The sequence below is a fragment of the Melozone crissalis genome, unplaced genomic scaffold (genome assembly GCF_028551555.1).
Source record: "Melozone crissalis strain CALT ecotype California unplaced genomic scaffold, PUWL_Pcris_2 ptg000014l_1, whole genome shotgun sequence".
NCBI lineage: Eukaryota > Metazoa > Chordata > Aves > Passeriformes > Passerellidae > Melozone > Melozone crissalis.
Genome location: NW_026535792.1, coordinates 8,333,084 through 8,438,049, shown reverse-complemented (window position 1 = coordinate 8,438,049; position 104,966 = coordinate 8,333,084). Strand labels below are relative to the sequence as shown.

Below are 104,966 nucleotides of genomic sequence, written 5' to 3'. Positions count from 1 at the left end.
ATACCTCCTGAACTATGATGGTATTTTGACAGAAATAAGGCTAAGAAATAGCTCTGATGGAAAAATAAAGAAAAATGTATTTCTATCACCATAATGAAGACTCAACCTGTTGTTATGATTCATTAGTGCCAGCTAAGAGAGGGAAAGATGGTGAGTGTAGCAATACAATGAGCTTTAGCTGCATTTTATCCCTGCATGCAGCCTGGATGGATTTCTGCCATGGTGTCCTGCTGGGACCATCAGTGACCATCAGCCACCAGGCACGAGGCTCCATTCCACACCCAGCATCTCCAAACCCAGATTCCACACCAGAATCAGCACCTCCCAGCACTCCACACCCAGCTGTCACCACAGAACTACACTTGATTTAGCATGTGAGAGCACAGCTAGTGATGACCCACATGAAAGGAGTGCTAGGAGGGATCTCAGAACAGCCCAACCACACTGTACCCTGCCTGGCATGGGTGCAACACCATTCTGTGTGTGCCTTTCTGTTTGGATAATGTTCTTCAAAAGCAACTACAAGGCTATTAAACTGCACCAAAAAGCAGTTTAAAGAGCTGTCAGGATGAAAGCGGCTGCACTTCCAAATGGGGCTCAAGGTCTGGCACATGCCTGCTCATCAGAGATGCTCACCAGCACCTGAGCAAATGCCAGGAGAACATCACTTCATTGAAAACTCAATTTTCACAGCAAAACAGCACAAATGGCCCATTTTCACTGAGCAACCTGTGTCTCTGGGATGAACACAGTGAGCAGAGCCCAGCAGAGCAGAGGGGAGTGGTGGCTGCCTCTGATTAATGCCATCCCAGTGCCCCAGTCCCCTGCCAGGTCCCAGCAGAGCCCTAAAAATGGAGTGTGAGCTGTGGAAACACCACCTACCCCAAGCCAGCAATGCAGGCCCTGGAGCACAGTGTCCTCAGCTCCTGCCATGGCACAGGCACCAGCTTCTTGGATTCATGAGCAAGGTGAGTGCTGCTCACAAAGCATCAAGTGGACAAAGAAATAACAATATAAATGCAATGAAGACCCACAGTGAAAGGCAAATGTGCCTTACATAGGCAATCTGAAAAGGTCACCAGAATGTTTGTGGCAAGGATACAAGTATTTTTTGACTCTGAACAATGAGACCAAAAGGTAGACAAGGAAACCACTGTGATACCACCCCAGGGAGTGAATAAATACTGCCCCAGACCATGAATTAGCTCCAAACCAATTGTGCTCTAATGAAATCCTCTACAATACAGCCACCAATTCACACACCTCAGCGTCATCAGTAGAACAGGCTGTTAATTAATGTTTTTCTGGAACACTTTTAAAAGTTGAGCTCTCAAACTATCATTCCTCTCCTGCTCCCTCTGGACAGCCTTTACAAGGCAGATAAAAGAGGAACATCCTGTCCCCAACCACACAGCACTGGAGGAGATTTCAAAGACAAAGATCAATGCCTCATCTTCTGATTTTTGGCATGGATCTTATAATTCAGGGTTATTTCTTACTTGACAATTCCCAAAAGCACATTTTGCTTATTTACAGAAAGACAGGAATTAACAACAGCTCATGACATTTTTATTTTAATGAAATTTAAAAAGGCAGTTATTAGTTATACATACACACAACTGATTCTGTACTTGTTAGTCATAAATATAGAACATTCAGAAGTACAAAATACACTTTATCCACAGCACAATTTCACATCAATATGAAGAGTTTAAACAGATACGTAACCAAGTGCCTAACAATGACAGAAGCCCATTTTTGGAGTTGTTTCCCTTTTTTTTTCCTTTCCCTTTCTTTTTAAAAGACCACTAATCTACACAAAGTAATCAGTGCCCACAGTCATCAGTTTCATGAAATGCACTCTGGTTTAGAGTGGGAGAAGTCTGACCTTTTAAAGACAATTAGATGCCATCACCTTTTCTTTGCTCCATTAACAGCAACAAGCCCAAGCCCACATTCTCTTCTTCTCACAGTTAACAACTGTGAAAAATGGGGCTCTGGCAAAAATCACCTGAAGCCAAACTTGAGCACTGCCAGGAAAAGTGAAAATATCTGAACTAGAAATTAGTCCACTCGATACCTTGCAAACAAAGAGCAACAGCAGTATGACACCAATAAGGCATTAATGACAAAATGGCTGTATTATTCTTGAAAAAAGAGTACACCTATGTATAAAAATATATGTCATAGCAATTGGTAAATCCAACACTATTTAACACTGTGCCAAAAGTAATTAAGAGTTAAAAAGGCAGTTCTGCAAGAAGTATTTACAGTTTCATACTGTACTTCAAAAGAAAAGAAAAGGCAACAAAGCTACAAATGGAACTATCTGGTTAAAGCATCACTGTAGGTACTGCCAGTAGCACTTGTACAAGTAATGTGATGGAGTCTTGGATTGTTCTGAATAAATGAATATAAATATTTTAGTATGTAAAAACTGTCTCAGTCTACATGTCTGCTCCTTGAAATAACTCACCCAGACCATCATTGTTTGCAGTTTCCTGCTCCATGAGTTTAAAACCCAGAAAATTCAGTTTCAAGAAACACTGTGTTTGCAACAGTTCGATCAGAAATCACAGCTTTATTTCCAGCTTAGAAAAAAACCCACAAAAGGAATGAGAAATCCACCACCTATGAAATTCTGGAAATTGGAAGCCAAAGTGCCAACAAAGCTACACTGAGAGCACGTAATAAAAACATCAGCATTCCCAATGCACCTTGTAACTGCAGCTACAGGGTAAGCTAAGTGAGGAAACACAAGATACAGCACAGCCAAGGCTACACAGCTCTGTCAGCCACAGCACCTGGGGGCTCTTGGGGAGGAGCAGGCAGGATACAGAGGGGCCAGGGCAGAGCCTCACCTGCAACAAAGCCTCTCCTGCAGCATGAGCAAAGTCTCACTTGCAGCACAGCAAAGCCTCACCTGCAGCACAGCAAAGCCTCACCTGCAGCAAAGCCTCACCTGCAGCAGTTCTGTCTCAGAAGCACCAAGATGCCAAATTCAAGGATTGCTCCCTCCTCGTGGCTGGGAATGGCAGCCCAACACCTCCCACCTGGGCCAGGAATGGCAGAGGAGCAGGGCAAGGGTGGAAATGCCAAGAGTAAAGAGCTGGCTCGGGATGGCACAACAGAAACAGCTGACAGGGAAAACCCAAACCTGGCACTGCCCACACGGCCCTGGACAGAGCAGCCATCACCTTCCCCAACCAGGAAGGAGCCCACAAGGTGAGGAGCAGTCCATGCTCTGATCCCTCAAGCATACTGACTTCAAAAAAACAACAAGAAAAAGAGAGATGTGCTTAAATTTCTTCTAACAGTGCACTTTGAACTGCGCAACCAAAATCTGTGCATGGGAAGCCTTCTTCAGTAGTAAAAAACCCACAGCACACTGAGGAAGTTATCATTGCTGATGTCAGGAGAAAGAAAATGACTTTAAAAACCTTATTTTTAAATTGAATTAAGGAAGTAAAATAAACTATAAATATACTCAGAGCAGTTTGGTGGGTAAAATAAAACACAGGAACAGCACTTTTTAGCTGAATTCATTATTCACTTTATGGAAAAATTTATAAAAATTTCAGAAGAACTGACATTTATCATGTCAAGCATCTTCTGTGGAGAGACACAAACTGCTCACCTACTGCTCCCTCCCTTATAAGCAGCCCCTTTCAAAACCCTGCATAGACAATGAGCACCTCACTACTGGTGCAGCACCCAGGCACCTGTTAGAGACACCAGTGAACTTTACAGCAGAACTTCCTTTGCCTCTCCAATTCCATGAGCAGCATGAGGGGAAAGGGGGATGGCTCCAAGAGAATAAACATCCATGTATTTAAAAGCAAAGTGCATAAGCACATGGCTTGCTCACCTAAGATGGTATTTTCCAGATCTCTGGGGGAGAAGAGATAGGAAGATTTTTGTTTGTTCTCAGTGTGATTTGGTGAGGCCAAGTGCAGACCAGGAGATCTGAGGCCTCTCCAGTACCTCATCTAGAGATATACAAAACTGTCCTAAAAAAAAAAAGACCCCCTAGCCCCACTTGCACATAGGGTAAGAGATTGGTCCCAGATTTAGTGAGAGAAATAGAAAGGAGGACTTTTCCTGGCTACTGAACATGACATGCTGATCTGGGAGAAGGCTGGGACAGCCCCATCAGTGCCAGCCCTGTCCCAGGCCAGGCTCACCTGAACCCTGCCTGGCCACAGCAAGGCCTGCCTGCTCCCCAGGACCTCACCCCAAAATATGGACTGTGGTGATGAGCACCCTGTCCCCACTGAGACACACCCCAGAGTTTGAGAGGGGCTATGAGAGGGCAGAGCTCAATCCTGTGAGGTCTAAGAATGGCTGCACACACTGAGACCTGGATGGGGCTACGCCCTGGGGCTGCTCTTCCCAGGTCCTTGATGGCCCCTGAATGTCCAAAAGCTGAGGGAAGCTGCCCCTTCCTCCTCTGCACCCAGCCTCAGAGGTTATGAACAACCTGCATGCAGGAACTTGGGGCTTTGTGAGTGATTCTTTGTGCTCCCATCCCAGAAGAAATGATCGGGATAAAATCCTTAAAATCCAACCTCTGTAACTCATCACACACATGAAATACTGAACAAAAAGATTCCTACCACATCTCTCATGAAGATAGATGGCAGGTGACTCGCCCAAGAGGAAGGTGATTAACTTACCTCTGTGGAAAAGCATACAGCATTCAGAGCAGTCAAGAGACCTCAACAAACCTGGTATGCTGAAAATCCCATTTTTAACAGAACAGGGTTAACAGAAGCATTTGCTTGGGAATCCAAGCAAAAATTCAAGTTATCACTATGTATGCAGTGGACAATAGTCCAATCAATATCTATTACCAACTCACTTTAAAAAAATTATACACTACAAAACCATCTCACTGCTCGCAGCAAATGAGCTTGAACAATTTCCTAATAACAGGCCACCACCTTCCACTGTTAAAATGTGAGGTTTCACAGTATAAAAAGTACTTCACAGAAAGGAAATGCAGCTAATATAGAAAACGCAATCTCAATGTGTTTACAGTCATCTTTTAAGAGGCAATATTTTTGGGAAAGCAAGAACAATAATAATTAAAGCAGCCAGTGAGAAATGTACAAGGTTATAGGCCTCAATTCAGTGCAAAACCAGACTAATAGCTTATGTAAGTAAATGTTTGTTCTGAATAGAGAACCACCTGAATTAAAAGTAAGAACACCTATGTGAAGTGATGGAGACTCCCACGATATTCAAACCCTTCACATACATCATCAACCTTTCCAGTACACTCCAGAATGGACCCTTTGTAAAGGCAAAAGAAACCAGTACAGGAAATCACTTCATACAGCACAAGATATACATAAAGTACCAAAATGTACACACATTCAAGTTTAAGTTAGAAAAGGCAGAGCTGAATCTTCTGGTGAGAGAGGCCTACGTTATGTTGCTTAATCTCAACATTTAAAGTGACCTAAAACCTACAAGAACCAAAGAAAACAGAATATTGTGTCTGCTTCCAGAAACTTAAGCTTAAAGCAAGGCATCGAAATCGAGCAGTAGGCACTGTAACGAGACATGACCTTACCTTTTCTCTGTTAGTCTTTGTTACTTTGTTATCTATTGAAAAATTACCATTCAAAGGAAATATTATGCATCATTCACATTCAAATATTAGAGACTCAGAGATTTTTTTTTTAAAAAACAAGCAAAATTTTTTATCTCTGAGGTAGATGACAATAAAATTAAAAAAAAAAAAAATGGAGCTGTCAATGAACACTAACAAGTGCTGGAGCTCCTCTGTTGGCACTGGTGCACCCCAAGGAGGAGAGAGCAAGCCCTACACCACTATCTGAAACGTGAGAAATGTGTCTTCTGGTTTAGTAGCTTCTACAGAAATGCAACACAGAAAAAGCAGCGCCAAAATTACACTGAAATGGCCTTGGAGAAGAAGAACTTCCATTTCTGCTTCGCAAGCTACTCAGAAAATGGCGGAAACATGCCCAGGTCAGCAAAATCTTCAATGTTGTAATTGCCAGTACCCTGTGTGGGATCCCCAGGCATCGGCAGCATGTCCTGCACGATAAGGAAAAATCAAAGTCAAGTCTCACTTGCCAACACATTATCCAGACACAAACTGTTTCCTGTTCATCTTCCCAGTGTAAAACCAGAAAAGGCCAAGTTTAGATAAATAAGGTGAAAACCAGACCTGTGCAGGGGGCTGGGCTAAGGTTTACGTGCTACTTATGGTTTGCTGGAGTGTTTCTGAACAAAAAGCGGGACTTAAGCAGGGCAGAAGTTTTGCTCTTTTGAAATAAAACATCTTTTCCTCCCAGACTGAAATAACTCCCCTGGAATGGGAGCTACATATGGAGAGAAGCAAACTCTCTGGTTTCACTGCATGGGGAGTGTGCAATATCTCACACACTGGAGCTGCAGCTGTGTCAGGATGGGTTTGGGCAAGGTCTCACTTCCCACCAGCACTCTCTAGGTGAACACTGCTCTGTGGAACACTCAGGACTAACATCACCCCAGCTAACAAGGTGCCCAAGCTGCCTTCATGGATGTACAGAGGCAGAGGAAATAGCAGGAACTTCTCAGGAGAAATGGGATTTCGTGGTAATTGCTCTCACGTGTTTTGAGCCAAGTGAGGTCTCTGCAGGAGGCTTCAAAAAACACTCAACCTTTCCTCTCAGCTGGAGACTGCAGCCACAGGGAGAAGATATCCCTTGCTGGGAAAACCAGAGTTTACACTTGCTTTTCCTGTCAGTCTGTACAATAATAAACTCTTACCACAAAGCCAAGTCTTGCCAGGGATGGCTCAGTATCCTCACAATAAAACAAAACCAAAAAACAAGTAAAAAAGCTCATGGGATCTGCTCTGTGAAAGAACTGAGAGCTGCTGTGTACTGGGAAGTTCCTCCAAAATAAAAACTGATTAAAATCCATCCAAAATCTTCACAGCATCCTTGCCAATGTGGTGAGAGAGACTGTGAACACAACTGGCAGTGTCTGAGCTGCCAGGGTCAGCCTTCATCTTCTGACCAAAACTTGGACTTATCTGATGTTTTCCCACACTCTCTCCCAGCCAAGGGGAAGCTGTGGCTGCTCTCTCCTGTCTCCATTTCCATCTCTGAAGGCATTTCTGCTGCTGGGGCCTATGTGGCAGAGTCTCCTCAAGCACAGATCCAGCAAGGTCTCCTCCTGAGCCTGCCTCTCTCCCTAAGCCCAGCTAACCCAGGGCTGACTTTGGGCACAATCCAAGCCACTTCTTGGAGGCCTTTAAACTCATCCAAGTTTCTTATCCCATCCAGCTATTATCCTAATTTCCTCCAAACACATGCTCACCTCCAAGAGCTCTGCAGAGGAGCCCAGCTCTCCTTTTATCCCATGGTCTTCCTTTCCACTAATTTCATGAGAAGTTTGTTAAGAAATAAGCAAGACACTGCTTGGAGCCCCATGTCTCTTCTGGCCATCAAACTGTGCTGCCATCAGCTCCACTGGAATTACCCTGAAAATCCTCTTGGATAGCAATTAACCTTTGCTAACACAAAAAAATGCAACAGACCGATCTTGCCTGGGCCCTGGGCTAAGAGCACACAGACAGGCAGTTATTCCAGATGAAGGGCTGTTGTTTGATCTTGTGTGAAAGCAATGGTTCATCCACACAGGAATATTCTCACAGCTCTTCTGCAGTGCTCTTGCACACGAGCCCAGTCTTGCAGGCGGATTTACTTTCCAAAAGACAAGGAGGCATCCCACTTCTAAACCTTGCTTGGGGCTTGAACTGTCTTTCCTGCATTTATCTGCATTGTTTTCTTGTAAACTGTCTCCTTCATCTAATTTAAAAACCAGTTATACAAGGACAGATGTGTTATTAGTCAACTTATGAAGTCCTATTCTATAGTAGGACTTTGCTATCTGTAGTCAAGACTCAGAATTATAGTTAATTAGATAGCTGAAGATGATTGTTTACCCCCTGTCTGATATCTGACTGGGTTTAACCTTAAAAAACTATTGTCCACTATCTTCTGTGCATTATCAGACTCCTTTCCTGCTTGAACTGTCAAAGAGAATGACAGTGATATCTAATTGAACTTGAGATGCCACAGGCAAGCACCATGATAAGAAAGACACTCCACTTGGGAATACTTCATGGGTTCTCTGCAAAAGATGAAAGCCCAAAGTACAGAGTGCAAAGAGAAGGGAAAGCAGCATTCTACATCAGCAAAGACGCTGCTGTGAGGCAGAAACCCAAACCACCTCAGTGCTAAGGGCAGCTGGGAGCAGTGCAGGGCTGTGGCAGCAGCAGGGAAGGGCTGCAGGCCCCGCTGCACCTGATCCTCAAGGGCCACAGCTCTAACTCAGACTGAGAGGTGATCAGAGGGACCCTGGGCTCACCTGGAACACCTCGGTCTGGTTGGGCTGTGGGTGGGAGTGCTGCTCGCTGCTCTGCTGGTTGTGGTGCTGGCTCTGCCACTGCGACCACACCTCGGATGGTCTGCCCTGGAACTGCCCGCTGCTCTGGCCGCCTTCAGCTGCAAGAAAAGGCACAAGTCAGGGAGCAGCTCCTCCAAAACACCCACCTGCTCTGGGGCAGCATCCATCAGTGCTGGATTTGTAAAGGAGCCTTGGAGAAAGGCCCTGGGTGACACCAGCCCTGCGAGGAGGAAGCTGGAGGGAGTTTCAGCCCCAGAGCAAAGCTCAGGGCCATGGCTGCACAGCCAAGAACTGCCCAGGGCAAAATGCACAGTGAGCCAGGCACTGCAAGGCAATTTTCAAGCATACCCCATCATTTTTTAATCAATAATAAAGAGCATTTTTCATTTAACCTAAAAACCAAACTTCACCATCTGAATGCTGTTTCTCTTCAAAACACTGAATTTTTGTGAAGCAGTGGCTGCACAGTTTGGTATTCATCTAAAAAGCATGTAAGCAGATCCAGGATTTTTTAAAGCAGATGTAGAAACAGTATGACCAACAGACAACAGACTTGCTGATTAAATACAGGCATTGCTGGACTGTCCTGTCCTCCAGTGATACATCTGCAAAGTGATTTATTTAATATGCAATTCATAACAAATTATTATCCTGTCAATATGGTGATACTTTCCTACAAGTCTCAGGCCATTTACATTTGACAGAGTAGCATGAATAGTAAGGCTTCATTGTAAATACACTTTAAATGATGATTTCAAGGAGATTAATTTCTTCTAAATGGTCCACCAGAAAAAAAGCATGTTGCCACACATTAATTTGGTTACCTATTACACATACATTTTTCATGAGTACAGTAACACTTAAGCTGGACTCATTTTACCCTGCATTTCTACAGACTGCCACTGAATTATAATATTTTTGGATCATTTTCCATTCCTTAGTTACAGTATCTCCTTCTAAGAATCAGCATTTTAGAAAGCTTGCCACCAGGCTTATGCTTTTCCTCCAAATAGTTCTTCCTCTTTTTTCTTGGTAATGTTTTTCTCTCTAAGTGCTCCAGCTATTTTTGCCTGTTTCCCTCTCACAGCAGAGGATCAAGTTGTGCATGTCTGGCTCTTCCTGATCACCAGCATCCTCTGCCGAGGGTGCCAAATTTCCTGTGCCAAACTTCCACACCTGTGCTATGCCAAGTCTTTGATAGCCAGGCTCAGTCATGTCAAATCCGCCACTACTCACAGTCATGACTTCAGAAAATACAGACACACATATTTAACCCAATCCCTTTGGCCACCAGCTAAGCCATGCAAAACAGATAAATGGAAGGTTTTACAGGAAAGTAAACAGGCTGCAGTGATGCATTTCTATCACATCCCAAGTAGATGATTACGCTTCTTCCCTCACTGACATTACCACAACCAGTAATTCAGCTAACTCTAAAAACCCTGCAGACATTTTAAGAGCCAAAATAAAATTCATCTAAGTTCCCCTTTAAAAGCAAGCTGCAAGTTTGTTTTGTTTTACTTCCCCTCAGAACAACACATTGAAATTAAGTGAGTGAAGCAAATGATGCCTCTTTTCAGCAGAGCAGCTCCTGCCAGACGGCGCTCGGAGCCGCTCGTCTCCGGCAGGGCTGGGTTATTAATAGCACCCAAACTGATGTAGGTCAGGAGATGTTTCTCATTAAGTGAAAGGGTTCTTGCCAAGTAGCTTAAGCCTGAAATACAAGGCTGTCTCATAAACAAATGTACAATGCCTGGTGGAAATGGAAATGGAGGGAGGAATAAGCTGTGTGGGAAGAGCTCCATCCCAATGTCCTTTTTCTAGGCACAGGTCTGTGCCAGGTCTGTTCCTCAGGGACAGGAGCACACAACACACATCAGCACACTGCCACCTGTGCCTTTTGGGATTGCACATTATTATCACTCAGTGACATTTTTCATGGAATCCATGATATATTTTACTCTTGATTATTCTTCTGGTGAAGCACAGAAACTTATCAAGGGGTTACCTACTGGGTCACGGTCTGAAAGCCACCAAATTAGCACATAATGGGAAAAGAAAACTATTTCAAAACATGGCACCTACTCTGATTAGGTTGGTAGCACTGGGGGTACAAAATAAATCCAATTTTCAGCCAAACTCCAACGTGCAATCTCAGTGCAAGGGGATACCACTATGACAAAGATAAAAAATTTATAAAAAGCAAATTGAACCAGTTGACCACAATTGAGGAGGATGGTTACTAGTCATATAAACAAATTTTGAATCTTTCAAGACACAGTTTACTGGGGAAAAAAAAAGTTCCCTCCTACCATAAAATGACAATATTCTGAAGTGTGTTGGATGTGGAGGAGATGGAGCATGGAGAGAACAAGTCAGTTCTCTCTCTCTCTACTCAGCAGCAGAAAGAAAAACCCTTTCACAACGTGGGCTTCCTGACTGACCCACCAAAAGAACAATAAAAAACAATTTTTACTGATTAAATACTGGAAGATGATTAACCATTAATAAAAGATGATAACCATTAATGAAGTTAATGGTTAATGCTGAAGAGTTTCATTTCCACGTGCTTTTCTGTGTTACACCATTTAAAACTCACCAAAGCCTGCCCCTCGGTTTGCTAAGCTGGAGTAGGCATTCCCACTTGGAGAAGAGGTGGCTGGGCTGGACAGGGGGCTGTACGATGATGGGTCAGCTGGGTAGGTGTGGCTTGTTCCAATGCCAAAGGGAGATGACTGAGCCTTGCCAGACTGAGATGGAATTTGCTGAGGAACAAAGTGTAAAAGAAGAAAAAAGTTTTATTGGGGAACAGCACAGCAGAATCACTTTTTACAACATAAAGCAAAGACTAAATAAACTCTGTGGATGCCAATAGGCACATTTCTCCTGTCTCAGCTGTATTTCACTTCTGTCCAAGCCAGGTTACTGCTGCAGAAGGAATACAACAGACTATAAACCAACACCTACAGCTCTCCTGCTGATTAGCTCACAGGTACTCTGTATCAGGGCTATTTGGAAAACCAGGATTTCTTTTACTGCTATTATGAGGATTAATCTCAAACTCAACAGGTATGAAGAGTTCATCTTTATTTTCCAGGTGCGTTGATTTTGCAGTGCCACAGTGAAATCAGTTATCTGCATGGACACATGCAGGTCTCAGATGACCAGAGTCTCCAGTGCTTGGGAATAAAGGGCCAAAGAAGTTTCAAAGCTAATGAGCTGCTTTCTCTCCCTGCCTATGAAATACAGGCAGCAGTTATTTGCCTTGTAAAGGGTGAATCACCAAGTCCTGGCAGAAGGGAAGGAACAGTCTAACACTGCTTTAATTGGGCAGCTGAGTTAATTCAGAAGTACCAAAATCCAGCTTACTGTCATTTCACCTACATAATGGCTCTGTCAGAGGATCTCCCAGAATGTTACACAAGTGGTTAAACACTGCAGAGGCTGCTTGGAGACATGTACAACTGGTGCACTGGGACTAAAGGGAGTGAAGTGCTCCCTCCAAAGTCATGGTGCACAGGCAGAAACTGACTACAAACCATTTCCCACATGATGAGTAAATTCATCAGTCCCAAGAAAAACTCACTGCCTAACCAAGGCCACAAACAGAAACTGAAGGTGATTACATCTCAGGGTATCTGTAATGATGGGTACTGTCACATCAATGCATGCAAAGGAAGCTGCTCTTCCCTGGAAGAGAGGGACAGGGAGCAGAATGAAGCCCCCACAATCCAAGAGGAAAAGGTCAGTGACCTGCTACACCCCTCAGACACACACAGCTCCATCGGTTGGGCAGCATCCACGCAAGGGCACTGAGGAAGCTGCCAGAAGTGCTCACTGAGCCCCTTCCCATCACTCCTCAGCAGGAAAAATTCCTTCACCAAAAGGGCTGTCAAGAACAGGAAGAGGCTGCCCAAGGAAGAGATTGAGTCACCATCCCTGGAGGGGTTTAAAAGATGTGTGGATGTGGCACCTGGGGATGTGGGTTAGTGGTGAAATTGGGAGCAGTGGGTTAATGGTTGGACTTGATGACCATAAAGGTCTTTTCCAAACTTAATGATTCTATGACTTTTGGGCAAATGCAGGGGAGCTGGGGGAGCAAAAGAGATCCCAACAGGCATATAACACGTGGAAGATGCTATTAAGTCTTCAGTTCAGTTCCAAGCTAAGAAATTGTACATTTCTGAAGGTTTCCACAATGGCAGTGAGAGCTCAGCATGTCACTTTTGCAAGGCTTAGCTACATCTTACTTTATTTAAGATGAAGAAATAATTCCAATTTCCTTACACTCACATCCAAACTCAATTGACTTGGACAGAATTTGTACAGTAAGAGGGATGAGTAATTTGTTTTAGTCATTTTCAGCACCATCCATATCATTTGAAGAAATGTTGTGACTGGATTTCATTAACCAGGTGTGACACAGAACCATGACACTCTGGGGGCTGGGAATAATCAGTGATTAATGTGGAAACAATTCACTTATTGGAAATTCATTTAGTGATCACTCCAGCATGCCATTCCAGCCTGCCAAACAATGAGAACTCAAGAGGGATTAAGAGCAGCATTATTAAGATCAAATTAATCTAATATTATTTGTCTTTTGATAGAGTTTTGAACCATTTTTAACAGTTACACAGAACAAGAGGTGATTTTTGGGCTAAAGCACAGTGCATCTGATGGAGGTATGTGCTGTTTCCTCCAGCACACAGCAGTGTGAGCTACACTGGGCAGTGCTAATGGAGAGGCACCAGGCTGAGCAGCCTCTGCTCCCAGTCCATGCCTGGGTTTGCACCTGCCCCTTCTGCCCACCCTGATAATGGTGGGTAACACTGCAAGGTGTTAGTTAATAGTGGGTGCAAGGTCCTGACCCAAATAGATTAAATTCACAGGTTTAATGCTACAGCAGAAGATCTGTCCTTCTTCCTTCATCCAGTGCACACATAAAACAAATGCAGGACAAGAACTTCCAGTGGGGTTTGGGTCAGTGCAGCCCCTGCCACCTCAGTGACCATCACCCCAAACCAAGAGCAGTTACACACAGGTAACACAGGTACACACACAGGTGTGGCTCACACTGCCACACCTCCGCCCCAACCAAAAATTAATTATCCTAAAATCATAAATGGGTTTACTAATACTTCTGTAAAAATCACAGGGATGCAAATCTTTAATGCCCATGGAAATAAAGGACTAGAATGAGCACCTGTCCTGGAAATGGAGGGCGGTTTCCCGTCCAGGCCACCTGGCCCTGGTTGAGCTGCCGCGATATCTGAGTCAGGTTCTGCCCCGTTGAGGAGGAGGACTGGATGTCGTTGACACCAGGCACGTGCACCACAGATGAACTAAGGGTTCAAACACACACAGAGCCTCATTTGTAGGGCCTAGTCTCAATGCACAGATTGTATCTCGGATAAAGAAATACTGACAATACATTAAAGATAATTATTCAATCTGTCTTGGTAAGAAAAATGAGTGAGAATCGTCACAAAACTATGAAACATACTGGCATTCTAAATGTCAGTCCTAATAGACACAGCAGGCAAAATTATTTTGAATTAGACTTCAGTAATCTCTTGGAAAGGGCTTCTAAGAATAAATACAGTCCCACACATGGTGCATACACACTTAGCCTCACACCAGTTTAACATTTAATGCATTAAAAATCCGGCTTGCAGAGAGTACTGCAGGTACTTCATCACAAATTTGTGGTAAAAGTCAACAGTATTTAAGCATTTCCTTAAATGCCAATCTAAATGAAGATGGGCACAAAAGATGATACATATAAGCACTTCCTTATTTGTTTCCTGCCTAGGAAATGAAGAATTATGTGATACATATTAAAAATAAGGGCTTTTAATTCATTTTTTCACCAACTGATGCTAAAGAAGAACAGTCAATTATATACCCAAGCAAAACAATAATCAAGACAGGAAGTTAAACTCATTTAGTAAATTTGGAACACTAATAATAATAAAAATTAGTATTTTTAAGGAACTTTTTTATATGTTAGCTGTTTCCTACTTACTGAATTTCACTACAGAGAAATACACAGAAATTAATTAGCGGAAAAATTATATGAAGCAACTGCTCTACTTTACCATTTTATTTTCATGGAAGTCTTGAGCAATGGAATCTACACAACTACACATTGTGACTGTACTTTTATATATAAAACCACATTTTTTACATGTCATATATAAATGAATAGAAATGAAGACAGCACACAAAACCACTTTTGTGGATCCACTGAAACAGCTTGCTCTTTTCTTCAATCCCATCCCTATTGTTTATTTTCACAATCTTACAGAGAGAGAAGAACGCAGATTGGGAAAAGAAGTAAACAAGGCTGAGCAGAGAGAAAAGCAGGGATCTGAATCCTTGGAAAAGGCTGACAGAATCCCTCCCAGAGTGCAAGCAGAACGTGGCAGGCATGTGAATATGGGAGTTGTTATTCTGAATTTCTTGTTATTCTGAATTTCTGCCTAAAAGCAAAGTGTATGTCCAGAAATTCTTTGTAGAGTTTTCTAATTTCTAAAAAAAATCTGTTTTATGTTTATTTTGTACTATCACAGAGTCTCCAAAGAGGGAAATGTGGACCAGAAAGTTCATCTAAATCTGGCTGGAGCACACAGCAGCTGCTGGGGAGGGTTGGCCGCACTGCCAACACCTCTCAGCTGGACTGGCAAGCCCCATCACCTAAGGAGCTTGGGCTGTATCTGGAACTGTACTGTGAAAGCAGATTTCTGCAGAGCAGTGCCTAGAGGCTGCCCAGGCTCAGTGACTGAATGTGCCGGGCTGGAGATTATACAGAGCACAGTGCACTGAGGGTGGAAGTGCTGGCAGAAATGCAAGCCATTACTTGGTGTAACAGAAGAGCAGTAGGAGAAAAGCTACAGTTAAACATCAGGAATTAGCAAAAGAAATGAACAGAACACAAGCCAAAACCCCCAGATGGCAAGTCAGTCACCCAGTAATATACAATATCCAATTAAAAGACATTTTAATTTACTCTCATATCTCTCCAGGTTATACTTGATTTTAATTTGACAAAACACACTCACAGGGATCTTATTTCTCTTCACTGAGATTATTAGCAATCACATCTTTAAGAGCACATTGGTTTAAATAAAATCAGTGTTTGCCAATGTTTTCCAGTTCAAGGAAGTGGCTGCTCCTTCAGTTTCACAGCCTTGGCTGGTTTGAACAGGAGAATGGAACTCCAGTAAGACAGTGGTGATATCACAAGGCACTAAGGTCAACATGATTGCTGCTACCACACTCTCCAAAAACAACTGGAACCTGTATTGCCAGCTGGTAGGCAATGACACACACTTAGAAGAACTCAAAAATGCCTCAGAACATTCCAGACCACCACCTTACATTTATTTGGAAGCTGCCTTAGAAAAGTGTCGATGCCCCTGTCCCAGTCCTCACCTGGGACTATGGATGCAGCATCCCTCTGTTCCCTTTGGCACCCACATCAATGTCCTTCAGCAGCAGCAGTGACAGCTGCAGTGCAAAACCAATCTTTGCACCCTCCCAGCTTGGCTGAATGTTCCTCAGATTTCTCACCCTGTCCTGTCACCTCTCAGAGTTATTTCCCTCCAGAATTTGTTGCTGCTCCTTAGCTTTTTTCCAATTACAACATCCTACTTACCAGCCAATATTTTTAAGAGAGACACCCAAATCATCTCAGCTTGTAAGCCCAGCCTAAGTGCTGAAACACCACCAGCAGTGAAGTGTACACAAAGCAAAATTCATTCATGTAAAGGAAGCTCCAGCACCTTGGGCTGGTTTTGTTTCCACACAGGGACTGCAGGGGACAGTTCCCCCTCTCAGACAGAGACTGACACATTCAGGATCTACACCAAATACCTGAAAGTCTTTCCCGAGTGTCCTGGCTGAAATGGGCTTCCCTGGGAGTAAAGCTGCGGGTTCCCTGCTGTGGATGCAGAGGCCATCATTTTTTTATCTGCTACAAGAGAAAAATACATCATAGAAAAATAATTAATTTAGGGGGTGAGATAAATGAAAGAAAAAATATTTAAAGACAATTGCAATGTATGTTTTCTTCCCTTCTTCAAGCTTCATGAAGAAGCCCTGTGGAACACATTAGCTTCAATGCCTGGTGGCACTGCCTGCTGATGTTGGGGTGACAATCTGCAGCCCCACCTGCATCCCAAGTGGCACTTTGCTCCTGAGTGTCACAAGACCTGCACACCTGAGCTGTGGCAAGGCAAAACACAGGTCTATTGTGGAATCTGCTGTCCTCATGTGGCTTGGGGGAGCCACAAAATAGAATGGGAACCATGAAATAGAATGAGGAACCATGAAATAGGATGGGGAACCATGAAGTAGGATAGAAGTACTCCAGAGGGGTGGAAGACAAATGAGTGTAGTGAATAAATTGCACAAAGAGATGCCATTAACTTTTACAGTTTCACCCTAATGTGGCAACTGAAGATCAATCTCTAACTGAATGAAACAAGACTGGGTGAACAGCACCATTTGGTCCCTTAATTTAATTTTCTGGTACTGGATTATTCCAAAGCTCCGGGAAATCTCACTACTGCTTCCCTTAAAATAATTTACAGGTCTGCTACACCACCCTTTATGCACCTTCTCCATCTCCCCTTCAAGTGCAACTCACTGATGATTTTGCACCCATATGTTGCCAGGTACTTGACAGGCCTAGTAATCAAGTCTGCCCCCTCATTTTCCCCTTTGCTCTTTTCAGATTCCCACTCATTTCACAAGATGCTCTCTCGGACAAAAGGCCCACTCAACTAACAAGTAACAGAAGTATTTTTTAGGTGTTTAAATTTTTTTTTTAGCTTTCCCCAGCTTTTAGAGACCTCCTGAGCGTGACTCACCAAAGGCCTCCAACACACAGCAGCTCTTCCCTGTTACCTAAGTTGTTCTAACATTATGTTCCTAACAAGAACCTAAGCTTGCCTCTCAAAAGAAAAAAGTCACCTCAAATTCCCTCACAGGAGCCTTGGAGTGTGGATGCCACTGATGCAAGCTAGCATTGCTTGTCTTTGTAATCTTTCTGCAGAAATCTGTAGAAATTCCTCCCTGGCTACCTGCTGCCCAGCACAGAAACCAAGGCTGGGCTGCAAAACTATGCTCTCATATTTAAAAACAACAACAGGGAGAAATGGGGACAAGGTGTAGAGGAGGTTGTGCATATAGCAGGAAGAATTGAGAATGGATTGATATATCTCTGATAAGAAGGAGAGATGAATTTTTCTTTTTCTGCAGTAATGTCATTCTTCCACGAGAGAGATGCCCCATTTTCTAAGGCCACCCTTTGTAGGGAAACCAAACTCTCAGGGCTGGAAGAGACTGAGCCAAAATCCTGCGGGTGCTTTAGATATTTGAGAACAACTTACCAGAAAAATTGAGAGTGCCCCAAATGAACTGGAATTCCTCAAGTGGAGCAGAGTTGCCATGGCAGCTACCAGGGTCTGTGCCACAGGATGAGGCCAAGACAAAGGGAACAGCTAAACTAATAGCAAGCAGCTAATGCTCCTTCCTGAGTTACCCTGAATGCCCTTCAGCCTCTGAATCTGGCCCACATCTCTCCCAGTTGTATTCCTACCCAGGATTTTTCACACAATTCTCTGCTCTCACCTTTGCTACAGCACTGACTTTTTTTGGTTGTTTTTTTTGGTGAATTTTACCTGTTTCTCTATAAACTCCACTGGTCAATGATGTCCCTTCCTCCAGCAGGACCAGTATCTCCAACATTTCTGCCTCTTAACTGAATCCCTCTCTAAGAACTGCATCATCCCATGCTTCAAATCACTTGCATGAATTGGTGAAGCCAGGCTTCCTCTCCCAACCTTTGGGTTTTTAATGAAATTTTAATAGCAGCACTCCCCCTGTGGCAGCCCATGTTCTTACAGGACAAGATCAGGTATCAACATAAGGCAAATGGCTGGCAGGCAGCACACAGGCTTGTCAATATTGGTTTTGGACAGGGCACCTCATCCCTGACTGGGAACCATCCTTTATCATTCAGAGGAGACCTTGATCACAGCTCCCATGAGAAATTCAGAGAGGGAGAATGTCCCAAAAAAAGCACAGCCTGTAAATTGATAAGAATGAAAGGAGAAATGGCATTTCCAAGAACATAACCTCCCAGCTGCCTCACAGCTTGTGACACCCTTAACCCTAACCCCTCCCCACAAACAGCTGAGAGCTGCCTGAAGAGGAGCCAGTAAGGCAGCCAAAAAGCAAGATGTTCTTGCTTAGAAAAACATATTCTGGTGTTTAGGGTTGGAGTCTTGCTACCTTCTAATGGACCCCTTTTATGGCCCCAGCTGTTGACTCCTCTGTCCAAGCAAACAGAGAAGGATGAACAGGAATAGCAGAGCAGTCCTAGCAACAGGAGGACAGAGCATCAAGTATATATTGCAATTAGAATGTCTTCTCCAACTGAAAAAGCCAATCCAGACATAAGAAACCAACAGCGAGGTCACCTTCCAACACCCCTGCAGTCAAACCCTGTGGGTTGTTTCCTCCCTGCACTGCATGACACTTGCACATTGATTTATTTAAAACAAATGTAAAAATTCCTCTTTTTCAGTGAGGACAGTTAAGAACAATAAACAATCAATGAGCTCTTCCAGAAGCCATGGCATTGGCTGGTTTCCTGCAGATATATTTCAGATGATGCCTTCAGCTGCCAGTCTTAGTGGTTTCTGTCTGTGAGGGCACCAGGCAGCACAGGCTGGGGCTGCTTGGGGACAGCTCCATCTGCCTGACTGACAATTTGGCTGTTACCTCTTACAACAGGGCTGGGAAATCCTTCGGTGAGGGCACCAGTAAGGACTCTGTCCTCACAGTAATTTCCAAGAAATATAGAACAACAAATTGTTCCTGAGACTCCTAGCAATCTTAAAAGACCTTGCTGAAAATTTTAAAAGTTGTGGGAAAAAGAGGAAGGACTCCTCACAACCAGGTAGCATGGCTGGAGATGCCTCAACTGACCCGAGAACAATTATATTGCTGGCAGCATGACTCTGAAAACATTGATACAAAAGCTGGTGATTTGATAAAAAACTGCAGCCTGTCTTAAGACTATATGGTAACTTTCTTGTCCATTTTAAAGAAATATGTACCTATTTAGAGAAATGAATTTACCTACGCTGTTTAGGAAAGAAAATATACACTTAGAAACGGAATGTTCTGCTCAGTATATTTAACATCTGGGAGCACTGCCTAAGGTGTCCCTGTGAAATGAAAAGAGAATCAAAACCAGGCAGCTCTGGTGACAGTAAAGCCATCCCTCCCTCTTTGAATTTACTCCACCATCTTTAGGGGAAACACCAACTAATGACAAATGCTAGGAAATGCCCCAAAGACTGATGCTGCTTAGAAAATTCTCTGCCATGCATCAATTTCTCTTTATTCTCTTGAAGCTGTGCTCTACACCATGTAACCAAGCTTATCACACAGTATTATAAATTAAACATCAGGGACATTCACTTACAAGCAGTTATTCCAGCAAACATCTCAGCAAATCTAGGATCTCTCTCTTGGGAGAAGATAGCATCAGGCTTTTCCACAGACTTTCCACCCTCATGAACATTAGCTGGTATACTTGGAACAGGCACCTGTTGAGATACAGAGAGGAATGTGATTCCCTCTGCTGTATTTGACAGAAAGCAATTCAGGGACAGTCACAATGTACTTTTAGTTCTGCTGAAATGTGCTGTTGTTTTACATCTTAAATGATCAGAGGCACAAAAACAAAAATCTGAGGAATTTCACCTGAGATAAGTCATAGGATGACAGCCCATCTCTTTGATGTACTTCGAGTTCTGCTTGCTGTTGCTGAAGTTGTCTGCAAGGGAGACAAAATGACTTTCTTAGAAAAACCAATTAAGATACAAAAAAGAATAGTCATGGTCTCCTGTTTTACACTCGCAGTGAAACGTGTCTCAGGTGATTTACTAAATCCTCTCCTGTGAGATCCATCTGCTTTTACAGCTTTCTCATTGAGAAAACCTGCACCACAGGAATGCAACATGGCACAGGAAGAGTTTTGCTGTGAGAGCACTGAAGTGTAGGCGGGTAAGTAATGGAGGAAGGAACAAAATCTCCTTCTAAAGGATTTAAAAATTCACTATTCTTAATTCATTGTCTTCCTCATGTCAATGATGAACACAGCAGACCATCTCTCTGATTCTACTGAAGGAAACATTAAGCTTGCTCTCCAGGATGATGCTTAATGACAGAACACCTCAGCAGCTGGGAGGTTATCCAGATGTTCTGCACCTCTGATTAACAGTTGCTTTCTGTTGCTTGGTCACAACAAGCAAGAAAACTTCTGGCCTGGAGATGCACAGGTAGAACACATCTTTGTGAGGCTCTTGGCTCAGTTAGCAAAGACATGAAGCCCAAAAAAAATTACGCTAGAGCTCAGAGATTACAACAGGATTGGACTCAAATTGACAAAATACTTGGATTTGATACTTGTAAATGATCCTTTACAGTGCTCACAGTTCGCGTATGCTTCTGACTTCCTTCTGAAGGAAAAAACACCCAAAACCCAAAAAGGAATTACACACCATGCGTGTCTTTCCCCAGAGAGATGATGCTTGGGCAGGCAGGAATAGATGAGATTTGGCAAAACAGCAAGATCATGGAATTGAAATTCTGGAAAATTACAATGTATTTTTAGCCACAGGTTAAAATTTTAGATTTTCATCCAAATCTTCTTTTAGATTTTGAAATAGATTCAAATGACAAGGGACCGAGAGACAAACTTGCAGACAAAGTCAAATGACAAATTAGACACAAACTGGTGGAAACGTGAGGAATCACTCAAACAAGCCACTGAAGTAAGTAACACATTTTGCTATCCCTTGAAGCTTTTCCAGGAGACACTTTGGTCAGCTTTTATGCTCCATGACAAAAATCTGAGTCCTGCAACAAACAGCAGGTCAGAGTAATTGGCCAAAAGCCTTCTGCAAGCCTTACAGTGTGGGAACACATAATACAGGGAATAACTTTTGTCCTAGCAGTAACATGCAAAAAAAGGCAGTCCTCCAAACCATTAGAGGATTTTCCCTATTATTTTAGCAAACAGAAAATTCCTAAAAATTACCTCTGGAATGCAAAGGCATTCTTTGTTCACAAGCAGAAAATGCAAACTTTTCCAACAGAACTACAGGAGGCAATTGAATCGTGGGGAATCTATGGGGAAGTTTCTAAAACCCACCCCGTGGACAATAAACACCCATTAAACCCCGTCGTTAACGTGAAAGCTAATTACACTCTTTCATTTGTTTTTATTACCACCAACTCAGTGCATGTGTCAATAAACAGCACATTAGGCTCTCCTCTGTTCCTTATAAAGAATGTTTTCTTGATTCAGCCATATACATACAAATGAGCCAAACCAAACAGCACACACTCGCTCGTTATTTGTTTTGTAGGCACTTCTCTAACTTAGTGCTCCTTCTCCCCTCTCTATCTTTCATCTCTAATACTCATTAAGCTGCACTACAATATAAACACCACAATATAAACACCACACTGTGCTAACAGCACTGAACTTTGGGAACAACCACCCAAAATCCATTTCCTACAAAAACCAAATAGTTGGGTGTATCTTTACTGAACCCCGAGCAAGCTACGCTGCACTTAATTAAGATCGAAATGCAAAGCCAGGGTAGCATCTTCTGTTGTTGTTGGCTGCTACTGCATAAATAGTTTAAATGGTGCTTGAAACCTGAAAGAAAATGTGCAGCAATTCATGGAACAGCCGACCAGGGAGAGCTCAGTGCTGCTGCTGTGGCTGCTTCAGACCCTGCCATCCCCTCTGGCAGCCAACACAGGCAGGTCCCTTCAGCCACCCAACTGCTGGACAGTAACAATGAAACACAACAAGGGATTATCATCAGTTTGGACAAAACTCAAAGTTGCCCTCTAACTCTGAACCCAAAATTTGTCCTTGGTTTCACTTTCAGTTTCAGGAGTTCAAGGAGTCAATGAACAATTTCTTGGCTCTACAGTTTACCCAACACAGCAAGTGAGGCACTGATTGGGTCAACAGTGGATTCTGTCTGTACTGACCCACAGGTTCAGTATGAAAACGGGAAAACCCTTGGCTTGGACAAGAATTGTTCAGCAAATCTGAAGGCTTTGACAGTTACTTCAAACTTACTTTAGTAAATACACATGGAGGAAAAAGGAAGACTGTGGAAGATCTCCTGACATTTGAGAAGATGTTAAGCTCTCTCTGTGAAACCTGAAGTCACTGGTTCCCTTTCCAGGCATCAGAGGAAATAAAAATGATTTGAACTTTAAAATTAACAGGCTCTTTGGTGGGAGAGAAACAACAATCCTGCATCCATACCAAGCTATTTTTAATGAAATACAGGCACATGTGTTTCCCGTGTCTGGTTTGGACAAAAGCAGAGTAGTAAAAGCCTTGGGGCTGTGGTTGTAAAATCTTCTTTCAGAAATTCTCAGTATCTCCCTCTTTTAGCCTAGAGCTTCAACTCAGCCCTGGGAAAGGCTCTAACAGCAGTGTCAGACAGACCACAGATGACACCAGAGCACGAGAAAGTCTTTACCACCACCACCAACTGCAATTTTATCAGCATTGCTGATCTCTTTAGTGTTTTGGCCCAGGAGAAGCCAGAGCAGAAAGCATCTCTCCCACAGGCTGATTCATCCAGCAGTGACCTGGGCCAGCTCACTCCAACACAACAAACCTCGAGACTCAGGGCAACCACAGGACTCATAAATTCACACAGTGCAGCACAGGACTTGTGGCTTCCAAAAATGAAACATCAGGTATTCCACACAGCCCACAAAAATACATCTCTTCTTTATTTTGATGTATATACATATCTATATATATCTATATCTATATATATATATATCTATATATATATATATAAAAGACCTTTATATAACCTGTCACCACAACATTATTTGATTCAAACACTGCTCTGTCTGTATAATAAATAAATACTGATAACAATTATTTTTTCTCTTTGGAAATCAAACAGTCCCAACTACACAGGAAGACGTGGTCAAACAGGGGACTCTTCTTCACAGCCCAGCACAGCACAAATGTGAAACGTTAAATGCTTCATTTCTCCAGGAAGTTTCTCTTGGATGACTACACCCAAGTGAAACTGAGAGAAGTTTTCTTTTCTTTTTTTTTTTTTTGCAAAGAACTAAGCGAACATTTGAACCTAATTATTTCCTTATCCTTCTGTACCAAAAGCAAGTTCGGACATTTCACTGTGTGAAGCTCCAAAGGAGTATCTTTATTTAAAAAAAAGGGGGGGGGGAAAGAAGGAAAAAAGAAATAGAACAACCAAAACCAAGCCAACAAATAACAGTAAAAATCAATGAATCCCTGCACAACTGGAATCATCACTGCCCTCTACAGTCTTTTGGGAAAATGCTGTTCACTGACCAGCTTGAGCTATTATTAACAGACACACAGATCAGCTAGAAACTGACTTAAACCCCCTTTTTTTGGCTACATTGTCCTTATGATTTCATGCTGAATTTTTAACTACTTCAAGCCTGTTTTTTATGGGGCTGCCTAGATTACCACAGTGATAGGCATATCAAATCTGTCTCTGTGCCTTCTGCTAGGCAGAGCAAGGCATGCCTGCCTGGCCTCCATGGGAAGCACCTTCCAGGACCCAGAGCACCTTCCAGGTCCATGTAGGGATGGCCACACACAGCAGGGCTGGTGCCAAACCACCAGTCCCAGCAGCAGCTTAATGAGCAGCTGGAAATCACAGCTTCATGACGTACAACTCTTCAGGGCAGCAAGGAAATCAGAAATCAAAACATGACCCCAAATGTAGGGGGAAAAAAATACCCAGAAAAAGGCAGGAACTGCTGTACTTTACAGTAAGTCCTCTTTGGAAATCTGAGAACTGGGAGAGAATAAGGGGAAAACCAAAACCAGTCTGAATAACGCATTCTTTCTACTATTCAAAAGCAGAAGTATAATGGGCTGCATCTTGCCCATTTCAGAACATTTTCAACATGACAGGAAAGAGGGAACATCCTCTGTCAAAGTAGCAGCAGGCAGCTTCCATATTAGGTCAGCATTTCTGGGTTGTTATTCAAAGCTAGCAAGAGAGATGGAAGCAGAGCCAGGAGCTGGACAGTGCTATTCATCACAGGGAGGGCTGTGGTGCCAAGCTCAACTGTACAGTGCAGGCTCACAAAAAACCATTCCCAGAGTCAACACAACATAAGCCTCCAGCCCCACTTTTTCATCCGTGGCCTCCTGGGAACAAAGCACAATTAAGCCAGCCTGGGACAAACCTCAGAAGATGTTTTTTTACTTTGCAGGCCTGTTTTTGCATATACAAATTATTTGAAAAAGTATTATGGGACAGCAGAAATGTGGAAATAGCTATTTTGATGCACAGTGCAGACAAGCTGTCTGATCTCAAGACACATTTGCCTGTTTTCAATGAGCTTAACTATTCAGTTTAAACCCAACTTTTTGGGTATGCAGAAAAACAAAAACAGGAAAACAATTGTGATGCTGGGTTTCATGGAAGTGAATGCACAGCCCTTCCAGTCCAGCCATGGCCAAAGAAGCAAGACAAGGAATGCCCAGAGGCACTTGCAAACTCCAGTGCCAAAGCCCCAGGGGTTTGGTTTTGCAGTGGAGCTCTCAGCAGGCACCTCCAGCAGCAGACTGCTCGTGCAGCATTTCTGATATATGGTCTAAGGGTGAGATCTCAAACTCAGTAATTTCCTCCCAGCTAAAGACTTGGCAAAAAAAAAAAAAAATCTCTGGTCAGACCGGAAGCAGATTTAGTTTTAAGAATAGATTAAGTTTATATTGGAAAGAAGAAACATTTATTAAAAAAATCCCTCACAATATAAAGCAATCAAGGCCAGATTAGGTTCTGCAGTTACTAGCTGAGAACTCAGCAGGCTCCAAAAGCATCTCTGCTCAGTCCACAGAGATCAACCTCCACCATACTCTGAGTGTGACTTCCTCCCAAGAGGCCATGAAATGAAAGATTTTTGAAAATGTTAATTCCAAGGCAGGATGATTTCATTTTCCTCTTAAGATAAGGAGTTGGATCACCCCCATACTTGGGGATATTCTATCAAAGCTAAACTATCAGGAACCCTTCCCAATCAAACCTACTAGGAAATAATTCTGCCAGCTTCATTAGGTCGTAAAATAGACACAGCTGAAGCAGAAGAGCCCAGAATACAGAATGGTATGAACATGGACATGGAATTTTCTCTTGGCTCAGGAGTCAGGCTAACCTTCCTCCAGTACCAGGACAGCTGTTGTGCTGCTGGAAGCTCTGCATTAGTTCAAGGCAGCCTGGACTGAGATCAATGGCCTTGTCTAATGACATAACAGATAAGTGACGTTTCCCCCCAGCGCAGCCAGGCCCTGGAAGCATCACAGGATAATGACACAGAGAAACAGCTACACTGGGAGATCTCCTGATGCAGCAAAACCCTGTTACAGCCTGTGCTGTTAGAGAGAAACAAGCAGTATCTGTTAAAAAACTGGGATGTGCTTTACAGGGAAAAAGAATGGTTACAATTCCTTCAAACCCACGGCGGGGAGCACCCAGAAAGGCACATACTTGACATTAGTGTTGGTGCAGATGATGTATTCAATCTCGTCAGAGTAAGGGTTCTGAAACGTGAAGCTGCTGGTTCTGATCAGCATCCACTCCCGGTTCTTGGTGCGGAACCGATACATCACAGACAGGACCTGACCCTTCAGCTTCACCACCTGCAAAGCCATTTGGAAAGGTTAGCAACAGGAGATTGCTATCTGCTGTGCAAATGAACAGGCAACAGCAGCAACTGGTGCATTTTAAACTTGAATTCCAGAAAGCTACAGGGACAGCAGAGGAATTTTTAATTTGGAGAGAATACGCAAAATCCTATCCATGTTTACAGCTATCTCCTTCAGGATGAAATCCTCATGCTTTGTCACATAAAATGCCAATTTCCAGCCTGCTTAGAAAAAGAATACAGACTCAGGACAATCATCAGGTCGTGTTGTTATCCCAACACAGAAACTTTAAGAATGTTTTAATGTGAAACACTTATCGAGAGATTGACAGAAACCAAACTGAGGATCTTTTAAATGTTTATCTGTAAACCATAAACCAATCACTGCAGCTAAACAAAAGCCTACAAGAAAAGTCATTTTGAGGTTGACTGCTTTTCTGCTTGGACACCCAGCTAAACAATTAATATATGTGAAAAATCAGCAGCAAAGTTTAGGACAATGCTTAAATACAGTGGTGTTTATTTTTTGTTTTTCTAGAAACCACCAGGGGTTGGTTCCCCCCTACCCCAAACATTGAAAGACTCTCTAGGATGGCAAATTGCTAACAAGAATCACTTGCTTCTGGCTTTCAGCAGAAAAAAGAGTGAGCCAGTGTTTGAATGGAGAGAACATTGACAAGCCACTGCCCATTTTAACAGTATAAATTCCTTGCTTGCACAGGCTATGTGTTTGTAACTAAAAACTCAAATGTCTGGGTTTGGTAACTGAAGTTTTGTTCAAGTCAACAGCAGGGCACCAAGTGAGGATTAAGGAGCAGCCAACTAAAGCACATTCAAACCAATCTTCTCATATTGGCCCTGCAACTGCATTTTGTGTGTTATCCAACAATCTGGGGTTCAGCCAGAAGAAAACTTTCATGGTTTCAAGTCATTCAGCTGGCACTTACCTGGCCTATCTCTGTTTATATTTTACAGCTTTTCCACCAGGCTATCTCAGGGTTGCCCCAAGGAAGGAAAGGGAAGGTCTACTGCAAATAAATGCCACATCTTGTGGATTCTTAATCATTAACATCTGGAATTTACTTTTTATTAGCTTTCTGCAGCCTGTATTCTCTAAATGTAGAAGTCCCACTATTTACCCTCTGTCTTAATTGACAAGCAATTAGATTAAGAAAAATGTTCCAATCCTGCTTTTTTCAGAGGTTTGCACTTCCAATTAATCAACTGGATATGGGACTAAATGAAAAGAATGCAAATAGAAGACAACAACCTTTAGCAAAGCCCAGGAAAGCTCAAAATCATATTGAAATAAATGACTTTTGGTTGGTTTTGTTGGGGTTTTTTTAATGCTTTAACAGGGTTTTTCTGAGCTCACTGAGCAACATTCTTTTATCAGCAATTTTCTACTACCACACCCAGGGCAGAAACCAAAGAGCTGGTGTAGAGTGTGCAATCTGAATAGTATTCTACTGGGTATCCAACAGCTGTATACTGGACCCTTTGATATTAACCTGTATTTGTTTGTCTTAGCCTTGAGACTATCTTATTCTGGCCTGATTTTTCCCACCCTGATGAATGAATTTATCTTCCCAAGGAAATAAAGCTCTGAGATAGATACTGGCAATTGACCAAAAATTGCAAAACCCACCCTCCCTCCCTCTTCTGTTATGCACCAGCCTGGTTCTGATACTGTCAGCAAAAAAGAAGTGCCAAGCTTTCAGGTTTTAAGAAAAAAAAAAAAAAAAAAGAGTTTATTTGGAATCACAGTTACCTTTTTAATTAAGAGATTTCTAAGTCCAAACTAACAATAATAAAACAAATGGCAGTGATCTATTACCCTGAAAGCCTGATTAAGCAAACAGTAATTTTGTAATAATATATAAAGCAGAGAGATTGCTGGTGGGAAAATCCTGAACTGTCTTAATACAGAGCACACAAACAAACCAGCACAAAAAATTTCAAAGCTAATGATTGAACTTCACTTTCTTATATTCTTTGGAAATAAAAACCACCTGGTGCAAAGCTTAACTGTTTACTTCAGTCTTTTATTGCACGATGGGAATAACAGCCCAAATCACACTGCTACTGTACTGAACAAAAATACACCCAAGAAGGCATTGCCTGCTAAGGAAACAACACACTATTTTCATAGATTGGACATAGATTGAGTGAGCAGGAACTTTAATTTCTAATTGCATTTTTTCCTGCTGTCTTTCTGTATGACCTCAAGCAAGCCATGCAGATCCCTGATGCAGCAAATCACTTTCTGCACATGCCCAGCAGTGAGTGGTGACAGTGGAGTCGCCAGCAGCCGAGTTCAGGGACACAGAGACAGCCTGCCACAGCCCGATCTCCCTCGCAGTGAACACGGGCAGGACCAGGGCATTAACTGCAATGTTCATTAGCCAGCCCTGCTGAGACCCAGACAATCACTGCACGGGTTCCCTGCCAGAGGATGTTTGACAGCCCATTATCCAGCAGCTCTCTGTCACTGTCCCTTGGACAGATGAGTGGAATCAATCATTTGGGCACCGCTGAAAAACAGCATATGTGTTCTCACTGCTCCTGCGCCGCTGATGCCATCAGGCAGCAGTGCAGGGAGCTGAACCAGCCCAAAGCTGGAGTTCCATGCAAAAGGAATCAAGGGCTCAGCCCTCCCAGCAATGCCAGCACCAAGGCAGCAGGAAGGAGGGGAGGAGGGCAGGCAGGAGAGAAGAGCCGGCTCCTGGTGACAGACCCCTATCAGGAGGATGCAGCTGCAGCATCACATCCCCAGCCGAGGTGGGGCACAGGAGATGTTCTGGGTGTGGTGACCTGTTTAAAGCATTGAACTCTCACAGCCTGTGAATCAACATCTTGAATTTAAAAAGGCTGCTGTTTGCAGTCAGTGTGTGTGCAAGGAACTGGAGGCACACTTGGCCATGGGGCTGATGGTCCCTGTTGAAGGGGGGATGGTGAGAAACAGCTCAGGAGGACGAATATCTGACACCATCTCCAACACTTCTGCAGAGACCATAACCTCAGTTTCGCAATCTGTTCTAGGGACACAGCATTTCGTTGTTTTTCCCCCAGAGGCTCTGTCTGTGCATGCCATGCCTGAACAAACAGTTGGCTATACAAATTACTGAGAAGTCACTTCATATCCACATTTCACAGCTGAAAATACATCTCAGCATCCAACGTAAGATGGATCAACACAACTTGGTTGAGCTATTGGTTGTTGCTAGAAAATCTGGAACCACTTAGATCAACTGAGCCTCAGCAATAGGTTAAACATCCTGTGCAGGGTGTTCTGGTGCAGCAGGAAAGGCACTGAAAAGCCCAGCAATAAGGAGACAGCTTGGGGAAAGCCCTGCTAATGCATGCCCCAGACCAAGCTGAAACAGCAAGCTCTGCAATGGAATAAATGTCACTGATTCAGCTGATATAAATGTGGCCCATGGTAAAAATGAATCCAAACCAGTAACTCTTCCTGTATGTTGTATTTCTTTTGTTACTTCCCTGTACATTTCAATTTCTAACAGAGAAAAAGGGTCAAATTACATGTTGATCTAAAGTGGTGCAACTCCATTAAGGTACATGAAAAAGCAAATCATCTACGCTAGCAGAGAACTCAGTTACAAACAATCCAGCACCACAGAGGGATGTAACTACTTCCAAACCAACAGCCCATCTTGGAAGGTAAATCATCTTGGTTACCACTTAAAATAGGGGGATCAACACAGACATCTCCAAAACAGTTCACTCTGTGCAGCAAAAAACCAAATATATAACTAGAAGATTTATTCCTGAAAATACTGTCAACCCCTCCTTCCATTTATTATGCAGCTTAACCAATTGATAACTGACCAACAAATTGTTTTGTATCTTGCCACTTCTTCTCCTGCATAAAAATAAAATAAGATAAAAACTACTTCTGTGGACAAAATAATAAAGTGTGGAACAAAAGGAGCAGGACACAGCACCTGTTGGAAGCTCTCTCTCAAATGGCTTTGGTCTTCAGGATGGCAGAATTCTAAAATATCTTTCCCCAGAAGATCCTAGAATAAAACATAAAGCTATGTAAAAAACCCAAAATACAACACAAATCCACATGTAGACCTCCAAGTCATTTTTGCAAACACAAGATCGATCACATTTAACAAGACTACTCAGTTAATCAGGAATGAACCACACAAACAAGGTTTGTAGGCATAATGCCCCATGTTTTTACACAAAAGTTTAAGTTATTTTCTACTACCTCTGAAATGGTGTCTTGAAAAGACTGACATCTGCTACTACAGCTCATTTTATGGTATTAATTTTTGTAAAAACACTTATTATAAAGCAATTTAAAATAAAAAAAAATGTGTACAATAAAAAAAAAAATGAACACGGAGCTACTTTTGCCTCTAAATTGCAACTGCTGGGAGTTATCTGAGGAAGAGCTGTAGTTCATTTACTATTCTACTCAGTTCTGTACTAGCCTCCTGTTCAGAGGAGCAGATGTAGCCTAAAGGAAAATAGATGCTGTAAATTATGTTTGCTTACTGTTCAAGAGACTAGCAGAATCAAAGGTCTACAGGACTAAAACTCTCTCCAAGCACTGTTAACTTTCTGTCACAGAAATGTCTTCATTGGAAAGCTGTGCAAGGTTCAGAGGACTCTGCTGTTAGAATTTTAATCAGATCTAAAGGTATAAACAGATACCCCACACAGAGGCGTGGACGGCAATGAAAAACAAACAGCATTCAGCACCCGATGTATGAATTACCAGCTATAAATACTTCATGTTTTCAGATGGCATTTTCTGCATTAGCTCCACCCATTCTGCACATTCCCAGTGGCCACAGACCTGGGGCTGGTAGCCAATGACACTGATGCACCTTGGGTCCACAAAGGTGATGACTCCATCGGAGTTGTGCCGGGACAGGAACTCCGTGGGGACCGACATGCCGTTCATGTCCATGCACACAGGAGAGCTGGTCACCTAGGGCAAGAGAGCCACACCAGTCACCCAGAGCCACATCTGACCCACAAATAAAGGACAGAATGTGCTGGCACACTGCTAGCAGCTGAAGGAAGTAAAATAAAACAACAGCACAGATAAACGGCAGAACAGCTTTAGTCCGGTTTGCAGGGCAAATATCTCACCCCATGGCATCTACTGAGGATTAACAGCCAGCAGAAAAACAAACACACCAGAGGTTCCCAGGAAGGGGGGATATACTGAGGATGAAAGTCCAGCTGGATTCATCTCACTTTGCAGCACATCAGGCATCGTGGTTCCTATCTCTGTCAACCAAGAATGAACGACTTGCAGGGCACAATGCAATCCACTCAGGAAAGGAAACCAACCCATTATCTAACCTTTCAGATGACATGAATCTCACCTGAAACACCTACAGAACCTGAGCCAGGTCCTCCAGAGGCTGAGGTAGGGGATATTAGACCAGCAAGTGGCTGCTCATAATGAAAAACACAGTTCTCTGAATACTTCTCAAATCTCACCAGAGGGAACTGTGTGTTTTCAGCTCTCTGCCTGAAATCTGTGCTATCAGGCCACTTCATATGCATTCCATTTTTCAGTCTGAAATCTGTGTTATTAGGCCACTTCATATCCATTCTTTCCCACTGAAGGTGTAAAGGAGACCACTGATTCTTTTACATCTTCCAGAGCCATCTCTGCCAACAATGCAAAATGAGCAAAATCTCCTTTTTTTTGCTAACTCAGAGCTGATTAGCCAGTTCACCATATGCAAGATTTCAACTTGCTGTTAGAGAACAAGAGTTTTTAATTTGTGCACCCTGACTCCTTTCTGACTTAACCCACCACAGAGCTTCTTCCTGCCTGCCCTCACATACCACAATGGGTCCTCTAACGTAACAGACATCTTGACATTACTTGGAAATAATTTTTCTTTGGAAGTCGTAACACATGAATCCCCATAACTTCCTTCTTTCCATTAGTGGAATATATTACTCTTAATTATGAAAGCATTATAAACCTGAAACCCATGCTGCAGTACTTGTGTAGCTCTGCCATGGCCATGGAGAGCCACTCTGCAGATGTGCTAACATCTGCAGGCAGTTCACCTCAGGTAAAATGGGTCTGGCCCCTGTGAAAGGGTCATTCCACCTTGTCAGGAGGAGTGATCCCCTCCTAGCAGATGGCAGTGAGTGCAGGGGATCATACAAGAGGCTCAGATACGATCACCCATGGAGGGATTCCCAGACCAGGAAAATAAAAACTGTCCTCCCTGCTGTGGGGAAGGAGATTTACCACGGCTGCTTTAGCTCAGAGCTCTGAACTCTGCTCAGAAATGCACTACAACAATTGCAACCATCTGCACAAAAAGGAAGGAAAATTTTATTTTCCCAGTTCCTTCAGCTCACATCTCATCTGAATGCATAACACAATACACACTGAGAATAAAGCTATGATTTCTGGAGTGCCTCTTGACTGCTTTATCTTCACCATTTTCAGGATAGCTCCTGCAATCACAGTTTTTCAAGCAGTCAGAGAGTGAATGACTGGAAAAATGGCAGGGAGCATATCACTGGCTCTGGGGGTCACTTTAACCCAGCACTTGCAGCACCTGCACTGCCACATTTCTCACCACCTCCAACACCCCAGCCCTACACACACTGAAGAGTGGCAGGTCTGTGCACACTCATCTTCAGGAGCATCTCTGCTGCTCTTACTGGATTAAGTACACATATCCAGCACCAAAATCACAGTTTCATTTTGCTCTGCTGGTAGAAGTCACTGACTGCACAGACATCAAGGCACTTTATAAACTGGAGGCATGTTAAAAGTTACAATCTAGTAGGAAAACAGTGTGCAATTCTTTTATAACCACACCAGAACAATGATCATGCTTTCAGAAATAGTTTATATATGGAAAAATTTGCATTACCTGAAGCCTTCCTATTGCCACGAGGCAGTATTTACTACCTTGTCCCACATCAGCATCTTCTTCTGGTATGGTCATTCCTGGAGTAAACAATGACAAATATTGTTATAATTAGGAAATTGGAGTAAACAGAGATGCTGCTGTCCTGGCTCTGTACTTTCCTAGATGCTCCAAATCTTACAAAATAACCTCATTTTCTTCTCTATGATTCAGTCACTATTTCCGGGTTCAGATGAGACAATGCTTCGCAGTTGTTCTCAATGCTACATACCCCACATGTATACACAGAACCCACAGCAGCAATTTTGGCTGCTGAAGACAAAGCAGACACTAAAATTCCATTATACACCAAGATGGACAGTAACATTTTCATGAGTGCTGCTCCACCAGCACGTTATGGAACCACGGGGTCACTTAACATGGTCAGTGAAGGCACACTATGTTCAGTTTTCTTTGTGAATAATATTTTATAATGAGCCTTAAAAACAAGGCACAGCCTAAATTAATCACTAATTCTGTGCTCATATTGAGCAGCTGGTTTTACTTTTTTCTATAATGGACTAAACCTGCGTGGTTACGTTGAAAGACTGAAAAAAATGCGGATGCTTTGCTAACACTGCTTGTTCCAGCTCTGTAACAGGAGTAACTACTATAAACACAGGAACAGCTTCCAAACATACATGTGTACTATTTTCCATCTCAGTGTTTCACAAATAGGAACATTCAGATTAGCACTGTTTACTTGCTTGCTGGCTAAGCCTTGAGCTAAGGCTATTTCCCAACTCCAGCACTGAGATACCAAATTCATGTAAAACTCTTGAAAAAACGTCTTCCAGGAGTGACACCACTGACCTATTTTAAGTGATCTGTAAACTCTTTCACAAGGATTTCCAAGGAATTCGGTCATAACAGGCAGTGAATCATTTAAGAGGCACTTCAAAGCATTAACAAAATTAATTGCAAAGCAGCTACCATTTCTGAAACAACTTTATTTTTGAAATTTATAATCCCCAGTGTAAGCCAATCTTTGGACAGTCCAGATGATGACAGCACACCACTTTCGTAAATGACACCTCTGAAAAAGGACTAAAAATGCTGCTGAATGGAGTCATCTCTGAGGATGTTATTTTGTATCAAAACAGTTGAATCTTATCTGACAATCAGTATTCAAACAGCATTTTACAGGTATTTTTTGGTCTTCACGGAACTATACAATAAAATAAAGTACACAAAGTATGAAGGAAACTGTCCCATGCTTTTGTATAATATACTGAAACTTGTTCTGCAATAATCTTACAATCTGGGGTGCACAACATTATTTGCAGCCCCCTACTGATAACTAGAATTTTATCAAAGGGAGCTTTAAAAAAGAGCAGCATTATTATCTCATCTAACAAGTGCAGTTTTAAGGACACAACTCTAAGCATTCCAGTTGGATAACCTTAACCAAAAGATCCCTTTCAAATGGTGTTTTTTATTTGAGAAGGACACATTTGAAATATATTTGAAATATATTCCCTTGACCTCAAAAGCTTTTTCCAATCATTTCCTTAGTGGCAGAGAGTATTGCAAAGGACAGCAAAGATACAGCTGGACAGCTTCCACTTTGCATAATCTTTTTTTTTTCTCTGTAGCTTTCAACAGTGATTACCATTTTAGGAACTTGGTCCATGCTTGCTACTGCTCAAATAAAATCAAAGTAACATAAACAACGCCCAAAATTAAACCTAGCTAAGAAACATTATTTCTGATGTCACTCTGTTGACAAAGGGAGGCTGTTGTTCTAGCTTTCATCTTTTTTTTTCCCCCTTTTGCCCAAGATGGATTATATTTGGTCTGTATAGCAAAATGGAAAATGTCTTAGTTGGGTTATGCCACAAGACCCTGTATGAATAAAAGCCAATCTGCCTGGAATTAATCAATACATGACCCAGTGGATTATCAACCCCTTCCCAAAGTGCCTGGAGAAAAAATATGACAAAAAGATTTTATGCTTCTCTGCAATGTAGGTGCTATTACTGGCAGCATTCCACAGAGAGAAATTATTTTCTTTATTCTTCAGTTGATATTTTCAAAGATTCGGCTCTGGGTGTCTTTATTTGTAGATGAGATTTACTTTTGCTTTAGCATATTTCCTATTGAACACACTCCATTATGGACAGGTAAATGAAGATGTGCACTGCACTTTCTACCACTTTGTCCAGCTCTTAACCCAATGCAATATGCTCCTTAGCAGCACCAAGTACCATCATTATCTCTAAAAAATGTTGTACAAGCTTCGAGGAAAGCAGCCACGAAACTGACCTTTAGGGGGCATCAACAAAATAAACATCCTTCAATTATTCACATTGTTTATGTGTAATCCTGGGAGAGGGTTTATTTCTCAACACCAAATATACACCCCTCTAAAATAATAAATACAGTGCTGTGCTTGCCTGAGTTCACATCAACAACTGGCACAGCTAAGCTGCAAGTGAGCATCACAAATAGAATGCTGTGCCATCAGAGGTTATATTTAATTTCCAAGTGTCCTCTATACCAGCAAACAGTTTCCCACAGCACAACACTGTGTGTTGGTGTGGACAGAAAGAACTTTTTAGTTTTCCCAGTGAGCTTCCAGTTGGCTCTAACAACAGAAAAGCAAATTCTGCTTTCTTCTGCATATTCATTTTCTGCTTTCTTTCTCTACCCTTCTGCCCCACATCTTCTGTGAGACACAGAACAGCGTTGGTGCGTTTATGGTTTTCTTTCACTACACTAAAAAAGAAATAATTTCTAATTCTTTAAAAAGATGGAATTTAAATATCCAGTGGTCGCTATCAATCCCCTGATAATGCCTGTCTTCATTAGAATCACTTCAGATAGTTACTTGCCAGGGAAGGAACTACACTGTGTGACTTTATCTCTCACATAAAACAATGGAAAAAGGCTTTCACAAAAAAGGCTGTGGATAGCATACTAAGGATAAAAATCTCGTGAAAAATCCCAATAAAAAACAAATTAACCACTCTTTATAAAAATAAATAAAGCCTTAAAAAATGACAGCACTGCAAGGAATATTCAAGCAACTATTTTGTTTTGTATTGGAAGAGGGAGTAGTTTGCACAAACGTCCAGATTCTGGCCAAAACTTTAAAATAACCTAACAGCTTTGGCATGCTGTGGTTAAGATGTTACCGTAAGTCTGACTTGGAAGACTAAAATGTTTCTTTTTTAACTAAAGAGAAAAAAAAAGATTTCAACATTATCTGAATTTAACATTATTCTGTGACTCTTTATTTGAAGTTTCAAAATATGTATCTATCTCTTTGCTTCACTATGTGCTTTTGTGCAAGATCCTGGCCTTGATTTACAGAAAACTACCAAATTCCTGACAGACTTTATCTTCTCTCTCTACCAAATCTTATGCCACAAAAAGAAAGCAAAACAAACCTATTAGGAAAATATCATATGGACCACAGAAGACTCATTTCCTTCCAGGAATGAGATATTCAGAGGGGGAAAAAGGAGAAAAGAAGCAAATCTTGCTTAAGTTGAAAACAGGAACAAAACCCAGGAGAAGGTCAGCACTTCTTAGTTTTATGACTGGTTATGAACTTGAAGCACTGTCTAGGCTGAGGATCACAAACTGCATCAGAGCAGCCTCACTGGGAACAGAGGGACAAATGCTGGGATTGCTGCTCAGCCAGCCTCAAACCAGGGGTCCTTTTACCTCATTCCAAATAACCCAACTTCACACTGTCATTATTTAACCAAACATACACCATGACTGGCTGGAACATCCATCTGAGACATCTGACTGCTTTTTCCTTTGACTTCCACACCAAGTTTACATCTCATTTCTTGAGGCCAGCATATGGGGATACAAGTGTGCTGTCTTTCAGGTGGAGAAAAATGAACAGACCCTTAACACACAGCCTGAACTGAGGCTGTTTTGTCTCCCCTTTCTCAGTGAAGAAGGGGCTGAAGACAGTGTGCCAGTACATGAGCCTTGCTGCTCCACACAAATGAGAAAAACCACAAAGGCAGGCTGGATGTGCCAGTGTTGTCATGCTGAACACAGACCTGAGCCATAACACAACAAACCCAGCCCTTGAATTACACCACCAGCTGTCTGTAGCTTATTCATTTTCACCTGTTTGAAGTACTCAGATTACTCCAGATTTGCAGACTCCTCCCTGCAGCAGCACTGTCAAATAGTCTATCCCACCAATAATGATCACAAAGCAGTTCTTCTCTTGATGCTTCTGTGCCAACACTGATTTATTCAGTGTGGGACCAAAAAAACTGAACATTGGCCACAGACAATGCAATTCAACCCAGAAAGAGAAAATACCAAGTGCTAAACAAACGAGACTAAGTACAGATGAAAGGTATTTGATAATATTGTGAAATATTATCTTTGTACTGTATATTAGCTTATATTACTGTATATGCAGTGTGGCATGTGCATATATATATATATATATAAGCCACATTGTATGCTTTGAAAGAAAAGGATCTGGATTTTATACCAGTGTCCACTTGGCAACTGAAAAATAAATGAAAATTATCTTTTTGATCACTGAATTTTTAAACAGCTGTGATTTAGCACATGCCCATTTATTCCCAAGAATCCAGAGACCATGCAGGGCTTGCTGATTTCAACAAAGTAATTTTATTACAGGGTAGAGAAGCCTTGGCAAATTCCATTACTGCTGTAGTTATCTCATTTGCTTTGCAGATTATGGTCGGATTACCACTGGAAATGAGAACAAATGGAGTGATGTTGTCACTTATTTACTCAAACATACAGGGGAACAATTGAGCCCACGGATATCCCCATCAACTTTGAAAGTCAATGGATACATGACAATCACCAACACAAAGTGGGGAAGAATAGGAAGGCAAATAAACACTCATGAAAAAGACCCTGATTCAATTCTGTGTGCCCTGGAAAAGGCACCCAGACATGACTAATAGAAGTAACAATTTGGATGGTAACATAAAAGACCAATGAAATTCCACATAAGGCTGTCAAAATCAAAAACATCCCTTAGGATTAGTTTGGAGGCATTAACATTATGGAGGAGCACTGGGATATCATAAGGAGCACCATGTGATTTTGTGGAGTGGAGTAATAGAAATGGGATGACATCCAACATTACTAAATGCATAAGCATGCACTTGGGGAACAGTAACAGTCATAAGCTAAACCAACAGAAACAGAATGGAACTTGATATTACTAATTGAAACATCACACAATTCAAAGCAAGATTTGCAGCTGACAAGTGAGAAAAAGGCAACCTGGAAGACATAAAAATTTGTATCAGATGTCTTAGGACGCCTGCAGGATGCACCACACAAAAGAGAAGGATGCTGTGTCCTACACTGCCAGGCAAGACAGGAAATATTGTTTGTGTTATCCATCACTACAAAATAAGAATCTGAAATAAGAACGTGTAGTGCCAGTGACCTACATTTTGTGAAGTGAAGTGAAAACATGAAGAACTGCAGAGAAAACCCACAAGGGTAAAGAGAATGCACTCTGAGAATGGAAAGCAGAGGTGGCCTGGATTGTCTTTGCAAAGTCTAGGCTGACAGGATATAACCTCCTTCTGGAAACACATCAGAACACTGGAGAGACACAGAGGCACTGGTCGAAACTCCCATTCGACCTCCAGTGAAATAAAAACTTCTCATGAAGTAATAAGCAGCAAGGTTTTGGAAGAGTTGAGATGGGAAAAAGATCTCACTATTGCCAACTGGGATTTGCAATATGATTGATACCTGGCCATTGGTATGAAGATCCTTTTAATCCCAAGCTGCTGTCCTGCAGAACTGGTGGCTGAAGGGCACACACTGCCATGAGTTCATGCATGTGTAGTTCTGTATTAGCAACATACACCCCTGAAGAGTCAGATCTCTTTAAACATCCCATAACATGAGGCAAGATTCTCATTCAGGCTAAACAAAATCTTATTTGACCTACACCTTCTTGAGTAGACACCCCGTATTTCAAGGTTGAATTCAACTGCATTTAGAATTACCAATAGAAAACTAAATCTTTTTGTAGAAGAAAACAAAACAGAACAAAACATCAATTTTCAGAGCACTCTACAGACACTGTGCTCTCACACTTTTGAGAGAGAAGCAAAATTGGAACATCTTGACTCCTATTAAATCCTATTAGCAACAAGAGGGGCAGTTTTCCTCTGCTTCCAAAACTGCATTTCAGCAAAAAACAACAAGAAGTTCACATCTGCACACCACTGCACACATTTGGTACAAACCACCTCTTAGGACTCATAATCCCTGGATCAATGTGATTTATGGCCGTGGTGTACAGCCACAAAAGGGCAGGACAGCTCCTGGTTTGATTCTTTGACTCATGCCAGCAGGCGCTGCCACATCACAAACAACCTCTTCAACTCCTGCAAACGCCAAGGTCAGGTAACCCCACTCATCATGGGGTCTGGATGAGCTCCACTGTCTCCTCCTGGAATTTTTCAAAGGTAAATATTCCCATAGGTAACACTGAGTTCCAGCAGGTAAATGTTTTTCTCCGTAGATCAAAGCAGCATGCCAAGACTTGATTCCCAGAAAAACAGCCTCAAAACAGAATTTATCACAAATACTGAACATTCCCAAGTAACACCATTACTGAGAACTTCCATGTGTCTGAAGTGAAATTACACATTTTCATACAAAGGCGCTGGCAATTCAGTACTTAAGTATAAAAGCAATAACTGCTGTTTTCTAGAGGTACACAACCCTTTGTGTCCACCGTCTTAAAATGAAATCATTTTTATATTGGTTTATCAACATAAGTTGAAAACTTTTGGCCCCAGTTTGTGGAATCCTGCATTACTGGCAATTCCTACAGGTCCTCTGTGACAACAAAATTGAGAAGGGTGCCACAGGGAAAACAGGGATGCCCTGAGTGAGTACAACACCTGATTTATTCTTATCGACAGCTTCTCAAAGTGAGCTTTAATCAGCCACCCCACTAAAACTCTCCCTGTTTTTCTATCAGCAAGGAAACCTGAGCCAGGTTTTCAGCTGTCCTAAGGACAGTTTGGTGCATACTGTCTTCTATAAGGGATACAAACCTGCTGGTGGCCAAGCCTTGATATAGCCAGTGCAATGGACAACAGCATATTGTGCTTCACCTTCTTTCACTGGACCCAGGCCATTCCTGAATGAGCAAGAAACACAAAAACATCACATTGACATGCAGAACAGCTTTATGCTTTCAAACTATGGCTGCTAATGGCTTATCAGTATTTGTAAGTTATGCTGGAAACACCTGAGAATCAACCTAGGGTTCTGTACTGCCAGCTCTGTTGTGCTGCTATTCAAGCTGTACACGTTTTCTGTAATATTTCTCTGAGAAATTGAGAAATTTCTCTGAGAAGATTGATTCAGAGCTGGAGCTGGTGTAAGACAAAGAATCTGAGTGACACATGCAAGAGATTTTGTTTGCAAAAGGATCCAGTGTGTGCAGGCAACACTCCTGGAGTGGGCATTAACCCAGTGCAAATGAGAGGGCTTAGGGCAACTACAGCTGCTTTGTGGTAAATTCAGTAATAGTACCTGTATCTTTTCCTCATGGTGGTTATTCTGTTCAGAGGTAAATGATCCAGAGGAGCATTTCCACACCTAAAAGTAAATTGATATTTTAAAGGGCTCAAAAATTAATATAAATACACACGATAAAAAGGCATTTTGAGATTCTTACAACATATATAAGAAGACAATAATAGATGTTCCTGGCAAAAAGTTGCATATTCATGTTTATGTAGGACATGCTGCTTCCACAGGCTGAGCTTTTTAGATGTGCTATAAAAATCTGCTTTATTTTAGAAAAATGAAAGAGACTAGAAAAAGATTCCTGTCCACACTCCCCCAGTATAAAGACTGTTTGAAATTGATATCCCAAGGGTGGCTAAAGAATAGACACACTTCAAAATGCCATGAAACAGAGGTGAAAACTAGAGAAAAATATGTCAGGTCCCAAATATCCACACAAACCAATCTCAGTGCTCCTGTGGCTTCCCTTGACAGAAAAATTCCACTGCCATACACCAGCTACAATGTCTGTGGACATTACGTTAATGTTTGCAAGATCAAACTATTTACACTGTCAACTAACTTTGTTTAACACTTGTTCATGTGTATTTTGTGATATTTATAAGTATGCCTAACTGTAAAATTTCAACAATCCATCTGAAGCTGAGTAAATAGTTTGAAGGGTAAAAGCAGTTCATTTTTAATGGAAAAATAATAACAACAATGAAAGAAGAAACCACAAGGAAGGTTCACATTATCTGAGGTCCATTCTTCCCAGAAGGTTTTTTTTTATTCCTTTAATTTTTTTTTCTTATCAGTCACTGCCAAGGAGAAGAAATGAACAACTAAAATAAGATTTAGAAATAAAAAAAACAGTGGGGTTAGGGAAATGAGTAAAATCACTCTCATGCACTGGAGTTTACAGAATCAGGGTGCTAGGAAATGACTGCAATCTGAACTGTTTTGAAAGCTGGGGAATAACTCCAAACAGGACACTAGGCCTGGTTTTCTTTGCACAAACAAGATGATGTGCATCTTGGGAGGAAGAAAAATCAGTGTTCTCAGTGCTGCTCTGTTGGGCTCTATTTCTCACCCAGTTATGGGTGAAAAAGGTTCTACAGCTCTGAGGCCTGATTTCAAAGGTATAAAGTCTATAAACACCCTACAAAAGCACCCAGGAGCCTTCATTCAGCACCCTCACAGGACTGAAAAAAATCCACCACATTACCAAAGTACAGGTATCTGTAGTTTAATGTGCTTTGTGTGTTTCATTCTGTAATGAAGTTTGCAGTGCTGTTATCACCATTTATACTGGACATAGCCTACAGATACAATTATGTACTTTCCCCTCCTAACCACAGACAAAAATTTATTGCAATAGGCAAAAGGCATTTTAGCCTGTTAGCACTAAAACAGGATAAGTGCACACAAGCCCCCCCAAAAAAGCACTGGGCAGACAAATCTCTTTAAAGAAGCCCAAACAATGCAGGAGAAGTTGGAAAATTGCAAATCAAAAGCCCTCTAACAATTACTCATTTATCTAGCATCAGCCAGCTGACATCTGGTTAATTCATACCAGGCTTAGGCTAATTCCTACATAGCTGGCAGGTTTGCAACTGAATTCTTGTTTATCTTTAAGATTCTTTTAATATTCTTGGTTTGCTGAAAAAATACACAGAGCTGGGTGTTCATAACAGTTGTGAAAGCTTCGTTCCCAAGGTATTGATTTGAGCAACTTTACTAGAAAAGAATGGCTGAAATTCCAGGGGTGAAGCTGTTCTCTGGAAAAAGCAACCTACATCCCACACTCATAAGAATAACTACAACAGAAATGAGGTGCTGTTTTGTTGGTTTCTCCATAAGGAAGACAAGTTTCAGTTTCACTCCAGTTCCTAAAGCAAGTATTCTAGAAATACTGCATGGCAGCGTGTCATTACAGCTTTAGTTTGTAATCAAGGCCAGATTAGTGCAACAAAATGTTTTTCTAAGCTGAGACAGGACTGGAACCCTGATGGAGCACAGGGTAAATGCATACCTCATCCTGCAGATGAATGAGCGCCTGGATCCCATGCACATTCTCATGGAGGACTGCTGGCCTTCCTTCTTTACTGTCCCTGTCTTCAAGTCCAGGATTCGTCCTAGAAAGGCCAGGGAGAGCAACTGGTGTTCAGTACATAAATTTAATTCCATTTATTAGAAACTAAGATAACAAGAAATTCATGAGGTGAATGCCAAAAAAATACCAACAAAAAAAATCTTGATCCTGGTCTCAGAGGGGAGGATCAGTTATGTGCTGGTTTAACTAAATATTTCAGCAAAGCTGACTCTGAGCCACAGGAGTGATGGCTCTTTTCTCAGCTGGCCCAAGACCAACTTCCAGGGCAGAGTCAAGTGCCTGGAGGCAAACAAGGCAATGACAGCAGGCACAGCTTTTGACTTGATCTGCTTGCTCCACTACTTACCAGAACTGTGGATAAAGCAACATTTATCAGTCCCCTGACAGCTGCTGCTCTTTCTCTGTGCTTGTGCCTATCCAGAACACTCTCACCACAGCACCACCTCAGTCACAGCTGTCAGGGTGGTGAGATGCACAAAAGACCAAACTTTTCTCCTTGATGATGAGATACAGGATTTGTCACAACAGTCCTTGTGCTGGAGCCCTTTTAAAGCTGCTAAACACCTGACATGTCAAGAGCATTTCTAAAGTTTCTTTTCAGACAGATCAGTGAGATGATTTGATTCACTACACAGAAACACAAGCATGTGCAAGGTCCAGGGCCAGACCCTGCTCCCTACAACCCTCAGAATCACACACCAGAGGCACAGCCTGGCAAAGGGCTGACAGCCACCAAATCAACTCAAGTGAGGACAGGAGGGAGGGAATGCATGCAAAGGTATGAAGGAGGTAACATATTAATTTTTTCATTTAAAACAGAAGATTGATTACTACAGACAGGTTCAGATCAGGGATTTGAGTATCAGGCAGAATCCTTCTGCTTATCTCCAAAGAACTCGCAGAATGGATTTTCACATCGACAGCTCAAGTGCTAAGAAATGACTACAAAACCTAGCACAGACTAGAAATGAATCACTGGACCAGCTCCACAATGCTCAAGGGCTGGATGCAGCCACAGAAGTGACAGTGGGCCAGAGAAATGCAGAGGAACAGCTGCCAGGCATTAGATGACAGCCACCAGTGCTGACAACACATGGCCATGAGCAAACCCACGTGTTTAAGGTGGGTATCCTTCAGCAACTGAAACTGTACAAGCCTAAGCCTTCACTGTGGTGCAAATAGCCAGGTTTACACAATGTAAGGCACCTACTCTGTCTGTACTGAATTGAAGAAAACATGCAGAACACATCAAAGTCTCCTTCACCAGACTGACCTAAAAGTCTCTGTCCAAAAATGAAGTTCTGAAATAAATCTACTGCCAAACACTAAGTTCAGAATTACTCTACCTCTAAATATTTACTTCCATCCATGATTAGGAACAACACCATTACATAACAGTTTTAAGATAAGGAACTAGGCAGCAGTGTTTCAGTATTAAGGTATTCTCCAGATAACTCCTTCTGGAGGAAAGCCACCCTGCCAACAGAAGGTCAGACCTCACTTGGTGTTATCTCCAAGGTATACCTCAGATGGTTAAGAAGTCAGCAAGCCTGGGGAACAACTCCTAAAGGTGCTGGTTTGTGATTCAGGTGTGAGCTGGGAAGAAATCACACCAATTTCCCAGCTCAGCTGTGCTGACCCCACGATGCAGGATGCTGAAATTTTAACACACCTCCCTCCCCTGCACTGGACAGTCTGTCACATTTTCTACAGCCAAAGTCACAGTCTGTTTCCCCATCCCACCAACTAATCAGACAGTTTGGAGAAATAAAATACCATCAGGCAGGAGGCAAACTCATTCACAAATGAAGGCAATATACAAAAAAGAACATAAAGACAGGATATATGTGCAGGATCATTGGCTGTCCATGTCAACAGGCCAGTCAAATCAAACCACTAATAGCAATACTCTCTTAGGGCAAAATAACTTTGTCATACATGCAAACAAAAGTTGTCTTCTGTGCACTTTCTTTTTTCATTCCAATACAAATTCTTGAAGAGACACCAATATTAATCAAAAAGTACTGACAGTGAATGTAACTCAAGCAGCTAATAGAAATTTCTCTGGTTTTGTCATCCAAGAACATCTATAGCAAAAAAAAAAAAAAAAAAAAGATATTTCACAATTATGTGGCCACTAAGCCTAAAATTGCTGACACATGTTCCTTTGGCATGTCTGGAACCCCCAACAACAAAAGCCAGAGATTTTAAATTTAGCTTTTTGTTTGGCACTGTCTTTGAAATATGTACCAGATAACAAATAGAGTTCTAAATTTTGCCCTGACTTACAAAATCACTGCAGGGGGTATGTGAGTCAGAGAAATGTTTGCTGTACTGTTATTATGACAAAGCTCTCTCTGCAGCTTGTTTCAACAGTCCAGCATGCATATGTCAACCTTGCAGAGCTCTAACAATACACTACAGATTCTGAAATAGAACAAGCAGTTTGTGTCTCATCTGCCATTAGAATCTTATGATCAAATTATATTTAAAAGAGGAAGAATTATAAATTAATCATAGCTAAATGTCAATATATAATTAATTATAGATTAATAGACTAAATCAAGCAAACTGACATAAATTGCACTTTAATCACACTGGCAGCTCAGCTGGCATATCCTGGTGATAGCTCTGTCACAGAATCATAAAGTATTCCTATCTCTGTTCCAGCATCCTTTGTGGTAAATGCTCATTTATGTTTCTCCATGGGACAAACACAAAGCACACGTGATGCTGAACTTGGAAATTACGTTCTTATTAATAAGAAATATTCCAGGATGCTCTGACAACTTCTGCTAACTGAACAGTGCATGTGTGTATTTTTTTTTTTAATTTCTCATTCTGGTTTCTTCAGAAGAGCCATTTAACAGCCCAGTGCCACCACCAGCTGGATCCTTTACGAGCTTCCCCATAAACTGTTAATTGCATGTAGCTCATTTTGGTGTTAAACTTTTCCCCTCTCCAGCTCCAGACACAACCCTGGGATGCAGCAAGTGCAGGAGCACTGCTGTGACTGACACTGCTGCCTTATTGCCCTTTACAGCAGCTGCACAGCTCAGAGGAAACCAGAGTTTGCTCTGCTGAGAAGGAGAAAGCAAACAAATGAGCACAATGCTGATTAAAATGGGCACATAAATCTCTTTGGCTGGTCTGGGTATAGTTGGTAATTTGTTGAAATCTCCCCACTACAGTCCCCATCCAGAAGGCAGTATTGCTTCAACTTGCAATAAAGCAGTTGTTCTCCAAGCAGGAAACCACAGTGTGATCCAGGAACCTGATGTCAGCTGCTGTGACAGGGAAGGGTTGGCACACAGAGCTGAGGACAATGGGCAAGCTCATTATTTGGGTAGAATCAGAGAAGCCACATAAAGCTCTTACCAGCAAAGAGATAACAGATTCAAGTACTGAGGACACATGCCAGAAACATTTCCTGCAGGGTGTTTTTCAAAGATGCTCTAAAAACAGTCTCATGATGATCAAGGGGCAAATGCTCACGTTGGCACTGATGTGTCCCTTGCGTGTGCAAACAGTGACTGGATTATGCACAAACCTCCTCCTTTTGGGGCTCCAATTGCTACTGAAAATGTTCAAACTTGTGTTCTGTGCTTGCAATGTTTTGAGATGAACCTAAGCCAAGGATTGGCCTGAGCCTACTGAAGTTCATGGGGTTTCAAATCTGGGAATTTGGCTCAAATCCACTTTCACACAATAGCACCAGCCTGTTAGAAAATTTTCCTCCATGTTCATGCACTGTATGCTAAGGTTTATAGCCTGGTAATCAAACACAGTCTGTTCTTTTTACATTTTTCAGATTTGGTTGAGTTTTTGGTTTTCTGTTTTTTTTTAAATTCAAAACTCCATAAACTTCAACATCTAATTCTACCACAGATGCTTTTTTCTCTGCTGGATTCCCAGTTCCTAAGAATGCTGCAGTCTGTCACTAGAAAGAAGGGTTGTTACATAAGCACATTCTTCTGCTAAGATTTCAGTGCAAGTTGAAATGGTTTGGTCTAAAACAACCCTGCAGTGCCCACATCCAGTCTGCAGCATGGAAAAACCCAGCTCATGGATCTCAGAAGACATTTGGTTTGGCCTGACATGCACAGAAATACTGCTGGCAAAGCACATGATACAATTTTCCATTTCCCTCTAACTCATCAGTAGATGGACTCCTGCACAGAATCATGGATCTGATAGGGAAACCGCCTGAATTAATATATGGACTCTAAACTTTACCTCAATACCTTCAGCAACCCAGCAAGTTTCACCTTTTAGATGATAATGTCTTGTCTTATAAAGAAGAAGTTAGATATTTCATAATTATTCTCAGCCACCGATTGTCCACATATTTCTTTCCAGGAAAAATAAAATAAAGGATAAACTAAGTTTGGTTTGGACAAGATAACAAAAGATGACTTTGTGTTCATCAAAAATACTCCACAGGCTTCTCAAGGAAGACAAACAGAACACAGGAATACTGCACCCAAAAATCCTTATAAAAACTAAAACCATCTTTATCTTACTATAAAAGCGGAAAAAGCAAGACCAGGATGGAGGAAATAATTAAAAATAAAAATAAAGTGATGGTCAAGCTACTGTTGCTGCTGAACACAGCTCCAAATGTAAGCTCACCCTCAAAATGAAAGGTCAGAGAACAAAGGATTTCCGTGGTGATGTTCTGTATTAGTACATTAAGTCCTTAGAAATTAGCAGAAAAGATCAGCTTAAAAATTTTTGACTGCTCTACAGTTTCTAGAGAATCAAGATCCAGGTCACTGTTTGAGACAAACAAGTTAAAGACGACAAGGTGAAACTCTTCTTGAACCTGCCATTTATCAGTTTACACACATGCACTGACTACAGCTGAGCATTCACCTTTACACAACTGAGGTGCTCAGCTGACAGAGCTCTTTTTAAAACAACAGATGCATTACAAATACATAAACAAAACATCTCCAATAAAACTAAATAGCCAAAATTTGATCAATTTATATTAAATTACTCTTGATAAGCTTATGCCAGAGCAATTCTTCTGCATTAATTCAACAATTAAAACCAAAAAATTTACAATGTACGCCTCACAACTGTAAGGCATACAATTTTATCTCGTGTTTAGTGCAGCTCAGCAAGTCCTTTAAGCTCTATTAAGTGTAATAAATATACATCCACCCTGTGGATTTCAATATTAAAAAATTACAGAACACATTAAGAATCACAACTGCTTTGCAAACACAGCATTCGAAGACTCTCCTTCCAGGAACTCACATTTACATAAACCAGGTGAAGTCTGTAATATACAAATAGAACAACATACAAATTCCAAAAACTCCAAAATATGGACAGCCTCTTTTCAGCATTCTGGGGTTTATTATTTACATAAAGGCAAGGCTCATAAAAGTAAAGACTTACCTATCACACACATACCCACCAACAAAGCAATCGTAATAGAACTGTACTGACAAAAAGTGCACCCCTCTGCCCCCTCATCGAAAGGAAAGCAAACCTATGAGCAACAGGAACAGCATCAATACTCAAAACACAGGTGAACTTAAAATCATCTTAACTTAAAATGACAAACTAAGGGCAGAAGCACCAGACTATTTACATGCAGTAATAGCCTCCGGATATATCAGTATAAAACAAATTAGCCCAAAGGCCATGAAGATGCTCAGAGGGCAGGAGCACCTTTGCTATGAAGAGAGGCTGCTGTCCAGCCATCAGAAGAGAAGGCTCTGGGGTGACCTTAGAGCCCCTTCCAGTGCCTAAAGGGAGCCTCCAAGACAGATGGAGAGAGATTTTCTACAAGGGCGTGGAGTAAAAGGACAATGATAAACGGCCTCAGGCTGAAGAAGGGCAGATTTAGATTAGACATGAGGAGGAAATTCTTCACTCTGAGGGTGACAAGGCCCTGGCACAGGTTGCCCAGAGAGGCTGTGGATGCCCCTTCCCTGGAAGTGTTGGGTGGAGCTCTGAGAAACTTGGTCTAGTGGAAGGTGACCCAGCCTATGGCAGGGGGGAGCATGGAATGAGACTTCAAGGTCCTTTCCAAGCAAAACTATTCCATGGTTATAAATATAAACCATCAAAGCTCGCTCTCCTCACTGGCCTAGCTTCTCAGGGGGATTACTTGAACCTCTCTAAATATGTTAAGGTTTACATCATCTAATTGCAAAAGGCGTTGTATAAGCATTAGAGTCAAGTTATGACATTCCTACAATAGAATGAAGAGTTGAACCAATCAACAGCAAAGTTAAAAAAAATAAAAAATAAGTAATGCAATTGCAATGCACCTATTTTTAAATATCTGTCTGGTCCCTACTTACCAACTGGAGACACTGACCCACAAGGGGGCAATTGAAAAGCTTTCTCACCCCCTCATGTTTTTCAATAAGAAACCCCTCATGCTACACAGTTGTTTGCTTAATACAACTTGTTATTACAAAAGCTCACGAGGCTGAAAGGTCCCTGCTGTGCCTGCCTTCATGTTTGACTAACCAGTCTGCATCATGTCATTCTCCACAGTGTTGGGCAAATATGCATCATTTTAATTAAATTAAAAAAGAAACTATGTGGGCTTTTGGAGCCTTGCTATTCAGTTAATTTTCAGGGACTATCTGAAGGCATAGTGTTACAGATCACATGCAAGTCTCTTTGCTGATGGACCTGGAAAAACTGGACTTGAAACTGGAGCAAATAATTCAAAGCATATGTTGAAAGTTATAACACCAAAAACACCCTCAAAAAACCAACCCATAAAACATTTTAACCAAATGTATTTTGATCTCTCAAGAATGGTTACTGAAAGTATGGGGCACATTCAGAATATCAAGTAAAATAGCTTACTGAAGCTCATACAGATCTGTATACATAAATACACAGCACCTATCTGTGATCTCTGCAGGTGTTTTCATTCCCAAAACAAGTACCTATGGCAAAGTTCATGGCTCCATGATCTGGGCTGTTGGAGTAGCCCTTCTGTGACAAATATCAGATGTACCTGAAGGAAAGACTGAGCTGGAGAAAACCATCACAGTAACACCTGTACAAACAGCTCCTCAAAAGCCAGCTGGACTTTCTAGAAAAAGGGCTGGAAACCCCAGAAACTCCAAAGCACCATCAGCAGATACTCCCAGGGCAGAACAGCTATCCAAAACAACACTGAAATACGTGATTTATTCTTTTACCATTCACAGCTGCATAATAAATCAATACACAAACGTTGTAAGTAGCTTCTAAACTAATCTATTTGCTTCACTTGGATGCTCAACAAGAAGCTTTACTGAAAAGCCCTTTTGCCAAAAAAGCTTCAGCTCCTGGCATTCTATATTATTTGTACTTCATTATCAAACTCAAGGAACTGGGATTTATGCTTTGTTAGTAAATTCTAGTATTGTCTGAAATCTGGCTGTGGTGACACACTATTAGAGGAAACAATGACCACAAGATGACCTTGTAAGATACCTTGCTGTGGACAGAATTAAATTTAAACACATGAGAAGGGAAAGAGAGGGAGGAGAAAAAGGCTCAAGGATGCTGTCTGGTTGTTTTTACAGTCTTCTTCTTTAGTTCAATTAAAATAAAGTGTGTGTGGCAAAACATCCCTTACAGGTTTTAATGCTCTTTTTGAAGACTGCAGACACTCAAAAACCAAAAGCAAAAGTCTCCACACTATGAAAATAGAAAGAAGAATGTTTGGAGACATAAGTTCACATCCCAGGGACTGCAATAAAACAGATCAAACTAAAGAACTCTGCCCATGGACCATGTTCCCTCTGGTTGTGAGCTGCCACATGGGAGGCTTTTCCCTCCACACAGCTCCAATCAGAGAGGAGCCAGAGGGAGCTGTGGTTTCAGCAAGCTGGTGGGAGGCCAGGCAAGGACCAAAGACCAAGAAGTGCTGTCTTTGCTGCCACAGACCTGAGCCTCAGCTAAGGATGGAGAGATGACAGCAAGGTGGGATAAACCAATTTTATGGGTGGAATATACCTATACACAAGGCACCCTTCATCCCCACGCCTTCCTAGGCTGCTGCTACTACAGCTCAACACCAATAGTAAAATATTGCAGTGCCTTGTATTGACTTCACTGAGACAACACCACAGTGGAAGCTCCTGTTCCACAAGGCAGATGTCAAAGCTGCATTCTCTCAGCAGCTGCTGCCATCAAAGCACTGAAGAACCTGAGAGGGTTGCAGGTTTGCCAGTGCCAAAACCCTCCAGGCACACTTGGACTGTTTTGCTGCCAATGTGTTAACCAAGGAAGTTGTTCAGGTATTTGTAAAACTCCAGTATTTTTGAAAGGGGGGAAAACCCCACTAACTCCATATATCTCATCGTGTTCAACAAAACAGAGGAGGCTGAACAAATATTGAACATTAAAGAAGTACCCACCACCCTAGAAATCCAGCAAGTGAAAGTGATCCAGTCCAACATCTGTGATAACAGACCCAAGAATGCAGCAGTTTCCAAGTCGGAAATTCAAGGTGAAGACTGAATAGAAACAGCAACCACAAAACCCACTTGCATGTGCATGTCCAAACACCTGAAAATTCACCCTAAAAGCATTCCCTAATGCTAATCAGGTGTAGCAAGTTTGTCTCAGGAGTACTAGGCTAAAGTTGTTTCCTTGTTTTGGTAAAAGCATGTACTGACCTCTTTAAACCACCATTATGATTACCAAAGTAATTTTTAAAAAATGCAATTTATTATCACTGGTTTTTCTTCCAGTACTATCCACCCAAATGGAATGTGTCAGCAGCAAGGAGACCACTGGGTCACTGTGTTTGTGTAAGAGCTGCTTTTGAACTGCTTTATACATAGTTGGCTTCTCCCAGCATCTGGGATTTTTTCTTTCCCCCCCAGAAACAGTCCTAAAGACCAAAGGGAAACAAAATTATCTTGGAATGTTTGAGAGATTAAATGTACCATACATTTAAAATACGATCATTTGAAAGTACCATTTTTTTGAGAGCAGACTGTTTCCTCTTATTTCTGTGTTACTCTCTAGTGTGCCAAAGGGCAGGAATGGCACTCTAGGATGCCCTACAGTCACAACTTCCTCTTTTCCTGCCCTAAATCATTTACTTGCAAACAAAACCGGGATGGAAGAAGCAGGACATTCATTTCCTCCATCCTGCATGTAAAAATCCTGCGGGCTAAACAGACTGAAGCTGAAAATCCACAAATTCCTATGCTTGGCACTGCCCAAGGTCTAACGCCATCTCTGGCAGGCACTGTGACCTTCCTGCCATGAGAACAAGCAGTCCACAAAAATATGGGCAGGTCTTTTTCTCTGGAACAACAGCACAGCAATGGGCTGGTGTGGATGGAAAGTCTCACATCTGAAACATCCTCTTCACTCTCAGCAACGCCAGTGGGACCACATAACTCCACTGAAAAACAGGTATCACATGATGATTTGGTAGTTGTCAACAACAATCTCTTTCCAGATTTCACACTTAAAAGACAAAAAGATGCCTTGCCAAAATGGGCTTTTTCTACAGTAAAAACAGACTGGAACCCGAAATATGCTGTTCACATCAGCCACTCATATACATTCTATACGTGGCAGTATGTTTCAAGAATTGCTCCTTCTTTTTCAAGGCAACCACAGTGTTGAAGCATCTATTTTCAGAAATCTCTGTTACCTTCCACTGCAGGTACCATAATCCTGACACAGCTGTCTCCAACCCTCCAAGGAATAAAGTGGGGGCTGTGTGGGTATGTGTGGGTGGGTGGAAAATCCCATAAAAAACTGAGTCAAGTCTTGGACAGTTCTGCAGAGACATAAAAGAATTCAGGACATATCATGTCTATGGAAACTTTCCTCCCCATCCCACCAGCTTTGCTGTGTGTTGTTTACTGGGTGCCTGCTTGTTGCGATGCTTCGTGGACATTCAGTGAAAACCTCTCTTGTATCCTGGGATAAAAAGCACAAGTAGCTATTAACTCTCTATAAACAAAATATTATACAACTCATTCCCTACCTGCCCAGAGGCAACAGTCTTACTAGGTCAGTCACCCTGTACTAAGATGTTAAAATCAAAAATGCAGGGATCTGGTTTTAATTCTCTGTTCTCTGACTTTCCAATCTGCTGGGCTGGGCACGTTTCACAGACAGATGGTTCTTTAGGGTTCATGTACTTAAAAGAGCTCACAGACAGAAGTAAAAAATAAAGAAATCAAGTGCTGTCAGTTGAAACAGCCCTTCACACACAGAGTACCTTTCTGATGCATAAACCTCTGACAAATGTGCTCTTCAGAACCAAAGGCTACAGAACAAAGTCCCAAGGGAGCTCTATGACAGCTTCTTGTTTAGTCAACTGTCTCAGCAAAAATATGCTTCCCTGAAAAAAAGGATTTTTAATTTCTTTTCTTTTTTTTTTTTTTTTCCAGAGAGTATTAAGAGCTCTGAGTCTCTGAGTAGAAAAGTATCAATCTTTGAGAAGTATCTTAATGTCTACAAAAGAAAGACCTTCTGACAATATATTTTTGGTATAGAACTTTTGGCACAAATACCTACAATAGACATTTTTACCCCTTTTTTTTTTAATAAATAGGCTGATCCAATTTTAAAGTAGATGTGGAGAAACTAATACAGTGGTTTGCCAATAGAGTGCAGAACTCAACCCATACATTGTTTTGATAATATATTACTTTTCATTAAACATGAGTTTTACTATTACTGATGATGACGTTTAAGGCAGAACTGGATTGTATTTGCCAGGACTGTGTTTCTTGTCATGGCTCAACTCAGCCTTTTAATTTCTTTGGAGAATTTTATATGTGAAGCCAAATGGGAGTCTCATCCAGCTCTTCTCTGTATCAGCTGCAGTTCTAAATAATTCAGGGAAAGTCAGAGTTCAAAACACATTTGCATTCACTTGGCTGGCTGTCAATATGAGAAGCATCCTCTTCCTTCTAAGAAAGATCATGCAGAAATCAGAGCTGGAAAACAGACATGGCAGCATAAGGCAGCTCACAGCACAAACAATCCTGCGCTGATTTTCAGTCAGATTATGTGCTGAGGAGAAAAGTTATCCCAAATTTTCTCTTTCACATGGTTATTTATCATCTGTTCAGTGCTGTGGAATGCCTTACTCTGCCTCTCCACTGGTGAGCCCCTGGTCTCTGGCCCTTCCCTCTTTCAAACTGAACAGTTTTCTCATTTTTACAATTTTACTCTATTTGCAACATCTGGATTTTGTGGCTGTGTCTACAAACTGCTTGGTAACAAGGGTTTGCAGCTGGACAGAAAACTGCTTAAGCTGAAATCATCACTGCAAGACAACATGCTATTAGAAGGTTCTGTGAGACAGGCTCCCCAGACCAAATATATGCTTGTATAGCACGGAGTGATGCTTCCACAATAAACACAAACCACAGAAAATTGTCACACAATGCTTTTTCCTTCTCAAGAGATGCCTATCAGCTCAAGTTTTGCTGTGGTCAGTCACCATTTCCATCATTAAGTTCTACTTTGTCGCACTTAAAAAATATGGCAATAAAAGATCTTGCCAAGACTAAACTTGGCATACAAGTTCTGTCCAGAAGTAACCTCAACTAATCTTTGTCAGCTAGCAAGTGAAGTGACTTAGTCATTTTTAAATTACTTGAAAATGAAAGCTATAGATGTTCTGGTTCACTGCTCTGCACTTTCAGCACCCCTCAACAGTTCAGCAAGGACTCCTGGGGAACCCAACTGTCCTGGGGAGCCTTTGTGTCATGGGTGGGATGGCAAATGCTGCTCCCTGCCTCTCCAGGCACAGAGGCTGGGGCTGCAGGGAGATGTTATAGCTGATTTCTATGTGCTGTGCTGCCTGCAGCCCAGGATTGAAGGTAACAAACCTCAGTGTTTCCCATTTGCCCCACTGGAGATGCTGGGTGCAGGAACGGGGATCTTACATCTCAGACACATCATGGAATCACTGGGAATATTTCCAGGCAATCATAGAGAGTTGTCTGTGCTCATCACTCTCTTCTTTCATGAACTACTTATGGAGAATTAGATTTGTAGAAATCAGTCTTGCAAAGTGCTCTGGAGCACTGCATTTTAACAGAAGGACAGTCTACTACAATACTCACTCAGTCATTTTTTGGAAAGCTAATGTAGCAGAGGAATTCTTCAAAAGTGGCTTTGCTCTACACTTAAATCTAAGTTCTGTCTGTTCTCTCATTAGATATTTGCTGTCTGCAGCTGAGAGGGTCTCACTAGCACTGGGACTGAGCCTGCACCTGAACCCAATATGCCCCAAGCTCCACCAGTGCACCCTGACCACAAAGAGCTCTTTGCTAATGGATCCTCCCGTGGGATCTGATCTTCATCATATTTGAAGTGATTTATTTTGACATCTGCAGATTTTCAAGAACAAAGAGGGAAAATGAATTATCACTCTGAATATCTGCCCCATTCTGATTAATCACGCACATGACGCACATAAAAAAATTGGGAGCTCAATTTTTTGCCATCATCACGGCTCAGCTGTTCTTTTCTAGATCATTTCTAACTGTTCATACACTGCACAGTTCAGCTTTCCTGTTGCTACAATGTGTTAGCAATTAATGCACAATAAACAAGCAGACAATTGTTCTATTTCCAGGGAATAAAGTCTCCAAGGACACAAAGTTAAATACAAACTATCCATCCTTCCCCATATCCTAAAATTTCAAGGAAGAGCAAGCAATTAACTCCCCAAACACACCACGTGGTTGAGGTCATGGTTAACAGACACTACAATTTAACACATATTTTACAGCTCCTGAAGTCCTGTCTTCTAACTATTCACTTTCTGCTTCTCCTTGGTGTTAGCACCCACAAGAGTTTGAGAAACCCCATGACCAGGTGGGCCAAAGAGCTGTCTCTACCAAAACCAAGGGGTTTTAGCTTAGTTTAGCTTTCAGCAGGTCAACCCCTTGATGTGACTCATATGTAAGTACCACAGAAATGCCAAAGGAGGAGAGGGTGAAATGAGGTGAGGATTGCATAAGCTGTGTGACTGCCAAAAAATGCTCATGTGAGCACAGCCCCAGTCCCAGCCTTACTCCTGGGGGCAGAAATGTGAGCAGGAGCCTGCTTCCTCCACTGGCTTGTTCTTTGTCCCTCCCCATTGGCACTGGCAGCCTCCCAAGTTCTCAGGGTCTGGAACAGCATCTCTGGGTAGCAGGACTGCTAAGAGGTGCTGGGAAAATCCCAGCAACACCACACTAATGATCAGAACTTGTAACAAGACAATTACAACCAAAGGACACTGCTCGGATCTGCTGCAGGGCAAGTGAAGTTTCTCCTGAGTCAAAATGCTGTCACTGCTTTCCCAGCTCAAGGGCTGAAGGGGGAGGTTAGAGCATTGAGAAAATGGACCCTGAGAAAATGAGGAAGAGAGCAAAATTAAAGATCAGAACTTTCACTTGAAAATCTTTTCCCTAAGCAGATTCTGTGCTCAACAGCCAGACAAGATGAGGATGTTCCTACTGCCTGAAGTGAACTTCAGTCTGAGCAAAAAACACTCTAGATGCAGCTTGTGGTTTCCATCACTTTCAAGCTCTACATTGCCCTTTGTTCTGCACGAAACATGCCTTTGGAAAGCCAAGCAAAACTTGGTTTAATAAACACCAAATTAGAGGAAATGCATTTGCCTCCTCGACATCTTTTAAAATGTCACTAAGGCACATATTATTTCAGGTCACTGCAAGATTTCATTCAGTACTTGTTGCAAAGCTTCTGCTCTCCATATGGCCTGTGCTACATCAAGGGAAGTGTAACTGGCTGAATGGACTTTAGAATCACCTTTCTCCTAGAAAGGTATCTCAAAGGAGCAAGAATGATGGTGCCTGATGTTAATAAACAAATTGAGCCTGGACTGACAGTCCTTATAGAAGACTGCTTCTCTGTGGAGTGGAGGAAATACAAGTTTAAAATAACAAATCTAGAACTTTCTGGCGGTCTGTATGCTCCACAAACTGACAGAACTACTTGTAAACAAAATTACTGTACTTCACCAGCCACACCTTTAAAACAAAAGTATTTAAAAAGCTGAGCAGGCAACCCTGCTTTGCTCATGCTAGGCAAATGTTCAGCTGTCCATGTACACCAGATTTACAGGCCTTCTGTGTCAATCTGACAACTCCACAAGATTCAGGCAGGGAAAAGATTTAGCTCTATAAATACTATTGAACTTCTCTTTCCACTGGCAACAGATCAATCCAGCGCAGAAGAAAAGCCCATAGCTAAGGCTGGAAAAAGTACAGAGTTGGGTTTTCAGAAGTGCTCTGCATTTGTCTAGTCCAGCTCTGGTTTGAGCAGGTTAAGTCCCATAACTGAGCACTTTCGGAAGTCAAAACATGACTGTTCACTGAGGCACTGGAGTAATTGCTTCTTGGACAAGATGGTATGAATGTTAAAATGTATTACAGGCTACATAATAAAAACAGAGGTTGTGCTCTTTTGCAAGTCTCGTGGCATGAAACTCAGCTGTTTTGCCCTGCACAGGTTCCCCTAACTGCTCACTTGGTTTCTTTCCATCTGGAGTTTTACCACAGAATTTTGCTTTGAGCTTCCCATTTGAATACACGAAAGCTCTGCCAAAACCACATCACATTCAAACCACAGGAAATCATGAATTTGGCACTGTTTTGACATGGAAGTTGTAAACAGTGTGCAGGTTCACTCAAAACTGGACCGCTGTCCTTTGAGTTATGAAACACAACAAAACTTCCAGCAAACCAGGTCAGAAATCTTAACTACTAAAGCAAAGAGAAATTATGACTTCTGCAAGGATCAGGGGTTTTTTGAATATTATCCCCTACCTTTTTTCCTTCAGCTATAAACATAGTAAGTGAAGAATAAAAAGAGAAGTTTCCTCCTTTCCAAGTTTGAGTTACAACAAAATTTAGCTAATTCTCACAGCTCTACCATACACATATCCTATTAAAGACAAGGTAGGTTCCTATTGGCAGCTTTGTGCATGAATAACTGTAAAAGTCAGAGTTGTAGATATGAGTATGATTTAGTTTTATGTGCAACATGATAGGTATTCAACTTTCAGGCAACTTACACTGCTGCACAGGAGGCCCATGATTAAAATCCAGTATATTTTTAGTTGCCAAACACTGGATTTTTTCCCTTCAAGATTCCAATTAGCAAACGACACGGAACTTGTATGAAAAGAGAAAAGTCTGAATATGATTTTTGACTTCAAGTTAAACACTGCCCCAAAGAAACACATACTTGTCAAGAAGTCACAAGTTCATTGAGGATGAAATGAAAACAATCTAGATTTGCAGACCAAGCCTGAGAACAATCTAGATTCCAAACCAGAGTTTGAATGCAGAGCTACATGAAGGTGGTTTGACTGAAGTCAATGAATAGGAAGCAAAATGCAGTCACTCAAAAGAAGATTTATATTACTGTGCTGCCTGCAAGGAAACACAGTTTAATCTAGCTGAGTTTCACTTCAACCAGATTTTTACACCCGACACTCTGAATGTCAGGAAAAGCTCTCCAGGGATCCTGAACACCCAGAAGCACACATCAGCCACTTCTGACCTGTCATGGAGTTTTCAGATGTACACAGTTGCTCCCGCAGCTTTTCCACATCATCTGGGTGAACCTGCTCGTACAAAGTGCTGCCAAACCACTCCGACTGCGGCTGGTTCAGCACGGGAGTCACCGAGTCCGACACGTAGATCACTCTGCCCGTCTCAGCTGCAACCACAAACAGGAACCCATCTGCAGCCTCCAGGATAAGGTGTTTCAGTTCCTTCCAAAGAAAGGATTTGATTAGAATGCCAGTGAGGAAAGGGAATTAAATATAACATCAGTCACTGTCAGAAAATATTGTTTTCTTGTGATCTTACGAACTGATCAAAACCGAGACAAAAATTTTCACAATACAACCAAACTTGCAGCAAGGCATAAATTGCCCATCTCAATAACAAACAATGTTTTATTTTCTGTTATTGCCTTTCCTCTGGCGATCTCCATGCACTTGAAGAAAATAAACAACTAATACTCACTGTATAATCTGTGACAGGCATCTAACATTAAAAAATAAAAAGATATTTCAGAGTACAAACAGAGGAAATGAACAGCTCTAACTCGTGGCAAATTCATCCCTTAATTAAAAGTTCTGAATAATTTAGTTGGAAGGAAAGCAATAAGACTTTCTAGTTTGGCTCTCCCCAGCCCTGCTCAGGATGAGCTCTGTTTGTAAATTAAACAGTCAAGAGATAAAAGGCAGAAAGTGTAATGGGAATGAGGAAAGAATCCCCAGCCTCTTCTTCCATTAAGGGCCCTGAGCCACTACACAAGAAGGTTCTGGAGGTATTCCAGCCTGTGAGTGTGAAGCCTCAGCATCACCCAGAAATACTCCCTTTGCTTAACAGAGCTTGAAAACCTCTCATGGCAAAGGATGACAACTACCACTCCAATTCCTGCAAAAGAAGCTGGAACAGCCTTTGGTGGCTAAAGTGACCACCAGAGCTTGTTAAGATCCTGCACCTGGAACTCAAACACCGAGTCTCATTCCAGGTGGGATGTCTCAGCAGGGTTGGTGTGCCAGTGGTAGGTATTAGCTAATTAAGGTGAGGATAAAAATCTGGCTAACTACTAAGAAATGGATAACTCATCTCAAGAAACAATCAACAGATTGTCAACTTCTGCTCCTTTGTTATAGACATTGATCCTGAACTACTGACTGAACAAAACCTCATAGCACAGCTGGCCACACTATACTGAGGATAGTATAATCAGTTTTGCACATTATTAAAAAAGGTGAAAGCAAACTCTGTAATTCTGCAAGATCTAAAAAAAGAAAAAATTGCAATGAGAAGTGACTATGGTGTGCCACCAGCAGAATGGCACAGTCCCTTCAGAAACACACTCCAGGAGAGCTGGAATAAGCAGTCGTGAGCACTGAGGGGTCAGCAGCAGCTGCTGTTTACCTAAGAGAAAGAAGTATTGCCTCCAGCCATAACTTCCATGTGTAAGTGCTCAAATCACTTCAGACCACAAAAATGAACACTACACCCATAGGACTTCGCAAACAATGGAGGTGGTAGGAATTTTCAATGTGTTCAGTAAACAAAGTTTTCCTTCAAGCACTGGGTGCATCTTCCTTCTTCTATCAAAAACGTAACCAAGAAGTACCTCAGCTAGGAGAGATGGGATTCATCTCTGTCCAGTTCAGCTGCTGGGAACTCCAATATTAAGACTAAATGATGTTTTCAACTTTCCTCTAATCCCCAGAGAGAGAGGCAGGTCTTTCCAGACTAATTTTTACTTATTTTAGAGAATCTCTGTTTGGATGGGAAGAAGCCAGATCTGGAGGTGAAAATTCCTTTCTGCAAGGCAGTGAGTACTTGTTTTTCAGATGGACATATCTCAATGGTAAGAATGCCAATTTGCTTCTCCAAAAAGAACGATCCGTCATGGTGTTAAGATCAAGTCCAAACAGTCACAAAAACCTGTCTGTATTCACACCTTGGATACGTAACTGGTACCAGCTGCCACACTACAGTGAAGGACCAAGCTGAGGCTCTACACCTTTTAACACCAAAAAAAACCAGGGAAAACCAACATTTTCGTAAATTCTACCTGCTCTGTAAGAAAGGAAGGCTTGTAAGCTCCATCAGTAGATTTGTTTCCAGTGCCCCTCATGGATTTCATGTGGGAAACAGCCATGCGAAGGATGGTCAGCTTGTCGGGCTTGCGAGCCAGGGCGCTGCACGTGGGCACCATGTCCGATAGCTCCGTGATGTACTGGGTCATCTTGTTCCTCCTGCGCCTCTCAATCTCACTGTGATTCTCCCTGAGCATTTAAAGAAACACCAAAGCAACAGGAAAGAGACGTGAGCAGTGTAAGAATCTCAACTGGAGGTAATGAATCATAATGCTTCGCACTTGTTTTGCTGTTTGCACCCCGGGAGAGCAAAGTGTTTTACAAAGCCAACCACTGTTATCCCTCCATTTACAGACAGAAAATCCAGGCCACAGACAGATAAATATGATTTGCCCATAGCTGTGAAAAGAACCTGTATTTCTATTTATTGGCTTGTGGCCTTAATCTCTTAACTAGTTTAATCTCCTTTGGTTTAAGGACAAAAATGAAGTAGAAATATGTGAGGAGCTAACATCTGCCAACTCCAGTCAAACTCCCAGATTTGCTGTGATGCATCTCTCAGCTGCTCATAAAAGGTGTCCTTTAGAGGAAACCTCTCACTAACAACTGGATCAGGTCAGCAGGAAACGTCAGCACTGACTTATGAAAAAAGCCCACTCAGTGACAACACAGATGCCAAACAATGCTGTTTGGAACACCCCACATCCCTGCAGGGAGTCACTACATGCCTGCAGGATCAGACTGCAGCACTGGGACCATATATGGGATAACAGTACATAAAAAAAAAAAAAAATCCCAATAAATAAATAAAATAAGTACAAAAGACAGCAAGTAAACATCTGGCTTGTCAGACATAGACCAGAATTTATGTTCAGGGACAATTTAGCACAGCAGGGAAGCAACAATGACAGTACTTGATGCTGCCCCAAGTTGGGCTAGGCTGCAATGTTCTCATCCTTTAGAGCAATCATATGGCTGAGGTGGTGAGTCAAATTTGAGAAATCCTCAAATGGACACCCACCAGAATCTTTCAGAAATAAACATCTCAGAGTTCAGTTTTCCCATTCTGGAAATTACCACTACTTGATCAGCATTAAGGAATCACACCAATATATACATCTGAAATGGTCCAAATGGACCTAGAATGCTTCAGTGCCCAGCACTCATCTTCTCATACTGTACCTGTCAGGTGGCAGCTAAATACAAGTACACGACAGGTAGATGATGCTTCAGTTGTCAAAGCAGCATCTTCCACTGATTTCAATGAGCTGTGCATGGCATTGTCTTGTGGGATCGCTGGCTGATCCAACAAGATGTGAGAGGTGATCACTTGGAGAGTCCACCAGCATTGACTGATGTGATAACACAACATTAAAAGAAACTGCAACATTCTTTGGAGCTGACTGTTGTGAAGACTGACATGAAAGCAGAAGCTAGGCTTGGCACACTTTTTGGATACTCTCAGGAATTAAGCCTTTTATTAAAATGCAGGAAAGAATTGTATGCTGCTTCCTGAAATAGAGGAATGCAAGTGCTTGCCCTGCTTTTTCCTGCCCCTGCACATACAGGTGTTACATGCATGAGGGCACAGTCTGCAGAAACAACACTTGTTAGGGCTACATGCAGAATTATTATTCCTATGCTTACTGTGTGATATGCAGAAAATCCAGCTATGCTCAGTAAATTACAGCCAAGCCTTGCCTGAGGTCACTCACTGTCCAGGACACTGTAATAGTGAACCTTTCATTTCACCTGGCTGAGGAACAGCCCCTGTGTGGGTCTGCACAGATGTAGGAGGGAACAAGGGGAGCTGGGTCACACACACAGAGCTGGTGTGACACTGCACATGTACACAGAGCACACGTGTGTACATGCCAGCTGGTACATGCAGATAAATATGGACACAGGGAAGATAAAAGCATTTTTACATGATGAAAGCTTGCTCTAAGTTCAGCACTTTCACAGAAGCGGTGGTTAAGAAAAAAAGAGAGAGAGACAAAGAACAGACAGATTCAACACACATTTCACACTTATAGGTACATAATACATTGTCTACCACTCAAGTATTTCAGTACTTTTGGAGATTGAAAACAACCATTTTATAGAGACTAAACAAAGAGACTCTAAAGCTTTCTGAGAGAAAAGGAGTATCCCAATAGTCCACTTCATTTATGATCTTAAAAGCTAGAAAGTAATAGCAAATTAATCTGCTGGCTGTGGAAATGTTCAAGCAGACAATACCCCAAAAGTTTCCGGAAACAAGTTCAAATTTAAAGCCTTAAAAGAAAAAGAGAGGCTGCGCTTCTCTTCCAAAGCGTGTGTGTCCTAAGAGCCATGGCATTCACAAACATGTACAGAATGATGTCCTAATTCTGTCATTTCTAACCTTGTTTTTATACAGAAATTAAGAAGGGACATTAGATTTTGGGATACAGGGGAGCTGATCCAAAACCACTATGGGTTTGTACTTCAAGCAGTTTTGGAACAGCCAAAAGATCAGTATGAACAGCATCATATAAAAGAAAAATGGGGGCAAACCATATTTGACGTCTCTTTTTCCTACCTTTCCCTTCTGTGTCAGCACTACTTTGATCATCATCTCACCTAAAACAGAGTAACCATGTCTCTAAGCTAAGGCACACGTACTGAGATTTTTTGGACACGAACATCCCCCTCTTTTCTCTCAGCAGAAGAGCTCTACAGGACACGCCTACCTTGCAAACTTTTCCTTATCACCAGTGATTTGATCACCATCATACCTAGAAACAAAAGACAGTACATCAGTCAGCAGGGGTTATGCATTGTGTGATAGCCAACACACAGCAGAAAGCAAAAAAATTTACAAGTGCAAACCATTACAAATAACAGAAAAAAACAAGGTAATAAGAATGATACAGCAAAGAAAACACAGAGCTTGATCCAAGCCATGCCAATCCAGAAACTTCATTTGTATAGTAAAAAAAATACAAGACACATTTCAGTGGATTTAAGCAAACACTTTGACATACACTGATTTCTTAGGAAACTTAACAAGCAGCACCAGTACAGAAAACACCAGTGAGCTTTTATCCACAGCAGGGCATGAAATATTCATTGCTGTGCTGGAAGTGAAGGGGCTGTGTCTGTTCCAGCTTGCAACCACAGCTCCCTCCATTCAGCAGAGGGCACTGATGGTCTACAGATAGCACAGGAGGGCAGAGACACGGCTGAAGGGCGATGCCTTATGTAAGGGAAAAAGTTCTGTAGGTACAGACACTGCACTGACTGTCCTGGAGGCTGGCAACAGGCAGGCAGGCAGGTGAAACTGCTGGGTAAACAGAAGTGAAATTTAAACTGGCTTAATTCCCTAGAAGTAAACAGGTACCTCATTCCTACTCAAATCAACAGAAGTTGGATGCCCAGGCAGGTATGTGTGGTGTTTGAGCAGCACCTTTATGGAGGAAACCCAGACCAATGGGACTTTTGTCCTATGGAACTAAAGCTTCACTGTTTCTGAAGCATTGTCCCAAAGGCAGGCAGCAATGTGACATTTCAGTAAAAAATTACATGCTGCTCCTCTTTCTCTTTGCTAAAAATGCACTAATCATATGAAATTGAATTTTGCTAGCATAGTTATGGAAAGACTCATTTGTTTGAAACGAAACTGTGATTTCCAAAACACAAAATGTATGTTTTGGAAAACACAAAAATAAGGTAATGGCTTTTCTACAAGTGAAGACTATAACTGCTCAAGAACAGTTCAATGAGAATTTTATTAACATTACACCTCTCCAAAATGATGTAATTTGTTACAACAGATAGCCTATGAAGGTCCTATGTATTAGCTAAAAAAGTAATACAGACTAAATAAGCATGCTTTCCTCTTCTAACAAATCAATAATGAAATTTTACTTTTTTTCTGTCTGAAATGAATTAAAACTAATTTTAGGGAATCCACCTATGCCAGTTCCTCATTCAAACAGTGAAGACAAAGCTTAAGCAAATCTTGAGATGCATTTCTTTATGCTGTGTTCAACACCAGCACCCTCAGAACATTCAAGTCATAACACCACTCTATTCCCCTTGACTCTGCCTGGAGAACAGACTGAGGCCAAGTAATTTTCAGCAAAAAGCCCAATTGAATGAGGAATGGGCACATTACAGGGGAAGCACATGCACAGGCTCTGTGTCATGCAGGGATACCTGAGCTGAGCTGGAAGCCCTGAGCAGCAGCAGTGTGTGTCACCTGCCATGGGGCACTGTGCTAACAACGCTGCTCCTGTGCTCCCACCAGCCTGGCCCTTGGCCACTCATCCTGCTCTGCAATAACTGAGGATGTTTTTGCCTCCAACCTGCCTCCAACTGGTTTTCCCTTCCAGCCTCCCAGCTGACCTCTGCACAAGTGCTCCTTCAGGCACTTCAGTCAAAGCCAGCTGGGTTAGCCTCAACATTTAAACAGCAGCTCTTTGACAACTAAATAATTTTGACTGAAACAAGCTAGGTCATGTGAGCAATCTGGAGAAGGGAACAACTTGAAGAGGATGTCGGAATGTAGCCCTGGGTGTCTCTGCATGCTTCTTCTGTACTCTAAAAACAGAACAATCTGGGGTCTACGCAGAATTTAAGACTTAGATTTTGATCTGACACCAAAAACCAACTGAGTCTAAGCACAGCACAGCATACCTCTCCATTAAAAGCAATGGAATTATTGGCTCAACCCACCACCAAATTTTGAAAGGCCAAAACCAGAATGGGGAAGGACCAACACATGGGTATCAGTGTGCCCAGAAACCCTGATGCTTGTGCAGGCACAAATCAGCTCCCATTCCTCACAAATCTTGTTCCCTTAACATGTGTCTTCTAGTAAATATTAGGACCAAGCCCTCAAATCACCAGTTTTAACTGGTTCTATAAATGACATCAACCAAACAAAAGCACTGCTGGTCTTGTCCAGTAAATGATGATATGGTGTCACAGTGGATCTTCAGCACACTTCTCTTTCAGACTGGAATGACCCCGTTAAACCCTACAGTGACAGCTGTGCTGCAACATGGCTGCTGCTACAGAGCTGCAATTACAATTTGGATAATCAGCAGTTACCCACAGGCCTCAAAGTATCTACACCCCTCAGTGCAGCTGCTTGGTTTCTAATGAAAAAATGCAAACAGTGTGACCAGGAAAAAAAAAAGAAAAGTGAAAAAATGGCAATGAGGCTTTACTGTTTATTTCTAGCTTTGAATATTCCATGTGAATTAACATTTTTTTGTCAATTTTTACTATTCAGTTACACCTAATGGTACATAATGTAAAGTTCACTAACTTTAAAAAAACAATCCACCTCTACAATCTGTCAAATCATCTTGATAAGCAATTAACATCTGAAATAAATTAGAAATGAAATTTCCTTTTCAGTGGCCAAAAGACAACTTCAGCAATGTCAAATAACCGAAGTTCATCTACAGCAGTTGAAATAATAAGCTAAAAATCACAAGTTTTCTCATTTGATATAGCTCCAGAGTGAAATTGTGACACACAGGCTGTCAGCTTTATAAGCCAATAACTACATCAGGCAGGTTTCTGCCAAAATGCCTGATTTTCAGAGGAAGCTAATAAAAAGAGTAACTAATATTTGGGTTGAGCTGTTGGCAAGTTCTTCACCTGTATTTATATTGATTTTCAAACATCAGTAATGAGACAGCTGTCTTTCCCCACTGAAAGAAATCAGTGATTTGGTCAACTCTTGTAAATGCTCACCTTGAAAATTTGCTGGGCCCTTCCCCATCTTCATCATCAAAGTCCATTCTGTAAAAGCAAGATTTCCAAATCAGCAATCAAGGTGTTGGCAATGGTGGCATGAACAGCTGTTCTCAGTGTTGTTAGATTTGTGTTTTGCCTGGAGGTGTTAAGGGCTGAGGATTCCAGTCTTGCCCATCCCCTCCAGGATCTAGGAGCAGCTCATCAGCTGATTTGTGTTCCAGAACTTCTCAAGGCTGTGGAAGAGTGGAGTTCTTCCTTGGGCCAAATCCCTTGAGCCAGTTTGGCTCCTCCAAGGAACCACAAAAAGCAGAAACCTCTTTCTTCACTTCTTACACAAACAGGCTAGGAAGATTATCTTCCTGATTTAGACATCTAAATTAGATTCCTGTATTAGGCAGTATGAGTGTATCATAGATATTATCACTACAGTTATACAATAATATAATTTACAAAGCATTTTAGACATTTCTATACCTCTAAAAAAAGGTGGATAAATATTTATATCCCCAAATATAAAGACGTAACTCTGCCATTAGACAGTCCAGCTGATATAAAACTATAATATACAATAATATTAGTTTATTTATTTTAATAAAAAATACGTTAGTATAATATACAGACGTTGATCAATCTCTCTTAATTTGTGTAGACAGGAAATGATAGTTTTGTTTTGCAAACATTTTTTCAGATTTCTTTAACTCTCTAAGCTTTCCATCCTTTCAGTGTAGTAAAACTTCATACAACTAGAGATTCCATGTCTCTAATACTGTTCATATTAACAGGTATAAGTCCTATTAAGGGCAAAAAACCTTCAAAGTGACAATGATATTTATCCCAATACTAAAATGATTCCTACCAATTAAAAATTGAGATTTGTATGTCCAGAGTGTGGGAACAAAGATGCAAAAACAGTCTTTAAAACTACATCAGCATAGAGAAGTGCCAGTCAGGCAGCGCTCTCCTAAATTCTTCTAAATTCTTCCTTCTTAAATTCTGACAACCAAGAGATTCCGGCCCATAAAAGATGTGTCTGAGTCACAGCAACCTCTGTACAAATGGAATGAGGGCAGCAAGTCAGCACAGGAATTGGACATGGCACTAGAAAAGCTACAATAATATTTTCCAGATGGTAACAGTGATTATTCATTTCTGGAGGAAGCAAAGAGAAAACCATTTTCCCCAAAGAGCTTTAAGAAAAGCTGCGTATTTAACTCGCTTAGCTTTGATGCAATCATCGTTTTCACCATAAATTACATCTTTGCTCACCTAATTAGCACCAAATCCGGTTCCAAGGTCCGTGATGATCCCTCAGCTGCCTCATGCAGAACAGCACTGACCCCCAGTGGCCTCAGCTCTGCCACAGGGCTGCAGCTAAGCCAGGGCCCAGCTGCTGCTGGCACCCCAAATGTGGCACCAGCAGCCTGAATCCCCCTTGATTCCCTTGCAGCATTCCCATAAATTTAACATTTACACATGTGGTATAGCCCAGGGTCTCCTCTCACCTACCTGCTTCCTCCCCACGTGTAATAATGTGACATTCCAGAAAAACCTTCCCATTTATAGGAATTGGAATGTTTCTACCCCTAACTGAAAATGCAGAGGTCAATGTTAAGGAGAGCTGTTTGTTTACAAGGGGAGGGCAGCACTGGGATGGCTGCACCTGAAGCCACTCACAAAAGCATCACACCCTTACCTGGGTTTCACTGGCAGCTGAAACACATCTGAGAGAAACACCCAGTTTCAAACTGGGGGAAAAGGGCTGCAGAAAAAAATTATACACCTGTGGGGGAAAGACTTTTCTTCAGGGATTTTATGAGACACTGCTTTAATCTGGGACAGATTAATTTTGTTCCTCTTTTCCTTCCTCTACAGTACACTGAGATCACATGCCTTGGTGGATATGATTCTATGATTTATTTAGCTTCCAGCCAAATACTCCAGCTGAGTGCTAAGGGATGAGTTTTCCCCAAAATCAAATATTAGCTGTACTGCATTTAATCTAGTTTATTATTACTGGAATACAATGCGGGGAATTAGAGATGATGATAACAGCTTAAGGCTTGATCCTGCTACCTGCACTCTGAGGGAGTGAGGACGGCTAACCCACCTATTTATGATGGTTGGATATCAGCTTCTTCCTTTAGGAGATTCTTGATGGGTTAATATCCTCAGGTAACACCTCCCACATTTATAGTGGGCTCATCACAGCAGAATCTGAATGCATGGGGTATAACACCAGTCTGCACCAGACTAAGTCTTTAAATAATGACTTTGCTTTGTTAAACTACCCAAGCCCTTTATTTCATATAAAAGTTGAACATAAATTTCATATAAAATATCAACACTTTAAAAAAATGCATCAGCAAATGTATCTCTGTTCCATCTTGGTTAATAACACATTTCCTAATTTCACTGTGCAAAGTGAAAAAACTCTTTGAAACATTAAAAAACCCCTCAGACATAAAGTCATTGATTCCAGTGTCCTGCCTGATCCACTGTGCTTTACAGCAAGGCAGAAGGAAAGGCAGTGAATCAGTTGCAACCTTTAGTAGAACACAGCAGAACACGTAAAAATAATATTCCATCAACCTCCTCATACCCTGACAGATAAGATCTTCTGTTTAGATAGAATATACTGCACATTAGCAAAACAGTAGAAGCAGCCTCCCAGAAGACAAATGACATCATTTCAGAAGATTCAGAAAGACTATCTTTTATCTTCATTTAAAATTCCCATTAAAAAGAGGCTTTAAAAAAGAGCTGCACTATGCTCTTTTGTTTTGAAGAGACAGCATAAATCTTGTTTTCCTCTTTCATACTGTTCACATCAATCGTGAAAAGGCCTGATGCATGAGGTACTTATTAAAATGTATTTTCCTTAGAAGATGTGTGGCTACCATAAATACAGCAATAAAAATACTTTAAAAAATTAATTATTCTCAACTAGAAACATTTTCATAAAAAACACCCTACAAACCAAAATGCCTCCAACAAGGTCGACCTGCACAGGGTAAAAAAATTGACATGCAAGAGGATTGCAACACTGCAACACAATTACTATGTAAAATTCCCAAGAAATGTCAAAAGATGCTTGCCATGATTACACAGTGTACGGAGAAGGCAGGCAGGAATGGTCAGGAGCAAATGCAGCTGAGAAGCAGATGAGGATTTGTATTACAGCCTTTTATCCTGCACAAAATTGAGGGGCAGAATGGTGGAGTGAGGTCTCTTTTCCCCAGATTTTGATAGTTTTGGTTCAGAGAAAAGGCAAGACTACACCATGAACCAAAACAAAACCAATGCAATGAAACCAGCTCATCCAAAAAACCCCAACCCTCCCTGCCCAAGTACAGACAGCCCAGGAAGGTGAAAGAGCCCCTTATCCTCTAATACAGCAAAGCCTGAATTAAAACCACATTAAATAAAGAACTGAGGGTGCAATAATCTAAGATAGTCACTGACCACTGCAGTGCATTATCTTTTTTCTGTGAAGTAGTTGGTATAATTTATAGAAAGGAAAAATATTTTTCCAAGATGTCAATGAAGCCAAATGCCGACACGACAGAAACACTTTCTGGACAGCCAGTGAGTTTAAACTGATCTACATTCAAGTCCACACAGCAATTATTCTGCCAGCTTGCCTCAGCAATTATGAAAAAAGAAACAATTTTCAGAGATAACCAAAACTGGGAAAGCTGGCTGCGTATGCTTGCTCCACTCCTTTATGTTTGACACAGAGCACTCCTAAAATGCCCAAGGACTGAGGTGTACCAAGATGTATCACCAGAACAGCAGCGAAAGGAACAAGTGTTCGTTGCAACTTTGTTCAAAAAGAAGCTCAGAGGAATTAGACACAGCAGGCATTCTTTCCCTCAAGGTCTGAATAAACACAGAGGGAACATTAAAAAAATATTACAAAAATAATAATAATTAAAAAAAAAAAGCACTCTCAGCTCAGGCTTGGAGAAAGGCAATTAGTTCAGAGCTATGGTGCACAGATGAAATAACATGATCCAGGTATAAATGTGAATCTATACTAATTTACTCAGTGAATTAACATGTTAAAGACATTTAAAATAATTTGATTTTATGTTCCTCCCACCCTCCCCTCACTTCACCTTCTCACAAATAGATGACAATACTTAAAATGCAACAATTAAAGCATTTCAATTAATATGAAGTCAGTATTTAATATCAGAATATTTCACAGTCAGCAGCATCAAACCTTGGCAACAGTAAATTGCAAACTGATATTCAGAGCTGACACAGTTTATGATCAAAAAAGAGATCAAATATCCTGCAACTCAAGTACAAAACCTTATCTGTGTTAGGTAGCAATGAAAAGAGGTTAATGCTTTGTCTTTTCTTTTGAGTGCAAGTTTAAAAAGGTTTTCTCATTGAGCAGCTTGAAAATAAAAATGTGATACCAGTCAAAGAGATTTTAGGAGTTTCTCAAACCAGTTCCATACAGTTAGCTCAGCATAAGAAGGGCACTCAGTGGGGGGAGATATTCAAACTCTTCTGCCCAAAGGAACATCCCTCAGAACAACCATCCAGAGTGTTCCATCACACCAACCTCACTCTGCATTCGAGGCAAGGTCAACCTTCCCCCTTGTTAATTCACTCCAAGACTGGGACTCCAGCACTGTTACTGGAGCAGACACACAGAACTGGCAACATACCTTGGTGAACATTTCCCTAGAGCAGCTCTTGCAAGGAATAATGTCCTCCTTAGGTGATCACTAGGGAAGATTTCACTCACACTGTTGATCCTGTTAAGCCCCACCACTGTCTGATTTAGGACTAAACATAAAACTAATCAATCTCTTTTGAAGAGACTCTCAGATCAGTTGTCTCTGAGAAAGCATCATCCAAAAACCATTACTATTTGTGATCAACCTTTGGTAAAAACAGGAGGGAGTTATTAATACTAGAGAGTAGTTTTCTGTTCTCAAGCTCTTGATCCACTTTTTTCCTAACACCGAGAATTACTATTACAATTTGATGTGGGCAACTACCCCTACATCACATCAGCCTCTGATGCTAGATAAAACAAATCTTCTTTAGCAGAGCCCTCAAGCTTGTGTAAGGGCTGAATTTGATACAGGCCCTTCTCCCAGAAGAAGACTGGGCTGCTTCCAGCGAGACCTAGAATGTCACTGTCCAGAATCTCTGAAGAGTGAGCTCTCATGCTATCTCTGTACCTGGAACTATAAAGAAAACATCTTTAACAGGCCTCTCTTTAAGAGCTTCCAAGTGTAACCTTCAGATGAAGTTGAGGAAGTCCCCATGTGCAATCTTGCTACCTTTTTTCACTTGATAAATCACTGTGAGATTAAACAGGTATAGGCAATATGCATTCATTATATCTACAATAGCCACAGGATCCAAACTCCTTTCTGGATGTCTTGCCAAACCTGAAAATCTTCTGAAACAAGCCAAACAACAAGCCATATGCTTATCAGCAAGTTTGATCTTGCAGGAAGAACAGATGCATTGAAGAGAAAAACAAAACATCAGTGACTAATGTCATAATGCAGCTTACATAAATATAACATTACATAATTAACACACACATGTATTCAGGTGCATTTTGAGTTTTCTAATGCAGGTAATTTCCAATTTCAGACCTGAAAAAAAGGAGATGGCTTACCCAGAGCGACGCTTTCCTCCTCTGGAAGGCATGGATCCTGCCATCCTCACTTGTCCACTCGCCATGGGAGCCACTGGCAAGGCCACCGAGCCAGGAATATCTGAGGCCATTTCTGCAAGGCACAGGTAGGGGAAGAGGTGGGGGAAATCCCTTAATGCATTACCTTCAATGAGAAACCTCTGCTGATAACATTACAGACAGGCCCTTCCCAAAACAAACAGAGAAAGCTTTCCTTTTCATTTCTAAGGAAAAGTAAAGCTGTCCTACAAAAACCCAGCAGATTCACAGATCCTTTACAAAAAGCCCAGCTAGGTCAACAGACATTATAATGCCTGGGAGACAGAGAGAATTGCAGGTAGGTATCTCTGTAATTCCACTGACCCGATGGTTCTCATTTTAAGTCTCTAAGAGGCTGCCAGATGAAGGCCAACAACCTTCTACAACAGTTAAAGTGCCTTGTACAGAAATGCAGAGCTGAATCCCCAAGGGAAATGAAGCTGCGGATCATGGTGCCAGGGTACCAAGAAAAATAAAAGTTCAAAAACTCAGTTTGCCAGAGAGGCCACAAGCTGAGAGCAGAGAAGAATTATCAGGTGATACTGGTTTTTATTATTTATATTCTGGAGGCATTCAGAGGGCCCGACTGAACTTGGAAGAGTTCAAAGGCTTCCTGCATTTCTGTGTGTGTCTTGCAGAGCAGAATTGAGCCCAAAAACCCAGGCTGATATTCATCCCTCTGCCAGAGCTTTAGGTATCGCCACAGGTTTAATCAAACCTCAAAACTCTGATGTGAGAAACTGCAAAAGCTCACCTTATGCAATGGTTTTCAGACTGCTAATGGCAAGTACTTCTAAAGTCTATTAATAACAGCTCATTACACTTCAAAAAAGAAAAGTGGAATATAACATATTTATACTTTTCTCTTCTATCCTATATTAAGCATGGGATTATGAATGTTTTCCGTCTGTCTAACTCTTATAAACTATATGAGCAATTAAAACTTTTTTCTAATGCACATATACTTTATTCACTCTGGAGGAAAAATCTACAGTCAAAACATTTAATTATCTTGAAAGAAAATGCATCTTCCATCCAACTTAAAAAAAAAAAACAACTTGGCAAGGTATCTGGAGCTACAGCTAAATATAATTACTAATGGAAAGCAAATCTGTTTAAAAAATCCTGCTATTTTTTCCCCAACAGATAAGTATGAAATAACTTCAATTATAGAAACAGGAATCCATGTTCTTTCATTATGTCTGGAGAGCACTTCCATCTCTGCCACACTTTACACACATCCATTATACAACATTATGCATTTCAAATAATAACATTTTATCTGTTCACTGATTTCATGGATTTCTTCTAGTACATTTAGTTTTATTAACTCCTTTTCAACTAAAAAGCAACAGAGCAATCCAATATTTTTTAACAAAGTCTGCAAGGCCAAACAATGAGACCGCTGCCTATGCCCCCACACCCCAGAAAGTTCCACAGTGACTAAAGCTGCAGATATGTGGAAGCACAACATTTATGCACATTAGCATATCTGCAGACAAATAAAAGCATCAGCATGCAAACAACTGGTAAATCACTATTTCCAGAATAAGTACCCTTAGCTGTCTAATGTCCATAATTCATTCAGAATATTCAAACTCATCTCTCACAGGTAGAACCGAAGGGCATTCTGACATGCTCTGCTCACTCATTTATTAAAGCAGATGGTAAAAACCATAATAAATCTACCTGCAAAGTGTCCCTGTCACTCAGAAACACATTTCAGTATAGATCATCAAGGAGATCAGATTTTTTTCAAGTAGTAACTGTAAGACAATTTCAGATGATCTCTTAGCAATATTTTAAGAGTAAGAACAATACTGTACTGTGATGAGAAACCTCATTTTCCTCAATCTAAACCAAAGATGATGAAAAAACACACGAAGGGTTGCATCCAAAAGCCAAAACAAATTGTTTAAGGTAACTTTACAGCTCACTCAAAAAAGGAAACAAAGCCCCTGTGCTCTCCTTTATGAATTCCATGCTTAGAGGTGCATCCAAAACAGGCTGAGCAAATCTCTCTCTGTAGAGCCCTTGCTCTCACCCCTGATAAGTCAGGGAGACCTAGACAGATAGTTTTGATCATTGTCCAATTCAGGTGGTTGTAGATAGGCAGAATGAGTTGTTTTTCTGCACTTATTTTCAGCCATACATGTATGAAAATATAAGAGGCAAGGGCAGCTATCAAGATTCAAGTAGGAAGGACAAACAGAACTGTGTATTTTTTAGAAAGAGGGAAAAAAGAGTAAAAGGAATGGCCAAACCAGAGGTTCAGTTACGCCAGTGTCCAAAAACACGTGAAAGAAACAACAGAGAAAAACACGTGAAAGAACAAACAGATCATGTGCCTATCTTCCTATAAGCTGAAGAAGTTTACTGTGTAGTTATCTCTATTCTAGAGAACTGCACATCAAAGAAAGTAACTTCTTAGACAAATCAGCCTTCAGATATGTCTTCACAGTCCTGGGAGAATGAAACCAAGTTCACTGTGCCCTAGAAGGAGGTCTTAAAAAGTTTCCATTTCCGAGATATGAGCACAAGGAGAAAAAAAAAATCATCGACACTCATCCGCATGAAAGCTCAGCTAAGAGGGAGGAAAGGCTCAAGCCCTTCAAATCACAAGACTTTCCATTCTGCAGCACTGTACTGAAGATGTGACAGATCTGCACATGTAGCAGTGTGTAAGACACCCAATTTACCCTTCCTTTTCAGAGCCTCCCATGTCAGAGACATCACCCACGGTGAGAGCTACTGCAGCTCTCGTGAGGTGCTTGAGGTGCACATACACTGCTGAGAAAAGCAGTCAGCTTTCCAGGCTCTCTCTCCTGACACAACAGAATTAAGAGTTCTGCTGATGGAGAAACCAAGAGGCTTTGGTCTCTTTCAAGCCACACAGCAAAGAAAGCAACTCCGTGGGAATGGCACCATGGAGCAGGGAACACCCTGAACCTGACACACCAGGGCGGCAGTGGAGCTCCTCACACACTACCTTGGTGTTCCAACAGTGACACCAGAGGACAAGAGCACTCCAGGGACACAGATGACAAAGTGATCTCAGTGCTCAGCTGGGTGTCAGGAGCTCTAAGTTGGATGGCTATGCAGAAATGTAAACAACAGATCGTGGCTGGAAGAACTTAACTCACAAGAGCTGAAGGCTGCAAGAACATATGGATAGAAGAAGGAATGGATCTGCAGTGCTTCCCAAATTACTTTCAGCTCCACTCATTCATGAGAATATAAAAAAAGAAGCAGATCTTGATGATATTTTTACGTTTATAAAATATGCCTGGTGAGAAAAGTAAAAACGTTGACATCTTATCTCAAATACAAGAACCAACCTGGGAAGGCAGAGCCAAAAGCAAAATCTGATGGAACCATCAGCTGCTTCTCTGACTAAACATCTGTGAAGTTACCTGTCTATGTATGCTCTGGGAAGAAAACAAGAGAGAAAAGAAAAAATGGCACTCATAAACTGGAGTCTCAAGACAGAAATACTGTGGTAGAGAAGCCTATTAGCATAAACAAAACAAAAAAAGGAGCATGCATCAGACACAGACCAAAAGAAAAACTATCATAAGAAAGTCTTAAGAGTAGCTCACAATTCTTTAGAGTCACATAAATTTAGGGCAGTCCCAGTCATTCTGTTGGAGCATAAATTAGTATGGAAGCCCACACCTGCAGCATCAAGTTGGTTACAGATATATATAAAAAATAAACAAACAAAACCAACAAAAAATCCATGCTGAGTCAACAATCATAAAGATCATGTTTTCAAGCTTATCTAAACCCATGTCCAGATACACACTATCACTGATGCTCACAGAAGTGTTTCATCAGTAACAAGTGCTGGGAAACAAGGTGTTCTCTTTCTGAGATTGAATTTTCAAAGAGTCGACTTCCCTTCTGCCAATGGAAATAAGACAAGTGTTGCTTACTCTACCCAAAATTAAAGCACAAACATAATTCTCAGGAAGTGAAACAAGGTCAAGCTGAACATTCATAAAATCATCTGTAACCATCGAGGCAGAGTTCTGAACAAATTGCTTTATAATCTTTAAAAGGTGTTTCTTAGTGTCAAATAGAAATAATTTTTTTGCTGAAAAAATGCACACAGTATTTCATTTGGAGGTTAGAGAGTTCATAGAGATCTACCAAAGAACACAGAAATGTTATTAGAACAAAACCCAGCACAACACTGGCAATCTTTAGTGAACATTCCTCCAGCTGGACAACACTTAACAGCTCTTGTCTTATCACTGTCATGTCTGGGAGCAGGCCAGATCCTGCCACTAATATTTATGTTCCTCCTGGGGACCCCTGAGGAGCCACATTAATCCGGGAACGATGTAAAAGCAGAATTAGTCCCTCCATTTCTGTCCAGACTTAATTCCACTGCTGGACATTCAAAGTTTGGGCATTACACTTTACTTCAATGCCACATTTAGGTCGACCCCAAAATATTCACGGATGTTTCTGAAATAAAAGATAACCTGCAAATGCACATTAAAATACTGGGATAAAATACCAGTATTTATTCCCCCAAAATACCCATTTATTCCCCCAAAAATCCATGTTTGTCTCAAGCTGTTACATAGATCTGCAAAAGAACTAGTCGCTGTGCACTTCACAAAGCAAAGCACAAAGAGCAAGATAAATGCTGCACAAGGATACCATGAAAGTGCATGAGAACCTCAATCAGAGCAAGAATTACTGAAAAGTGCAGCATGTCAGGATGAACTGGACTTCTCTTTTTTGCTAGGGAATTATTAAACCACAGCTCTCAAGCCCAAACTTTAAATCTTGAGCCCCACCCCAGATCCACTGCCTGAAATGCAGATCTGTCTTTCTCTGACACAGATTTGTGACTTGCTGAGGTGTCCCCCAGGGCAGGGCAGCTCTTGGCCAGGTGCCCTCACAAAGAGCATCACACAGCTCTGGAGATGGTGCTCCTGCTCTGCTCCTCTCCACAAGCCACAGCCATGCATCCTGCTGGGCAGCTTCGAAATGCTGTGCATGACAAGACTTCCTAAGTGTATCCTACAAAAGGTCCTGTTAATTACACAATTTTCAGCTATACTCCCTTGCCTAAACACAGCAGACATGGACAGGGCCAGGTTTAAACCCAAAGTCTCCTGGAGAAATGGTTCTGCTGACTCCCAGAGACTTTGAATCCCTGACATTAGCTGCGAGGACCAGCTCCAGGTTTGCTATTCCGTGCCAGAGACCACTGAGCATGCTCTCCACAGGGCTCCTTTATCCTTCAGCATCTACTGTAAAAAACACAACTAAAGTCAGGTACAAACACCTGACTAAATGAGAGGAAATTCTACTTTTATCAATACAAATGTGACAGATTTCCAGCCACTAATCCACAGAATGGCTGAGATGTCAATCACTCCAAGTAAATGTGGATCTAAGGCTAAACACAGAATTATGAATGCTCCCAATCCCATCAACAGCATCATACACAGTGATTTCAAAATGTTCTTTTAAATATTCTCAGAAAGCAGATTTCAAAAACTTCTTTAGAAACTGTATTTTTCATCACCCTGAAGTCATACGGGAGTTAGATGCATCTCAGCTAAATGGTTTTGATTGCAGTCAATTGCAAGGGGGATTTTCTGCCTAGCACAGAGACATTTAAGAATAAACTATATCATAGCTCTTACTTTAGAATATGCCAACAAAAATACGAAGCCATCATGTAGTCAAAAATATTTCACAGAAACACTAATGCTAAAAATCTAGCTGTATATTTAGTCATTGCTTTTATGTATTAACTACAGAGATTATAAAACAGAGCTCGCTCTCAAAGAATATAAAAAAGAAACCCCGTTTTCATTGTTCCTGATAACTCTGTTAATACTGTTTTACTTGCATTCCATTGCCAGACACTTTAAATAGACTCCACATCAAAAACATCTACTGTACAGAGAGGATATGCAGAAAAGCAAAAACATTCCTTGCCATGCTCTCGACAGAATTACGATTACAAATAAATCACAAAACACAAGAAATCCCACCTTTCAGGAAGACTCTTACAAAGATGCTATTTCTTTCCTGTGAACAAAACCTTCTTGGAGAGGAATTTTATCCGCATATAAGAAGAGTCAGAAACCTCTGGGAAGAAATGTAGCAGCATTGGTATTCTGCTCAGAAAATGTCATCACAGATCTGTTTACCTTAACTGTGGACCATGATTCAGCCGGTGACAACCGTCTTGCATACTGATCAATTTATTTGCAGCAAAATTACTAACATTTTCTACTTTAACCATTTAGGTTCTGGAAAGAGCTACTGAGACAGGAATAATATGAAAATCCTAATTAACTAAAAACTTTCCCCTCCACCAATGCCCTTGTGCTTTGGGGTGAGAGGGGGGCCCACCCCTAATCTTGAAGATAAATTAGGGCATATGGTGAGCAGTTGCTAGAGAAACGTTCTCTTTTTCAAAATGAAGATCAGAGCTTTATCCTCTGCCTGCATCACAGGTGAATGTTAAACACACTCGAAGGGGGGGGAGATGATGAGATGGAGCTGCTCAGTTGAAGGGGCACTGTCTGCTCAGCAGAGACTGGGACCAAGCATTTTAGAGAGTGGCCTAACTGGTGTTCCAGAGGCCAAAACCAGTTACCTCGCTCCCTGCTGTGACTCTGCAGGAGATGCAGGGTCAGTGACACACCTAAATAGACTGAAAGAGCAAGTTTAGAAGTTAAAGGCTGGAACCATATGCCCCATCAGCAGACTGGTACCCTATGCCCCACCAGCAGACTGGAAGAGCAAGTTCTGAAGTCAAACAGCTGAAACCCTCTATGGTACCTCCACACTTGACTGCTGTGTTCACACAAGCCATCCATGTGGGATGTCCTGGGATCTCACTGCATTCCACACCCTTTTGCGTGCCCCACACCACCTGGATGGGCAAAAGAAGGTGGGATGCAGACTAAGAATTGGAAGTAAGCTGTGACAAAAGAGACTTTTGGTCTACTTTAGGAGAATTCTTGCTGCAAGTGCTTAGCTTGAGGGACAATGTGAGACCAGTCACTGCAGGATGAGCAGCCAACACTCAAAACCAGGATCCTCTGAAGCATCCAAAATTAGATATGCCATGCACAAACCACAGTACCCAAAAACCCCACTGTAGAAACATCAATCTTATCATCTGTAAAACTAAAAAACTATTTCATACATTACCAGCTGATTTTGAATGTTATTTTGACAGCACTTCTTATTTTAATTTCCAATTTTCATGTTAATCACCTTATTCAGTCCAGTCATGTTGGTAATTCCATTCATCCATATCTACCATGTGGTCAAGGCACAAAAATTTACATTGTGGAGTAAGGAAAGGATGTGGACCATATTCCTATTCACTGCCTAAATGACCAACACAACCCATATAACTGAATAAACTCAGAATCAATTAGCACAATCCAGAAGAAGACAGGAGTCACACCTCTGCACCTACTGCAGAAGATGTTATAGACTAAAATTGAACTTGAAGCAACAGCCAGAAGATGCCCTTGCCAACTTAAAGTTGGGCTGGGAAGAAGGGAAAAGGTAGCTGCTTCTTCATTCCTCCTATCTTCCTGACAAATGACATTGCACCTTATGCCCCTGCATTTTCCCCTGGCTATTTTTCCACTTCTTATTAATAATTCCGTGTTATCTCTTCTTGACCTATTCAGCCTCTGACTGAGGTGAACTATTCCTTGTACTCTCTTTAATAAGCCAGTGCATCCAACTGCTGACAAGTCCTGCCAAACTATGACCATTTACCTCAAAAGAGGTTGCTGAAATTCAGAACAGGGAGCAAAGGTTAAAAAAGAAGCCTTAATGGCTCCTCTTCTGAAACCATGTCTCTAGTCTTGGAAAAACAAGAAACCCTCTCAGAATTAAAACAAGGCTTGGATCTGCACTGCAGAATGAAGGTGAAAACTGGCCTGAACCTAAGCACTTGGCCTGCCTCTAAAATGTGATAATCCTACCCCTTGCAGAGGTGGAACTCTAACTCAAGCAGAAAGACACCCAGGTCTCCACCATGATTATGATGGATTGACACATTAGAAGAAAAGTACTTCTTAAATCCTAAGTCTGGAATTGCATGAAGGAGTGAGCCAGAAACAAATCCAAGGACCTGAGGTAGACTCACATTGATAACACAACCTGAGCCTCCAACACTTGGCAAATGTCTCAGATATAAATAGTTACAAGTGGGAAAGTGCACATGCAAATCGGGCAGGGAAGTAGGGCAGCTACTGTAAAAGCCCAGTTTACAGGGAGGATGAAAATCTGACTCGGAAAGGCTGCTCCAGGATTGATGTAAACATCATTAAAAGGAGAGAGGCAGGTGCTTAGCTTACATGAAGGGTCACAGTAAAACAGCTGATAAGAGCAGCAGGACCATTTAAGGTGTTTTAATGTGACCCTACCTGGTCTTCAGCAGTTACAGATGTGATAATGCAATTATACAACATAATTCCACCCTTAATTGTCTCTGCATTAATGTGCCCTGGTTTTATTGACGTTATTTTGGCTGATCTTACTGACATGTGGCAAAAGTGCCAAGCAAATCACCAAAAAACAAGGCTCCTCAAAGTATACATCATTTCCATTTGAAATGAATGGTGATGCTCCCTGCTTCTCTGACATTTTGTATTTGCCAAAAGTAACTGCATAATTATAAGTTATGTGCAAGAAACAGAAGGTAACATTCAGTGTTATTTTCCATACTTTTTACTGAGCATCAGACCTAGCAAATAGCATATATGGCTGTTCTGTTAGGAAAAACTGCCCACAGCTGACCCATTAATGAACTCAAACTGTGCAAGCACATACCCAGCCTGGGCAAACAAACACGAGGAAAAAAATAATAAACTCCATGGACTTTCTTTCAAGTTTCTCAGACACAGATCATGCTCAGTCCATTAATTCTTCATTTAACAAGTCTGTTTCATTTATCTTGTTTTGGTTGGCACTCAATTAGAAATTCATGTACAGAACAATTTTTTCCCTTTTTAAAATAGAACACTTGCTGTATTTCATCCAGTAAAACATCAGGAGATAAAGTGGAAGCTGCAAGACCAGCTAAAGGCACAATAATCCTGAATTAGGCAAAACACCTGCATACAGCCCTGTCCACAGGATTATCACTAATTGTTAAAAGGGCCTGGTAAAATTTGTTGCTTAGTAAAAAAGAAAAGAGAACAATTTGAGACTTACCCACTCAGCAAACGCAAGTTAAAAAGATAAAAACCGACATGGCCATACTATCAGCTTTACTGCAATTTTAGCTATGGATGTGTTTTGTCATATCTGCCTCTATATTTTTAAAATTTATTGAGATTGGACTTCTGTCTACAAAGAAAGAAAAGCCCTCTCATCCAAACACTCCTCATCTCCTGCCTTGCACACCAGACAATTTTTGCTGGCCTCTCTTATGACCACATACTGAGAGATACAGATGTATGTACACACATATATACATGTGTATACACACATAGATAAATATAAAATATAAATATAAATATATAAACACCAGAAGAGTTAAGCCTGGATTCCTTCTCCCACTGCACTGCTTGCCCCCTCTTGGGGGGCACCCCAAGCCAGTGCACTCCTCAAAGGCAATGTCAAAGCATTTCAGCCACTGTCACATCATCCCACAACTTCCCCCTTCTCATCTTTCTTACCTTCCCTCACCCTTACTGTTTGTGCCAAGCTTTCCTGACCAATCACAACTATCTCTGGATGCCCCAAACTCCCTACAATGGGCAGCTGTGGATGCCAAAAAAATACTCTGTAGGATTTATGTAGTGCCTACCTAAAACTGTGGAAAATAAATAAACATCACTGGCTGGCTGGAAGGTGGGATGGCAGCCAGGGGAAGCACCACACATGCTTACTCTGATTTTATGCTCCTTCAAGCACCTGCTTTTGGTCACTGCTAGAAAAGATATGCTGGGCTTAAAAATTTTTACTTTCAGGACAAGATAGCATATTTTCACATCAGGAGCAGCAGAAGTAGCATTTCTTAAGTGAGTTTCTTCTACAAAGGTACAAAAGATAGGAAATTACTGCTATTACTTTATTTCACTAACAATAAAATCAAGCATTTTCCATTGTATGCCCTTGCTCCGGATCACTGATTATTAGTTTTATTACCACCGCTGCTATTTGTTCTTTCCTAAACACATCATCTCTTTTCCTTCTTCTATAATCATCAAAAAATACTTGCAAACAAATTTCCTTTTATAAATTCCTATGTAACTGGTCTATGATAAATAATAACAGCAGTAACTGCTCAATAGTTTATCCGCACTATGTCATCATTTGAGGCTTCATTTTTGTTCATTCAGCTTCAAACTATTTATTTAAAAATAATATTTCCACAATCTTCTATCAAGTAGTCTGGATCCTTACTATCTATCTAGCAATTATTTTCCAGCAATAGAAGCTGGTTTAGATTTCAAGCATTTTCAGTGCTTGATCACAAATCTATTTTGTTCATGTATAAGTTCAACTGCCAATTTGTGGAAATTATTTTGAAGCTTCAATTAAAATACTTGCAATGATATACATAAGAAATAAAACTGACTGAGATCAATACCGTGGCTCTCCAGAGTTTACAACATAACAAGATGACAGCACTCTAAACTCCTATCAACTACATAAAATGTAGTCAATAGCTGTATAAATGCAAAGAAATAAAGCTAATTGCTAATAAATCTGTCCAGATTTATTCACCAAAATGGGTTTTAACTAGATGCAGATCAAGCGTAGCCTAGCTTCCCCAGGAATCCAATGTCTTCTCTTAACTATTTAATTTTTTCCTCTAACCAGACATGCACAGAATTCACACGAAAGTCATTGCCAACATCACTTGTCTGTATTTTCTGTTAATTACAGAAGAAATCAGCTATCAGACTTCATGAGCATGAGAGGCAGTATTTATGACTATAACTTTTGGTTCACATTCAAAGAAATTCGACAACATATTTCTTAAATAATGAGCTGAAACATTCAAGTGAATTAATAATTTCTTGCTCTCCTCTTATAATTATTTAATAGAAATATTCTAACTCATTTTCACTGAGCACTAAGTTCACAGGTGCAAGCAGTTATATCATTTATCCTAAATGCTGAAATTTGAAAATGCTTGGAGCCAGACCAAAACAGAAGTGTTGTCCCTGCCTACAACAGAGCAATCCCCAGCAGGAATCTCTGCAGTCACCCAGGGATGGTGAGGAAGACCACGAAGGCTTTGTGCATCCTCCTTCTGAGGAATCGGTGCCATCCCACCAAACCCAGCATGGGGTGGCCCAAGATCTGCCCTGCAAGCCCCACTGTGGTCACAGACCTTTGAGATCTTTGTGCTGCTCCCACCACACCAGACTGAGACATGCACTTTTCATCTGCTGCACAAAGCTTGGGAGAAACACAGCCAAAGATAAAGGTGTAAAATGTGGATCACTCTAATTCAAATCATCCACCGAAAATTACTGACTCGTGTCCTTCAAATGCCTTTATTATTTATTACAGAGATTTTTAAGTGTGCCTCAGAAGGGTCTGTTAATTTTAAATTTCATTCAGAACAGCAACTTGGGTTACCAAATACTTAATTATCAGTAAATTTACAGTGTCCTTGGGCACTGTTGGGTAATCAGAATGCTATTGTTTTCATTAAACAGCATCCTATTGATAGCACTAATGACTTCAGTTCTGCCTGATCAACAAGCAAATGATGCTTATTTGATGTTATGATAATTAATTAGCCTTTCAGGTGTTTTCACACCCCAATTCATTACTAAGAATAAGAATTTTTATGTGAAACACCTCAAAAAGAATATCAGCATTGGTCAAAAACACATTCTAAAAATAGGGTGTGGTTCAGTACTTCTTTCTTCTCTCATGATTTCTAATACAATATTCTCTGCCTAAAAACTGCAGGGGAAAAACCCCACATTTAACTCCTTTAAAAAACTCAGCCTGGGCATTGTAAATACTCAGTTCATTTTATGCCTGTCTGAAATTCCTCTAAGTCAAAGGAGATTTTCTGATTAAAATTTCTTTTATTTTTTTTATCTAAAGACTGAAGAAAACAGCCAATCTCACTTTCCCATAGTAGCAAGAAGGATCAAAAAACATGACTCAAACAGGGCGTACAAGTGAACAGCCATTATTTCTCATTATTTCTCCTTGCTTAGTTTACAAAATACTGTAGTCCAGCCTTCAGACCATGGAAAAGGGCTATGGCTAAGAAAATTCCAGATTCAAATTGAACTAAATCACAAAAACCAACCTGATCCCACAATGTCCACCTGGCACCAATCTGGATGTGTTCAGTTTAACCTCCCAACAAGGACAACCTTCACAACATCTTCTGATGTCTTACCTTATCTGATACAACACCACACATCAGCAATTAGCCTCCTCCTTGCAGATTAATTTCCCAAACCCTGAATTTTACTGTAAGCAAAAAACCGACAACATTTCAAATAAAGGTCTTAGTGATTTTTCTACTTTTCACTGCCCCTTCAATTCACTAAATGTTTTTTATAACATTCTTCCTTTTAGGTAATTTCACATATTTTATCTCTTATGTCTGCAAATAACAAAAAAAAAAATAAATAGAAGTTCACAAGCTTTTGGGTGCTCACAATGGCATTTGCTGTTGTTGTTACTTTCTAGAATTTTTCATTCCTACAAATATTCCAAATGGCACACCCCAATGTTATGGCATAAGGGAAACCTTCATAGGGATGTAGAAAATACTAAATACTACAAAGATCTGCTGTAAAATATTCCTTAGTGTTACTTCAAGTTTCCTACACTCCCAATAATTTCTTATGAATTTTGGAACTTTTTTTCTGCTTAACTTCTTCCCAGAGCTACTTCCTGAACATATTTCATAAAACTGAATCTCATGCTTTCTTTTTAAAATCACCAGTTTTAACATAAGAGAAATGCTATTTCCAGGCAGGCTGGGCTAGTCTTTCTGAAGTGATCAGCAGTAACAGCCACGCTCTTGCTTGCTTTTTCAGAATTACAGAATGCAAGATTTGCTGGATATTCTACCAGTGAACCGCTACACAATAAAAAAAAAAAACATATAACAACAAAGCATTATTTTTCTATGTCCCCATATTCACATTAAACATGATTTGACATCCATTACAAGCCACTTGTTCCCAAAAGCATACAGACAGTTCTGTGCATACATCAAATGCAGAAGTGAGGAATGATACTGAAAAAACCCTCACTGTAAACAAACTGGATGTTTGTCAAAAAACAAGCTGATTGTTTGTCTGCAAATATTGACCAAAGTAAGGTTTTAGCTTTGCTATTTGCTGACTGAAGAGCAGCACAGGCAAGTACACAGGACACACAAGATTATTCTGAATTCCAAACCTGGCAATCAGGTTCCAGCTACTACAGGGACCCCATGCAACAAAGCAAACAACCAGTGGCAGCCACATGCATTTACCAGGAAATCACTGCAAATACTTTATCCTTACATTTCAACATTAGAAAGAATCATGATTTCATTTCTGAAAATGTATTTACTTCCAGGGATAGCTCACTGATTTGATTTAAAGAGCAGTTTGAGTTAACCCACTAACCAAATACCCTCATATAATACATTTTCCTGCTTTTAAATTTAACTTGCAAATGCACAACGAACACTTGAAAACTATCTCATAATTCTCAGTCAGTGCGGTGTGTTTTTCATATAGTTTGATCATCTCTCTGGTGTATGAAGCAATGTACATTTTGCTCTCAATCTTAATACAAACTGTAACAGGATAAGAATAAACTAATGCATTTTCAAATGCAAATTTAAGTGTCAAAAGCAACCATAAGACAACACGATGCAAGCTGTAAAACCTATATTAATACTTTAAAGCCAGTGGATTGTTGCTAGTTCAGCACTGAAATAACAATCTATCATGTGTATATTCTGCCAATACACTTAAAAAGCACATTATCCAAATATCCTACCTACTTTGTAAAGAAAACAGAAATTAATGGTTATTCATGTGCCCGGTATAAATAATAACTGCTGTTTCCAGAGAGAAAAGAAGCTGTATATTTTCCTTTTTTCTCTTTGTTTCTTCCCAAAGGGAGGAAAATTTTTCGCTAATCCAACATAAAAGTGGTTGAAATAAAAATCTATTAATAAAACATTATCAATTAGTACATCACAATGAAACATATTCTCTGCTTGTCCCAGCATAGGCATCTTACAAATATGTCATTTTTACAACTGATATATATGAAAAAAGCATCTTAAATTATGCAGTCTTACAAACAGGACTTGCAAACTGGTGGTAAGATAAATGAAAACAAAAGTCAGATGACTTAATTGTGGCATGTGAATGTTATTTGTCAGTGATTCAGTAGAAAGCCTGTAGTGAACTTGAACCCTGTCCAGGGCTGTACCACGAGCCTGCCTTCTTGCCCTGGCTGATTCTCAGACATGGGGCAGTCAGTGATACATGAAAAATGTGCAGCCAGGGTGCAGCAGCCAGGAATCTTCCTGCACAGCAGCAATTTACTGGTCTCTGAAATTCTTATTCCTAATTACCACATTCATTTTAAATTTAGCAATGATGAAAGAGTATTTTGTCCTTAGGACCATCCTGAAAAACCGAGAGAGGGGCGTGGGTGGAGACACGATGAACTCAGAGCCGAGCTTGGATCCACCATCATTTGGATCCACTGTAACACTCAGAGATGGAGCCAAGGCTCCTCAAGCCCTGAACCATGTACAACATGCGTGCCCTTCCTAGAGCAAAGTGAGGACTGGCATGCTGCCCGTGTCTCACTCAGCTCTGCCAAGGGCAGAAAGGCTTTTGCACATCAGTAGATGAAGCAGAACCAATTCCTTAATGTCATATCAACCTTTTCATCAAAGTCGTCAGATACTACTTTAGAGGAGGAATAAAGAGGCATGTGCCAGCTATGAGACTAATGAATGCCTTTCCTCCAGCAAAACATAATTCAGCATGAACTCCACGTTACTGTTCTTTCCACCCACTCACACATCTCCAGCTGATAGTACTCAACCAAAATGCCAACAAGAAAAACCGCACACCTTTTAATTCAGCTACTGTACACCAGCACTGAGATTTCATTCCATCCCACAGCTGCCTAATCTCAAACATTATTTACATATTTATGTGCCTCCTTTTTTAAAAATATGCATGGAACCTGGAGGGAGAAACACAGGTGACAAAAGGGAACACTTTGGAGAGCAAAGATATTGAGACTGGCAGCTTCCCCTAAAACATTAAAGACCATTATAATCCTCACTTCAGTCCCATTTACAGTTCAGAACCAAAGAGCTCTGAAGCAGAAGGAGAACACCACTAAAACAAAATATGATTAAGTCTTGAGTCAGGAAACACTTAGGAAATGTATAATATTAGCTTGTCTGAAAAGTGAAAGAGTACCAAGATATATTTAAGCAAAAGACTAAAACATCTCAGAAAGGCACATGTTCATTGAGTGTATCAGAAACAGCTCAGAGAGTACAGAAAGTCCAGGAACACTCGGGTTTTACTTTGAAGAAAAACAACCCAACATCTGTGATCATTCAAGAACCAAGTCTCAAGTATGAATAAAACACAAGGAGCCCAAAGACTCGTATACACCCAAGTACTTCACAGAGATCATCAACAACAAAGAAGGAAGAAAATTCCCTATTGCTGTCTTATTCTGTAAGTATCCATAATGGAAATTTTATACTTAATTTTATAGTGTCTCTAATGAGCTATTTTTGGTAGGGGTTCCATGTAGTCTGATCTAGAACATTTTGTTGTTAGTGAGAATCTAGTTCCAGAGAAATAGCTTCACTTGGACCAACCCTAACTCACAGATGGCAGAGAATCCACAGAGACATTACACATTTTTAAGAACTTGTTTCAGAAAACTGGGAAATTTGGATCCTGTAGGCCTCAACACTTGGCATTTGGGGAAGATTGTTATGTTCACTTAGACATTCTTAATTCCAGCAGTCTACTGCCCCTTTGCTGGAGATGCAGCTAGAAAATGAGGACAATTTCCCAGTCCTTATAAGAGGGTTTTAAAATGCTCCTATGCTTTTCATAATGATAATTCATTTACTTAAATTTCAACGATGAAAAAGCATATTTCAAACCTTCACTAGTTAACAAAAATACACAGCAACTGCTGTTCCCACAAAACTTATTGCACACCAAATAAATTTACTTTTTCTTTTTTTTTCTTAAACCAGAAATATTTTAGATGAAAACATAAAAAGCATAGCAGAGGAACCTTTATCTCTGAAACACTGAACATAGTACCAATAATTTGCCATTATATTCCTACACTGAAAATCTCATTACCACAAAAGGAAGCTTTAATTATACAGCCTTTTTTCTATTCGTCAAACCACTACTTATTACAGAAAGTGCAAAACATTTTCAGGGTGAGAAATCTAGATGCAGAGGGCCAGGGTATCTCTTAAAGATTCTTTAAAAAAAAATAAATCCAAGGAAAACACTGGTGTCCCATACACTGTGACATTAATATGACTCACAGGAGCAGCCAACAGACTGACCAGAGAGCAACCTCCATGGACTGATGTTAAATGAGCCACCTCTCAGTGACTGGGAAAAACAGAATTTATCATTTCTAACTAAGCTTTTCTAGCTATCACTACTTTAAGTGTTTAAAGCTGGGCTCAAAATTGAGCTAGGAACTTTGCTAGCAACTTCACTGGACACAACACAATGGAAATCCAGCTCAGCCATGGCCTGGCAGTACTAACAGCAATACAATTTTTTGTCCATGAAGGGATGGAATATGATGCAGAGAGCAGTGACACACAGTAGCTAGTGCCTTTTAGTAGCTAATTTTATGGCTATAATCCACTTCCCACAGCTACTGTTACAATCAGCACCTCATTTCAGGGGCTGACTTCTGCCACATGAGAGGGTCACCGTGTGCTGGGCTGATTCACCACTTTCCATGTGGCAGAAGCTCAGCAAATGAAAATACCAACCTCATACTCACAGGCTGGGCACAGCAAACTTGCCATGTAACTTCAGCAGCCTGGCCCTCCTCAGGACACTACTGGATGACTTGCAGACATACCAGACACAGCCTGGTTTTATTATTGCAATAGGATGTGGAGTTGGGGATGCACTCTGCAAAGCACAGTCCAGAAAGGAGGAAATAATCTCTGTTCTCAAAAGAATTTAACAGTAAATTGAAAAAAATCTGAGACTACTGCACAAGCTATTTTAACTCTTCTTGCATTCAAAATAATTAGTTATATCCCAAGTTCTAAAAGCACTTCCAGTTCAGTTCAAATTTTCCATCCAGATATTACAAGAAATACAGTTTTAAAATATATGCATTTCAAGGGCATTTAACAGCACCCAGATGTCCATCTAGCTTCACTAATAGAAACAGCCAGCAGTAAACAAGTTCCTAAAACTACCTACTTGCATGGAATTGTGCTCTGGGTTAGTACTGGGAAAGTATTAGGGATAATTTTTCAAAATCAGGCCTGCAGGTTCCTTTGCTTTTACCTCTGAGGAATACAAATATGCAGTGTTTTTGTTCTTTGCAGCTCAGTGATTTACTGGCATGCCTCTTCCCATAAAATATTTGCATATATCTGAGAGTCAAACTGTTCTGATACATTCTGTGTTTGCCAGGAAGTGAACGCTTCACTTCAGTGTAACTGAACATTTAAAGAACGACAGGCACCAGGACAAATGGCAGCATAATTAACATACCAATGAAGAGCCAGTTGTTAATTACTATCCATTTTAGGCATTTTGTATGAGCAACTTACCTGAAAAGCCTTTCCATCTGCATGCTGGCAAAGCCAGTAATTAAACAATTCAACACCCCTTTTGCTTGATTAGAGAAAAAATTACAATTATTTTATATTATTCTACTTGTCACATGCAGTTGACATTTAGATGAGAAAAACCTGCAGCAGCCCAGATCTAAGCATTTGAAATTAATACTATGAGCTGTCCTTGAACAAAACAACAACACCCATCCAGGGCAGATGCAGGCTAATAGAGGCTCCTAATTTGTCACAGCTGATTACACCTCCCAGTACCTGCTGGGCTGCAGGGAGGCAGCACAGAAAAAGTACCACTTTTCTCTAAGGGGGACTTGAGATGCTCCCCACAGAACAAATCTGAATTCATAAGCTGTTGAAAGACTTGGGAGTAGCACCAGCACAATGCCAGGATTCATTTACATTTCAACAACACTGAGAAGTCAATACAAAGCTGAGCACAGAGAAAATGCAGGAGTTACAGGAGTTGTGAGCAAGGTGGAGACACCTAAGTGTGAAAAGCTGGATGGAAACCACAGGACAGAAATACCCAAGATACGCAAAATGGAAACAAACGCTTACAAAAAAGAAAAAGGAAGCAGAAAGTTTAGAAGCATTCATCAATATGTGGAGTATCCAAAAGAAAGGATTTCTCTTTCTCCCTGTGCAGATGGCTCTGCTCAAGGAAGACCAGCGTGCTTTGGGTACAAAAAAAAGGAAATTACATCTATCTTGAAAACAGCTACTAATTCATCACACATCACATGACTACGGCCACTAATCCATGCCAACAATAAAACTGAGATCCATTTGAAATTTTGACTATCCAAAATAAACTCTGAATCAGCTCTTGCTAAAAAACTGTCACTCTCCGTTTCATCCTGCATTTTCAAACCACATAATTTCTGCACATTAAAGGCCAGATCTTGCCAAAATCCTGTAACATTTTGTGACAAAGTAGTCCTTCTCAGAACAGACAGAAAGTGCATGGTCCATGGGGGTTTATTCCATCTATTAATTTTCATGTGGATTTTTATTTGAAACAATGGAAGATCTTGAAGGATTATTTTTCTCAAGTTCTTTCTTTGCATCTATCTCACTTGAGTTATAATCAGAAGGCAAATAAAATGTACAAATGAAGCCTCATAAAATTTTTCTTTTCCTCCTTGACAGAATGATTGATACAGATGGGGTGACAGGAAATGCTTTAGAGCTGAACAAAGAAAACACTGTTAGCAAGAAGTAAACTGTACCAATGGTTTCTAGAGCAAGCACCCACCCACAGTCTCTGGAATGTCACATTTTTGCCTGTGTTGTCCAGCAAATGCAATGTTTTGCATGAAATAAGTAGCAGAATGGTGAAGGAGCAGCTCTGAATTTGCTGATTTCTTTCCCACATCACCTTTACTGAGCACAGCCCTCCAGCCAGAGGCAGCTGGGGTTGGTATCTGCACACATCCCTGCTCTGCCCAGAGCTGGCCAGACAGAACAGCTCATCCTGAGCTGATTCATCCATCCCCAAACACTGCTGGCCAGCCAAAGACACTGTGCTAGACTGGAAAATCTGCCAGAGATCTTCACCAAGAGCCGCGATCTAAATCCCCATCTCTTAAACTCGAGACCCCTCTTTCTCTTTCCTAACGCAAATTTTAATAACATTGTAATTTCTGCAGGTAGCACTGAATTAACACATTTTCCATTCCTGCTTGTCAGTTCTGAAGCAGTAAGCCCCCCAAAATTACTCTGAGCGACACACATATCTGATCTTCACAACCATTTAAGCATAATCTCTGAATACATCTTCATAATGACAGCCCCATTTCTGTCCTCTTAATAACAATAATCACTACATCAACAGGGTTATTTTGCCTTGACTATTTTGAAAAGGCTATTTTTTTTTTCTTTTCTACCTAATCTCTATTGCAATTTTCCTTACTGCTAAGAAATATCAGCCACACCATATGGTATTAGAGAAATCAGCAATATCTCTTTTGTTTTGCATTTTTATTAGAGGAATGGGAAAACATTATTCTATTGAAAAAAATATTTGGAACTAACCACAAGCTACATATGCAAATTTCAAATAACTATTTAGTGATAGAAGAGATTAAATCTTTTGTATGACCTATACCTATATCTCAGAAATATAAAAATAAAATGGCATTTCTTCAATGCCAGTTATAGTACAGTTCACAGTCCTGAAGGACAAAACATTATCACAAAACAATTCAAGAAGCATTGGCATCTCATACCACAGTTTGACTGAATTAAGGACCAATTCTGCAGTACCAGAGCTATGAAAACACAAGAAGAAAAAGATCTGCAATGTAAACCTCCCATTAGCTAATGAGTATTCTAATTTTGAAACCCTTTTTTTAAACTTTATCCTAGAATGATGACTACTTTTTTGCATACCAGAAGCATCAGAGCTCATTATAACCTCCATCACTACAACACTCCATTTACTCCCCAGGATGCTGTTAAATTGATTTTTTAGTTTGCTGGATAGTCTTGTAATGAAGGGCTGAGCAGCAGCAATAAAACACAACTTTTGGGATTGGAGTTGAATGATTTTGAAATCTAAAACACTGAGGTAGATTCTTTTTTTTAATCATCAATTTCAAAGCTGTTTGAAATCTAAAGAAAAGAATGGCCAGATTGTCAGAATGCCAGTTCCTTTGGGGAATATGAGCTGGGCACCATCAAAAAAATTCTTTCAAAGCACTTAATATCTTAGTAACTTCAGCCCAAATGTAGGACTGGGTAACAAATGATTTGGTTCTCAGAATATCTAGTTCAAATAGAAGAATGATTTCTGTCCACTTAACTCCCAAGTCAAAAAAACACATAAACCCCAAAAGCACCTCCCAGAACCCAATGCACTGACCTAAACCAAGAGCCCAGATGCAGGGCTTACAAGTCTTCATGAATAGGACAGAAAAATTGCTGTTAACTCATTACAAACTGAAAGCAAAGAGAGCTCATTTCTTTAAGTTAAAATGCCAATTTTTAATATTTTGCATTAGCCATGGGCTGAAAGGACCCCTCATGAGCTGCTGTGGTTGCAGTAATGTCCTAAGCCCCAGCAACTCCTCTCTCTCATACCACAACATCTCTCTACACATTTCTAGCAGATGCCCTTTTGGAGGACATGTTCTCCATACCTTTGTATTTGGTGCTCTCTGCTTAAAAAGAAATCACTAAAAGGAGCTCTAAGGATTATATGAACTTTTTTTTCCCCAATTAAATATAAAAATACAACCCTATGGATTTATAAAATTGTGAAACATCACCAAAAATGCATCCTGTGGGATTTTCATTCTAAAGTAACTCTAGATAAACTGCAAAATCTCATTATTTCTCTTGACTTGACTTTTGAGTTGGTGGCATTTTGGCAATACATCTGCACTACCTTCCATTCAGGGGTACCTCAGTGGGAAGAACTGAGAGGATGCCTTTCAGTACATTTCTCATCACCAGACGACAGCAGAAAGTTGCTGCTCACCCATCAGACTGAGCCAGACTGGAACTCATCACTCCAAAACCAGCTGATGTCTCAGGAAAAAAAAATGCCTAAACTCATGAAGAGCTTTATGTTTTCATCCCATCCTGGCTAATACAAGAATCACCACTTCAAGTCAAGTAAAATCTGGACCCAAAGCAGCAACAGTTACTGACAAAGTTTGCATTCCAAAAATAACACATTTCAAACAGACATGGCACTGAGTTACTGTGCTGCAAGCAGTAATATACAAAATGCTTGTAACTCCTCCACAGCTTTTTTGTTCTTAAATCCCATTTAATATGCCAATCTTATTTCAGGAGGAAATAAATTAACTGTGATGCTTTGTGCCAATGCAGATGAGCTTCCCACACACCTGTATTGTTTCACACTTCAGTTTGTCACCCAGAGTACGAGAAACCAACCCAGCACTCCCAGCCAGACCCGTTCTAAGGCTGAGCAGGAGGAAGCAGCTTCTCCCACACAGCCGCTCAGCTGTGCCAGGGTGATGCCCAGCTGCAGATATGTACCCTCACCAGAAAGAGCCATCAGTGAACATCTCACACAGCCCAGGGAGCCCACAGAGCTCCCAAATCTGAGCCACCACAAATTTGGTCCCTGACACTGCAGTTCCTGTGAGCCTCAGGTGGGAAAGGATGCAAACAGCTCCCACTTCTATGAACTTCCCTAACTGAAACTCTCCATTAAAAAAAGATCAGTGGGAAAAAGGATAAATCTGCACATCTGCACCTCACACAACAGAGAAGATGCTGCCACAGAACACTGAATGGGTCTGCAGGAGGAGATCCCAAACTGAAACACTTTCACACGGTTAGAGAACACCCAGCTCTTCTCTCTCTGCTAATCCCCATTCCACTATCTAGAATATGACTAAAACCACATGTATTTGTATTGTGGTAGCTGTAAGTTAATGTCCTGCCTAAATTACCAACTGTTATTAGAACCCCAGACAATTGCTTAATAAAAATTTAATCATATTGTAATTTCTAATCATCATTAAAGATGCTTAACAAGTTAATCCTCTATTGTGCTCCCCTAACATTGCAGATCAGAAAGTCAACGGGCACAAGGTGGCACAGCTCCACCGATACTAATAGGGCTACTTTCATCTTACTCCAGCTGAGGATCTGTCCCCAAGGGAAAACAACAGGATTAAAATCATTTTGCTACAGATTTTGACTGTTTCTCTGCATTGCTTTGCAATTATTAAAAAAAGAAAAAAGAACAGAGACAAATTATGATTTTAAACAGTTTTTTACAAGTGCAGGTATTTCACACAGCTCTATCTTCTGCTGTCCGTGGTAGAGCAAAGGCAGCACTGTGCTACAGATTGAGGGTCTCCTTTCCTCACAGCTCCCCACTTTGGTTTCGCTCTAGTGTCGGACAACAACACTTTCCATGCTCAGAAAATGTGGGAGGATCATTAATAAATTTGTCTTTCAGCTCAGACCTGCTCCAGCCACCCAGACAGGAGCAGAACGATGCTCTGTAACCTCAGCCTTGCAGAAGGTGATCTTGGTTCCCTTCAGGAAACCAACACCTTTCCTTAACCTTCCCATGGACCAGCAATCTGTGCTTCAGAGGGTTTGAGGACCACACTGCAGCTCAACTTTCACCGTGTCACATGCACAGAGGTGCACACAGGCAACACACTTGGCCCTTCCTTCCTCTTTTCTTTACGTTTCCTCAACAATCCCATTACAATCCCTCATTCACCAGCTGGTCACAGGAGAACAATGGTGAAGCCCTACTCAGTTAGGAGCAATCCATACATGCTGAACCTCCTGCAACCACATCCTTTTGTGGGTTCAGCCTCCGGCAGGTGGGTACAGAGAGTGGGAAAGGCTGGTGCCAAAGGGGCTCTGCTGTAACTCAGCAGTTTCAGCACTGGCCTCTAAGCGGACAGGGCTGCCCCTTCAGTGTGTAGTTTGGAAAGCAGACAGGAGAATGGCAAATCAAACCAAAGTCAAAAAATGCTGTTTGTATCCTCCTCTGTCTGCAAAACTGATTGCACTGAGTGCACTCAGTGAAACTCTCTGTTATGATGCACAACATGGTACCCTGAAAGCTAAATGGTATTAATTTCATAACCTTCCCTTAATTATTAATTTTCATTTAATATGCAGAATTCTGATATTAAAACCTACTCTGACTGACAAATATCAGTTTCTGCTTACTGTACTGGCACTTATTGAACCAAATTCATTGTTTATATCATAATATTTACTTTCAGCATGACAACTGCACTACCAACTACAGCAGGATTTAATCTAATGAACAAGTTTTAAACATTAGTTGGCATTTACTCAAGCAAGCCTTTAATTGTCAGAACTCAATCTGACTCTACAAAAATTGACACAATGCAAGCACAAATTAAAACAAGTAAACTGAAATTGACCTTTAATAGCAATATTCTTCCTGAGTACTGAACCCAGTGCAAGATTCATCATCCCATTTATTTTCAGTGTCAGATACTTGTTGATCCACACCAAGTTGACCCAAGTCCATCCCCAAAATACTACCCTGGCCTTTCATCCAAATCCACTTTATTCCATCGGGCACTGAACAAAAATAGATGTTACATCTCACAGACACACAACAAAACGTCGGGGAATGCCTTCCCTCACGAAAAAACTGAATGGGAAAATGCTTGTAAGTTTCTTTAGTCAATAACTCTAGTACTAACAGCAAATATTTACTGCATCCTTCGGAAAGGAAACAAACACAGGGCACATGACGAGGTGCCCTTGGTCAGTTTCAGCACCGTTTCGGCTCCACGAGCCGACAATGAAGCTGCCAAACCTGAGGCAGGGAAAGCCAATGTTCCTACTCGTGCCCAGGGCAGGCACGGCTCCGCACTGCCCGTCCCCGCTGCTCTATGCCCGGAATGCTTATGCACCACTGTTCGTGTCTGCAGCGCTGCACCGAGCCCGGCAGCCGTGTCCCGAGGAACCCCACGGGCTCCCGGCTCCGCTGGCCCGGCTCTACCCGGCCCGGGGCCCCGCGGGAGGAGCGGCGGGACCGCCCCGGGGCTGCGGGCACCGCGCCGGGCCGGGCGGGGGGAGCCGGCGGGGGGGGCGTGTTGTGCGGCGGGGCCACTTGGGGCGAGACGGCAGCTACTCACCGGGAGGGTTTACCGCCGCCGGCGTTGCCATCTTGTCTCTGAGGAGAATTAAGACAAATGCAAGAGGGGCGGAGGGATGCTCAGAGCAGCCCGGGGGAAGCGCGGGAGGGGCAGGCAGCCGGCGCCAGGGCGGGCGGGCCGGGCGGCGCGGGGGCGGCGGCTGCTCCCGCCCCGGGACCGGCGGCGCTGCCCGCTCCGTGCGGGGCGGCCCAAGATGTCCGATGGCCCCGCGCCGCCTCTGCTCATGCGCCGCGCTCAGTGAGCATGTGCCGGGCGGCCGCACATGTGCGCTGGGCCCGCGGTCGCCGCTGCACGGCCGGGACCCCCCGCAAGAACCGGCGGGAGCCGCCCCCGATACGGCCCAGGACCGGCCGCCCCCCTCGGGGCTCGAACCCGCGGGCCCGGGGCGCGAACTTCCCTGAGCCGGGGGCAGCCAGCGCAGCCCGCGGGCAGAGGGGGCGCGAGGCCGGGCCAACGGCCCCAAAACCAGCGGGGAGTGGGCGCTGACCTCCGGCTCTGAGGGGGAGGCTGGGGTGCTCTGTGCCACCCTTAAATCGAAGAGGAGCTTGAGGTGCTGACCTCCAGCACTGAGTGGGAAGGTTGGGGTGCTCTGTGTCACTCTTAAATTGAAGGAGGAGGTTGGGGTGCTGTCCGTGACCTCTGGCACTGAGCGTGAAGGGTGCCATGCTCTGCGTCACTCTTAAATTGATGGAGGAGGTTGAGGTGATGTCCATGACGTCTGGCACTGAGCAGGAAGGTTGGGGTGCGTCACCCTTAAATTGAGGGATGGGTTGGGATGCTGTCCATGCCCTCCTAAACTTAAGGGGAAGATCGAGGTGCAGGTCACCACCACCCAAAACTGAGCAGATGCCGTAGAACAATGTTCCCACCATCCTGTTCACACCATCTGTGTTGTCCCCAGATAATGACATCCCTTTTCCCCTGAGGTGACGAAATCCTCTTGAAGATGGGCGAGAGAGTCCCATGAGTTCACACTCATCAAGTGTACAAAAGTATGCAGGAATTCAGACGTTCTGTCCCCCTCCAGGTGGAGTGTATGAATGGTACCATATTCCTCTAAAAACCTTGCTTTGGATCACACTGCACTTGCTTTCATGCTGAGTAGTGATAACTGAACAACTGATCCTTTGTAACTCAGCTCACATTTCAAGGCTTTGCATTGCAAACACAAGGACAAAAAATACACTTCCAATGAACTTGGAGATTCTTCTCATAATCTCATAACTCAGGTCTTCAAGGGGAACAACCCTCACTATCCCAGAATTAAACTGCAAGATTTCTGAAAAGCCACTGGGTGTAATAACTGCAGCAGTCACATGTAATGTGTGTGAAATACTGGGGGGGGGGAAAAAAAAAAGAATTTTGATGGCTTTGTCATCCCCCTGGAATGCTGCAAAAGCCTGTTAATCTTTAAATGCCTGCCCATGGCTGTGCTCAGTTGCCCTGAACAGCCCTGCAGAAGTTGATGGGAGCAGTCAAGATGAAAAGTTGCAAATCAATCCCTTGCTTTGCCAAATGAGTAACCTGAACCAGTTTATCCATTAAGATGTAAATTGGCAGAAAGGCAGGGAAAGCATGGAGGCTGTGTTGACTCATTTCCTGTAGAGGAGTTTAATCAGAACGGCACTAAATGCTCCTGGTTATCTAGAAAGTTTGCTTTATCTTTGATTTATTGTGCTTTTCCCTATCAGATGTGGAGCCATTTTTCCAAGCATCTTACTGCTTTAGTGCCTGCTGATGCTGTAGGGTTTTGGATGCTCAGCAGGCAATCTTAATTCCTATCTCAAGGCATTTACTCTGCTAATACTAGACTCTTAATATCAGCAATTTTGAAAATGCAACCTATTTCTGTTCAGATAAAACATTGTGATTTGAGGTAGTCTTGGTCACAGTTTTTCTAGACCCTTACCTTTTATGAGGAAGGCAAAATTTGGAGTGACTTTACCCTGCTGCAGAGTCATAGCTCAATTCCTTCAGGTTTCTGCAAAGTCTGGTGTTCAGATTGCACAGGTAATGCTGGTCATGAAAGCTTTTCCATGAGCCTCCATTATGTCAGGTTACATATGTGCATAAAGGTTAAAAGGTCAAGTTCCAAATAGTCTAATGATAGTAAAAAACCTTATAAAGCCAGAATTTATAGCATTAGGCACTTCTGAAGTGTCCTCTGAAGACCTTTACAAGTGTTCAGAGGTTAAACCTTATCTCTCTCTTACCAGAAATGCACTAATATTTCTTATTTCGTTTCTATTTTAGAGATAAGGAAGCCACCCTAAAAAACTGGAGAGATCTGACAGAGCATTGTCGTAGCTTTCAACAGACAGATGGAATAAATCCTACAAAGACTGAATATAAACCAAGGAAAACACTCAACTGCCTGTGCTGTCCCCTTGCGTGATATCCTGTGAGATGTTAGATTAGCCCAGAAAAAACACATTACAGGGTATTTGATATTGTGCTCTGCCTAAATAAGACCTTGGGGCTTAGAATGGAACAGGTTCTGTCAAATCTTCAGTAATTCAGACACAATTATGCAAAATAAAGCTGCTTTTCTTTTTTTGTTTGGTGTGAGCTTTGTTGACACGCTCTGTTCAGTTTCACACGCAATTCTTTGTTCACTTAAATAGATTGAGAAATGAATTGATTTTCTCTCCTCCCCATCTTCTCTATCTTAATAGTCAGTATTAGCAGAGTCTTTCAGAATCTCTGAAACAATCCATAAATGAATGGAATTATTCTGTTTATCTGTAATACACTCCTTCCTTGCTATCTCATCCCGAGCCTTACCAGATCTGTGGGGAGATCCATAACACTGGCAACTGCTGCTCATAAAATTGTGTTCTGCTTGTGGTGGAAGTGCACGCTCTGTGTTTTACTTGCACTGTAATTTAAGGAACATGTACACAGCAAAGCAAGAAATCAATTTAGTTACAGAATGAATTAATGTTTTGTTAAGTCCATGCTGAGCTATGTACCTTGAAAGCCTAAATCCCGTGGAATGGGGCTTAACAAAAGCAGAGACAGAGCTGGACTCTACCCTGGCACTTGCAGAGAAATTAAGCAGGGCTGTATCAATATCAAGCACAAAATATGATGGATGTGTAAGATAGCAAAATGCAAACTTTTCACTGTTCCTGCGTTGCAACAGGGGGTGCGTCACCATTTTAATAAAATTACAAACAAGTGTTGACATCATGTGTAGCAACAGGAAAATAAACGAATTAAGAAAAGCGATTTTTATCTCAATCTTGTTATTATGTACCAGAGAATGTCGGTTAGGTGTCTTTACACTGATTGTTTCCAATTTAAAGGGCTGTTACCACTGATAGCAGTGCTCAGCATTCATGTCTATCCTGTTTCTTGGCTGGAGAGGCAGAAATAGATCAGCTGAGCCCTGCAGCACACAGAAACTGCTCCCCATTAACTCCTTTCCTTGGGAAGCTCAGCACTGTTCTGCCAGCTGGGAAAAACTGGACTTCTTACCTTTCTATGTGTTCATCGCATGATGTAAACTAGTAATTTCTAAATGGTTTTATTTCTTTTAAATAGAGGAAAAGTTAGGTCTTTTATTATTATTTCCTTTGAAAAACTGAAGTCTTTCCAAGATGGATGTGAATAAGTAAAAGACAAAAATCACAAACAAAAAAGGATATAAATTGAAGCAAAAGACATTTTACATTCGGTGTCAGAAATTAATAAAAAAGATCTTTGGTGGTTTTTACTAATTTTTGAAAAGTCCACTTTTATAACAACACTGCCAAACAGGTTCTGAAACTGTGAACTTACAGTTACCCCGCAGAATTTTCTTTTCTGGGGACATGAAGTTAAGTGAAATTTCAGACACTTTAATCCAGCATAATCAAAATCAGTGACATTTTAATGAAGTCTCATACTTTAATAAGACCTCCCAGCTACATTCTTTGATCTGTGTTTCCATTGTAATTGAGTTAATATATTGCACCCAATTCATCCAAAGGTCTTTGATAGCTTGGAAGAGTATGATATATGTATATTAAAGCAACCCCATCCACCTAAGTACTTGAAACTGGAACATTATGTGCCCTTTTTAATTTGTTTCGTCACGTATGGGTGGCCACACTTGCCTAAATAAGCTATAGAGACAATGGTGAAATTTAAAACATGAACTATCATAGGAAGGTCTTAAAAGCATTTGTTAAGGAAATTACAGCCTTGTTCTTTAAACTATCCCATATAATTTAAGAGAAAATTGTATTCTTCCTATAAAATGCAATAAAATACCTCAATAGGAATGTGTAAGTTATATTAATCTCTATTCAGTCCTGCAGGTATAGAAATGTAATTTCTATGATGTTCTCTACAGCTATTGCTGTTAAATTCTGCAGTGGTTTTCCTTTAGGGAAAATGACATTGAGTATTAGAGAAAGCCTTCTAAAAGTGAAATGTGTGTGGCAGATGTCTCTTACCTAAGAAATTCAACTGAGATCAGACAAGTGTTCCTATGCTAGTGGAAGTATGGACCAGGAGCCAAACACCTGACAGACATCTTTTATCTCTTAATTTCATCTCTATCATTTTGAACTTCTTCAAAGCTTGTATCAATTTAACCATGTATGAACAATCAAAATTTAAACAACAAAACTTGAAAATGAAGCCTCAGAGAGGAAAAGGTGGTGCAAGCACATTGACACATAACCTGTTTTCTTTGCAGTGTTTACTAAGCAGATTTTATTTTATTTCCTGACATTAACCTCACTCTCTGGCAGCAGCACTGCCAACAGTAGGCGTCATTAAGCTGAGAGAGGCTGTTGGTGGTTACCTCAGGCAGAACTGCCCAAAAAGCATCTGGGAATACACTTTTCACACTGCTTACCTAATTATATCCCTGAAACCATTCTGTAAAGCAAATGGGTAAAAAACCAAAATGGTTTAGAGAATACTGGTCGACTTACCTAAGCCCAAGACACGAGCATAAAGATATATCCCAGGAACAGCACTGAATCAGCAACTGAGATCAGAACTGTGCAAGTCAAACCTTTTTTTCCTCCAATGCCATACATCTCATGTTGAGCTAAAAGCTTTTCCTTCTGAAGGGGTGTGTTGCTGGTATACTTTAATCAGGATATAATGATTTAAAGTATGGAGACCTGTTGGATTGGAGACACAGAAATGGAGTTCCACATCAGTAGAGAGTCTTGGACATCTTTATCTCTTTTGATCTTCAGAAATAAGAAACTGAATTCTGCAGAAACGAAAACATGCACATCACTAGTAGTTCCAATAAGGTGAAGGCTTTTTCTTCAACAATTTTGTGTGACATCACTTACTCACTAGTGCTATAATACCAGCTGGAGTAAAAGATCAGTCAGTTTAGTAAAAGCAAGCAATAAAACCAGAGGTGGGCTTTTGCAGGGAAAAGGGCCTTTTTCTCTCACTGCTCAATGTGGGATCAAATTGCCTTTTTCCCAGATTCCTGCTGCCCTATCTGCTCTATTGCAAAGTCTACAAATGTTGTAAAGTTTACAGATTCAAGTAATGCAACATCCACACTACACATCTTGAAAAAAGTTTTCATTTTTTCATTTCGTGGTTTGTGATTTCTAGTTTTTTAATATTTCTAAACTATTGACCTATTTGTAACCAACAAAAGATTGATCTGTTCTGACACACAATAAAACCACTGGTAGGATAACAGGACACATTTACATTTATGGCAAAGCTATTTGAAAAACATACTTTAAGAACATGGTACATTAGAAAAATACTGCGGCTAACTTATGGGACACCTTTGCCTTGTTTGAAATGAGAATTTATGAGGAGTGTTTCAGTAAGTTTTATAAACAACATTCTATCATCTTTACAGGGTTTTCTTTTTGTCAACAGAGAGATCTAATGAGTATCATAAGCTGCAAAGAGACTACAATGGCAGAAAATCTCTCACAGCTAATTGCAGCAAAACCATCTGGGTCTCATGAGACATAGAAAGCAACCTCTGTCCTAAGGAAAATAAGAAATTCTGAGGAATGTGGAGCATGCTGTGCTATTTCAGTTGAGCTCAGGACAGCTAGAAAAAACAAATATGTGAAGGAAGTGACTGTCTGATATTTTCCCCCTGTCCTAATGCTAATGCTATTCTAATTCTTCTTTGTTTTCTTTAGCCCCTTTTTCTCCAGCTACACAAGATGATGATTTCCAAGAACCATAAAAGAGAACAGAAACACATGCATTTAATTGTCTTATAAATTGAATTACGATTTATGACGGTTTTTACATTTCACAAGTAAGATATTATGCAAATTTTCAGCAGACCCTTTTATTTAAAGAGCTTGCACAAAATATTTTTGGGAGCTTGCTACTTGATTTTATTTCTGAAACAGAAAAACTGAGCACATGTACCTGTGTCTCAAAGACCAGGCAGTACACACTTAATTATGTTCAAAAATCTAATCCCTGAATTATGAAATGCAGCATAATTAATTTATGCATTAGCTGAAGGGTTCTTTAAAAGTGATGGAGCATCCCTTACCATATGCTTTATGGTTCTTGCAGTTGCATTAACAAGAAGGAACAACTGGATATACAGCCATAGATAATTTTTCTTTCCTGTCTATTCTTCCAGATCACCTTGAATATAATAAAATTCTTCTACCATATCTGCTAACATGTGTAAATAAGATTGTGTCAGTATATACTTATATTAAAAACAGTTGCCAACATATAAAAAGTAATCAGAACAAAGATGCAGCTGGTTGAGCATTTTGTTTCTGACAATGTCCACTAACTCTGCAACAATTGAGGAAAGAAGGCAGAGACAAGGCAAATACTGAGCTATACTTCCCTCTGCTGTACTCTTGCAGCTCCCAGCAAACTGCAACTACAAGAATTCATGCAGTAGGGGGTTTCATTTGCAAAATAAATGCACTCTGAGCAGTAGCCCAGTGCTCTGAATTTATTGTGAAATGTCACATCGATTAATTTATATCCATCCAGGCCAGATCATGTATTGATTCCCCTCAAACAGGAGGCTGTGTGTCAGGATTTTAAACAGTGGAGTGATAGAGTTGGCACACAGATTCCTCTTTGGTAGCTGCATCTTTTGCGGTAGGAAGTAGTAGTACAGTGCAAATGGCACTGCAAGGCAACTGAGATGAATGCTTATAAAGAAAAGACTGTGGAACAGCAATGCCTGAGGTGTATGCTTTGAATTGGACAAAAGAGTGAAAAAATTGTCAATAAATATCCTGGGTATCCAGAGGTTGAAATGCATTTTTACTATGTTCATCTCATCTGAATTCAGTGTCAGTGTTCACAGGCACAATGCAATAAGCCTTATTTTGAGGATAAGGCTCCCAGACAATATTAGTCAAATGAATTTTGGGTCTTTGGAAGCTGGAAAATCAGCATCTTCTTTTCCTACTCATCCTGGTCTAAGAGAACAAGAATAAAAAGTAGAAAACAAGAATAAAAAGTAGTAAGCTGTTTCACAGTTGTCTCCATATTTCAAAATGGAATGTGATGAGGGTTGGGCTATTATGTTGGGCTTCTCCTGTTTGGCTCATGGGACAATTCACACTTCTGGAAAAGCCACTTACTGCTGCTCCAGAGCAACATTTTTCCCTGAGCGCACATGGATTTCACTGCAGGGCTGCATGCTCACAGCTGAATTGGAAAGGACATAGCTTTAAAGGGGTAAGCAGGACACTGGTTTTTCACACTGCCTCTTTCATGGTGTGTTTTATTCTGCCCATTGGTGTGAGGCAGAAAGACAAAGCCAAAAAGATCAGAAGAATGGCGGGCTGGGGCCTGATTCCTCAGAGCCTGAGCTACCCTTTTGTAATGTGAGGTTTCCAGGTTTTGTCAGGGATTTCCCATTCTAAGCACGTTGTGCTTCATCTCAAAGTTCCCATCTATCAATTAGAGTATTGAACGGTGGTGGGAGGCAAAATCAGAGAACAGGATTTTCCAGAAATGCCCTTGGTGCATTGGAGCTGCAGAGGAGCACAGAGATTATGCAAATTCCCAACCCCCAGGAGGGAGGATGTTGTCTGTCTGTCTGCCACAGGTTTCCCCCCTGTAATTGTTCCAATTACATGGGCCGAGTCCGTGGCAGTGACTGTGCACGATGGAGACATCAGAGCACTGAGCAGGTGCAGGGGGAGCTGTGAAATGTGGTTAGTCAGGGCATAAGCAATGATATGGGATCACAGGAACATAATTCCCCAATGCTTCCAGCTGGAATGGTGCTGGCCCTGGTCTAAATTCACCTTTAATCATGCTCAGCATCAGTCTAATGTTTCCTTCTGTTCCTCATGTTGCCTGGAACAGATTATTTCCACAGAGAACAGTGAGACTTCCCAGTCATTATCTGACTGCCTGAAAGCTGCTGAATGGACAGAGGCACGTGGCTAGAGTCACCTCTGGAATGGTCAAGGTCTGGGAAAGAGAAAGTTTCTTTAGGGATTTTCCAAGGCCAAAATGTGGATTGGGTAAATGCTTTCCCCCCATTGATCCTCAGACACCTTACTGAATTTATGATCTTCCAAAGGTCTGAGCAAATCAGATCTTTGAGAATCTTCTCCTGAGATGAGAGATAGCCATTAAAAATAGGACTGAATACTCTGTGTCTCATTCCCAATGAACACATTCTTCACTATGTGTTGA

General features: G+C 41.2%; 1 protein-coding gene across 3 annotated transcripts; it reads right to left on the bottom strand.

The window, feature by feature from the left end:
* Positions 1 to 5,029: 5,029 nt before the first annotated feature.
* ARNT2 (aryl hydrocarbon receptor nuclear translocator 2) lies at positions 5,030 to 96,449 on the bottom strand. 3 transcript variants are annotated; one of them, XM_054272829.1, is made up of 20 exons: positions 96,309 to 96,449; positions 71,781 to 71,892; positions 66,125 to 66,172; positions 63,106 to 63,150; positions 60,367 to 60,580; positions 58,318 to 58,531; positions 42,697 to 42,799; positions 40,686 to 40,751; positions 40,202 to 40,287; positions 33,114 to 33,190; positions 31,049 to 31,183; positions 30,180 to 30,254; positions 26,058 to 26,209; positions 20,215 to 20,287; positions 19,934 to 20,057; positions 16,309 to 16,408; positions 13,637 to 13,775; positions 11,030 to 11,195; positions 8,392 to 8,528; positions 5,030 to 6,066 (listed from the first exon to the last, which is right to left on the bottom strand). In XM_054272829.1, the coding sequence occupies exons 1-20, from the start codon at positions 96,337 to 96,339 to the stop codon at positions 5,968 to 5,970; spliced, it is 2,196 nt and encodes a 731-aa protein (XP_054128804.1). In that variant the 5' UTR covers positions 96,340 to 96,449; the 3' UTR covers positions 5,030 to 5,967. The 3 variants fall into 3 exon arrangements, with proteins under 3 accessions (XP_054128804.1, XP_054128805.1, XP_054128806.1); XM_054272830.1 differs by lacking the exon at positions 96,309 to 96,449 and adding an exon at positions 77,861 to 78,036; XM_054272831.1 differs by lacking the exon at positions 63,106 to 63,150.
* Positions 96,450 to 104,966: the final 8,517 nt, after the last annotated feature.

Excerpts from the sequence above, each read along its gene's own strand:
- ARNT2 (XM_054272829.1), bottom strand. The coding sequence starts at position 96,339 with ATGGCAACGCCGGCGGCGGTAAACCCTCCCG. Across the intron at positions 71,893-96,308 it reads GGCGGCGGTAAACCCTCCCG|AAATGGCCTCAGATATTCCT; the intron begins GTGAGTAGCTGC and ends TGTGCCTTGCAG. Across the intron at positions 6,067-8,391 it reads ACCAGACCGAGGTGTTCCAG|GACATGCTGCCGATGCCTGG; the intron begins GTGAGCCCAGGG and ends CTTATCGTGCAG.